This window comes from Fistularia commersonii, chromosome 28 (assembly GCF_037954325.1).
Source record: "Fistularia commersonii isolate RoL2024-O1a breed Wild chromosome 28, RoL_Fcom_v1.0, whole genome shotgun sequence".
Lineage (NCBI taxonomy): Eukaryota > Metazoa > Chordata > Actinopteri > Syngnathiformes > Fistulariidae > Fistularia > Fistularia commersonii.
This window is the reverse complement of record NC_141311.1, coordinates 10,836,600-10,980,778: the sequence shown is the minus strand read 5'-3', so window position 1 is coordinate 10,980,778 and position 144,179 is coordinate 10,836,600. Positions and strand designations below refer to the sequence as shown.

The window sequence follows — 144,179 nt, the reverse complement described above, 5'->3', positions numbered from 1 at the left end:
CTATTTTTAAAATGTCTCCTACAATATAACATTGAAAACAAAGATGATCCAAAAATGTCATCAATGACGTACGCATTAAGTTTACATGAAGGTACTGTAAATATCTTCAGTGTTAGGAAGAAATTTCTTAAGATAGAACAAGACAGAGCGTTGGAAATAAGTAGAGGAGATGATTGAAAAAGTATCATCAGTAACCTTTGCAAACTCACAAACACACACACACACACACCCACAGACATGCACACACACACCAGGGATAGTCAATAACCCAAACCTTAATTAAGGCTACAATCTTAGCACCATACAGACCAATTGCCCTGACAAGAAGTAACAACAACATGTCGAAACACATACTCAACTAAGCCTTTTTTTCGGGGGGGGGGGAAGAGTCATCCTTCATTCAGTGAGGACTAGCCTGATCAATTGCCATGACGACAAAACCGAACACATGGAAAGATCTGTAGCAGATATTTCAGCTCTGAAAGTCGAGACCAGTCAGGTGAGGAGAACAAGTGAACATGTGGAAACCAATGTGACACTTGCTCTTTGCTCATCCACCCGTTACTTCACTGAGCGCCACAAGAACTGAGCGGAGCTCACTTACACTGTTGTAAGTGAACCATCTCGTGCAAACAGCCGCACCTGTATTCGTGCATGCTTGAAATATGACTGAAGAACCTGATTATTGTATTTACACAACAGTGATCCAAGTCCCTCAACATCCAGCCAATCAAATTCATAGGAACCCATTTGTCCATCTGAAAAACTACATAGACAGTAAATTTGAGCAAATCATAAAAGATTAAGAAAAATCTGCATTACAATCTCCAGAGACGGTGTACAAAATATAAGATCTTACATTTTCAAAGATATTAAAGAAAGACTGTTGCAAATGCGTGCTTTGCTTTTCTGTTGATCCTATGATAAATTTAAGAGGTTAATTGTGTCATCAATTACGTTCTTCTCTTCTTTCTGATCAAAAAACAATCAAGAAAGCCACAGCTGAGCGGAGCAGATTGAGGGGTTATTTATTCATTTATCTATTTATGCTTACACATTTTACTGAAATCAAGAAAATGCATATGCTCTCATTTAAGTCTGAAGCTGTGACCTTCAGGCCCCAGGACAACCCGGTGATTCCCCTGCCATCTCCCCGCCACCTGTAATTAAACAGCTTGATGCCAGAGCTACCCACTCTGCTATCTGATGGCCCTCAAGTCATCTCAGTGATATCACAGATTTTCACAGCAGATGGTGAAAGGGATGCTTCTGTAACATTTGTGCACCTGAGTGAACTGGATGGAAACACATGTTGGATATACAGAGCTGGTATAGTCACAAAGAACCCTTAATTGCACTTTTAAAGCTTGTGCATTCCCTTTAATTGACCTGATGTAATTGAAAGTACATTAAGTTATGTGTTAAAATATCACAGACATTTTTTTGTCATTCCCTGAATTTCTCTGTTTGTTTGTTTGTGGAGGGGGAAAATACCAAAACACATTCAGTGAATATTTTAATCATCATTCCTTCCTAGGCATGCAGCAGTTCATGCTCTTTGCTATGTAAATTGGATTTTGGATTAAAAATACGAAATTAAGATTATTTTCAATTGGATCAACAACAGCTCAGTCAAGCACAACTGAGAAATATACGCCTCAATTTGAAAAGAAATCCATTTTTCAGCCTTATCATTCCATCCATCCATCTTCTTCCGCTTATCCTGCACTCGGGTTCGCGGGGGATGCCGGAACCTATCCCAGCTGTCATCGGGCAAGAGACGGGGTACACCCTGGACTGCTCGCCGGTCAATCGCTGGACCACATATAAACAACCATTCACTCACTCACTTATTCCTTCGGGGCAATTTTTCCCAATTTTTTCCATTATCACGGTCCTTCTTGCTGTGAAGCCGAAGCGCAAACCATTGCGCCACAGTGCCGCCCAGCCTTAGTCATTATTATTACTGTTAAACTGTCAAAAAGCAGTGAATGACCTGAACCAGGTCTGACAATTCGGAGCCACCTTTTAACTCATAAATCCGGTCGATAAATTTAGATTGGAATCAAGCCACGATCCCATGTTTCACCTCGTACTTAAACCGTCCACTTTTTTTTCTGTATCGACTCCTGGCTTTCCAGTCCATTTGCACTGCCTTGGCCTCTACAGCAGTAGCCGGCCCTAAAGAGATACCATGTCATAAATGAGAGAGATGTCAAGTTGGATTAAGATCTTGGTAGAGAGTCACCGTGTAACTGCCTGGTTACGTTAAGCTTTGTGATGAAGAAGCCTACTTCAGCATCTCCACACTGGTTCTGCACACTGCTACTCCTACTTTTACCCAGACCTCTGGACATTATGCACCAGTTGTTCTAGGAACTGTGAGCAGAGGGGGAGGAAAAAAAATAGTGCCAACGTTTCTGGGCGACTAAAGTTGCAAAGTAGGCTTTAAGAGCTTTAAAAAGGCCCCAAAGAGAGTAATTGCAGATTGTAAGCCGTGAGGGAAGAGTGCAGGGAGGCTGAGAGAAGCCTAGCATGGCGGGTGGAAAGATGATGCTGCTTCATGGAAATGTGCATGGTAACAAAAGAGGGGTAGGAGGCGAGGAGTGCGATCGTGTTTCCTATAGCCTAACCAACACAATAACAACGACATATTAAAATGAGGAAAAACGACATTGATGCCGTATTTGGAAAAAATCAAAATTAAACTAAGTGTGGATGCGATTGTTGTGTGTGTCTGTGTGTGTGTGTATGGGGGGGTTGCGAAAGAAACAATACATCCCAGAAAGCAGACAGAGCACCCACCTTGATGTTGTCAGGCGAACACTTCTAGCTTTGCATTTTCTTTGCTGGAGCTCCAAGACTTCTAGTGCAACGGAAAAAAAAACCGGATATTTCAAAACACCTTGTGGATATGATTTACAAAAAAAAAAAAAAGAGACACTATAAGCCAGAGAGGGTCTGCTCAGCTCGCTTTGCTAAGATAACTACATTATTTTCGTTTCCACAGACAAAGATGATCCTCAAAAGGAAGATAAAAAAAAAAGGTTCGGGTTATTTAGTCAACGCTCGCCAAACGGTTAACGTTCACCCGTAACAGCAATCTGACGAAAACCGGCGAAAGGAGAGCTGATTTTCCGTCATTCTGCTGTGTTTTGCTGGGGATGATCGTACAGCAAAGGAAGGATGCTCTCTGGCAGTGAAGGCAGCGAGCAGGTCCCTTTGCTCTTGACTCCTACGGAAGCCCGGATGATCCATAGAGTAATATACTCTCTTTTACAGTTTTTCTTACTTTCTTTCCCTTTCTTGTCGTTTTCTGTCTTGCACTTTACATAGGTTTCAATATTTTGGGGTTGGGCAAGAAACTGTAAAATACATGTATGATTCTATCAATTTCATTTATTAATTCACTGGTGAATTTTCTATCCGGAGCTGTAAGGCTTGTATGTTACCACTAATGCGTTGAGTAAAGTGTGTTTTTATGATGATTCATTATTTTTCCTTGTATGGATATTTTTCTTTCGTTGTGCTATTGTCATTATTATTTAGGTTTATTTAGGTTTGTTGTATCCTCAATTAGTCAGGATTGGCCTTCAATTAACTCCCTCAGTCACCCATTATCTATATCACTTATTCTCCAATCTTAATGTGATGATTGAATCTTCTAATAGATAGATAGATAGATAGATAGATAGATAGATAGATAGATAGATAGAATGGATCATAATTATTTTAATTCCAAATATTTTTAAATTATCAATGACATCAGCAATATAACATTAAGATAGAAAGCATCCAAAACTATTTTGAAAAAATAAATACCTGGAGCGCTTTGCAAAAAATAAATAAATAAATAAATAAAAATAGAATAATAATAATCTTAAAGATTAAGAATGAATCATCAGTGCATTACCACAAACTGTGTACATTCTATATGTTGTAAATTTGCATTTTCTCCCCGTGTCTGCGTGGGTTTCCTCCTAGTCAAGTCCAAAAACATACTGAGGGTTGATTGGAAAAATTGCCACCAATGACTGAGTCAGTCAATGGTTGTCCTTCTGGATTTGTGGCCCTCCGATTGACTGGCGACCAGTCCAGGTTGTACCCCGCCTCTCGCCCGATGACAGCTGGGATAGGCTGCAGCATCCCCGCGACCTGTGTTGAATAAGCCCCAGATGGATGTGTTGGTTCTCTTGCGCCATCTACTGGGATAAAGGTTACACTGCATGTGAAGGCATGCAAAATGTATTTTACTTTTAACAGATCTGACACAAGTTCTTTTATTGGATGATTTTATTTTCCCTACAGATGAAGCCAGAAGGAAGATTTATTTTTGTTACTGATATACACAAGGTCAAAAACAATTACTTCCAGAACACTTCAACATAACACACACTCATTACCAACAACACACACTGAAAGCCTGGAGTTTGGTACACAGTCTCATAGCCATCGGGTTAATCTTATATTTTGTGTGTGCATGGTGGGGAACAAGTGTAAATACATTCGGGACAATAAAAGTCCCGAGATTAGAGCCGATATTTACACCTTTTAAAAAAAAAACACACCATCAGATAAGAAATAATTGCATGAAAGATTCACAATTAGCCATGGTCTGTCACTTGAAAGAATGCATGATCAAAAACAGATGTTTCCATACAGACCACCAACAAGCATTTGTATATAAATTAGACAGTTAACAGTATTTTAGTTGCCACCACCTTTTTCCCACCGCCAGGAGCTATCAAAAATGTCAAATGCTTCAGGAGAGCTTGAAAAAAAGGCGGTCAAAAATCAAAATTCAACAGATACATTTCTGAAACAATCAATACATTAAGTCAGAAAAAATTGAAAAACACTCAACTATACTAAAACAGCTTTGTTGTAATGGAGAATTATTTTTTCTTTTCTCTCTGATTTAACACAAGGGATTCTTTTTAAGCAGATTTACCATGTGTAAGGAATGTTACAAAACAATTAGAATCTTTAACAAATAACTATTAAAACATTTTTTAAGTGATTCAGTATTCAAGTTTGAATCTGTTAAGCCAAGTTTTTGCACAGAACTTGATACTAGAGACCAAAAGGTCATAGCATCGATGTTTGTGAGCCAAGTACTTCTCTCATAAAGGTGACACTCCAGCAATTACATGGAGACCCCTTTAGGAATAAACATGTGATTGTGATGTACTCTGCTATTAACCCTTTGTGATGCCTCCCTCTAAAGTTATGAAGTTGAAAAAGTCATTGCTCTGGTCCCATTCAGATAATTATAGATTAAGCTCCTGATTATGTCTGAATCACTTCATGAAAAAAAAAAAAAAATCACTGGAAAGGATGATGAAGCATGGCTGTTCTGGCTGGTGGCATCTGGGATGACAGACATTACTGACAGGATGACACACTGTATTTATGGTTCATCTGACCAGTTCTCGCCTCTAAATATCAATCTTGTGACTGCTACTCTAAAATAAGACTTTTGTGTCACTTCTACAACTGGTAGGCAAATAGTGTATATGGGCCACTCTGTGGATTAAGGACCACTTGCTTTAAAAAAAAAAGAAAACAGAACAAAAAATTAGGGAAAAAAGTGACAGACCAGGCTTAATACATTAATAAACATACTCATGCACCACAGAGGAAAAACACATCAGCTTACACACACACACGCACACACACACACACACACACACATCAATATGTTCAATACTCTTGTCTAATATGTAACCATCATTCACTGAGAATGTCAAGAAAGAAAAACGTATTGAAAATGTCCAAATTTCCATGAAATACAGAAAAAGTCATGAGACACATTGATGTTAAGACTGCAAACTTGATAGTATAAAGTAACTTGTCCTTCTCTACATTCCCTCAAATTATGATCCTTTTTGCTTGTATTTCTCAAGGTATGATGTCATTGTGAACAGAATGACGATATCAAAATAACAGACTTTGTAATATAAGATACAAAAGAGTATTCTGTGCATGAACCACTCTTGTGGGAATGATGGCAAAAAAACAATACGCAGCAAATAGTGACATTTAAATAATTTATGGTGTATTTACACAATTAATCCATAATTTTTCAGCAGTGTCTTTTTATCTTCTCTTGTGAATGCATCCTTTAGTCTCCCATCTTTACCTTTGATGTCTGAGGGGGGAGGAGAAACCAGTTAGAGATTTTCACATAAAGACACAATTAGAATCTTCAAACACACAGACCACTCTATTGGCTGTAGCCACAAATAGACTTGAAAATGCTTAAGTGTCTTATTTACCTGCAAAATAGCTACGATGACACCAAACAGGCCAATTGCACTTCCAAATATTTCCACGATCAGGATCTTCACAAATAGACTGGCATTCTGAGCATCTGCCAGAGCTGCGCCGCTGCCCACAATGCCAACGCAGATACCACAGAAGAGGTTGGAAAAGCCCACCGTCAAACCAGCCCCAAACATGGAGTAACCTTTAAGGACAAATAAGACAAGAGACGGTCACAACATAGCATTCACAGTTTACTTAAACATTAAATGCTGTTTTCAGAACCTCTGACAAGAAAATATTACACATTGTGAAATATTTTCTATGAAAACAGGTAAGTTTAGTTTCACACGACTATGAAATTGTTCTGCTGTTTTCCTAGTTGTCAGTATAATAAAAAAAATCAAACTTTATCTAAATATTTCATACAGCAGCACATCTTAGTTATAATATGTGTATACTTTTTTTTTTACTATCCATACCTAAAATAACTTTAGTTATTAATAAACATCTCAAAGAGAAGCTGAGCAAAATTGATGATTCATTAATTATATAGACTCTTGTGGCTTAAAAAAACGTCAGGTGAGCTTTCTTACAAAAAAAAGGCTTCCCCTGAAAACTCCAGGAGTAAAAAACATTTCTTGACCGTCTTCTGCATGACTGTTGATAGAGCATTACAATATTACCATTTTAAAGTATTCCTTTTATCTTGGTATTTTCTGCATAAGATGCAGAGTATCCAAACTAAGTAAGAGTCCATCAACAGAACATTTAATCTGGAAAATGTCACAAAAACGACATTGTTTCAGTTGTGATTGTCTACATTCCATCCACTTTCAAGTTGGTTTGGGGCCATATATATCTAATACACAAGAAAAATCTGCAATGTGCATAAATTCCTTCTGACACTTTAATATAATCATCATATGATTTGAAGTGAACTTCATGCTCAGCATTCAGATACTTTGTTTGTTTGCTTACCAGCTTGGTAGTTTCTTGCCCCAATGGCCTCAGGGGTGGCTCCATTAAATTTCTATAAGACAAGAGATAATTTTTCATCTTTTTTCAACAATAAAAAAAAACATTGAAAATATTTTACACTTCTTGAAGTCCCAAATGTGCTGTTCCCTGAGACACACTTCAGTCTGAAATCCAACTGAGGTCATAATAACTTGATAGCACAATAACCACAGTTTTCCTAATTATGAATACAACTTAAAAAATGATAGCATACCTCAGCCATGTTGCTGATAACAATAGCCATAATGATACCATAGATGGCTACGGCTTCACAGAAGATTATGCTATGGGGAGACAATAAGAATAGAAACAAAAAGAAACAAGAAATGTGTCTTGTATTACACTTGTTTTTCTTTTGCAATACAGTAAACAACATAAATCTGAATTCACATCAAAGATTAAGTGAATGCTTTCATTAAGTAATAATAACAGTTAATACTTTAACCTACCTGACCAGATTCTTGGTTTTAATTCGAGGGGCCTTGACACCACCGCCTATAATGCTTGAGCCTGTGATGTAAATTCCCCTGTGAAACAAAACATAATTCAGAACAATGTCACTTATTACGTTTACTCTCATTGGAATTATTATCATTGATTAGCTTTTTTGAGTATTCAGAATTTAAGCAGCTTTCGAAATCAGTTTTTTATTTGAGCGGATTTTGCTCAAAATTACAGTGATCCAAACCTTTTTTTTTCCTCTGTTCCCATTACTAATTAAAATGTGGAACATATTTTGCTCATAATGGAGAATGGAGAATGGACATTTATATCAACTACATATCAGAAACAAGTCAGTATTTTGGCATTTGTTTGTCAAATGAAGAAATAGACAGCTAATAGGATCACAACGATAGTTCAGGATAGGCAATGCAGCAATGGCCTTTGGTGCTTTTTCGTGCAGACGAAAATGAGCGAATCTGTGTAACTGTTGGACAGTTACACTTATTGATAAATAATAAAAAATAATTTATCCTTTATCATTCCCCATGGAGAAATATGTTCTCTGCAATTAACCCATCATGGATGAACCATCAGCAGTCGGCTGTCATCAACCAGCACCAGGGGAGCAGTTAGGGGTTCGGTGTCTTGCTCAACAACACTTCGACACACTAGGAGGAGTTGGGAATCGGACCAGGAATGTTTGGGTTCATGGACGATTTTTCTACCTCCTGCACCACGCCACTCCAAGAATGGGAATCTAGCATGATACAAGTACACCAGCGGGGCCGATGCTAAGCTTATTAATTACCTTTAACAGATGAAAACACCCACATTTTGAAACAAGTCAACCTCATTGCCTACAATTTAAATGTTTGAATCAATAAAGGGCATCACAAACATTATTTTAAATTATTAAATCAGAATCCAGAGTATGCAGGCATGTAGGCTGTCTGCAGCTGGAATTAAAACTCGACAGCAAGTATCTGCTGTGGCACAGTCTAGGAAGTATATGACATATATTTGGTTCATTGATTATCACACAGCCCAATACTCAGTGTATAATTGTACTTCAAAATTAACTAAAACAGGTTTTAACCACATTAGAAATCAACAAAAATGGAATACAGTGGCCAAGTTGGGGGACTATAGTTTTCCCATTTATAAGTTCCATGATAGTACATGCCTGTAAATTCATTGCAATTTATCTTTTTTTATAAATGTCTGAAGAGAGGAAACAGTAATAGATGAAAATTGTGACTTTAAGGTGTTGCAGGTAATCTGATCAACTGCCGACTGGTCCAGGGTGGCCCCTGCAATCTGCCTAATGACAGCTGGGATATGCTCCAGCCCCCACACAACCCTGCATGCAGGAACAGCGGTATAGATATAAGGACCATCCCATGTTAAAATATTTCCATAAAGCTCTAATCTGGATTTTTTTCAACCAGACTACCCTACTACCCAAATTATAACTGTGCAGGAAAATAGTCCTCTTAGCATAAAAGTTTGAACCTTTCCAAGCAAAAACACCAGTGAATTGTTTAAATTTACAGATTGATTAAGTGCTTTGTATTGTAACATATGTAGCACATATTAACATCAACATATAGTCTTTAAATGTTGCGGTGTCATTATCCAGACTGAAAAAAACAGTCCTGATACAAAGAATGAGGAACCCTTCACAGCATGCGTATACTGGTACTCACCAAGCTGCTCCCACCACGGAGAGAGATATGGCCAGGCCGATGCCCAGATTGGCCCACATATAAGGAGACGTTTCTGTGAGGAACCTGCAAGTCGCACAGCTTTAGACTTGGCATACTCTATTATAGGTATAATATAATATGACTTTTATATCATTATGAGAATATTGTAGGACTTGTTTAAGTTACTGTTTACTTTCAGCTGGATGTTTTATTCTCAGCTTCATGTGTGAATCCATTAGAATTAGAGATATTCATTTGGTTCTTTATGTTAATAAAGTCAGTGCAAATGCATGTTTCCACTCTTTAAGTTTATGAACTCACCATGCCACATCAAATCGGAATCCAAGGTCGAATATGGTATAGCAGATTCCTATTGAAGACAATAATAATAATAATAACAGCGATTAAAAAAACAAATAAAATAGTGAAGTCAAGCTTCAACGCGGAAAAACAGTCTTGCGTACAATGTGTTTAGGGAACATAGATAAAGAACCATTTCAGGTCATTTTTTGTTATCGTGTACATTAAAAATATTTTCCCCTTGACCATAAAAATAAAAATATCACGCTACTGCATTTCAGCCGTGGACGGAACTTGTAGCTTCACTGTGACAGATTACGTTCTCGTGTGAACTGCAGTCACTGTGTGATAGCAGCTAGCAAGCTGGTTAACGTCAGCTAATGTCAGCAAAGAAACTTTTATTTGTGACTCATATTACATCGCAAACCAGGACCCCAAAGCAGCTCTAACACAATAAATTGGACAATATTGACAGGCAGCTGTGTTGTCAAATCGTTTGACGATTACATTTTAGCTCACGTTACGGTTGACTACGCTATAGGCTAACTACGCTATAAGCTAACGCTATCAGCCTGGAGTTAGAACCGGTCGTGACATTTTATCCCACAGAAACCAAACACTTTGAGGGAATGTACATGAAATGCAGTTGTTTTAAACTATTAAGACTGCAACATAACTAGATTAATCATAGTCCCCATTAATTGTGCAACCACGGTAACCCCACGAATTAGCCTGTCCTAAAAGAATGGATGTCAAAGGAAAACATGGCAAGATGTAGAGCATAAATAGAGAGTAGAGAGAAAGAAGCCGCTGCTGCAGATATTTGCAAAATGTATAAATAAACTCAAACAGTTGTAACATTTCGTAAATCGCAAGGAATTATATTCTTACCGACGATTAGAATGGTGCTCCAGAAGGCCAAAGTGACCCCCGTGTAAAGTATGGCGTGTCCGTTCATCATCCACTCGAGCAGCATTTATTCGGCAGTTTCCTGCAAGATGCAATTATTAAGTTTGGCTAAAATTTCAAATATCTGACGCCAGTAAAGCTTTAAAAAGCAGAGACGGGTGAAAAGGGACCGATGTCAGTCGAAGGAAGTGGAAATTCCAAGAGCATCAAAAGGAGAAGCTAGGCAGTGTCAGCTGATCGAGCATGTGACTGCGGGACGGAAGGCCGCCTGCAGCTTAGTTCCTCATTTTCTTGACACCATGCCAGAGTAATACCTTTAAATATACAATTGGTAAACGTCTTTATAAGCTTAACAATAAAAAAAAAAAAATCACTAGCTATAATAAAGTTTGCACACAATCACGGGAAAGATGTCGAGCAGTTACAGGCAGGGAAGCATATAATAATGGGATGTGTCCGAATGCATAGGCTGCTTTGGTCTTCTGAATGGCAGTTCCGTGCAGCGCGCGTAGCGACCACTAGATGGCGCTCTAGTGCTTCTGTAAGACGTCTGACCAGGTTTGGGCGATAGAGGCAGATAATCCGACTCTAAACATAGTTCTGCTTGACTTAGTGACTTTTTACTATTTCAACAAACGCTCAATGACATCCATATGGACTGTAAAAGAAATTTCCTCTCAAATCAAATACATTTTAGTTGGTCCAAGCTATTGTTCCAATAGAGATGATTAGACTTTACAACAGTGGCATTTCTGTAAGTGGATTTTATATATATATATATATATATATATATATATATATATATATATATATATATATATCTCCCGAGGAGATTGTCCATCTTTGTTTAGTAATCACTTTTATCCAGAACCACTATATATTAACCTTTGTCTGCTGGGAGGATGGTGATGCTCACGTTATTTCGGAGTGAGGAGAGCGGTGAAACATAGGTTGAATCACGGGTGGTTCTCCTGTCTCTCTTTTCTGATTCCCGCACAAGTCACTACAAGGGTGGTCCTTCCAAATTGTGCAGCAACATGTCTGTGGAGGGTCAGTCATTCAGGTCATGGTGAATTCTTGTCGAGAGAGTTGGTTGACATGATGCAGAGAAGGAAGGTGGATATGCTGTGTGTCTAGGAGATCAGGTGGAAAGGTAGTAAGGCTAGAAGCTTAGGAGCAGGTTTTAAGTTGTACTGTCATGGTACTGACGGGAGGAGAAATGGAGTAGGAGTCATCTTGAAGGAGGAGTTTGTAAGGCATGTTCTAGAGGGGAAAGGAATGTCAGGTAGACTTATGAGTCTGAAACTGGAAAATGAATGTGTGATGCTCAATATTGTTGGTGGCTATGCCCCACAGGTTTGATGTGAGGAAGAGGAGAAGTTCTGGAATGAGTTAGATGAAGTGATGCAGAATATACTCAGAGAGAGCGGGAAAAGGTGCAGTGAACACTTTTTTACAGAAAAGACAGGAACATACGGTTGTGGAGGTATGGAAGTGTCTAGGAGAGGCAAAGCTTCTGGCTCGATTATTCAACAGGATCTTGAGAGAGAGAAGATGCTGGGGGATGAAGAAGAAGTGTGATGGTGCCCATTTCAAGAATAAGGAGGATGTGCAGAATTGTGGTAACTATAGAAGGATAAAGCTGATGAGCCATACAATGAAGTTATGGGAAAGAGTAGTGGAAGCAAGACTGAGAGCAGAAATCAGCCTTTGTGAGCAGCATTATGGCTTCATGTATAGAAAGAGTACTATAGATTCAGTATTTGCTTTGAGAATGCTAATAGAGAAATATAGAGAAAGAGATGTGGAGACATGCTCAAGCAGCATTTGTAAAAGCGTTGGTGACAACCCACTCATCTTTAAAGCACACTAAATAAATACAGAAAATAGCAATCCTTTGGTAATATTAAAGGATGTTTTTTTAGACATGGGAGGGCCGTGTTGGGAATTTTTTTGCAAGCTATTTTCCACTGCATTCCTATTGGCATGCAAAGGTAATATTAGTATGGTAACACTATAGCCTACCATTGCAGTTAAAAGCAAGAAAAGTGGTAGAGGTTTTACATTTGTTTGATTGTCAAATCTCATGATGGCAAGTAGACTTAGCTTTTGTTCTTGAAACATTTTATGTCTCATCCGAGATGCTTCTTTATTTCATGAAGTCCATGTCCCCAGAGTGAGCTTCTGTAGAGGAGGATCAGACTGCCAAGGTCCCAAGTTTGGCCGCCACCCAGTACTCATTGCACCCAACCCCTTGGCCCCTACTTCGGGTGGCAAGACAATGGGAAGGGGGACCCACTTTATCTCATCAAACTGTGCCAGGCTGGGCCCAATGTGTGCAAGCGCAGGCACCCACCCAGGAACGGATGACTCTTATTCCCTGGCTCACTGTATATCTTGTATCTTGCTATCGACCAAATAGGAAAGAAAATCCCGGCAACTGGCTTACCGTCCAGTATCAGACAGTGTTGGCATCCATGAAATTCCCAAGATCACGTTCATATTCTTCAAAAAACAACAGTTAAATTATTGTTGAGAATTTCTGCGATAACGGTCCTTACTGAAAGGAAAAATGTATTTCTCTTCTTTGCTCAGCATGTTTAAAAAGAAAAGTAATCTGTCCCTAACTTTCCATTTTCATGGTGCTGATTCAAAAGATCCGGATGCCCTGAACATATAAACACATTGTCATATCTGCTTGACTATCCCTAATTCCAGACAAAATAGCAAAACACTTATTGGCCCAAAAATAAGCTTGAAGGATCTAATCTCACTGACTTTCACACATACATACCCCCCACACACACACACACACACACTATTTTTTTGATTTTGACAAGCCCCTCCATAGACGATTTGAGGGATTTGAGGGATATGTATAAATACCCAGTACATTAATGATGATTGTTATTATTGTTATTCATTGTTAATTATTGTTATTGTTAATATTATTGTTAATTAATTATTATTACTAATAATTACAATCAAATGCCCAACAAGTGATGACACACAACTACATTTCTGGAGTACGGTAATTTGGTGAGACAATCTTGAGATTGTTGCTCCTTTTCAAAACCAACTAAGAATTCCATAAAAAATAAAAATGAGCGCTTTCACCGGTAAATCGGTGTAATTTCATGCCTCAACCTTCATCTCCTGTCTCAGGGCGGCCAGGTGGGAGGGACGAGCCAATTCGCGCGTTGCGAGCGCACATAAAAAACGCACAAACCGCGCCTGAAGTCTTCCGATCATCGCCACCATCCTTCCCTCTTCAATTACTGTTTCCTCTGTGAGCTCCAGAGAAGAGCCCTGTAACAGCAACCATGACCGGCGGATGGGGATATGGACCTGAAAACGGTGAGAATTTGGCCCCGGATATTTGGCCGCTTGAAAGAGTCAGGTGTGATGGGAATCCTTTTAACATTTCATGATGACGCATGTAACATGGGTCTTTAATTCCCCACTTTTTCGTTTTAATATTCTCCCCAGGCAAGAGCAGGTTACATGGCAATGACTGGTGTTTTGATAACCCCATGTGTAATAATTCTATACGTTATAAAATGTCATGAAAATGTCATATATATATATATATATATATATATATATATATATTATATGTTATTGCGTGTTGTGAAAATATTTACAATGGGAAAGGCATGTGTTTTTTTTTTCCTGACAACGTTAAAATCATTCAAGCATTAAATATCTCGCAGATATTTTGGTGAAATGTTAAAATAAGAAAATCTCCATCTGTATCTGAAATATCCTACAAATTTTAGACAAGTTTTTTCTCAACATTTCCAGGTATTTTATATATATATTTTTTTTCTTCTAATAAATTATTGTTAATTATCTAATGATATCTCTCTCTTTTTTTCGGGAAGCACAATCATTTCAATTTTTTCATGGCATTTTCCTTGAGATTTTCAAAAGAGAATGAAAGTTAAAATGCAGAGGAAAACATTTGCAAACATGTTCACTAAATGAGGAAATCATCAGTCAGTTAGCCCCATCTTAAAATACCCAACTTGAATTGACAGTAAACAGTAACCAAATAAATAAATCAATATATATTTTCTCTTTGAATGCCCCATCTCACTCAAGGACCGGATAAATGGAGCGCAGAATATCCAGTAGCTGACGGACCCCGACAGTCTCCCATCAACATCGTACCTCAAGCTGCCCAGTACAGCCCTACTCTGAGGGCGTTGAAGCTCTGTTATGACCCCACCACCTGCAAAGGCATTCTCAACAATGGACACACCTTCCAGGTGGACTTTGTGGACGATGATGATTCTTCCAGTGAGTCGAACATGATTTTACATCATTATTTTATTGTTATAAACAGTCAGTACATATTTGCTTTGAGTTCCCATCTATGGCAAATGTCACCCATATCCTTATCTGGCAGCAGGGTTTATGCCTCCACCCTGGTGCGTGTGTGTGTCATGGAGCTGATTAGTTCACTAATGTCAGTGTTCACTCTAACCTTATCAATCTTGTCTCGTTATCTGGAGTTCAACCTTTAAAAAAGAACCACCTCCCGCTGTGCTGATACTGTATTTATATGTTCATTTGGTAGATCAACTAAAACACCAAGATGAATTTAAGATCTCCCACTCTTTGATCTTTCATTATATTTTACTACCACATATGTTGCTTCCATACAGATACTGAATAACAATACGATCCCTGAATTTAAAATATAACATGGCTGCAACTTTACATTATTTTAATCAAACCTGTTCTGTAGAATGGTACATAGAAAATCAGAACATTATAATCAAGGGTCAAGATGACATCACAAATCCCAACAACTTGAGGATGTTGAACTTGAATTTAAAAATAACAGAAGATATTCAAATAGCATCAGCTTGAGTCATTTAATATTTTAATAATAACGTTTGATAAAATTGAACTGAAGCCTTTGATAAATATCAATCTTGTTCACAATTTATTTAAAATTTGACCACAAATAAGTTATTTGCTGCAGCTTTGACTTCTAACTTGACAAAGATACTGTTACGTCTTGTTCAATAACACTTGATTTCAAATACATTTTGTGTCATATCTTGCTGCAAGTAACAGAAAAGAGACCCCATCTGTGTTTGTACTCTGCTGCTACTGTATGGTATTACTTAATGTCTGTTTTTTGCACTAAACTATATAGATAATACTGCTGCTACTCTCTATTCAAATTCAAATTACATATACTGTATCTATACATTTCAGGGTTTTGTGCTGTTGGACAACTATCATCCTTTCATGTCAGTACTGGTAGATTGTATCTGCGTGCACTCTTTACTCTATATTTAAAGCTTGTTTGTTTATTTAGCACTTTACTGTTAATGTGCACAATAGATTATTATTTTATTAATTTCATGTTACCATGGGAAAGTTACAAGTGTCTTCTTGATTCCCCTGTATGTCTTGCATGTGGAGAAATTGACAATAAAGCTTATGTTGACCTTGATATGCATACATAAAGGTAAGTGTATTACATATAGCCCACAGTCCTTAGCAATTGCTATTCCAAAAAAACTATTGGTTTTTCCAATACAAAACCCATTATATTATCCAACATAGCTTATGTTATTCTTACATTACACTACTTCACTAGTGTCAAGCGTCTTCTGAGGGTGAGCTTGCTTATCCACTCTAACCCTTTAACCAAACTTTTTCCTTTCCTTCCAGCCCTCACTGGTGGTCCGATCACTGGAACCTACCGTTTAAAGCAGTTCCATTTCCACTGGGGAGCGAGCAATGACAGAGGGTCTGAGCACACTGTCAACGATATCAAGTTCCCCTGCGAGGTACAGCAAGCTTCTACACACAGATTCACAATTTATCATTATAGGTGTCTCAGGTGTTTTAGCATAAGGCAATCAATACTCATATTTATCATTTGTGTCAATTAGTTATATTTTCAGTGTTCTTCGTGGCAGTAAAAAATTATTTACCTACAATGTGTACTAATTCTTGTCATTTGGAGAAGACATCTTGCAAATATTTACTTCTTAATGTTAGGATGTTAAAGTCAAATTCATAATATGTGTTCTGAAAAAGCATCATTAATTACCAAGTTGAATGTGTAATAGCAACATCTTTTAAAGCCTAGGTTCTGCAATTGTTCTGTCTACAATGCCACACTGCCATTTTAGAAGGTTTATTAATTTATTTGAGTATTTCCTTGTTCATTTCAGATACTTTCAGCATTTGGAGGATGTTTTTTATATTGTAATTTTATCTTAATTACTGTAAAATTCTTGCCAGTGGATGAATTCAACTCTTGTATCGAAATGAGTATCAAGTTGTCAAAAAAACACAAACACATCAGTACAACCCTTGTTTTGGGTGTTTGTTGGATGTAGGTGTCTCATTAACTTACTGTTTCTTTCCTTACAAGATTAAACACCTTATCAGTAGTGAATCAATCTATCATGAAGCCACTCATTCTCACAGCTAACACCTCCCCCAAAACAACAACAACAACATCAACAACCAACTTCTGCTTCTTTCCAACCACCTGTTTTGTATTGTCTTATGTAATTCCACAAAAAAAAAAAAAAAAACACTGTTAAATGCTAATTAAATGCTTATGTGAAAAAGGGCCCCCAGTGGCCCTTAGTTTCATCTGTTTGCAAGTTTAGGTGAAAAAAAATATTAATAAAAGACAAATAATTAATGGACTGGCAACCACTCTTTGGACCAACAGAAGTATCCAGAAATAGGGAAACAAAAATGTCTTTACTTATTACACAAAGAAGATCTGTTGCATAATTTTTTTGGATTTGTGTTTATTTTATCAATATTGATCCCATTTTTTATTATTTATCCCATTCTTTATAACAATGTTGCTTGAAAAGGCTATCGAAATATAGGGAGTGAGTGCGTGTTCTCATTTTTTTTCTTTCAAGGCATCCAAAAGTCTCCCCTTTAGTTTTCTTCTCGACCTCCTGCCTGGACGTCTGCCTCTAATTTTATCTCCAAAACATCTAGCATGTGATATCCGTCTGATGACCTCTATCCGATCCTATCCATCGTCATCACTCCTAAAAAGAACCTCAAAATTTTCATTTCTGCTATCGCTCTTCAACAGAGTCACTGTCTCCTAACAAAATCACTGGTCTCACTGTCTTTTCCACCTTCCCTTTCAATCTGGCTGATACTCTTTCATCACTCACAACAATTGACGCTTTTCTCCACCAATTCCAACCTACTTGTACACGGTTCGTCACCTCTTTTCCACACTCTTCATTGTTCTTTGCTGTTTACCCAAGGTACTTCAGATCCTCCATCATTTTTTATCCCTTGCCCGACCAATTCATTTGGGTCATAGTAATTCACACACTTGTATTCTGTCTTCTTGCAGCTAACCTCCAATACTCCCCTTTCCAGGGCATACCTCCACCTCTTGAGCTCTTGAGATTTTCCTCCTCTGTCTCCCTGCTCTCATCACAAATTACAATGTCATCTACAAACATTGTAGTCAATGGAGATTCCTGTCAAAACTCATCTGTCAGCCTGTCCATCACCACTGCAAACAAGAAAGGGCTCAGAGGGCACCTTGAATTCCTCTGTCCCATCAATGGCACACCTCTCGACTGTGTCACAGCTCTCATACATGTCCTGCACCACTCTAACATACTTCTCTGCCCCTCAAGACCTCCGCATACAAAACCATAGTTCCTCTTTTGGCAACTTGTCATATGCTTGTTCTAGATCTACAAAGGTTCAAAGAAGGTCCTTGCCCTAAGTCCTAGAATCTTGCCATTCCTTTTCTCTCTACTTCTATAGACATGCTTTCGTCCTCTCCTTTTTCGGCCCACAGTATACCCAAACTTCACCAAGCTACATCAGATGCCCTTCCTGACACAACCCTCTGCATTTCTCTGGGCTTGGTACTGGCTCAAGGGGAACATTGGATTGCATTGTGTTTACTCTTGCTTACAGATATTTTTTTGTCATTAAATGCCAATACCCTTTTCCTGGAATGAAAAAGTGTCATAATTTCTCTACCAGCTTCATTTGGTACACTGGAATACCAAGTACCCCAGCTTTGGAGAGGCTGCCAGCCAACCTGATGGACTGGCTGTGGTTGGGGTTTTCCTGAAGGTGAGTCTAACGCATAAGTGGCACAACATTATATCCTTTACTGCAGAGCGCTACATGCCCTATTGAGAGAATATAAGGGCCAGTCCTCAGTCTGTTTGGTATGTGTGCTGCCAGATTGCAGCTGCAAATCCCAGCCTGCAGAAAGTTTTGGATGCCTTGGATTCTATAAAGACAAAGGTAAATAAATATGGATTCACTACCCACCAGTTTCTTCAATTCAAAAAGGTTCCTAGGATCTATGGACAGTATATTTTATTATAACCATCATTAATAATTCATTCTTTCCCTTCTTCCCCTCATCAATTCTATATCTCTTCCTCTGTAGGGAAAGCAGTTTGCCTTCAACGGCTTTGACCCATCGACGCTTCTTCCTCCTTCTCTGGATTACTGGACTTACGATGGCTCTCTCACCACACCTCCCCTTTTGGAGAGTGTCACTTGGATTGTTTTAAAGGAGCCAATAAATGTTAGCCCTGCCCAGGTACTAATTTGCCAGCCCTAACTTTCAGCATTTCATCCTTGTGTTGGTGTATCTATTAACTGCTCGCAATGTTTGTGTATTTAAGGTATGCTGTGAGCTGCAGCAAAATACTAGATGTTTGCTCTCTATCTTGTCCAGAGAAATTCTCTGCCTTATATTACTGTTCAATTTTCTTATTCCTGAAAAGTCTCGGTGGGTACTGTAATGTATCTGACTGTCGTGAAAAAGCAAACATTGACTTCTTTCAATATAACACCAGCTCTATGTGTCAGCATGCAAAGCACACATGGTCTCTGTGGCTTAAAGATCTACCTCATTTGTTGTATTTCTGTGACATAAAAATACTCGTACTTGTGCTAAACTGTTATCCAACTGTTATATACAGCTTTTTCCCAAAATTATTTTGGACTTGGTCAGAATAATAAGCATAAAGTAATTAAGATCAAGTTGACAAAAATATGTTTGATGAAGGATGAAAAGTTGTTTAAGCTGTTAAACATTTGCCAAGAACGAAAGAAGTTGCAAGGGGAGAAATAGGATGAGGTCAGAATTTTTAAGAATCAACAAAACATCACCTTAAAACATCAAGAAATAACCTAAAAATAAAAGACATTGTCTGAAAAAAATCCTGAAAGAGTCAAAAATAAATAAATATTTCAAAACGACAACTGTATTTATTTCTAATCATTGGCATGTTTTTGCACAAGATAATATTATATCTTAATTAATACTGCATTTATTTTAGTCATATTTGATAGAATATAGAAATACAAATAATGTTACTTGAAAAAGCACTCTTCACAATCATTTTTCCTGTTTTAAATGCAGCCTCGTAACTATTTGTCTCAATCACAGCGTTACATGTTTGGTATTATGTATCGCAGGATACATCACGTTTTTTTTTTAGCTTTTTCCCTGCAAAAACATGAACTGGCCTCTTGTTGCTTTGAGTATTCTTCAGATCTTAATTATCGATCTCTGTCTTATCTCGTTCACCGTCAGATGGCCATGTACCGCAGCCTCCTCTTCAGCGGAGAGGGGGAAACTCCCTGCTGCATGGTGGACAACTACCGCCCTCCTCAGCCATTGAAGAGTCGCATGGTCCGTGCATCCTTTAAATTAAAATGAACTCATTTCTCCAGGCCTCTATCATATTTTCATCCACTTGACTTTTGTTAACTTCTGCCAACATGTGCTCATATTTTCTATTATATGGACTTATCCCTTATCTTGAATTAAACAATTATGATATTTTACTTAAATGCTTTTTGACTGTTAGATGACTTATTATCCACTTCAAAATGGGGCAAGGATATTATATATATATATATATATATATATTATAGAATCTATAATACAGTATATTCATAGTGATCATCCTTGTTCATTTGCACTTTTTGTAATCAAGAGAGCATTTTCCGAAACATGAATGTGTAATAATGATATATTATTATACAGTATCTATATGTGTGTGTATCCAGCAAGGTTTATGATCAATTAACTGCAATTTCATTTACATTTAGACTTTGCATAGGTAAATTCAAAATTCTCCTTGAATGTGATTTTATGATAACATTTCTCACTCTCAAGTGGGTACATGTCATATTGTTATATTATGTTGAGACGTCAGGGGACGATCATTTAATCAATAAAAATTGAATTGCAAGCTTGCATGAGTTCTGCTGTGTTTGCTAAGATGGCGGACAGAATAGACAGTGAAAAGGATTTTGCCTGCTACACTAGTCTCCAGAAGTTTGGTATGAATCATGCCTAACCTATGAGTTAAAACAAAACAAGCTGCTTCAACTATGCACTGCTAGACAGCCACACAAGAAGAATGAAAAGGTAAGGCACTATTAAATGATAAATGCTTGAAATTCACTCTCGCAAAATTTTATTCAACAAAATTACAAAACAACCCCAACTTGAATAAAAAACAATGTTAAAAAGATTACATTATGAGACCAGAGTTCAAGGATTGTTTTCCTCTTATGTTTTATGTTTTTGTATGTCTAATGAAGGTGTGGTATGGTGGGTGGGATTTCCGTTATCACTCTGACCATACACTCTGGAGTGATAATTTATCAGAGGGTAACTCCCTCCCACCCAAAGAAACAAAAACTCACCACACACACACTCACAAGGAGCCAAACAACAAATAAATACCAGCCCCTCTGCAGCAACAGTCATTTATGTGCAATCAGTAGCTGAACCGCGTCAACTGGCATTTTCTTACCTCTGTTCACTGAGTGGGACACCTGACAATGTTTCTTTTTTACATTTCATTTTTGGTTCAGTGTGTCACTCATCACTCAGATTGATGTTTTGATCTCACTTGTTTTAGTGAGGAAAAAAACAGATGTAAGCTGATTCAAACACTGATATTTTCAACAAGGAATTGGTCAGCTGAAAAAAATTGGTCCCTTTTACATGAAGATTTCTTTTCACAGATGAGGCTTACCTAGATAAACCTTTGATTCTGAATTGCAGATTTCCAGTGCATGTGTTAAAGTGGCTTTAAATATGGAATTTCACAAACCACAGTTATATATAAACCCTCTCTCAACTTCATCTATTTTGAAAACTACAATACACTAAAGCTTCGGTTTATTTTTGGAATATTGTCTCAATGCAATGATCGCAACAGGCCCTTTGCAACTTCTCTGCAAAATAGCTCAGTGTCTTATGAAAGTAACTTTAAAAAACTTGAACATCTATTGTAATTGCCTGTCTTTCATGTTATGAGTCCACAGGGCTGGAACAATCGAGAATTCGGGGATTCAAAGTGTCTATTGTTATATGCACAGTAAGGAAAACATGTTTCCATGTACAATGACATTCTGAATTTTGCTGTCCACAATGAGTTCCAGATCGTATAACAAATTGTTTGTAACATAGAGGAGACACAGGTATTATATATATACAGTATGTGTATACACACACATACCATATACACACACACAAACACACACACATATATATATATATATATATATATACATACACACACACACACACACATACCGTATATAGATTTATATATATAAAATAAAATAAAATGAAATAAAATAAAATATGTTTAAAATAATAACGTAGAAGAAGATACATAAAAATTATATAACAGCACAATAAAGGGAAGTGAATGAAAGACACGAAGTGAATGAAAGACACAGAGGAAATGTAGTTTTGCGCCCATCCAAGCCCAACATTCGAAACCTCTTTGAAACACATTGATTAAACAAACTGAAAAAATACTGAAACATATAAACTACTAGAACCTATTTTAGAAAGCAACATTCAGGAGATGAATGCAAAAACAAAATATAGAATAAAATTAATCGTCATGCTGATGGATACTATGAAGGTTTGGTGGTTGATATTCCCCCATTTGATGTTTTGCTGTAATGTTTCGTTATCTATCACAATTAAGAATAGTTTGCAAACGACCGCTCATTCTCAGTGTTCTGCAGGTGTAGCCTTAGTCAGGAAGTTGTCTTTCATAGATGTATGTCATTCTTGTCTTTTTGTTAGGCTTTGGAATTTTTTGGATTTTGTTATTTTATATTTACTATGGACGAATAGATAGTCAGCAGTTTCATTACGAAAACCCGCCTATGGGATTTTACATATAAAGTAGCATCAAGCTAACGCATTCGTTTTGCCAATTTATATTCTACGTGGAGGTAATAGAGAATTTATATTTTGTTATTCTGTATGATGTGTGATTGGCATGCATTATTTATGTGAATTCCAGTTCAGTTTTTCATATGATGGGCATCCTTCTATGCTTTGCAGCCTGGATGCTGGAAAGGCATTTGATCAAACCGACTGCCAATTTCTTCAACAAACTTTATTAGAAATAGACTTTGCAGAAAAAACAAACAAACTCCTCGATAGCTCTGCTCTATAGGGATCCTAAATCTAAAATCACAGTTATTTGCCATTGTCAGACAGGGTGACTAACAATCGCCTCTTCTATTGGAACTCAATATTAAACTTTAAAACTTAAATATTTCAAAATACACAAATTCAAGGAATAGCAGATGAAAATCAATCAATTCCTAAAAGTGCTCTGTTCCCAGATTGTTTGCTGTTTCTAAATCACCCACTTACTTCTATCCCAGCTGGGATGTGTGTCAATGGGACAATGTGGAAACACATTTTATGAAAATAAGTCAGAAGTTAGGATGATCTTGAGGTATTGGCCCATGAAATTTTAATGGAATGTGTCCTTTTCTGCTGGTCCAAACAGGATGTTTTAATTTATATGAGGCTTCTGGCTTAGAGAACTTACAGTTGCACCATGTTGGAGATGATATGGTGGAATCGGATATCACAAGCATGTCTCCTGGGATTATTCCATTATCAAGGATTATTGGGAAGCTATTGAGAAGAAATGGAAGCAGAAACCCAGAGAAATATACACTACAAAGCAGATGATAGCAAGTCTACAGATGACGATAATCATTAATGGTATATGATTGCACTATACCTGGAAATGTAACCAACAAGGAGTGCTGTGATGTGAATATGGAACTACCTGGAAGAATGGACTACATTTGAAAGTTTCATGACATTCTAATATTGAATTGATATCTGTTTTATGCAGATATCAATCAATCAATCAATGTAACATGTAAAAGTCAATTGTATAAAAAAACAGTCTAAATAAGAACTGGTGAGGACAGAGATTTGTTAGGCTGACTGGAGGATTTTAGTGGAAAGTATATCTCCATTAAAACAGTGATAAATACCTAATCAATTTCTGAAACAATAAGTGGAATTTAATGTCGTTCATGCTGCTGCAGGATTATGCTATTGTGACTAAAAGAAACGTGAGTAAAAAATTTACTACTGTAAATATGACTCTAAACTCTAAAATTTTTGTGATAATTTCAAATACAAAACTACACTTAAGAAATTATATATATATATATATATATATATGTATATGATGGATGTTTGGATAGAATTGTGTGTTTATTTTTTATTCATTGCCTTAGGGTTAAAATCAATTATTTACCCGCAAATCAAATTAATAAAAACTAAAAAATACATGTCCTCCTACAAGATTTACTGCTTACTTACTTACTTTTTTCTGCAGTCAGCTTGTTATAACCCACATATATAACCCAAAGTAATGTAAATGTGGACTCATACCAGTATGCCTACAGGAAAAAATGCTCTGCTTCAGATGCAGCGTCATCTGTCAGACTCTCTGCTTTTACCTACATGGAGAACAGCGACTCCATGTAGTCCATGATCAGTCTGCGCTTCTTTGACTTTAGTTCTGTCTTGAATATGAACATCCTGCAGACTTTAGACGGTAAACTACTGCTCCTTGGACGGGCAACTCCTCTTTGCAACTGGGTCCTCAGAATCAATGGCATTTTACCCTCTTCCATCACTTTCAACACCAGCTCTTCCCAAGGGTGTGTGCTCAGCCCCCTGCTGTCTATGCTACTCTTATAAGCTGCTCAGAAAAATATCAGAGCGATCCCAATGTGAGATTTGTTTATGACACAGAAATGATGACGAGTCGTCTTATCAGTAGCGGTGGAAGACCTGGTGGACCTATGTGAGGAAAACAACCTCTGCATCAGTGAGGAGAAAATACAGCTGGTCATCTTTGAATTTTGAATCTATGGTGTTAGTATACGACATTTGAACTATAAAAAACTCCATGCAATAACAGGCAGCAATACACTTTTGGCTGGCTTTTTGGACAGAAAAGTACAACTTTTTATGCAACTACCCATATATAAATATGCTCCACTACTGATTTAGCAGTATTTATCTACTTTTTTAACTTTATTAAAACGCAATTATTAAATTATGAATATTTGATTACTTCAACTACAGATGAACTCAACTCGTCGGTACACTGCCACCGGTCCACATATTCAATTAATAATTATTGAAATTAAAACATCCTTGGTTTCCAGAGCACCTTCCTCTTTGCACCAGGTGAACATTGGTAATCTGACTTACCTTCAAACTAATGACTGGTCTTTGTCGGGAGTGATTTAAATCAGATCAGCTTCGTCCAGGTTATATATAAATTGATATTTACAAACCGGTTCTTAAATTTATGGTCAGAAGTATTTACACTTAATATTGCTTCAATACAAATATGGAAAACACATGAACTTATCCATCCTTGCAGCTGAATTTAATTTCAAGAAAAAAAACAGTGAAATTATTGTAGCACCAGTGAGTGAGAACCATTTTTGCGGTGTAAATATTTTGGAAATGTATAAGATTGCTTATTCATTACAAACAGAAAACCACAGGAGGCGTAAGTGCCCTTCAACATCAATTAAGGTGTCTTTAAGTTTGCTATTTGAAAAATGCCTTGAAATAATTGTTGTTGTGATCTGGCACTTTGTAAATGAAAATAAATAGAATGTAATAGTATGAAGACCAGGTTTGTATAAATCTTGGTACATGTCTTTGTCTTAGGCTTTCATCAAATGTTTTTTATTTACTTACTAACTAAACGATATATTCTTAAACTGCAACATTGTGACAAGTAGCAGCACTGAACATCGCCACATCTAAAAATATCCAACCACATCCACTAAATATAGCTCGGGAGTTAAGAGATCTGAGTTCTTGTAGCAATGACCAATTTTGACCACACTATTCTCTTTTACATATTCACATTCTCACACCACTTCAATTCACTGTCATGGCAGAATCTTCTGGCTTTAACTTGTGGAGTTGACTTTGACAAAGTCCAGTGGTGTTACACGCAGTTGCTATGACAATAGTGGTGTTTGGATGGGCGATGTGATGCTCTGGGTCCTGCCTCGTCGGTCACAAGTCGGTCTCTTAAGAACACGTCTGTGTCATCAAAGGCATCCCTCTCAATCCTGCAATGAGAACTAAATATCATGAATAAACGTAGCATAAATCAATACATATATAATACAAACCAACATAATATAAGGAATTTACAAATTAATAAACAAACACCTCGTTGGATGCTTGTCATGAACGGAGTCTTCAGGTCTTGAAAAAAATTTCAAGACAATTAAAACTGTTTTGGTGTCGGTAAGAAATGAATAAAGTGCTTTTCCTTTTGTGCTGTGGCTCAGTAGTTAGCCCTGTTTAGATTCCAGTTAGTTCTTAGTGACCGCCATGTCTGGTTAAATTTCCTACCCGTTCTATGATTTTATTGCAAAATCCAGAAACATGTCAGTAGGTTAAGTGGAGACCCGAGATTGCTTCCCGTGTAAATGAAGGAGTGAATGGTTGCGTGGTGAACGCAGGTAAACCCCGCATCACTACCAGTGATAGCTGGGTTAGACTCCAGACACCCTGTAACCCAGAGTACAGAATACTGTGGGAGATAATAAATGAATATGTGATTTTAATTTCATTACAGTTCCTGAACACATGTAGGAAAACATATTTGAAAGTAGACTTTGAGTTTGATAAAATACAGCAAATGGCTATTGAAAAGATAAATGATAGAACAGCACATTTTGTTGAATATTTTTAATCATATCAGAAATTAAATTATTCTTGAAAAGGAATGACTTTCTTTAATCATTGATATAGGGTCTTTCTTTGAGTGTATTGTTTTGAGCACATCTGTGTCTTTGCAAAAGTGATTTTGTCAAGTAGAGCACTCTTGAAAAAAAAGACATTAAAATGACACACTTGATGTCAGAGTTGGATCAATAAAATTGTTTGATAATTTACTGGCTGTACGTAAACTTTCACGTGGCTTTATTGGGTATTTGGGGGGGAAATAGCATTTCTGATGCTATTTTGTTGAACTGAAATGAACAAAAAAAAACAAACAACCTTGCAGTTACACTTCAGCGTGCTCTGTATCTTGTCTGTCTGTAAAATCCGTCAACGATTCATGATTATCAAAATGAACACAATGTTACTGTTTTGAATAACACTGCAAATTATCCAGAAAGGTTTGTTTTTTTCTTTAAAGGAAACAGTGCATCACCTCACCAATGAGAACCTCTGGTCATGAGGCCAAGTTATGCATCATTATTTCCCCCATTTCAGTTTTAAGAACCTCCCAATATTTTACATTTATTTTTGACTTTTTTCAAGAATGGGTTTGTGATCACCAAAAATCCCTAAAATCCCCCCCCCCCCCCCCCCCAAAAAAAAAAAGAAAGTAAATTAAAACCAGTCAGAATGAAAATCAAATTGGCCAATCCATTTTTTTAAATAATGTTTATTTGGCTAATGCCTGGAACACCTCCCCAGGGAACTGTCCAAGGAGCATCCTGACCAGATGCCCGAGCCACCTCGTCTGGCTCCTCTCAATGCAGAGGAGAAACGGTTCAACCCTAAGCAAAGATACCTTGTGGAGGAAACTAATTTTGGCTGCTTGTGTTCTTGATGTTGTTCTTTTTTCCATGACCCGCAGCTTTTGGCCAGGTGAGGTTAAAAACAGATCAACTGGTAAATCTACAGTTTCACTCAGCATCCTCTTAGACAGACCGATGCAGAGTATGTATGTATGTCTGTTGACGTACCACTCCATCTGTCCCTAACTGTAGAACAAGACCCCAAGATTCTTTAATTCCTCCGTTTGGGGTGTGATCTAATCCTTTACAGGGAGAGGGTACTCCACCTTTTCTGCGTCTGAGGATCGTGGTCCTGGATTTGGACCTGCAGATTCTCATTTCAGCCACTTAACACTCTGCTGGCACTGAGGGAGATCATGGAGATGAAGCTAAAAGAATCACATCATCTGCAAAAAGTAGAGACCAACACAAGGAGCCGCCCCAGATCCCCGAAATGACCCACATGTGCCAAGAAAATCTCCTCATATATTGGAAGTTATGAACAGCACCATACATTGTCATAAATGGACTGAACTGCCAATATCAGGGGGTCTCAAACCCCAAACTACCAGAGGAACTCCAACAGGTTGGGCGAACTCTCATGCACCCTTCAGTTCCTTGGTGAAGGTGTAGAGCTGGTCCGCTGTACCGCAAACCGAACGAAAACCTCACTGCTCCCCCTAAATCCGAGCTTTGAGTATCCAATATACCCTCTTTTCCAGGTTCTCCAGGACCCCTGGATAGACCTTACCAGGGAGGGTGACCAGCCCTGTAGTGCGGACACACCCTCCAGTTCCACCAAGAGGTGGACCACCACTTCAGACTCCCAATTCAGAGTCACTATCCCTGACATCCATGTGATGCCTCAAATGTGTGTAAACCAAGAGCCCAACAACATCCAGTGTTAAGGTAGTGGCAGATCATTTGGCCGCAAAGAAAGAACAGGATTTTTTTAATTAAGTGTATTTTATTTTCAGTAGTCTTCTGGGTATTTTATTTTGAAAAAAATGCCACCGGAATAATAAAACATATCATCTGCCGCTTATCCTGCACTCAGGGTCACTAGGGGATCCCGGAGCCTATCCCAGCTGTCATGGGGCGTGAAGCGAGGCACACCCTGGACTGGCCGCCAGTCAATCACAGGGCCACATATACTGACGGACGACCATTCACTCACTCACTTATCCGTGGGGAAATTTTTGTTTTCCAATTAACCTGCTGCATGTTTTTGGACTGTTGGAGGAAACCGGAGAACCTGGAAGAAACCCACGCAGACATGGGGAGAACATGCAAACTCCACACAGAAAGGTCCCCTTGTCAGAATCGAACCAGATCCTAACCACTGTGCCACTTTGCCACCCAACATATAATAATATTCTTAATATATTTTAGTAACAAGAATAATTGCTATTATATTATATTATATTATATTATATTATATTATATTATATTATATTATATTATATTATATTATATTATATTAGTCTAGTAGTCATAACTATTATTATATTTATTATTATTATTATTGTTATTATTATTATTATTATTATTATTGTTTTTATTATTATTATATTTATACTGTTATTTTTTATTTCTATTTTAATTTTTATTTTAATTTTATCATCATTATGGCATCGTATGTGAGGGGAGGGACAGGCAAAGTAACGTGCCATCAACATCACCAGGGGCGCGGTGCTGCGCTGCAGCGCTGCACACGTTGGCAATAAATGGGAACGGAAAAACATGGCTGTTTATTTTTTTGATAGCAGGTACGTGACAAGTTATGACTGGAAAACGATGACAAAAAAAAATGACAGCAAACAACGTGACACCATAAATATGTACGGTGTGAACTCTTAAGTCCACCCGCAGTCGACATCCCCGATTGACAGATGACGGTAGCAATAAAATGACAGAGATAAAAAAAAAAAAAGAAATACAATTGAAAACAGATAAGTTCAGGGGAAGAGTTTGGAACAAACCATTCTGACTTACCTCTCTGTAGCTGCATGGGTGTGAGGAGCCCACCCCATCTCAGCTGTAGAGAGGCAAGACCAGTCAAGGCAGCCAGCAACCGGCGTGTCTCTGCCTACCAATAGGCATGCTCGGTGACGGCTCCGTGCACGGCTCAGTCTCAGCTGCAAAAGCTGAGTGGAACAAGCACCTTCCCAGGTATGTCTCCCTCTCTGTCATCGGGGGTTATATACGTTTTCACCTTGACTGCATGATCTTCAACGCGCTGCAAAACATTTTGGTTTATTTCAAGGGAGGGGTTGCCGTAAGGCTGCAATAAGCTGCGCGGTAAGCGCAAGGCAGCGGCTCCCCCCCCCCCCCCCCCCCGGTAAACACACTGAGCGAGGGGCGCATCAGGCGGAGGAAAGAGGAAGAAAAAAAAAATAAAAAAAATAAAAAAATAAAAACACCCTCTCGTTAACCGCGCGTCAACTTGCACACACCTCAAAATGCTCGTCTTTCGACGAATCAGCGCCGCTGCTGCCGCGGTTCCCGAGGCGGGGATGTGCTCTCGCCGCTGCGCTGCATGGATGCAGTTCCGACGGTATCATCATGATTTTGAGAAGCGGCTTTCGTCAAAAACGTGATCGTTTAGCGCGTTTTCCAGCCAGCGCAAAAAAAAAGGTACATTCATATTTATCTTTTTTTTTTTTCCTTTAAGAAGGCGTTTGCAAAGCAAGATAGCTAGCCGCTGGTTTTAAGAAATTCATTTCATAGCAGTCAGTTTCATGTAGGCTGTGCCATATTGCAGCAGCGGGGCTAGTGGGTCATACTGTACGCTGGTCATTCATTCCCACAACACTGATTTATTATCGATTGATATTTGTTAAGACGCAACGGATCTCGCGTTTTTTTTTGTTTTTGTTTTTTTTCTTTATGCACAGTCCGGAGAGGGAAATTCAATCTGGCGTATTCGTCCAAAGCAACGCGCTTTTCTTTTGTATGTGAGGAACTCAGTGAGTTTGCGTCTGAGCTGTGGCGCTGTGTTTTCTCCTTCACTTGGTAAGATGTAGGTACACTCCCTAAGCAGCAAGGGTGGTGCTGCCTGCCACTGCTGATGTGTTACAGTGGCCTCTACCTGTGCATGCAGACTGTTAGGCCTGGTTGTGCACAGGGGGTGGGGGTAGAAGTGGGGTAGGGGTTTGCATGTTGGGTGTGAGTGATGGTCATTACAACTTTTTTTTTGTGTAGATGCATAAAAAAAGTCACGCCTTCTGTGTTTGGATGGACTTAGCGATTCCGTCTCTATGCATTTAAGGGAATTCTGAATGGGGTTCAACTCTTCAAGGCAGCATTGAATGACCTCGAGAGTCTGGAAGTCCAGAAGTTGTTATTTTTTTCTACTGAGCAAACTCACTTTATCACTTAAAGCTGATGTGAATGAGCAACGTGGGTACACGTGTGTTGTCACTTGCAGAGTTGATGCTGTTGCAGTGCAAAAAAAAAGGCCCCTGCTATCATTTGAAGCTGTGACCTTGTCAAAATAGGCTGTCAATGCGCCCGGTTTCCGATGGCTGATAACTCTCAGCCACGTTTCTATAATATCCATCTTTTGCTGTCCACGAATGCTCCAAAGATCTGGCTAATTAAAAAAAAAAAAGCCCTCGAACCGGATTTGCAGCATTAATGAAACTCTCCAGGTAAATAGTCGTTCAGGTAAGGTTTTGATAGTGTCAATCTGAGCCGATTTCTACTTGTTATTTTAGCTCCAGAAGGATTTCCACTAACCTGGTTAACTTGTTTCCTTGTATGTTGTCCTTGAAAATACAGGAATAGACAGAAGATATTGTTTTTGTTATTTATTTCTAGTCACCTGGAGATCATGGCTAAATGGGTTGGAACTCTTTTGCATATGTTACAAAATTAGTTTCTAGAGGCAACCCATATTAGGGAATGTCAAAGTAATTCTAAGGTCAAGGGCAAAAAGAGCATTTATTCAAATTATTTTAAGGAAACTATTAATTGTTTTGATATATTTTGTTAGAAATGCATTTATAACGATTTCACGATTTAAGAAAATCTTTTGTAAATGTAATGCATTGCAATAATTATTCATTAACAGTAACTGAGCGATATTACACATGACAAGGATCTTGTTGAAGTGGAAAAAAATCATCAATATGTTCAGAATAAGTCAATATATATATATATCTTAATAATGTCTGAATCACCATAGTAAACCTATAAGATATACAATCACACAGATTTTCCTCAGTCTAATTTGGACTTTATTTCTGCTTCCATCAGAAGTTTTTTGACTCCTAAGTTGAGCAGTCTGATCATATAAAAGTAGAATTTTTTGGTAATAAAATTAAAGATATAGATATAATCATTTTATGGTAATTCATGCCAATTCAGGGTCATCTTATGAAAATCAATAGGTAAAAACAGACTGATTTTCGCATCTCAAATTGTAAGACATTCTTGTTCTTTTTTTGTGATCATTTAGCAATAATTTGAGGCAATCTTCAAGTTCTTGGTCTGTACTTCTTTTCTAACTAGTTTCAAGACATTTTACACTTAAATGATGCTGTCTAAGTAATTGTGAAAGTAATGGAATTTTTCAGATATATTTTAAAAACATTGGATAATTGATAATTCGAGCAACATTCTACTCCTGGCATTTTGCAATGATTTTAAAATAAAAAAGATGTTGCATCTATAGAATGCTCGATATGTACCTGATGTAGGTTGCAAGTAATAATATTTCAGTTTCTTGATCATCAACCCATTCAAAATTCATGGTTAATTGATATTTCTAAGAGCCCACTAACCCAAGGCACTGTTCCCATACAAAAAAAAATATGTTCAAAAACAAAAAAAATGTTCACGCAATATGTGTCACCTTTTGTTTTTTTGTTTTTTAAAATTGGAGTTTATCAGAGTAGTTCAGGTATGGAAAAGACAAACAAACAAAAGAAACAACTGTAATCTGTAATGTGAATAAGCATCTAGATCTGAAAGCAGGGTGAGAAACACCAAGGTAGCCAAGAACCAAAGTTATTTATACTTTGGAAATGAAAAAGTATCGGCATATTTGAAATAAAGCACAGTTGAGCATGCAAACATTTGAAGCAACACGAGTCGCTTGCCGATGTGCAATGATAGTCAGTTCATAACTCAGTCTTGAAGTTTAATACAACCAGCATGTACACAAGATTTTTTAGCATTTTTTTTCCCCCCAAATTGGTGTGTGTGTGTGTGTGTGTGTGTGTGTGTGTGTGTGTATGTGTGTGTGTGTGTGCGCGCATACATAGTATTTTAGCATTTGTTTTTTAGTTTTAATTGAATGTGAATAATACCAAATGAGTATTCTAGAGACAACTGAGGCTTTTCACTTCTTTTTTGCCCAGGGAAACACAGTTTTCTTCAGAAGCTCTTTGTGAGTTTAACTCTGACCAACCTTCTCTCTACATGGTGGTGAGTAGAAAATGATATTATAATTATTGACCATCTCTTCAAAAACTGCGTGGGCTATCTTAACCCTTTAAAAATTGTTTTAGATTATTTAAATGTTCTCTGACTTCTTTGCTTTCACCTTCAGGTTAACTACATGGGTTTGTTTTCATTTTAAGAAATCAATGTGTTTTTTTTTTTGTATATAGCAGGGAGGAAACTTCCTGATTTTACACTGTAGAATGCACTATGTCCCAGTGATAAATAAGCACATTTTTACCAAATCTTAAATCCAAAGTATATACAGATATCTTTTCATTTTGATCTATACTGTGATTACAGCTGCAAATTACACTGAACATGACAACAATACATTGGACGGATAAATAAAAAAAAAGAATGGATTAATGAAAAAGACAGTATACACAAGTGATTTGATAATAGTGCTTTGCTATTTCTTATAATGAATGTTGCTCGATTTATATACAATTGAACAAGTATCTAGTATTGAATTGCCAAGGATATAACATGTGGCTTCTGTTCTTATTCTGTCATATCACTTATAATCAGGGGCACTTCTTACTGTATGCAGTTAAAGTTGCAAAAATTGATTAATCCCTGTTAAACTAAATCAAATCAAACTATCTGAATTTGAATATTGGTGTGACTAGTATCAATATTTATTGATGTGATTTACTATTTGAAACTGAAGAGTTTATGTAAACTTATGTTGCCCCTTTCTAATGATCTAATAAAATGTCTTATTTTTAGAAAGCAAATTTGTTTTAGAATTATTCAGGTTTTATTACTAAAAATGATTGATTTTGAATAGTATCAATTATTAGATTACATTAGATTACAGTGACTTATTGATTACTGATTAATTGATTTAAGTCATGTTTTGAGAAGAAGAAAAAAACATTTCAACAATTCCAGCTCATCAAATATGAATATTTTTGTTTTTCTCTCTTTTTCATAAGAGGAAGCTAAATATCAATCATTGCGTTCTGGTAAAAATTGTCATAATCCCATTTTTCTCAATGACAATTTCAGAAAATTAGGGCTGCAATAAGTTGTTATTAACAAATTACAGTAGGACAATTCTTTGTTCTTAATTAGAACATTATCAAAATAACGAAACGGAAAAAAGAAATTTAACTTTGTTTCACTTATTTTCTGTTGAATCCCCTCCCACCCACAAAAATAATCATCGTCAACAAAATGAAATTTTGTTTTGAAATTTAACCCAATAGTATTATTGAAATAGCTGTTGATTGATTTAATAGAGATCAACGTCTTTGTTCTAGTTCTTAATAGTGGGGAATTGATTTTTGTCACGCATAGAGTACAACTCTGTCTGGAATCTTCCAGAGAAATCAATCTCCAATGGGGAGTTTGCTGGAGTTCTTGAAACTTATTCCCATCCATAAATAAGTCTCTCCTATTGCAATATATGTATAATATATATTATATAATATACATATAATATACATATAACATACATATTATATGTATATATGTATATATAAGTATATACATACTATATATATATATTTATTTATTTATTTAAAATTTTTTCCCGCTATACTTATGCTGGAATTTAAGTTGCTCTTTTCCTTCTAAGAGTCATTTTTGAGCTGGAAAATGAAAAGTGAAAGACTGTCCACCTCCAAACATGATTTGCCATAATGTTAAAGTGTATAAAGCCCTTCATCTCTTCAGTGCTGCTTTACAAGCCACACATCTGTAGGAGAGACTGCGATAGTTACTTTATATATTATATTATATTATATTATATTATGATGTTATATATTATATGTATTATACACAGATGCACGCACACACACAAACAGGGACACACACATATATATATGTATATATACTATACTTTAGTAACTATATTTCAGTCAAAACCCAAATCCAAGCAATTGTCTCACACTTGGAACAAAAACAAATCATAACATTTGATACTAAAGGCAATTAAGAGTAAAATCTTGCTCATGTGGTCATGCTATGTCCCTTTAACCTTGTTTTATTACTTGTTTGAGGTAATAAAACACAGTCACTGTCAAAGTATTGTCAAAAATAATAGCACTTAGAACGTCACAGCTTTGATTTCTCTGCATGCTAAAACTGTCTGTTCACAAATCCTTTCCCCTCCTATGTGATGGCCTCTGCTGAACCACTGTGCCCCAGCTTTTCCCAGCAGCACTGCGTATAAAGCAACACATCTAACTTTGTCATCCTGCCCATAAGCCAGAGAGAGACAATATGTACAGTGTGGAGGATCTACTAATATCTCATGGATATAAATTGCCCAAGAGCAGCCCCCTGTCTGCCGTGCCTTATGACAAGGGACAGACTGATTGCCAACGAGAACTTGTGGACAGCAGAGCTGACACGGGGACGCTGAATGCGTACGAGGGAGACCGCGGGGCATCTCTCACAGGGATCTACAGCAGTAGGCAAGTTCTGGTAAAGGGTTACTCAACCACTGACAACGAGAGTGGGGAAAGGAGCCAACGGAGAAAAGAAGCCTTCATTGGTATCCTAGGTGACACTCAGCCCTTGGGTGATTCTCTTGCTACAGACAGTGGGTGAGTGTTTTTCCTTTTGTTTTGAAATCCCCCACACCCTTCACTTTCATCTTTTTTTCCCCTCTTTCACACTTCTCACTGGGGCCCTTTGGTATTGCATGCAAAACCAAGTCTGCACTGCGCAGGTTTTTTTTTTTTTCCCCTCCCTCTCCACCTCTTCCTGAGCTGCAGAACAGTGTGGCTGTAGCTGCACGGTTGACGTATCTTATGCTGGGATATGATGAATTTTGATAGGTGCCTTTGTACTTATGTTGTTTGCATTCCTGCCTACAAGGTACCTTGTGTCTCTTTCAAGTCCGTCTATGCACTGCTTCCATCCCCCTGGTCTCCAGTGGGTGGGCAGATGTAAACAGCTGTACTAGACAGTAAGGAGGACTGGACATGCCTCAAGACAGGCGTGAAATCTGTCCACTGTAAACTCTGGCACAGCCCAGCACGTGTTTTGTGATGTCAGCATGTTGCTGGGGAAGTGCGCATAGCGCAACTCCAATTGAGCCATGCTATAGCATACGCTGCTGAGGATGATCCATTCACATTGCAGTTGAAATTGATTAATGGCTAATGCAGTGATTTAAAGCAGTTTGAGGTGAGCTTTTAGATAAGAATCATCTACTTGGCTTGATATTTAATGGAAATGCAAACTACAAATATGAATCATGTGTTCTCAAATTATTAAAAAAAAAGGAATTGTAACCTTGGAATTCAGCAGAGACATCAAATCCATGGCTCATTTGTAGGCAGTGCTACAGCAAGACAGAAAATTTCCAATGACTGGAAAAATGCTCCTTAATTTTTTGTTATTATGGATGGTATTGTTGAAATAAGTGTTTCAACAGTCCAACTGGAATTATTGTCTTTCCTTCAAGTACGGCACCATAACTAAAGGTTTCTTAATGAAGTGCTTCTTTGTTACAATGCTGCGGAACCATCATTTGAATAAGCCAACAGTTCCTTGTCAGTGTTGACTTTTGATCATCTTAACAAACATTTTTTACAAAAAAATGGAAAGGTTATTTCATCATTGGTTATTTCATTTCATTGGTTAAGTCTTTCCTTTATTTTTTATTTTATTTGTGTGTATGGGGAATCACTTAAGCAGTTAAGTTTTTGGAATCAAATCATATTCCCAGATATCATAATTGATTAATCAAGTGATCCCTGCCACTGAGTGTTTTGTTGGTTAGTACTTTCTGTGGGTGTTTTCAGCTTCATAATGCTGTAAGATTTAAAGTCTTACCTTTCTTTACTGTGTTTCTCTAAATTAGGGTTCTCACACTTTTTGACAACTTTTAATAGGTCAAAATTATGTACCTAAATTGATATAATGAATAAATGTGTATATATATATATATATGCTAAGTAAACTTTATATATACAATTATGTTGATGTACCGTACAAAAGTACATGACATGATACAATTTAATGGATTTTGTGGACACTATGATGACTTGTACTGAATGGAGAAGGCTGAGGGTTTCTTAGTTGCGACAGTAGCTGGCTTTTCAAATTATCATCAGTCATGTTATTATGGTATTTTGGACTTAATAACTTCATGTGGGAAAGGATGACTCCCTCACCTTTATCGTTCGTAGTTCACTTTTCAGAAGGAAATTTATGAACATTTTGTAAGTTCCTCTCTACATTTCCTACTTTCGGTTTGGAATGATTTACTGACATACTGATCAGACAAATGCACTTCAAATATGACATGTCGAAAAAAAATCCCCCCCTTTTTAATGGAATTGATACGTTTTCGGTTGATCGCTTAGTTCAGCTCCCCCACTAATTGTTTATACCTCTTTTTAATGGATAAGAATTTTGAAGGCTTTCTGGAGTTTTGCAGGCGCTCGTTCATTTGACCCACGTATATGGTTGCCGATTTGCTTGAAGAAATAAAATCACAGACTCACAGCTTAGGACAGATAACTGACATCTCTTTATTTATCCATATATTTTTGAAGGGCAGACTATCTACACACACTAGCATGGCGTTTCACTCAGTTTGCGTGTTGGCCATCCCTGGTCTAAATCAACCTGTTCTAGAGGTTCAGATAAAGTATATCGCAGAAGTCATGTCGTCCAACTAAACACCATTTATTTTGGACTATATCTTAACCAACATCACTGTATTTGCATCTAGTTTGTTGAACATGTAGGCTATTTTCACTGTCAATTGTTACAAAAATATTCTGTTATATTATATAATATATATTTTATATAAATATTTTGTTATTATTTTCCCTGCATTATATATTACTGGAATTTGGAATCATTCAAAAAAATAACTCAGTCCACCCAGAGCGCATGGTTTTAAAATGAAAAGCCTGGACTACGAATGTAGAGGAAGAGGAATTTGGAAGGCAGAAGACTTTCATGCATCTTTTTTTTTTGTTTATGTCTAAAATCTTTAGGGAAGAAATACAAAATGTCACGATATCAGAATTATTTTAGAGGGATTTAGGAGTAACTGAGTCCTTAATCTTTTCATAGGTCCTGGCTTTCCTTGATTTGCTTTGAATCCCAGCTCTCACGAAGCTTAAAACATATTGTTGGATATATGTTTGGATAAAATAGTAAATCAACAAACAAAAACAAAGCAGTTGTCAATTATTAGTGATGCTATTTCATATAATCAAATGACATTGGTTGTTTTCTTCATCATTTTGCTTTGGATTCACAAATGTGTTCATTGCCTGGAAATGAATTTCAAATTCTAATTTTTCATGTTTAACTTTGTGCTTACATTTGACATTTTTCAGTGTAACTTTTCTTGGTAGCAAACTCTCAGTGGCATAAAAGAAAATAAATCTGTAAAAGATGGCTCATCTTGTAACTACTGTAACACCACAAGTTATGAAGGAGTGTTAGCAAATGTGATTTAACATGTGTGTCTATGAGGGTTCACAGTCATCTAGGTGACGGTTAATCGTTGTTGAATCTTGTCATGACAACTAGACTTGATATTTTTTTCACTCGAAGACATTTCACCTCTCATCTTAGACGCTTGTTCAGTTCAGAACTGAAAACACCTCTCGGGTGAGAGGTGAAATGGCTTCAAGAGGAAAAAAAAATCACATTCGGTTGCCATGACAAGATTTGACAGCGGTCATTTAACATAGTCTTTCAATCTACATGGAAACTGTATTAATAACATCCAGGTTTTCTCTCTTTAAAGGTTCTACGATGTTCCTAGTCTGACTTATTCCGAACCGTTAAGTCACGAGGAGAGAGATGTTTCCTACTGGCGGAGGCGAGGCCAGGACTTCAGCCTCCTCCTGGACTATGCTGATGGCAGGGAGCTGAGAGCCTCTGCTGGTGCATGGAGACCCCAGGCTCTAAGAGGAGCGGAGGATCACAGGGCAGAGAGGCATGCTCAGCAGCTATGGGAAGACATATCGCTGCTGAAGGACCAAGATGCATTTCGTCGACTGAGGGTGACAGGGGAGAGGAAGTGTCAGAGCCTTGGCACAGAGGAGTGGAGGCCTGCAGTGGGTCTTGGAAGGCAATTGTCAGATGGGGATGGGGAAAGGTGGGTCCGGGAACAGTATCATCTGAGAACACCAGAGGGCTTTTTCCATACTAGAACTAAAGCAAAGTCTCAGTCTCTCCCCAGAGTTTTGTCACCTAATGGAACAGACAGCAGAGAACTCATTCCATCCAGCCCAAGCCTACCTGAAAGACAGAGAATAAACAGTAGCACTGTGTTTTCTGGACCGTATAGTAGGTACATTCACAGCGGTGTTGGCAGGGATTGGTGGGGCAGGAACGCTGGGTCAAGTGGCCAGGTCGCACTTTTACCAAAGCCCAGGTTCAGCAGGCCTTTAAAACCTCCCTCATATGAAACTCATCAGCAGACTAGGGGTAGCGCAGAGATGCTCGCTGTAGACCAGGGCATCCATCCAAAAGAAAGGTCTTTCTACTATCCTAAGGCCGGGGACCTAAGACAAGACTGTTTTGCACAACACTCCATTCCTAGCATGGAGCCTCCTGGTTACATCCCACCCCCATCTTATAAAAGGATTCCACCGCCAAGAGCTGTTTCAATCAATCGAAGTGACATGGTTAACCTTAGGTGGAGGGCGGAAGCATTGCAGATGACCAGCTCTGATCCCGGAAGATGGTTTTCTAGACAGGCAGGGGTTTCATGGCTGGAACATTATGGAGATCGTGAAGCGTCGTATCGAAAACAGGTAAATTCTGGATCTGAAGAACAACCGCGTCATGCTTGCCAATTACCTAGCGAAGACCTGAGAGTAAAACAAATCTCAGAAGGAAGTGGCGGAAATTCTCTCACTGACTCAGACAAGATTCGTAACATAAACAAAGAGAATCCGCCCACTAAGATTTTAGGACAATCTACACATGATAGTGCCTTTCCTCCACGGCAGGTGCTGGCACCCAATACTTGCCGTAAAACAACCCTTAATGAAAGTGAGAGTGGTAATCGTTGGGCCAACGTTGGACTGGACAGAAAAAGTGATAGTGTAGCTCCTGAACAAAACCGTAGTCAGTTTTTTCCTTCATCTATTCTGGGTAAACCACCACCTCCACCTTGTAAGCCGGCCGAACAGGGTGTTTCTAAAACTGTGGCAGAAGTAAAGAAAGTGGAACAACCTGAGCAACCGGAGAAAGACAAGTCAAAGAATCTAAAAAAGAGACTCAGCGAGACAATTTTTTGTTTGGTGTCCGTTCCTGTAACCCCGCAGCTTGTCATGACTACCCGGGATCAGAATAACAACAATGAAAAGTCACCGGACCCAGCCGATAGTCCTAGTGAAAACAAAACCGGTCATTTAACGAACCAAAGTCTCCAAAGCACATCTTCAGCAGAGGTTGAGCTGCAAACACTAACTGGTAGCATAGGAAGCAGCAAAACAAGCAGCAGAGCGAGCAGTAAAATATTCAAAAAATTACCCTGTAGACCTCCAAAAATAAACCATTACAAGGAGATGAAACTGTTAGGATCCTGGCCAGCCAACCAGTATCGTGACCAGGAGACACAAACTAGCCCAGAGGCACGAAAACATGCCCCTGAAAACAAAGAAGCACAAGAAGAACCTGTCTCTCCTGGTACCGAAGTTCCTCCTGATAACAGTGGTGTAGTGGGCACTGCCTTCAGTTTTCCCATAAAGGGAGTAAAGAGTTTGAAGCTGTCCAGCAACAGCGCCTTCTCCCTGACTGCCACCTTCTCCAACCAGCTGAACAAGAGCACAGCTCAGCAGCCAGCACTACCACCCTCAGGAAACTTGGAGGAGACCAAACCAGCAGTAAACAGCGCGCAGGAGGCATTTGAAGTCCCCGAGTTCTTTGTGAAACCAATCAGCAAGCGACGTAGGGATTCTCTCAAACAGCTCGAGACCGTCAAAAAAGAAGTCCAGGATCAAGAACAGATATCAAGCAGCAAACAGCCAAGTGTCGACAAGTGTATAGAGGACCTCAACGAGGCCTACAAAGACATACTGGAGCTAGGCACTGCCAGCAATAAAGTCCTAAATGTTTCTGTTCAAATTCCAGAATGTATCAAAGTACTGACATCACAACCTGTCAACAAGCCTAGCAGCCTTAGACGCAGTGCGGTAAGCTGGTCTGTTGACCCGGACTACAGGGAAGTTAAGAGCGCCTTCTCCAGACCTGCAACAAAGTCAGTTACATTCAGCAAGCAGCTTAGCGAGGAGCTCCCTGTTCCACCTCGGGAAACAGGCTTTAGAGAATACAGGGCGGTTGCGCATCTTTCACGCAGACGCAGCAACGACGGCAGGACAGTAAAACTAGACCTGCCGGATGAACCTATCGAGACGCCCCTTTGTGACTTTAGTCCACTGATGCACACGACGGCAGCAGAAGTGCCATGGGCGGATAGGCAGCCCATGCAGGATGCTTCTACTCTCACTAGTCCTCCAGATTATGAGGATATATGTCAAACTTTGCGTCAGTCTAGAGATGCAACAGATGCCAATACAATACTTGCGGGCAGCAATGATGGAGACGCTCAAGATCTCACCGGTGATTCAGAGGAGGAATGTCCCATTTGTAAAAGAGAGTTTGAGAATCAGATGAGGCAAGGCCTGCTGCCTCCACTACATGAAGAGAACAGTTCAGACAGCTCAGCCACTCAAAATGGCAGCCCACCCCATTCCGATGCAGTAGAAAGTCCACTAGAAGATACAAAGACAAAGGAGCCAAATGATTCAGATTTGAATCAGTCAGGGTCAGATCTGTTTGCTGAAAGGAAGCAGGATTCTTTGACACCGGAAAATGGTGGGGTGGGTGAACAAACAGACGGCGCTCAGGCAGAAAACATGTGCACATCTGATCCAGCTGTGCTAGAACCACAGAAAGCAGCTACAGAAGAGACTGAATTTAAAATATTAGGAACTGATATGCCTGAAGATTTCCAAGTAAAAGGAGAACAGGGTGCTGATGAAACTGTAACTAAGACAATTGAAATAGAACTAGACAAAGCTATTAAAGGTGCAACGTCTGAAGCTTGTATAGAAAAAACACCGGTTGAAGTGAAAGGCAAGTGCGAGGTTCAAGATGGTACGATTCTTGATCACAAACAAGAGCAAGAGAAGAAGCCATTTTCTGTATCAGAACATAGACTTGATCTAAGGACCCTTCTTGGGCATGACCACCCCGGGTTACCAGAGTTCCCACCTGAAAGACTGCCTCTTTCAGTACCTCCGAACCCGGACCGTAGACTTTCTCTTATCTTGGAGGGTGAGAAGAGGGGTCCTTCCCATAGTTTTGGAGCACTGCAGAATAAACTGGCTATTTCTCCAGGCCGCGTGGCAGTTGAGAGACTGGCCAGAATGAGAGACGTAGATGTTATGTATCGCATGAGGCGTCTCAGTATCAGGAGTACTGACTCTGGGGAGGGGGATGCTGAGGTGGAAGGGGAAAGCAAGGATGGGCAAATGGATGACCCACTCACTGCTTTTGAAAGAGGCAAAGAATTTTATGAAGAGGTTATCGATTCACAGCAGGTCTCTGAGAAGGCTATGTTGCAGGATGAAGTGTCATCTTTCTCAGGTAAGACAGAAGTGTAAGGGCATTTAAGTTGATCAACATTGATGGGAAATTTGCAGCCAGTTTCAATAGTCTACACAATTCGTAGAGCTTGTTTTATTTTGCATGGTAGATTAACATTTTAGTCAGAAAAAGAGTGCATAAATTCTAAATCAGGTAAATGGCAAACATATGGTGAAATGGTATTTCTTCACATGAACTTAATATGAATTGTATGACAATGAAGTTTAATGAAATTTGGTATGAGATTAACAAAAAAGAGGTTGAACTTTGGTATGATTAACATCATAATTAAGTGATTTAACTGCTCAAAGCTGGCGCAACTCTTGTACCCTTCACTGATCCTCAAAAAACCCTACCAGTTTCTGCCTTGATTAATCATCTTTGTACTTACTATAGTCTTATTTTTAATGAGACTTCCTGGAACTTAATTGAAACAGGTAAACATAGGATGTGAGCATGTCATTTGTTCAATTAACCATACAGAAAATAATACTGACTGGGAAAACAAGTTAGTCTAATTGCAAATTTGGTAACTTTTGCTTCTTAGTTTACACAAGTGCAATCAATGGGAAATTACAATCTTGCAAATCTGACCATTTTTTTCATATAAAAGTGTTCTCAGTCATCCAGGTCATGGTTCTCATGTCAAATAAGAGAGGTAAAACGCCTATATTCGCCTATATCTATATTCTTTTTCCAAAGAATAGAAAAAGCTGAGGTTGGCATAATAGCTAATTACTGTAATATTTCGCTATTACAAGTAGACGGATGACCAATGTGTTCTATTTGGTTCTTACTAAACTCAGTTCTTCGTAAATTGATTTTTTTTTTTTCTTTACACCTCAGAACCCCATGACCCCAGCCAAGAAACAATGTAGAAAGACTGCGTCCATCATCCCCATCAGATGCTAAAGCTTCAACACTGTGACCTGGCTGCCTACTGGAATGCCTTCATCTCATCTTGACACTGAAATGGCCTTTTGTCCGACAAGAGCATTGTGTACACCTTCACCCTATGCGCTGCGTTGACTACAAAGAGTGCTCTTCCACTGCCAAAGGGAGGTGCCCTGTAAACTTGAGGGGCAACTTCCACCCTGAACCCCTACCCAGCCTTCTTAAACAGACTTCACACACCGTCATCAGTTCGCCATTCCTGAGACTCGGTTTTCTTGTGGCTTTTCTAGTTTGCGTCTCTCATTGGCAGACATTTATGCAGTTTTTCCATGCACACTTCAAATTCCCAAAGTTTTTTTGTGGTTACATTTAACACAGAGATTTACTTACATACACGACAAATCTGTTAGTTTACAGGCAAGCTGGAAATGAATGTAAACACTTCGGTTTAACCCTATATACACTTTAAGGGGTTTTTGCCACAAACCAGTTTGGTTGTATTTAGACTACACCAAAACATACTGTGGACCTGGTTGCCACAGTGATGCAACAGCTGTTATAGACCTGGACGTCACTGTTTTATGGCTGGAAAACTGTTTTAATTTTCGGATGCGATTAATCAGCCTCATTGCTTTTTAAATCCATCCTGCAATCTGTCAACCATAGACTGTACCCTATGTCATGCCAGATCAACAGCCTACTTTTACGATGCATCGGTTCGACCATTAAGAGGAAGAGTTGACTCTAAAGTAGTTTTCCTGGTAAGATCAGGAGAAGATACTAATAGGTTCCCCTGAAAAAAACAGATATAATTCTCCCATTTCAGGTAATTTCAGGAAGCAATAAAGGCATAGATTGAGCTTAGTGGTTAACAAATTCGATCAGAGATGGATATAGAAGAAAAAAGATACATCGAGCAATATTACTGTACAAACAGCTAAGTGGTGTAGTGAAGCTAACTGTAGGACCCATGTAAGGAATTTCAATTTCAAGTTTTTGAATCATTTGAATTATATTAGAGAATTATGGAATCGGGTCAGGGTATTTGTGGCACTTCACAGTCAGGTGGGTCTTTTACTTCATTATGTGTATGTTCATATAGCTTCATCACAGAGATGACATTTAAGTAAATGTTTATTTTTGTTGTCATCAACTTGATCAGTTTGCATAATGTACAAAGTAAAATATATTTTAAATATTTCAAAAGATATTTTGTATTTAATCATGGGATTTTATTTCACTTTTATCAAGCTGAAATTATCATACGTCTGTAATGTATGATGACGAGAGGACATCATTTTGAGTGCTTTAAAACATTGATTTAAAAAGGGATGGCTTAGTGGTGTGCCTTCATCAGTTTGGTCTCAGTGAATGATAGGGTTCATTGTCACAAATATTGATGTGATGGAAGATTTCTGATTGTGCCATATTTACCTATTCTATATTGTTTTTTAAACAGTCAGTGTAGGATGTTCCTTGTGATATTTGATACACTGATCCATCTGAGATGGATTTCTAATGTTAGACATGGCCAGTGTCTTATTTTTGTTTGTTTTTTTTACATCTTCCAGTTCAACTCATGTACTTTTCTGTTGATTCCTCGAAACATGTTTAGAAATAAAACTGGGAAATCGTCTTTTCCTTCCTCCCTTTCTTCTTGCAATCTTAAACCTCCTACACCTTCCCTTGTTTAGTCCATAGTACTTTTATAAGGTGTAAATTCTTGTGCTGTTACACACACTGATTGCACTGATGGATGCAATGCTGTGTAATACCAATTTTAATAAAATTATTCATTTATCAAAATTTGTTGTGAAATTTGAAACACTGGAGAATTTGGCCATGTCGGTGATTGCAGGGTGGTGTTAGAATGGATTAGCCTTATGGTGCCCGTACAAAAATACTTTTGTAGAACTTAAACACCATCGGTCATGATATCAACCTCTCAGAATCTCATGTGCTTTTTCAGTTTTCAATTTTTTTTATTTTTTTTCATGGTTTTTTTGCTCAACAAAGGAAGTCATACAAACCATTTCATTATACGTTGTTTAAAAAGACAGACAACAAAGGATGATTGATACATATATCAGTGCATATACATATATATATATATATATATATATATATATATATATATATATATATATATATATATATATATATATATAAAGAGAGAAAGAGAGATATGAAGCAAATTTGAAAAATGAGTAATTGAAGTAGGGATAAAGATGGAAACAAAAGTGAATAACCATGATGCTCTTTTCTAGAAAATAAGTGCTCCATTAATGTATTAAAAAATCTCTAGGAATTTACCACTGTTTGCCATGAGTCACTTAAATGTTGTGTAGCATTTTACAGTTGTAGCATTTTTTACAACTCTATGTTAGTTCTCGTACATTCTGAATATTCATGCCATTTTATTCTCTGTGCATTACATTTTTCTTTCAGTAATGCCAAATATTTATGGATCAATCACTGTTTCATACCTGAGGTTTTCATAGACAACTCCTTTGTCCTGGTGGAGAGCTGCAGTAGCAATGTGGATAGTTTCTGCTCTCTATGCTGCTTATTCTCTAGGAACTCCTGAAAGACCCCAAATCACTAAAATCATCCTTTTAAATCTAAGTCACAGTTGGCATTCAGAGTTTTAACCTTCTCCAGGCAGATGTTGCAGATTTGCGACAGCCAAATATCAGATTTTTCCTGCAACTACAACTTAATTTGAGCCTGAGAGGGTTAAGATAGGCCATACACTCTGTCACAGGCGAAGTGGTGAAGCTGTATATTGGTTTCATTCAGACATCAGATCTTCTGTGCATTTAGTGGACTGCGAGGCACCGCTTCAGCCTCAAGTGTAAACTGCCCGTTACAATATCTAGCTATTTTAATTGATTCTCCCCACCATGATTGGCATGCCAGGTACACATGAATATAGTGTAGTTTGACCTTTTGTACTGCAGGTTACATGAAATCAAGTCATTATGCACACATGTAATTTTTTCTATTTTCATATGAGATTTAGGTACTTTTGCACTCATATTTTTTTCTTCCTTGTATGAAATGCTATTTTTAGAGTAAATCAAGAGAACTCTTTCATTTTTCCCTTTAAGACATGCCTTTACCTTTGTAACAACAACTTGTACAAGTAAGGACAATCCATAGTCGTATTATTGTGCTACTGTTGTATGATACTGTAGTCTAATTCATAAATAAACTCTCTGCATGAAAGTTGTGTTTGTGATCAATCCCCTTAATAGGTTCCATGGATTTCTCTTTGTGACCTGCCCTGTCAGTTATGTGACTTCACATCTAAACACATCACATCAGAAGGAAGACTTTTCTTTGTAATTTCTTGAAAACTTACATGTAGTTTTTAGCTATTGGTAGTTCAATTTAATTTTAGCATGTAAGGAAAGCCTAGTCCACCCCACCACCTTTGCTTGTTCCTTCTTCTTTTCTTCCCATTTTTTTTTTACTTCTCTGTCTTCTGTCCTGTCCTTTATTTTAATATTTGAGGGTTGTTGTCATATGAATCACATTGCATTCACACCCCATTATTGTTTTTTGTGATCTACTTGGATGATACAAAAAAAGAGAAGAACTAAATATCAAGAATTCACAAATTAATGCAATTTTTTTAGAGGCAACACATAATTTCTGAATGAAGCTCCAGTTAAAGTTAAAATCTCTTTTTTTTAGGAAGACAACCCATTACTTGTCCTAGCACATGCTAATTACAATGATAATATCAACAGTTAATTATTGGCTGTTTTAGATTCTTCTATCAATATCCTGTGAGTTATTTGTTTTTGAATTATTTCTGAGACTGGCATAAAACACGCAAAGACTGCAATTTAAATTAAGATGCCCGAACTACAGTTGGAATAGTAATTCCTTGCATTCCAACAGGGCTGTTGCACAGCACATGCTCTGGCACTGTTAATAATAACTAGCATTAATGGGCCCTAACACCTCAAGATAGCATCTTACAGATAAAAAACAGCACAGTAAATCCCTTCTTTGGAGATATGTCAAACTTGAGACCACACCCAGACTACAATACAGATATATCCAGCTGCGGGATAATTTTATATGTCTATTAATTAATGGCCTGTTAGTGTATGGTACTCACACCATTCGTACTACAGGTCACATAATGCACAGCAACAGTTGCAGTGGAGGTCGAGAAATGTGTTCATCAACAACTATTCCAATAAAACACTCATCAATTGTAAGCAATTTAACATTGCCATTTAATTAAATGAATAAATAAATACAAATACAAATAATAAATACAAGACATCAATATAAGATAGACCTCAGGGCAAGTGCAAAATTGTGGACACACAGCAAAAGCGACAAAAGGTAGAAGAGTTTAAAAGGAGACCAGTGTCATATAAAAAGGACAGGCACATCTCAAAAACTTGAAAAGTTCTATCTGAAACCATGGCATGTCTTTGTCGGACTCCCTCCAGGGCCTCAACCAATGAGTCAAAGAAGACCAGGTGATATTTAGTGTGCAGGCGCAAAGAGTAGCCAGTACCTTTGGTTTTGCACCATGTAGTCACCATCAAATCCAAGTTTTCTTTTTTAAGTCTGTGACAGCTATCAACTCGCAGGCCTCACAGCCCATAATTATGATACTTGATGGCAGCAAAAATATTCAATTTCTGCAGGAAAAAGGCTCCAACGCTTGATACCCATGCACTGGAATTGATGGCAGTCTCTTTGAAACAGATATATTTCAAAACACTGAGTTGTAAAACTGGCATTCTAAAGTTTGTGATCAATTTGATCTTCTACATTGAAGAGGGAAAAATAATGTGGCTTCAGGGGAGCACAAGCCAATGTCTCTCTAAGCTGGTCCCAAACCCAAAGAAATGCAGAGGGTTGCGTCAAGGAGGGCATCAAGCATAAAATTTATGCCCAAACAAAATATGCAACCTGACCTACGAATCTCATACTGGATCCATCGAGGCCCAGGTTAACAACAATTAGTGCCATTGATGCTAATAACCCACAGGATACTAGTGGAGATTGGTCTATTTTGGGTCAAAGAAGGAGAGGAGGAGGTGGTAATCAGAGGCAGTGAGAGAAGAGGAGAGGGAAGAGTCAGGGACTGACAGTTGGGACTTTGAATATTGGGACAATGACAGGAAAAGCTAAAGAGTTAGTTGACACGATGCAGGGAAGGGAGGTGGACATACTGTTTGTCCATGAGACCAGGTGGAAAGGTAGTGGAGTAGGAGTTATCTTGAGGAGGAATTTGCTCCTCAAGTGTTCCGGAGGTGAAAAGAATGTCAGATAGACTTATGAGTCTGAAACTGTAAATTGAAAGTGTGATGCTCAGTATTGTTTGCGACCACGCCACATAGGTGGGATGGGAGTTACAGGAGAAGGAGAATTTCTGGAGTGAATTTGATGAGGTGATACAGAATATCCCCAGAGGTGAGAGAGTGGTGATTGGTGCAGACTTCAATTCACATGTTGGCACAGGCAGTAGAGGTGATAAAGATGTGATGGGCAGATTTGGTATACAGGATACAAAGGCAGAGGTACAGATGTTGGTTGACTTTGCAAAAGGGATAGAAATCGCTGTAGTGAACACTTTTTTCCAGAAAAAACAGGAACATATGGTAACTTACAAGAGCAGAGGTAGGAGGATGCAGGTAGAATACATCTTGCACAGACAATGTAACCTGAAAGAGATCAGTGACTCCAAACTAGTTGGAGGTGAGAGTGTAGTCAGACAGCATAGAATGGTGGTTTGCAGGATGACTCTGGTGACAAGGAAGATCAATGAGACAAAGGCAGAGCAGAGGACAAAGTGGTGGAAGCTGAAAAGGGAGGAGTTATGAATGGTTTTCAGGGAGGCGTTGAGAAAGGCTTTGTCGGTGGTCAGGGAAAACTTCCAGATGATTGGAGAACTACAGCAAATGTTATTGGGGAGACAGGTAGAACAGTTCCTGGTGTATCATCTGGAAGGAAAGTAGATGAGGAGATTTGGTGGTAGTAGGTGGAAGTGCAGGAGTATATACAGAGAGAGCAGTTAGCAAAGAAGAAGTTGGACACTGAGGGACTGAAGAGAACAGACAGGGAGATACAGCGTAACCATAAGGTAAAGTTAGTGGTAGCAAAGGCAAAAGAAAGGGCGTACAGTGATTTTTATACCAGGTTGGACTGTAAGGAGGGAGAAAATGAAGACACACTGAAGAGGATGAAGAGTGGAAAGGCAGTTGGTCCTGATGATATGCCAGTGGAGGTGTGGAAGTGTCTAGGAGAGGCAGCGGTAGAGTTTCTGGCTTGATTATACAACAGGATCTTAGAGAGTAAGAAGATGCCTGAGGAATGGAGAAGACATGTGATGGTGCCCATTATTAAGAATAAGGGCAGACTTGCGGTAACTACAGAGGGATCAAGTTGATGAGCCTTACAATGAAGTTATGGGAAAGAGTAGTGGAAACTAGACTGAGAGCAGAAGTCAGCATTTGTGAGCAGCAGTATGGTTTCATGCCTTGAAAAAGTACTACAGATGCTGTATTTACTTTGAAAATGCTAGAGAAGTACATAGAAGGTCAGAGGGAGCCACACTGTGCCTTTGTAGACCTAGAAAAAGCATATGACAGGGTGCCAAGAGAGTAACTATGATGTTGTATGAGGATGTTTGGAGTGGCAGAGAAGTATGTCAAACTGGTGCAGGACATGTATGCTAGATGTGAGACAGTAGTGAGGTGTGTTGTCGGTGTGACAGGAAAGTTCAAGGTGGAGTTGGGACTTTATCAGGAATCAGCTCTGAGCAAGTTCTTGTTTGCAGTGGTGATGGGCAGATGAGGTTAGACAAGAATCTCCACAGATCATGATGTTTTCAGATCACATTGTGACATATGATGAGAGAACAGGTTGAGGAAAATCTAGAGAGAGGGGTATGCTCAAGACAGGAGAGGGATGAAGGTAAGTTGCAGCAAGACAGAATATATGTATGTGAATGAGAGGCATCCAAGTGGAATGGTGAGCCTACAAGGAGTGGATATCAAGTAGTTGGAGGATTTGAGGTACTTGGGGTCTACGGTCCAGAGAAATGGAAAGCATGGAAAAAAGTGATATGAAGGTTGATTTGGGCTCTGCATACCACCACATTGGATTTGAAATGAAACAACTACAACGGAATTAAAGTGCAGACTTTCAGGTTTAATTCAAAGGGTTGAACAAAATATGATTAAACATATAGAAATTGTAGCTATTTTTATACAAACGCTCCTCATTCCTGGGTTGCTTTTGCAGTATGTTTTGGATCATTGTCCATCTGTACTGTGAAGCGCTGTCCAATCAACTTTGCTGTGTTTGGCTGAATTTCAGCAGAAAGTATGTCCCTATACAATACACTTCAGAATTCACCCAGCTGCCTCTGTCTTCTGTCACATCATCAGTAAACACAAGTGAGCCAGTGTCATTGGAAGCCATTCATGCCTGTGCCATCACACTGCCTCCACCATGTTTTACAGAAGATGCGGTATGTTTTGGATCATGAGCTGTTCCAATACTTCTCCAAACTTTCTTCTCCCCATCATTCTGGTACAGGTTGATCTTAGTCTCATCTGTCCAAAGAATGCTGGTCCAGAACTGGGCTGGCTTCTTCAGGTGTTTTTTGGCAAAGTCAAATCTGACCTTTCTATTTTTGAGGCTGATTAATGGTTTGCACCTTGTAGGGGAATCCTTGTATTCCTTGTAGGTGAATCCTTTGTATTTACTCTCATGCAGTGCTCTCTTTATGGTAGACTTAGATACTGATACACCTACTTCCTGGGGAGTGTTCCTCACTTAAGTGGATGTTGTAAAGGGGTTTTTCTTCACGATGGAAAGGTTTCTGCGATCATCCACCACTTGTCTTCCATGGACGTCCAGGCCTTTTTGAGTTCCCAAGTTCACCAGTGCACTCTTTTTTGCCCCCCCAACTCAGCACCTGCATGTTGGGGTTCAACGTGATGGATGAGAGGGTAGCCTCCCTCCGCCTTTGGGTGGGAGGACAGGTTCTGACTGTTGTTTGTGGCTGTGCACCCAACAGTTCAGTTTACCCACCCTTCTTGGGGTCCCAAGAAGGGCTGCTAGAGAGTGCTTCAACCAGGGAGTCCCTCATTCTACTGGGAGACTTCGATGCTCACGTGGACAACAACAGTGTGACTTGGAAGGTTATGATTGGGAGGAACAGTCCCCGTGATCTGAACCCGGGTGGCGTTTTGTTTGACTTCTGTGCTCATCACAGATTGTCCATAACAAACACCATGTTCAGGCATAAAGGTGCCTATATGTGCACTTGGCACCAACACACCGTAGGCCACAGTTCCTTGATCGACCTTGTGGTGGTGTCGTCGGACTTGTGTCCGCATGCCCTGGACACTCGGTTGAAGAGAGGGGCGGAGCTGTCAACTGATCACCACCTGGTGGTGAGCTGGGCAGACCCAAACGTAATGTGCCGGGTCTGCAATCGGTTTTATGTGCCAGACTGCAGAGCGGGACGCTGCCAACAAACTTTGCTGCTCAGGTACTACTTGCAATTGCTATGGACAAGGAAGCGAAATGAGTGCACTGGACAGCAAATGTGAAAAGGCTTAGCTTCTTTGTTGTGTTTCAAGTATTTGCAAACTTGCGTACCTAAGAAGAGCAATGTAGCCTGTCGGAGTGGGGTCCCTTGTTGTCAATGAGCCCCTCTGGTGGAAAAGGGTGCTGCCGGCAAACAAGGGAACATTTGGTGAGTTCCCGCCACAATTGGTCCGGTCTAACTTGTCAGTGTCATGGGGATGACTGAGACAACCCTGATCAAGCCGCCTCTGTTTCTATCTCTAAACGCACTGTTGCACTGAGTTACATTTTAATACCCTTGGTCAATCAGCTGTTTAAACATCATGGAATGTCCTTATATTCACCACTGTCTGTTATGTTGTTTGTGTTTTGTTGATTATGGGTCCCTCCTTCCATGTGATAATGGTGCTGGTTGCTTCCTATATGTTTGACAGTCTAGTCCCATGTCTAGAGGAGATTCTACTTTTGTCCTGTGCGTTTGTTCTTGCTACTTTTTGTTCTCTGCTTTTATGAGAGACTTAGAGTCCTGTTTTGAGTCAGGTTTTTAATTTTGCAGAGTGTGTTTGTCCTTGCTACTATTTGTTCTCTGCTTTCTTAACCCTCGTGCGATCTTAACATTGTCTTTACTCCACTTGTCCTACGGGTCAAAATGACCCTTAAGACAATCTTTGTACCCTAGTGGTGTACGAACAAAAAAGAAGTATCACTTTTTCTAATTATGGGGTCTCTTTAGGAAAAGTCATAAAATTTCAAGTTGGAAAAAAATAGGTTAAGGTGTTTTTTCTATAGTTAAACATGGTAGTGGGTCAGTTTTGACCCGCAAGACAAGACAAGGGTTAAAAGACTGAGCAAGTTATTTTTGAGTCCGGTGTTTGATATTTTCTGGTGTGATTACCCTTGCTGCATAGTTGTTCTCTGTTTATATCGGAGACTTATGGTGGTCGTTTTCTTTCTAAGATCTATTATCTCAAAATGATGGAAAAAAAGCATGTATTTTATGGACACCTCTCTGCTTGGCTTTGCCACCAAGCTGGTAATAAAACATTTTACAGGAATCTCTCCTATGCCTCTGCATTTTTGGCCTGATCCACCAACCCCTGGTGGTGTCCACTCGCCCTTCCCTTCACACTTGATTTAATTTCACCAAGTTCTGAAGCTTTTTGGTTGAAAACCACAAGCGTTCCAGGAGACTTCACCTGCCCATCACTACTACTTCCTGCTTAAAAGTTTCCATGTACCCCTACAACCCACCAGGAGAGAGCAGTAAAATACTTCTTCATGACTTAGAGCAGGAACTGGCAACCTGGCGCTTCCTCTTCTCTCCTCTACTGTCTTCTCCTGTCCTTCCTTGGAGATTGGGGGGTGTCCAGATCCTCCTCTGGTCAAAGACAGCGGATAAGAGGGGTGTAGGGGAGCAGCGCCTGTGAGAAATTTCATGTGGGATGATGTGAAGGAGGCAACAGGGAGGAGCCAAAGCAGAAGCTGTAATGATAAGCTGCACTTCACTTGCAGGGACAGGGACAGCAGACATCATTTTCAGCCATAATACTTGTGCTGAGGCCATTTCCAGTTAGAGACGTGTAGATGTGGACCCACAGGGGAGCAGGGGGAAGCCCACAGAAGGAGAAAATGTTACTTGGGAGTCTGCAGGAGATCAAAATTTGTTCACAAAGGAGGAGCAGCTCATCAAGAGGACTATTGCCCACGTGGCCAAGCCAGGACCTCAGGTTAGCAATTTGTTTGAAGTAAACAGGAAATGTAAAAATTGCTGGCAAGAAAATGACAAAGATGTCAGCAAGGTGAGAGGGATTAAACTGTAAACTACTGGTAAAGGTCAGAACTAAAAATGGAGGATGTAATGTTGAGGAAAATGAGTAGTCATCTATAACATTAATGATATAAACACAAAGGATTCCAACCCAAAAATGGATTGATTGTCTTTATCAAAACCTCTAACTGTGGATTACTTTGTAATTAATACAACTTAAGGCATTTGTAGCTCAACAAACACCAGACCGGATCCTCACTCATCAGCTGTTGATTTATTTGTTTTGCAATTAATTGACTGTTTTCATTTCTAAGTGCTGAAGGATGAAATTTCTATTTGACTGTGGCTAATGCTGCTGTGTTATATAAATACACATTATAAATAAGTGTGACATATGAAGGTCAGAGATTACACAGGAAGGTAGAATGATGCAATGATGAAAGACTTTAAGTTATTTGCTGTTTAAAAAGTTTATATTTTGAAAAATAGTGAAATAGAGATAGCATAATTGTCCCAAAGTAATAATAATGATAATTTATCATTTATTAATCCCCATGGGGAAATTAATTCTCTGCAATTAACCCATCATAGATGAACCGTGACCAGTAGGCTGCTGTCCACCAGCGCCAGGGGAGCAGCTTGGGGTTCAGTGTCTTGTTCCACAACACTTGAGCAAGAGAGCGAAAGTTTTCATTTACCACTGAAATCAAAGAACTTGCAACTGCAAAGACAAAATCCAAAGGTATAAAGTAAAAGGTCTCACACTATCTCGTAATTTTACCTCATTTATCTAATACAGTTCATAATGGGTCTTTGTGATGTGGGCATTCTCCAAAAAGTAATTTCCATTATCACATGGGATACACTGAACAATAAAAAAATCAAAAATCAAAAATAAACATTAATGTTGTACTGTATATAAAAGGGATATACAACATTGATGTGCACATCAGTACAACTGCCAACCCTTGGGATTACATGAGGACTAAATGGAAAAGGGTTTTGGAATGCCCTTGTGCTGGTCTTTGACTTAGTACCACAGCCAAGCCAGAAGTTTGTTGTGATCCTCAGTTGCTTGGAGCCAGCTGCTGAAAACAGACGTTGTTCATCTACTGGAGCCAGGTGGTTTTTCTCGTTATTGATGATAGGGAAAAAATATAATCTGCAGTAAATCAAACTTTGCTGCCTACAAGGGGAAATAATCTAGAAGCTTTTCTTCTTTGAAACTCAACATTTCCTGCACAAGTTCTTCCCCTCCAGGGCACAGTTCTGGCTCGGCAGGTGAACATTACATTTTTTTCCCTTTTCCTTGTGCAGACAAAACAGTAAACATGGAAACATCTCTTCTTGGGACTGTTAGACCACTATTTTCCTCCAGTAGGTGTCTTCTTGTTTTACTTCTGATGATGGTAAGTAAACTAGCTGGTGTCTAATATCGCCACCCAGTGATGTTGTTCATTACTGCGCATCTTTTAAATCTGGGGATTGAAAAATGGAAAAACGTCGAAATAAAAAGGAAAATTCTACAGTGAAATACTTTGCCCTTACCAAATATTGCTCTTCTTAACAGTTTTTACCCTTTTACTACTACTAATAATAATCATCATCAGTGTGTGAGTGCTCTCTCTCTGTCTTTTCAGCTGAAAAAGCATCGAATCAGCCTGTGGTAAGTCAAAGAAACTACCTGACCTATTTATAAATGACCACATACTGATGTGTGATGATGCATTTATGGAATCCTTGTATATTATTTTGCTATACACTGAATTTGAATTATTGATATTTTTGATTTACGTTTTGAAAACTGGTGTGTCATAGTTCCATCCAGGTAATTTTCTTAAAAAAAAAAAATCCAAAAACCAAAAACTCCTTTCCTCTTAATAAGAAAAACTTACAATTTGAACAATTTGAAATGTTTAAAATCAGCAAGAAATTACCTTCAAATAGACAATAGCTGCTTTTAATGTTACATGATGGTATTTTAATTCTTGGAGAATTATAAAAATTCTGCCTGAAAAGTAACTAAAATTGATGAGACACTCTCTCTGAAATTCACCAACGAATTGTCAGAAAAATTAGCGCAACAGCAATAAAAATAATCATTTTCGTAATTTTCATAATAACTCATTTTCACCAAACTCCAAACCAGGAATAACACCAGGACTAAAACGCCTCTGTAGTCTGTAGTATTAGTCGGTGTGTCATGTACATTCAAGAACTCCTTTAGGAATTATCATTTTCCCTATGTTGCTAAATATCTGTATGGATTCATGATAGAAAAATGTCCGATGCGGACAGTCTGGCTTTAATACAAGCATCACTCCAACGTGTTTACAAGGAAACTTTGCTATGAACAGAGAGACACAGAGCCTTTAATCTGGGAGTTATTTCCAAATTTTTAGACAGTTAATTTCTTTCAGTGTTTAATATATTAACATAGAGTGAACCAAGCAAGTCTGTTCTGTAGCATCCTGGGAAGACTATCATTCAAGGGAGTCTTCTTAACTCAAAAAACGTTATCTACTAGGGGCAATTAAAAGACCGAGCACCACACCGAAAATGAGACATAAGAAATCCATAATGACATAATACTAATGTAAAATACTGATGCTATAAGTGTCACGTACATTTCAGGCAACAAAAAAAAAAAAAAAACGGTGTGGGAAGAAGCAAGGAGAGATTATTATGCTGGAGCCGGGAAAGTTCAAAGTTCAGATGCCGGACTGATATGGGGACAAAAAAAAGGCTCCTCCCCTGTGTCTTGCATCCTGGACAATGCAGTCTGCATCCTGATGGGAGCCATTCAGAAAAAGAATGTAGAATGCGTGTGGGCAGTTATAACAGTCTTTTGTTCACAGACAGAGCTCTAACAGGAAGTCTCATGATTTGGAAGCAAGTCTTTACTGTGTTTAATGTGTTTCAGCACATCCAGGTTGATGGAGTTAAACCAGCAGGGAAATGAGTGATAGAAAGAGGGTGAATGTCTTTGCTAACACCCTAAAAGCCCTGCGTCCTGAGTATTATTCTCCTGGTATTTGGTAGCTCCAGATATACACATATCCATCCATTACCTTCTGCTTATCACCCCGCGAGGGATGCTGGAGTCCAGCCCACCTGCCATTGGGCGAGAGGTGGGTACACCCTGGATTGATAGCTAGTCAATCACAGGGCCACATTTTGAGACACAACCGTTCATGCAGCTGGGCAAGTTCCAATTTATCCCAATTAATCTCCATGCAAGATGAAATCGAAAATCATGGTGGCTTTTAACGATCCTCTCCATAGCCTTCCACGCCAGTGAGGTGAAAAAGCACTCTATTGGTCCACCACACAACCACCTAAATTGGCTAGGGTTATCTGGGGTGTTGATAAACGGTAAAGCCAGGCAACTAAAAAACAAAACTGTTCTTTGTGCCACAGATCACCGCAGGGGCAGTGAACCAGGGGAAGTGACCGAATATCATGATAGGAACACCTTGCAGCTGTGCACTATGATCAGTGTTCTTTAACAAAGGCTACGCCATATCAGCTATATCATGACACAAGTACATGGAGGCTTCTTGTAGTTTTCCCCCATTCATTCACTAATTACCGTCTAAATTAATTGCTCTCACATTGCAGACAGTAGAAAGTGTACATTGAGTCAAAATCAATTGTATTTACAAACAGTTATCAAACAAGTCAATGGGAAAATAAATAAGGCAATCGTTTGCCTCTAAATGTATGTACATCATGATTTTGACATGCATCAGTGATAGCTCATTTTTCAACACACACCAATACAGTGCCCTCATCACTGCTGACACCTCACAGGTGTGCCTATTCAATTCACACAATTCATCCTGTCCACACCCACTCTAGTCACCCTCTGTAAACATGATGGAGGTTGTACTTGTACTGCTAAACAGTTCTATCAGCATTTGTATAGTGACTGAACGACCCATACTAATGAGCTTCTGCAGGAGCCTTCTGGTGTTCACCAGCTGGTTCTCAGGTTGCCACCGTAACAAGCAAAGATGACCTTCTGGCCAAGACTCAGAAAAGCCATTTCTACAATGAAAGACCTGCACAAGGACAATTCTGATGTCACAATCAGTCTTTCCTGGAATACTGGTGAAATTCCTCCTGAGATGTATATTGAAGACTTGTGGACAGCTTCCTTCGCCAAATTTTCTCAGTTCACCTGAATGTTGTGTCACTCCAGCTGACTGTTACAGACCCCCCCAGACACCTATAGTAGTTCCTTTTTTTGTATTTAATGAAGGCTCTACAAAAACACACCCTTGGGCCTTAAACAGCAACAAGCTACATGAGATAGCGATTAAAGGAGTCAATTTGGCAAAGTGACCAGACAGCTTATGTCTGGTCTCAGGGGCTCTTTTAAAAGGGAGTCAGTCTTGTGAAATGGATTAACCAAAACGCAACAGGTGTGAGCACTTAAATGAGTCCTAATCAGGTCTGCAGCGCCGACGTTGGAAGTACGGAACATGGCCCTTTTGGACTCAATGTCCCCTGCCTTCCTCAGGAAGTGGTTGCAGTTCTGACGAAGGTGTGAGTTGAAACTCCTTACGTTACGTTTGGGTCTGCAAGGTCTGACCAGCATCCTCCCCTACCAGCGTAGCCTGCTCACCACCAGGTGGTGATCAGCCGACAGCTCCACCCATCTCTTCACCCTAGTGTCCAGGGCCCATGACCACAAGGTCGATCAAAGAACTGTGGCCTAAGGTGTGTTGGTGCCAAGTGCACATATGGGCGCCTTTATGCCTGAACATGGTGTTTGCTATGGACAATCCCCAACAGGTACAGAAGTCCAGTGACAAAATCAGTATGCACACACCTGCCGGGCACCTCTCACCGGGAGCAACTCCGGAGTACAGGGGAGCCCAGTCCCCCTGGTTCCAGACCCCATGCTATGCATCTATATGCGAGACTATCTCAACCTTGCGCACCAGCTTGGGTTCCCTCCCTGCCAGAGAGGTGACTTTCTATGTACCAAGAGCCAGCTACAGCGGCCGAGGTTCAGACCACCAAGATCCCTTCCTATAGGTGGTGAGCACGGGGCAAGACGGACCCACGTTGTCCCTTCAGCCCCATGGTTGCAGGCCCAGCCACCAAGCACTTGCCATCGAGCCCCACCCCCGGGCCTGGCTCCAGGGGGGGCCCTGGTGACCCAAGTCAGGCCAAGGGGCCAAGGGAAAACAGGGTCCAAAGTCATTACTCATCATTGGTGATCTTCTGAGTACTACTACTGATTGAAAAAAACAAAAATACAATAGCAAAAATTGACAGATGTCTATTAATTTTTCAGTCTTTCATTCTCTTGAGCCTCTCAGTTCAGACAACTTACATTCTTTTTTCTTTCTTTCTTTCTTTCTTTCTTTCTTTCTTTCTTCTGTATATTTGGTAGTAGTTAAAAGGAAGAGGAAGAAACAATCAGTTGTGTAGTCCTTGAGGCAGTTTGTTGTTTGAACATGACTTTTTCACACGGTCAGGTTAAAATAGCAAAATAACTAAAACATCTGCATAAGAGGGCAAACTGCTTTTTTGACATCATGCATGGGAAATGGTGCCCATCAGGAAACAGGGGACAAAAAGTAGAAGATTTCTCTTCTGTTCCAAATTGGGTCATATGCCATCTTCATACACAGGCTTAACAAGTTTTACAACTTGTAACTTCCTATATATTGCAGCTCAATGTATTAATTACATCTTTGAGTTGGTGGACTACTTGAGTAAGACATGTTGAAGTCAAGGGCTATGGGCCATATCCAGCATGTGATGCAATTACATCCAGGAAGCAGGCTAATTTCCTTGGTCAATTAGCATGGCAAATTGCACTCACTCAAGTCATACTATAAGTCCCACAAAGTACTTGTGCTCCTGCCTGCTGCTACAGTAACTCTCATCAATTGTCAGTGATGAATGCATTGGTCATCACCTATACATTGGCATTTAAGCCAGCTGCCCGCAAAATATGGTTAAAGTGGACCGAAAATTTGAGTTTACTCAACAGCTGGGAGATTGGGAGTTTGGTGATATTGGAGGTAAATCTGTGTGACTTATTTGTAGAACTGATGTCATTACAATTCAAGAATATGTCATAAGACAGCACCATGAGATAAACTGACAAACAACAGGATGAGTACAAAAACCTTGGCACCCGTCAGAAGCTACAGAAGAGTCAAAAAATAATTGGATTTCACAGCAGAATATGCAAAGCAAGGCAAAATCAAAAAGTGATGCAGGCATCAAAGCTAGTTTCATAGAGGCAGAAAAGCTTAATCAGCCCACCATTTAACTGAAGGGGATTCTGAATCACTGCGTGACTGAAGTTTGCGGTGTCTTGTATCCCCCCTCAAAAAAACAAAATAAAAAAACAAGTGTTTTCAAATGTAAACCTAAGCAGAAATAGAGTCTAATGTGACAGACTTATGTTACAGAAAAAACATATAAGCCAAGGTACTTCAAACATTGTTCCAGTTTCTTCTGTTTTTTTTTTTCCTGACGCTAAACATGGTACTGGTCTGTCATCTGTTCTTGTCTCACTAGTAATCACCACTGATGTTTTACCTCTATTTTAGCCCCTTGGTAATGCCGATTCCTTCCCAAATTGTAAATCGCTTTATCCCTTGTTCTCTCACATTGTTTCCCATTGTTTCTTTTCTTTACTGGTGTTGAACTGTTTTGCCTGTATTTTGGTGCTAGATTGAAGGTTTTTGACAATCCTCCATCTCCACCTCCTCCTCTTACTGTGCAGCCTTGGCCTTTTCCACCTGCTCTCAGAGCTTTCTAAGGGTGTGTTTAGGATACTACACCTCCATGAAGGCTGTACAAGTGGACCATTTGTCTGCACTTATGAGTTGGCCCGTCATTTACACATATATATGCAAGAACTAGAGCTCTGTGAAGTCCCCTACTGCTTGAAATGCTCCACAATAATCTCTGTCCCAAAGAACTCCTCCATCTCAGGACTTACTGACTACTACTGACCAAGGTCATGAAAATATTTGACAGGATAATGTTGTCCTACCTTGAGACCTTCACAGGTCCCCTTTTTAAATCTCTGCAGTTTGCCTGTCAGGCAAACACACCAGTGAAGGATGCAGATCTTCCTTCATCTAGACTCCCCAAGGACTTATGCAAGGATCCTGTTGGTGGACTTTAGCTCTGCACCAAATCTGCACCAAACTGTCCCGGCCACCACCTGTCAACGGATAACTAATTTCCTGAGTGAAATGAGGTAACTCACATCCATCACCCAGAAAAATGTCAATGGGACTCCCTAGGGGTGTGTGCTCTCCACTTTACACCAATGACAATTTCAATGGACTCATCTGTTAAATTTGCAGAAGACCATTCAATGGTAATTAGCATCATCACAAAACGTTGGAGTCTGCATGCATACCAGAGGTTGAACAGCTGGTCCTCTTCTCCAGTCAGAGCAATTTTTAGCTGCGGAGAGGATAGTGGACCTCAGGAGAAGATTCATAATTTAAAGTATAAATCTATTCCTTAATTAAATTGGCCACATTGATAAATAATGCTAAAACTATTTGTATACTCCTGATTGTGACCTGCAGCCTCTCCGATCTTCATACACGAAATGATGCATGATGGATGCATGTTGAATTGTGCTTTCAATTATTTGTTTATTTGTATTTGTTTTTACTGATGATGGGCAAATTTGATTTGTAGTTCGACACTGAGGAGTCCCCTGTGTAGTTAGCATGTTCAATGAAGCCCCTCTTGCATTCAGCTGTTTGGTGTTACAGTGATGTAAAAGGGGAGCAATAATGCAGCAAAGTGTCCTTTTAGAGCCCCATATAAGTTTGTAGCTAATTTGGGTTCACACTGCGTCACCGCTGTACAACATTACTCAGCAAACACAGCTGGCAATAAAACTTCCAGTTCTGGTTCGTGGAGATAAAATAGATTTGCCGAAGACAGAGAATCTTGTCCGTTCCCGCAGTTCTGATGAACAATTACTCCTTCCCTTTGCTACCTGTACACCTTGCGCTGTATATTCATGTACTCCTTTCTGCTTTCTTCAATCCCTTCAGTGTCCTACTTTTTCTTTGCAAACCTTTTTCTCTGTATATACTCCTACCTCCTCATTACACCACCAAGTCTCCTTATTTACTTACCTTCAAGGAGACACAACAAGTGTTCTCCTACCTGTCCCTCGATCACATTAGCTGAGCACCCAGAGCCTTTCTCACCTCCCCTCGAAAACCATACAACACTCGTCCCTTTTCAACACTGCCTTTGTCTTCTTCATCTTTCTAGTCACCAGATTCATCCTACAAACTACTGTCCTATGCTGTCTGGTTACACTCTCACTTTACACTTCTTTGCAGTCACTTATCTCCTTCAGATGACATCGTCCGTGGGAGATGTAGCCTACCCCTGTGTTCCTACCTCTGCTCTTGTAAGTTGCCATATGTTCCCGCCTCTTCTGACAGAAAGTATTCACTAGAGCTTTCTATCAGTTTTCGCAAAGTCTCCCACCATCTGTCTCTGAATTCTTATCCCGAATACCAAATCTGCCCATCACTTCTTCGTCCCCTCTATTGCCTTCACCAACATGCCCATGTCTGTACCAATCATCACTTTCTCACCTCTGAGAATATTCTGCATCACTTCATCTGACTCACTCCAGAATTTCTCCTTCTCTTCTTACTCTCACCCCACCTCTGGGGCATAGCCATTAACAACATTAAGCATCACATCTTCAATTTCTAGCCTCAGACTCATCCCTCTGCCTGACACTCTTTTCACCTCCAGAACACTCCTAACAAATTCGTCCTCAAGATAACTGATTCATTTTCTCTTCTTATCAGAACTGTGAATAGCTTAAAACCTTTAACCAGCTCATCTATGCCTCTAGCCGTTCTACCTATATGCACCTATAGTATATCCACATTACTTCTTTGCATCACGTCAACCTGTATTTTTTGTTATCATCCCTACTGTCAGTCCCAGATTCTTGCCTTTTCTCTTCTTTTATTTTGTTGATGAAAACACCTTCTCCCTCTCCTGTGAACCACAGTAGCTCTATAAACACCGGTGTTCTGTAAGTTATTGGCATGAATGATGGTCAGTGTCAATCCGGGCGTCAACTGATCTAGAATTAAAAGTTATATTCTATTTGATTTGCATGTTTAGTTTTGCCGTAAGTTTTATGCTTCCTCATGCAACCCTCAGGTCAAGAAGATACTCACTTGTGACCCCCGAGCCTACATTATGGCATTGCAACATTCAATGAAAAAGGTATATACTGTAATTTCCGGACTATTGAGCGCACCTCAATATAAGCCGCACCGGCTAGCCGATCGCTATCTCGGGCTTCCACCTGCGCACTTAAATCATCAAAGTCGTCTTCTTTGGTGTTGGAGTTGAACGGACTCAGAATTTCCCGGTCATTTCATCAGTCCGATGTGACGAGGATAATCGTTTTAGCGGTGTGAAGCTCGTTAGCATCCCCCACCCAAAAAAGTCCATATATTAGCCGCATCGTTGTTTACGTGAAAAAAGTCCGGAAATTACTGTAATTATCATAGAGGCTTTTACTTTAAAGCAGACCTGGGCATTATATGACCTCATATAGCCCTTTGGAATGCACTGAGTTGCTTGTGTAAGGTTAATTGAAATTTTAGAAAACAAACATATTTTCTATTTTTACCTCACGTCTGCTTTTAGACCCAAACCTTTTTGAAATGTGTGCTTTTATCCATGGACCTAATGATGCAATATGTCAATCAAAGAGTATAAGAGACGAGTCTACCAAACATCAGCTAACAAAAAAGGCACTCAAGCTTAAAAAAGGTCAATGCTGAATGCAAAGTTTTCGACAAAACGTGGACTGCTAAGTATTTATTTACTGAACTCAAAGGTTAAGCTGCATATGTAGTTTTTGATGATCTGATTGGCTTTTTAAGCCAGTTCAGCCAATTTTTGGCTGAATTGGCGAGGATTTTGGAAGCTTTGCTGGCTATGCTGCAACGGCAACAAGGCCTCTTTATCAAACTTTCCAAATTCAGGGATCCAGCAGCCAAGATTGTGGTGTGAGAGGGAAGGATTGCAGAGATGAAGACAAGTTCCAACTTTATTCCTCTAACACCAACACAAAACTAACAATGAACTTCTTTCGACCAATATGCCTGGGATCTAAGCCACCCAGTCCGTGGGGTGACAGGCCATGCCCCTTAGTGTCAGCCACAAGACCAGCTTTATGATAACCAACAAAATCAATTTAAACCATTAAGTCACTATCTGAGACTAAAAGTGTTTGGTGGATTCTCCAGAACTAATATTTCCTGAGAAAAAAGAAGCATTCCAGAACACTCCGCCATCCAGAAAAACCATGATGAAAAGGATAGAGGACATTGCAGGAAATCTGGAGCTTCAGCTGCAAAGTTAGGGGGAAAAATTTGGACTCCTTTTCATTGACTATGGACAAGACCCGCGATGTTCCTCAATCTGATTTTGAAACACTTGTTAAAGCCCAACAGATACTAGATTTCTCTGAAAAACAGAAACTGAAGTGGTTAGACTACAAATGTAGGCATTCAAAGAAATTATACCAACCAGCAGTGAACTAGGACACTTTTTCTCAAAGTCACAGTTCGCTGACAGTTGTTAGATAATGAGCTTGCTTCTTATGGAGTACAAAGACAATTCTGATGTTTTTACCTGTTCTTTCCAACAATATTTAAAACTCAAAATGTGATTGATTTGAGGTAAATGCCAATGAAAATGATAGAGCAACTCACAAATGGTCAAAATATTCACATTTTCTTTAAGATTTCTCTGGAAAATGTATGGATGTCCAGGGCATTCAGGACATGGTTAATCCTTGTCAAAGTCTTTTCGTGGCATTTGGCCTTTAAATTTATTCCCTTGAAGACATTTCACTTCTCATCAGAGAGGCTTTTTCAGTTTGAATGAAATCCTTTGAACAGAAGAAGTCAGAATTCTTTCTTCTCCAAGAGAAGAAATTCTGGAAAATTTGTTTGAATAAATTACTTTTTTGTGAGGCAACCTAGCTTTGTCATTGCTTAATCATAGCATTCCAAAATAATTGAAAGGTTAAAAACCTGTCTGAAGTGAATTAGATAGATACGGGACTGTCTCAGAAAATTAGAATATTGTGATAAAGTTCTTTATCTTCTGTGATGCAATAAAAAAACAAAAAATACTTTTTCATGATATTCTAATATTTTGAGAAAGGATCTTTGAGTTTTCTTAAGATGAAGCCATAATCAGCAATATCAAAACAATAAAAGGCTTGCTATATTACAGTTGATTTATAATTAATCCAGAATATATGACATTTTTGTTTTTGTAATTGCATTACAGAAGATAATGAACTTTATCACAATATTCTAATTTTCTAAGACGGTCCTATAGATGGATAGATAGATAGATAGATAGATAGATAGATAGATAGATAGATAGATAGATAGATAGATAGATAGATAGATAGATAGATAGATAGATAGATAGATAGATAGATAAGAATTTGAGGACAATATATCACATAAGAAGTATCTGGTAGCTAGCTCTGTGACAATCTTCTATGGTACTACAGTGAGAAGAAATAGAGCTCATGGTATTAGGAGGAGGGAACACCTGTATGAATAATAAACAACTGATTTTGGTTCTTTATGGAGTGATGAGGTCAGTCAAGTAATTTACATGTGACCAGTGCTGCATTGCTGCAATAAATGAGGTCAGTCTCCAGAGAGGTAGAATTACATACACACACACACACACACACACACACACACACACACCAGCATGGATGGTCCCAGCTGAGATGAATTGATCTTAAGTGACATCAATTGCTCCTTTTTCTATATTCAGCATGTGACTCAATCAATGGCTCAGAGACCACACTTGTCACGTGCACTAGGTTTCTTGACTACCATGGTCTAAAGAGATTTATGGTAATTATACTGGAAACGAGTGATGCCTTGGAGAGAGGGGGTGGAAGAGTTACTATGTAATTCAGAGCACAGTGTACATTCAACTGATGCTGTGAACAGTTCATGTGTATTAGTTGGTATGCTTGTAGTGTGTATGCTTTTATGTAAGTTTACGGTGTCGCATTTGTGCGTTTCTTGGGTGTGGCCATGTGGTGTCTTAGGGTCACACCCCAGGAAGAAAATAAATCCACCATCCATTTTCTGCTGCTTATGAATGTTCGGGTTACTGGGACACTTGCCTAAGCAGTAAGACCCAGATGCTGCTCACCCCTGGTCATAATCCATAACTTGTGACCATGGGTGAGGTTGGGAACGCAGATAAACTGGTAAACCAAAGCTGTGCCTTTCAGCTGAAGGCTCAACTCTTTCTTTATCAAAACAGACCAATGCAGAGTCTGCATTACTGCTGATGCTGCACCACCTATCCACTTGTTGATATCCTGCTCCATTTTTGTCTTTGACAAGAACAACACTTCAGGACACTTTCATTCCTACATTTGAGGCAGGGTTTTATCCCAGACCCAAAGAGGGCATTCAGTTTTCAGCTGAGGACTATGGTTCCAGATTTGGAGTTGCTGACTCTCATCCCAGCCACTACAAGTCCGACTGCAAACTGCTCCAGGGGGAGGCGGAAATGATGGTTGTATGAGATCAACAGAACACTATTATCTGCAAAAAGCATGGGAACCCAATCCTAAGGCCGCCATACAGGATCCCGTCAACTTCCAAACTACGCCTAAGAAGTTCTGTCCATAAAAGTTAGTCATGGATCTGTGACATAAAGTAGCCCTGGTGGAGATAAAACTTCACTAGAAACTAATCTCACTTACTGTTGGCAATATAGACCAAGCTCTGACAACAGGAAGAATTCCCCCCCTTCCTTGAAATCCTCTTTCCACTCCTCATCCGATTCTTGATTTATTTTCTCCTCTTTAATTCATCCTTCTCCTTCATCTCTACCTCTACCCGTTTCCCTTCCAACCCTTCCTTATAATTCCAAATCACTTCTTAACAGCAGTTTAGTAGCTTAACCTTTTTCCCTCACTCCTTTTTTACATCCTTCCCCACTTTACACCCTTCCCTTTTCACCCTTGAGGACCAGTTTCTTTCCTTTTGTATTTCATCAATTCTTTCCAGACCCTTCATCCTGAATCCACAGTTTTTTTCCTCCAATCTGCATCTCAGTCTCTACCTTTGCCTCTGTTTCTAAATCCTTATTTCCCTTGTTAAATCATCTCATGTTCCTTTCTTTTCCTACCTCCTCATGGCTATCTCCTGTTTCTCTGCTATCATTAATTTTACTCATCATCATATGCCTTTTTTTCACTAGCTCTAGCCACCAGCTCCTCTATTCATCTACTCGCATGTTTCCTTTTTCTACCTCATTCTCTTTTTCTCCGACTACTATGTTTTCCACCATCTCACTCCATCCTTCTCAACTTTTTCAGCCTAAACACCTTGACTAAGTTCTTCTTTTCTTCTCTACCTATCCCTGTTTCTCTACACTGCTTCTCCCATGTATGGTTTTTCCTTCTGCTTCTCACCCTCCCCTCAACTCTCTTTTTCTTCTCTAACATATAGTTTCAGATAGCTGAATCAAAAGAAGTTCACACTATTAGTTAAGGTCCAGGCAAACATTGATGAGGTAGGGATTTTAAAGTTAACTTCAAAAAAAACTCAATAGCAGCATGAGCATTCTGACTCCAGGTGTTATACTTATAATAAAAATAACATTTTCAACTGCAAGGCATGCTTTGGAAGTTCCACCCACACATTCCAACATACTTCACAGTCTTCACTTAGCTAGCTTTTTGTCCTGAGTGATTAACCAATAATACTCCATATGGTGCCTGAAAAGCCTGCTGCAGTTGAACTAACAGACTTTGGTGTCCTGAGTGAGTCCCAAGGCTGGTCTTCTGGCCTATGTTCGCCCTCAGATGCGGCCAGCAGGCAGAGAAAGCCAATCTGTCCCTGTTGGAAGGCCACCACTTGGTATCCCCTTGGTTGGTTGGACCTTGTCCACAGCATTTAACATTCTCTTATGGCGAATAGCATCATCCAACCCAGTGGCGTGCCCACAGCTGTGCACCAGGACCAAAGTCCTCTCCTCTGCATTCAGCTTTGTTGGGGGTTGTGTACCTCCTTGAGTTTCTCCCAAAGCTGGTCAAAGTCAACCAAACTGGGTTCCCCTTGCCGTTCTGATCAGGAGGTGTCCAAACACAAAGTCCCCAGGGGTTTAGACTTCACGCATTTTCAGTCTTTGCTTCTCACTTTGTGAATGAATTACTTCTGGTCATTGTGCCTGTGTCCTGTCAGCTTCCTGCCTCTTGTTGTTTTACTGTATTAGGATCCACATCCTGTTGTCAAACTACACAGCTGTCGGTGGAGGACGTAAGATATCACATTCGGCTATCCTTCAGTTGCTGCTTCAGACTTAATCATAGTTTCAATACAATTTCAATACAGTTTCAATACAAGTCACAAGTGCTGCCACTAGTGCTGCCACTAAGCTGATACTCAGACGGGCTCTGTCACCTGAGGAGTCAAGTCATGTTCTTTGTCCTATTGCTCTATGTTCAAGTAGTTATTCATTTCTTTCTTTTCCTTTTGTGTATAACCCTATGTTTGACTTTCGATTAATACTCTATATCAACCTTTCCAAGCTCAAATAACTGCCTGTCATTTCAATGTGCCTCTGTGCTGTCAATGGTGCAGAATGGCGCTTTAACGCCCTGTCATGTAAATCCCTGGAGTCCTTTTTGGAAGAACAACAGAGCAATTTCAGGGAGAAGCAGACAGAAGGGTTAACATTATGCTTTCAAAGGACATTCAACATTACATCAAATACCACCTTACTAACATTGCAATCCTGAGTTGTTTATCCAGACCCTGTACATTTGCTTAGTTGGCTAGCGTGCAACTATCAATACTATCTCCTAACCTTAGTAGCTATAGAGGCAAAGTTTGGATAGTCTAAGCTAAGCAGCTAACACTTGCTATTAACAGCATCGCTATCATTATTTTCCCATTACCAAATTACAACTTTCCCTTGAGTAAACAAAACTGTGTCTATTGATCTTTGAAGGGTTCAAATGGGTGTGAAAATATCTGCAGCCTACACTTTTCAGGGTCTGTTTTGAGCTTTTTGGAAGGGAATAAATAGTATTTCTCCTTCCATACTCTTTGAGTACTCTGTGTCACTATTGCATGTTCCCTAGGGATAATGCTAAAAGTCAATTAATAAAAAGTTGTCACATAGGAGTCAATAGAGATCTGTCAACATGTTGTCAGACTTCCACTTGCCATTTGACCACTGCACTGGGATTTGGCAGTTTGCATCATTTGGAAGGTGAGTGGCTTTGCAAAAGGTGACCTTGTAACAGTTAGAGATCTGATGTTGCATCAAAAACCATTCCGAACTACACCGGACTACAATGAAACAAATCAGCAGTGGATAAGAAGAAAAGCATTTGATATTTTACTGCAACATCCACTGATGATGGTGGTTGAGGCTCGGCAAATAATCTGACTAAAAGGAAAATGAGAAAGTAATGTATATGGTTCCAAAGTCAAGTCTTCTCTGGGTGATTGATCTAATGTTAGGTAAAAATATAACCAGTTGAAAGGTTATATTTGATTATGTTCAAACAATTGTAACCAACCATATTAATCATGTAGGGCAGACATGTTTCTGGGTTACAAAAGTATTAAGTACAACTTAAATTAATGAAGCGATCAGCACAAAGTTTTGACCTCAATAGTTGCCCGGGACCTTATTGGTGAGATTGCATGTTTTCCCTGTTCTTCTAAGTTTATTTTTTGGGGGGGATCTTTGTTTTTCCCCCACCGTCCTCAAAAAATAGATAAATAGATTGAGAATCAGAAAGAGAAAAACTTTATTTGTCCCTGAGGGACATTGGGAGGACATCAACGCTGTGAACAGGTGAACATCAGGAATAAAATAAAAAAAATGAAAAAAGGGAACTATATATAATATATATAATTCTCTTTTTTATAGATACATTCAAAAAAACAGTATGCCAATCAAAGCACCTTCCACATCACAGTAAGTATCTCCCTGATTTGTTTTGTGTGACAAGCCTTTCTGTGAGGAGTTTTGCATGTTCCAGTGTTCTTACAATTCAATTATATGCAGTAGGTTAATTAAAGACTAACAAACCCCCACGTGAATGAGAAACTGAATGGTTAAATTTATATGTGGCCCTGTGATCAACTGGGACCCAGTCCAGGGTGATGTAATGAATGAATTAATTATAGACTGTAGACCTGCGATTGGCTGGCAACTGTACCTGTGTGCAAAATTGATTTTCTCCATCACCTTCATGTGGACAGGTTAAATGGTATAGACAATAAGTCAATCAATAAATAAATGAATGTTTAAGAAATCACTGTTACCACTGTTACCTCCAACCTTCTTTTCACTTCACATTCTCCCATAAGAACAACAACAATGATGAAAAGACAAATGTGTATTTAGAGCCCTTTCAAACAGTGTTGTAAAAGTGAAAAGGGATAGGAGTAGGATACAACTAAAATACAGACATATAGTCAATTCATTCATTCAACTTATCCAGTAGAAAGGGAATAAGGATGAGGCTGGAGGCACCCAATCAACTGCTATGATTTCCTTGCTCTTTTTGATATTTCAAATTGTAGTTAAACAGAGCAAACTTTGGTCAAAGGCATAACATTACATAACTGTTATGTTGGTCCAAGAAGTTTTTTGATATGCTTGTCATTACAGATTTTTTTAATGCACATTTTGATTTCTGTTCAGATATTTGTTGTTGTAAGATTCACTACATGGCCAAAAATATTCACTCACCCATCCAAATAATTGGAATCAGGTGTTCCAATCACTTCCATGGCCACAGGTGTATAAAATCAAGAATCTAGACTTGTAGACTATTTTTTTTTTTTACAAACATTTGTGAAAGAATGGGTTGCTCTCAGGAGCTCAGTGAATTCCAAATGGAACTGTGATAGGATGCTACCTGTATAACAAATCCATTCGTGAAATGTCCTCGCTCTTAAATATTACGGTCAACTGTCAGCTGTATTATAAGAACACAGAAGTGTTTGGGAACAACAGCCACTCAGCCACAAAGTGGTAGGCCACATAAACTGACAGAGCAGGGTCAGCGGATGCTGAGGTGCATAGTGTGAAGAGGTCGGCAATTTTCTGCAGAGTCAATCGCTACAGGCCTCGAAACCTCATGTGGCCTTCAGATTAGCTCAAGAACAGGGTGCAGAGAGCTTCATAGAATTGGTTTCTGTGGCTGAGCAGCTGCATCCAAGCCACATGTCACCAAGTGCAATGCAAAGCGTTGGATGCAGTGGTGTTAAGCACGCCGCCTGTTAACTCTAGGGCAGTCGAGTGACGAATTGCACTTTTCCATCTTGCAATCTGATGGACAAGTCTGGGTTAGGCAGTTGCCAGGAGAATGCTGCTTGTCTGACTGCATTGTGCCAAGTGTGAAGTCTGGTGAAAGGGGGATTATAGTGTGGGGTTATTTCTCAGGAGTTGGCCTTGGCACCTTAGTTCCTCTGAAAGGAACTCTGAAAGCTTCTGCATACCAAGACATTTTGGACCATTCCACGCTCCCAACTTTGTGGGAACAGTTTGGAGCTGGCCCCTTCCTTTTCCAAAATGACTGTGCACCAGTGCACAAAGCAAGGCCCATAAAGACATGGATGACAGAGTCTGATGTGGATGAACTTGACTGGCCTGCACAGAGTCCTGACCTCAACCCCAAAGAACCCCTTTGGGATGAATTAGAGTAGAGACTGAGAGCCAGGCCTTCTTGTCCAATATCAGTGTGTGACCTCACACATGCGCTTCTGGAAGAATGGTCCAAAATTCTTATAAACACACTCCTGAACCTTGGGGACAGAAGTGTTGAAGTTGTTATAGCTGCAAAGGGTTGAACAACGTCATAATGAACCCTATGGATAAGGAATGGGATGTCACCTCAGTTCATGTGTGAGTCAAGGCAGGTGAGCAAATACTTTTGGCCATATAGTGTAGGTAAGAATGCACAGCAATGTAATTATTGAAAAAGCTTGTTCCTGGTTCAATTCCCACAGGGGGGCCTTTCTGTGTCAAGTCTGCATTTTCTACCCGCGCTAAAGGGTAAATATTTCATTTACACTTTGGCCAACAGCAGATGGTTCTGGATTCTGTCCGCAGTTCTGCCCTTGGCCTCACAGTGATTTCGTTTTCAGGCTCACAACATTCTTGTCAAGAACACCAAGGATAGCATTCTCTGCTTCACATCATAATAAAATCTCCTACTTTGGTATTGTACTTGTTTTCACCATAATAGGCTTTAAAGTTACGATAAATATAGAATGATTTAATGATAACTAGAAAGAATATATTTGAAATGACTTGAAAATGTTGTCATACATAATTCCTAAATTCTTCAGTTAAAATGTACAATCTCCTATAATAATGTATATATGTAAACTATAAAAGACTGAGAGTTTTGACATTATTCACTGGAGTTAATGATGGCTTGTCCTGCAATCCATCCCTAAAGAAAGCCTTTTTGCTATAAATATATTCCTCCCAATGCAGTTCAGTCTCATGATACTGGATCCATCACGGTAACAAAAACACCTTGCACAATATGTATCGTCATAACCTCTCTGTCTTCTTCGTTATTTGGTAAAGACAAGGTTCACCGTGTTTGACAGCACCAAGTGTCAGAACAGAAAAACAATCTGACCGTCAATAGTAAAAAAGATAATAGGATGGGACTGTCATGGCTTTTAATCTCATCTGGAATGGGTTGTCATTTAATTTGTTTTACAAAGGGCAACAATAAAAAGTTTTTTCTCATAAAGGTGCTGCACTCAGTTGGAAACAATAAGATATCAATATATTTACCGTGAAACAGTGATGGTGTAGCATAATACAAAATACCAACCAAGTTGGTGCAGCCACACCTGTCTGTAACAAAATGTATTGCGTTGATCTAACCCTTCAAAGACGTGAGATGTACTTTAAAGAATGTTACAGCTTTACACATTTATTTGTGCCATTATGATTTATCTAGAAGCCATACAACCAAAAATTAGATTAAAGTTACGACAACTTTTGAAAGATGACTGAGACAAATTGAACACATAATGTAAATTAAATATAAAACAGTTTCCTTCTTGGAATGCCAAAGTGAATCATCTGCCTCAAATAAATGTAAGCAAACTTAAGGGCGACTGTTGATTTAACGATTTCATAATTTGTTTTTGGTAAGTCAATGCATAAATAAACAATTGAATTGAAAAAATATCTGTTATTTTTCCTATTTTTTACATGTTTGTACACAAACACAATCACCCACGCAACTTCCGAAAAAAAAAAAAAGTTTTTTTTTTTTTTTATTCAACATGGATTCCATCAAAATGATAACACCTTTTTAAGGATGATTGTAAATAAATGGCCATCACATTATATTGATAAGCAATTTACACATAATGTAAATAAAATATAAAACATCCTAAAAATCACCTGTAAAAATTACTTAACGGAACTTGTTCATTTAACAACTTTGCTTTTTTGCCAGTTTCCTTCTTGGAATGTCGTAGTGAATCATCTGCCTCCAATAAATGTAACCAGATTACCAGCAAGCAAACTTAAGGGTGACTGTTGATTTAATGATTATATAATTTGTTTTGAGTGAGTAAATGCATAAATAAACAATTTAATTAAAAATAATATCAGTTAATTTTCCTGTTTTTTACACGTTTGTACACAAATGGAATGCCACAGTGAATCATCTGCCTCCAATTAATGTAACAAGATAACCAGCAAGCAAACTTAAGGCGACTGTTGATTTAAAGATTACACAATTTGGGTAAGTCAATACATAAATGAACAATTCAGTTAAAAAAATATCAGTTATTTTTCCTGTTTTTGACCACAAACACCCACGCAACTTCCGACAAAAAAGAAGTTTTTTTTATTAAACATGGATTCCATCTAAATGATAACACCTTTTTAAGGATGATTGTAAATAAATAACCATCACATTATCTTTTTAAGCAATTTACTCATAACGTAAATGAAATATGAAAGGTCCTAAAAATCACCTGTAAAAATTACGTAACAGGAACTTGTTCATGTAACAACTTTGCTTTTTTGCCAGTTTCCTTCTTGGAATGTCGTAGTGAATCATCTGCCTCCAATAAGTGTAACCAGATTACCAGCAAGCAAACTTAAGGGTGACTGTTGATTTAATGATTACATAATTTGTTTTGGGTGAGTAAATGCATGAATAAACAATTGAATTAAAAACAATATCAGTTAATTTTCTTCTTTTTTACACGTTTGTACACAAATGGAATGCCACAGTGAATCATCTGCCTCCAATAAATGTAACAGGATAACCAGTAAGCAAACTTGAGGGCGACTGTTGATTTAACGATTGCATAATTTGGTTAAGTCATTACATAAATAAACAATTGAATTAAAAAAAAAATCAGTTATTTTTCCTGTTTTTTTTACACGTTTGACCACAAACAACCACGCAACTTCCGAAAAAAAACAAAACTTTTTTTTTTCATTTACAAGGATTCCATCAAAATGATGACGCCTTTTTGAGGATAATTGTAAATAAATGACCATCACATTATCTTTTTAAGCAATTTTTCCCCTCTTGAAGCAGCGGTAAGTGTCCTGTTTTCACCAGAGGGAGCAGAGCCACCCCACGGATCCTCGAACACACACCCACAACATGTGGCCAGTAGGAGGGGCTGTGTGGAGGTGTTTTTGAAGGTGATGCCGCAAACCCGGCCGGAGCGTCGCAAACCAGGTGTTTTTTTTTTGCTTGGGGGAAGGTGATGTCGTAAAGCGGAAAGGGGATGGGAGGGGTGAGGAAGGGGTGAGAAAGGAGAGGCGAAAAAAAAAAAAAAGGGAGGGTGGTGACTTGCGAGCGTCTACGTTTCTGACTAGCGAGAGGATCATGGCGGATGGCCCCAGGTGTAAGCGTAGGAAACAGGCGAACCCGAAGAGGAGCAGCGGTAAGTCCAAACTTCGCCGTCGGACCAGGCGGGAGGGTTACCGGTGAGCTTTTCACTCGGTAAACTCACCCGCAGACTTGTTTAAAGTGAGTTAGAACCCTTTTGGTGGACTTTTGGGGAGCGGTTGTGTCACAATGTGGTGTTGAACCGTTATACCTGGCTGGCTTTTTTCTCCGCCTAGCGGTACAAGGTACATGGGGCCGCTAGTCCGTTGAACCGTTATTCGTACGTAATAACAACTCCGCTTGTGTGCGTTTTATTTCCCCCTCACACTTTCTTTCACTTCTTATTTCAACACTTTTTTTTTCCTCTCACGGCCACGTTTCGGTGGCAGTTTACGGAGCATTTCACTCAACAACGTGGCCGTTGAGCGCTGTTTGGTGTTTATTGTGTAATATTTTCGAGCAGGGCGAGGTTGCTGGCTGACTTTGGGACGGTTAAATTTTTCGAGTGAGAGCTTTTTTTTTTCTTTCTTTTTTTCCCTTTTCTTTTTTTCTCGCAATGATGGCTAATAGATGGGATATTTCTTTTTTTCGCCACTTCAGCCCCCCTCGTTGCAACACCACATTTTTGCTCCCTTGAGGTAAGAGTTGCCTCTAACTGCGATCTTCAGTTTCCTTTTTGCACCTGCAAATTCAGTTTGGGCTTTTAAAGATACTTTCCAGCTGCGTAAACAAAACAAAACGACACTATTGCTTTCTTTTGAAAATCTACAACATTCATGTGTTTTCCACGCCAAGGCCTACTTGTTATCATTATGTAATATTGATTATTGATGTATGTTAATTTAACTTTAATGTCTACTCGATTGAGAATTATTCCAAATCCCCGTTACATCACACCGGCATGTAACGTAAATCTACTCGTACACGTTTAGTTGCCGTTATGAGACACAATGTGCGTTCGTATTTAAGCGCGGTTGTGAGCCAAGGGGGCTGGAAAGCACCTTTTTTTTTTCTCCTGCTGACGACACGACGGTGACTCGGTGCGTCCGTACAGGAGCCATCACCATCATCATCATGTTTACCTGAACGCGGATAACGGGGCAGACAAATCGCAGGGAAATAAACAGAAATAACACACTCTCGACCCTTAACGGAACCGGATCCGCTTAGCCGTTACCTTTTAGGCTCTGCATCCCGAAAGGAGCCTGGAAATCGCTCCAAATGTCAGCTTGTGCAGGTAGAAGGTTTATGTTTTTTTTCAACGGTGGGGATTTTGCGCTGAGGCTGCCCGGCGTAGTTGCTCGTCTGGCTTCTATTCTCGCGGAATTTATCACATCCGGACCACCTGTACCTATTTTAGCTGCACCTCCTGTGTGGTTTTGTGCGCTGCTCGCCCCGTTTTCTCAAGCGCAGCCAGCCGATGTTGGCGTGCTCGTGTATGTGTGTCCTTGTGCGTGTGTGTATTTATATGCGTAGCTGTGCAAATTTGACGGTGCACATGGTGGTTATTTCCGTCAATCTCACCGTGTTTGATAACGCTGTTTCATGATGATTGGTCTCTGTGTACAGAGCTTTGGTAATTCCTTGTTCAATTTACCCTAGCAGAGCAAGGAAGGGAATGGCGGTTAGTGCTATTACTGCAGTGTAGGCGGGGTTGCTGCTTATTTCTGGACCACAGACAGCCAGGTACGCAAGGTGATGCAACACCTTTAAAGGTGTATTTTTGACGATTTACCCGTGATATCACCTTAGTGTGAGGCTCACACTTTATTTCAACATGCTAGTATGCATTTTTACTCACCATGCTTTTACAATTAAAGCCCTAAATTATGAAAGAGACAAATCCCATCCTCTAGCAACACTGTTCACAATCAAGTAGCAATCAGCTAAGTCTTGACCTCCTTAATTTGCTTTTATTTGTCCCGTCATGCTCACTATTTCCTTCCTACCTCAGCAAAGAATAGGATTCTAGTTTTATGACTGATTTTTCAGTCTAACCCAGTTGATTGTTTTCACGCCCCAATGCACCATTATGTCCAGCCTGTCAGTACCTTGGTTGGACTAACAGCTACTTTTGTTCAAGAAGTTTCCTGATGTGCTTGTCATTATCTGAACTGTCAATATACTTTTGCAATTTGAAACATGATAGAATTCAGTTTGTGTTAAAAAGAAATCTTTATCCTTACATTTCATCTTATCCCTCACACAGGGCTGTGGTGGGGCTGGAGTCAATCCCAGCTGTCATTGACACAGGGTGCACCAGTCAGTGACGGAGCCGCATATAGAGACATATATCCGTCAACTTCCCCATTCACACTTATGGCAGACAATTTATCTTGTATATTTTTTTGTTCTGCGGGAGGAAACTGGGGACCCTGAACATTTGAATTCCACACAGAAAGGCCCGAGTCTGATCAAACCAGTTGGTTGGTGCTGTGAGGCCAGCACCAAGCACACATCACCATGCCATTTCATTTGTACTGCACTTGAAATGAAAACCTCTTTTAAATGTATTTTTATTCCTCTTAATACTGGCCCTGTATTAAAAGTCCTTAAAGGAGAAACATCAACTTGTGCAGGGATATGCAGATGCTTGCCTCAGTAGATTTGGGGCAAGAGGCTGGGTACATCCAGACCTGATGCTGCATACGTGGACACATTCATTTGATACTGTCATTAATCCCCTCATGCATATCTATAGAAAGTTTGGAGTCCTCAGTAAACCTGCTGCATGATGTTAGACCGAGATTCCATAGGAAAACTACCAAGGCACAGGAAGAACATGCAAATGCCGCACAGAAAACACGTAATCAGTAATTGAAATTGAAACAAGAATTGTCTTGTTGTGAGGCGGTGGTGCTATAACACCAATCACCCAACTTACATAAAGTCATTCACATATCTGAATTAATATATTGCGGCATGCATTGAAATGAAAAAATTAAATAAGCTAAATTAACCTGTCAAATTATTTATGACACACTTTCTGATCTAGTGTTAAACTAAGAGTTTAAGTTGTACCTTAATACCCTCACATGTTCCAAGAACTCATTTAGATTAATATTTTTATGACAATTGTAATGAACATTATGAAACAGCCTCAGAGGATATCACATGGCTATTATGTGTCCATATAATAGCACATTAGAAGTTGGGTCAAAATGAGATAGCCATAGCCATTTAAAAAATAGAAATAGAAATAGCGATTTTGTAATAGCCATATTTGTGGTGATATGTGGCTTCCATTAGTTTAATCTAGTTTGAACCAGTAGGTTAACACTGGTATGTCTTTGAGATAAATTATTAGACAAAGATTTGGTTTCATAACGTTACATTACATTACATTACATTACAGTCATTTGACAGATGCTTTTATCAAAAGCGACTCACAAAAAGTGAGTAACATGGGTAAAAAAACCCTAGTTCAGTCTGACATTTGATTCACAGGTAACCAGTCACAGAAGATCCGAAGTCGGAAGTCAGAAATGACCACTCCACCAAATAGCCATCTCAGAACCATATACCATCATACATTAATTTCATAAGTGCGATTAGTTTCCTGTCAACTTTGCCAGCAAGAGCAAACACAGTTAACTGAATTGTAAGTTTGTCTTTGTACAAGAAAAAGTTGGAGCAATATTTCAGTCATTAATTAGTCCTTAGGTTACATTTCATCCTTGGAGGGATGCTGATGATCAGATGTTTAGGCACCCATACTTAAATATTCTAAGGGACCTACAAGTGAAATTGAAGCTAAATAACTAGTCCTGAGGTGGAGGGACACATTATTTCCTCCAGTTTGACTGATAAAAGAATTAGAAATGCTGTTTGTATGGATGACTAAACTCACCTATCTCTCTAGTTTGTCTTATTATTTTCTCTGACAACTGCTGTGAACATGGTGATTTAAATACAGGCAAGAGACATCTTGGGAAATGTTAGCTTGAAAACCCACCCTATTTCCCTATTGTCTTGTTTTAATGTGTGTAGGATGAAATACACATTATTCACTTGATATGATCTAAAAGTAGATCATTATTACATATGCTTCTCTCAGCAGTGCAGTTAAGTCTGAAGAGGAAAGTCATTCCAGAGTTTTTCATGCAAGTACAAATTTGACTGTCAGCCTCCACAAAAGATTTTGTTGAACATCCACAGGTTCACCGCTGCCACTTATGTCGCGGATCCATAATGTAGGGCCTTCGCCTTATCAAAAAACTGTCCCTTATGTGTGTTTGAGTCCACCCTCAGTTGGATTTTATTACAGTTTGGGAACTACAAGAATGTAGTCTGGTTTTATGTACCTTGACAAGATAAATACAGCCGCTTAGTCCCAGTCAGAGCTTTACCAGCTGCCTGCTCGTCCTCCACAGATAAAGAACCTGGATGTTTTTTTTCCTCTTGGTTATGATTTAGGAATCACTATAGTTTGTAGTACTCCGACTTAACCAGTAACAGTGTAATGCTGCATATGTAGATATCAGCTATTTACTTTCAGAATAGCAGATGGTTGTTGATTTGAAAGTGCTTTAAATTAATGATTAAGAGAAAGCATCTTGTTGGTAATGGGCGCATGGATAATTTGATGTTGTGTGGGATTGAAAGAGAAACATGTCTCTTCTAGATGCCCAAGAGACGCGCTTTTTTTTCCCCTTAACTTGACTTCTTATATTTAAGAAACGTATATGCGCCCACACGCACACACACACAGATATATACACACACACATACACAGAAACACACATATATAGTGTTGTGTTTTTTACATTATAACAGAAGCGCTGCTGTCTTAAGAATAACATGGGTAAAAAACCCTAGTTCAATCTGACATTTGATTCACAGGTAAAGTTGTAGCCAACTATTGTCAATTAGATGATAGTGAGAAAGTAAAGGGTGTCAAGAGATACTGTATAAGCGGCAGTTATGGTGAACAGGAGATCTTAATTGACCTTTAGTGGTTGGTCTTTCATGAACAGCTCGGGCCTTTGTGAGTGTGTGTGTGCTTGTGTGTGTCCTTCCTGTCATTACAGATCTTGTTATGGAATGACAAGGCACTTGTCTTTAGCAAGTCAGCATTATTTCCTTCCACAGTCACCCAATGATGCTCCTAAGTGAGCACTGTGTATGTATGCATGTATGTGTGTGTCTGGGGTGGTATGTGTGGGTGCACGCACGTATGTGCATGCGTGTGTGTGTTAGCATCATGGTGGGAAACTGTTGCTTTCACTCAGTCTTTGCAAGACACCACAGTACTTACCTGTTTATTTACATTCATTAACATGTGGCCTAGGGTGGCATGGTATCGTAGTGATTAGCGCTTCACAGCATGAAGGACCCTGGTTTGATTTTGACAAGAAAACCTTTCTGTGTGAAGTTTGCATGTTCTCCACGTGTCTGCGTGGGATTCCTCTGGGTTCTCTGGGTTCCAAAAAAACGCAGCAGGCTAATTGGAAAAATTGGGAGAATGGCCCCGAATGTGTGAGCAAATGGTTGTCTGTTTGTATATGTGGCCCTGCGACTGACTGGTGACCAGTCCTGGCTGTACCCTGCCTCTAGCTGATGACAGCTGGGATAGGCTCCAGCATCCCCCGCGACTCTTAGTGCAGGATAAGCAGCAGAAGATGGATGGATGGATGGATGGATGGATGGATGGATGGATGGATGGATGGATGGATGGATGGATGGATGGATGGATGGATGGATGGATGGATGGATGGATGGATGGATGGATGGATGGATGGATGGATGGATGGATGGATGTTGAGGCTCCTTCTGACTGGTGAGTTTGAATTCGATGGCAGTGACTGATAATGACCCCTTTGCAATTAGGCAAGGGAAGGTAGATTACTTCATAATACTGAGGAAATTCAATAGGTTTTATATGATGCACAAACATACAAAAATGCAAATACAATTTGCCACACAGACCTGTCACTACATGTCACTTTGGCCAAAACACCCAAAGCCTGTAACTGATTCCAAGGAAAACTCAGCAACAAAACCTCATAACTTTTGGGCTGAAAGTATATAATATTTGTCCATTGTGCTTCAAAAGTGATTGGAGTGATTATTTGATTGCAAAAATAGCACAAATTATTTTCTGCGGTTGCAGCTTTCTTGTCCCATGCAGCTTTCCAGACTGCTGTCCTTTGTTTCCATTCAAAATCCCTGTGTTATAGAGGCTCAAGTGTTAGCCAGCAGCTTAAGCTCAAATGTGACTGGAGCAGACAGAGCTGATGGAGCTGAGCTGTGGGAGATGGGACATTTTCTCCCATTACAGACATGTGAGCAAGTGCACGCTCTTCAGTAAACAATAAAATGTGCTTTCAGCGGTTTATGAATATGTGGATGTGTAGGCCTGCAGCAATATAACTGACTGTGTTCTCAAATACTGTTTCTTTTTCTTTCTTTCTGTCTCTTTAAATACATTACACACTGCATAAAATGATAAATGACCAGGGCAGTCTTGTTTTGACTCCTGCCACAGTTTGGAGTCAGTACATGCAGAGCTGTTTGTGTTACATGAAAGACACTATTAAAAACTAATAACTATTTGTGCATGTTTGTGCATGGGTGTGTGTGTATGTGTGTGCATGTGTGTGTATGTGTGTGTGAGAGAGAGAGAGAGCGAGCGAGAGAGAGAGTCATAGAGAGAGAGAAAGAAAGGGAAAGAGTAAGAGATAGAGAGAGAGAGGGAATTCTAATGGTCATATTAGAATGAAGATATGTAACCATTCTTCATTCTCTTGTGTCCATCTTTTTGAGTGACAGAACTGAGGGTGGCAGCTCCTTTGGCTCACAGGAACTGTCCTAAAGTGCCTCCAGGCTCAGCACCGAGCTCCTACTAATCCTCTGTGGCTAAGAACTGCTCTGCTGTGATTTGCTGCACACTTTGAATCACTTTGATTTAAAGTTGAGTGCATCTTAAGGGTAACAACAAAATAACAAAAGCAAAGTTAAGGCAGGAAAATGAGGAGGGTGGTGCTCTGGAAGGGTCTACTTTAGAGCTCAGACCCCCAACAGAAGCGGATGTAAATAGATAAGTAAATAGGTACAAAATCCTCATATGCTGCTATATTCCCAAATAACATTGATGTATAAAAAGTTTACAGGTTCAATTTTCCACGTTATACACCCAAAGAATAGGTGCATCAGATATCACTTGCATTGACCACTTGCACGCTGTTCAACCTTAAGCTACTTGAATGGAGCTATGATGCTTTAATATGAGAGATGAGAACAACTTTTTTTTTTTTTTTTAGCAGCTCTTCCTGACTTACAAAAGGTTAACAGATAGTTGAAAAGATCATTTTTCAGTGCATGTCCGTGACAAAATGCCTATCTAGGCAATTGTGTATCATGTGACCTTTTTTGACGATGAAAGTTTCAGAAATGTGTGTGTATATATAAATAAACACTGACACATACACACACACACACTGCAAAATTCCAGATCAAAGGTGACTTCAAAAGCTGAAAGATTAAATTAAACATGCAAACTGGAGGAGACCTCCCATCACAGTTGCAAGTCTCAGGGGACATACATCATAAGTGGTGCACAGGTTGATTCAGAGGAACTTGAACTCACTAAGGATGTTGCAGAAGCCTATTAAGTTTTACCAGCAGCAGGACAGATGGGAGTCGAATAGTCAGCAGTCCATTCCCAGATGGAGGAAAACATACTGCAGGACTGGAGCTAAAACTCAACCTATTCCAAGGTCCTTCTCTCAGAATGAATATATATCAAATGCAAGGCCTATGTCTGGTTAATCATGTCTCATATACAACAATTCAGAAATAAATGTCAGTTTTTGTCAATCAGTCAGTTGATTCTACTTTTAATTTCAGTTAGATAAATATGATCAGCATTCGTGATATAAAAGATAAAAGTAATAAGATAAAACTAGATATCAACTTCCATGTACCTGGGTATTTCCCTGCAATTGTGAAGTAATTTTGTGCTAATTAAAATTGTCAATTTTCTAGTCATCATCTGAATTTTTATCAATGGCAAGTATATTCAATTAGATTTTTCTGTTTATTTGTTTTTTATGAACTTTAGATAAGTCCTTTAAAAATTCAGACAGACAGTTTTGTCAATTTTTTTGATCATTTCATATTCAAATTTCGATATTGTTGGAGCCTCAGTATGATCTCGCTCATTCTTGCACAGGAGTGCCGGCTATGATGATTCCTCAGATACAGGATGATGAGGCTGGGGGTGATGCTGCTGAAACCCACACAGGGTGAAACAAACAGATGAAGAGCTGGCAACTTCCAACATCTTTGCATCTGAGATGCAATATGTGCATTTCACAATTTCATGTTATTTGTCATGTTAGTGACTAGTGACTCGGTCCTTTTCATAAGAAAATAACAAGTGATATCTCTCTCGCTCTTTCCCTCTCTCTCTCTCTCTCTCTCGCTCTCTCTCTCTGTATCTCTCTCTCTCTCTCTCTCTCTATATATATATATATGTATAAATTATTTTGTGATCAAATGTTTGGTCATTTTTGGTTAATTTGTAGGATTCTCATTTTTACTTCTTTTGTTTCTAATATTTCAGAAAAATATCTTCAGGCTTTTTGGATCATTTAATGATGTTTTTATGTAAAACATCATGACTGTGGAGGTGACAAAAGTCATTTAAAAAAGTAATAGTTGAATATACAGAGGAAAAAGCAAGATGTTTTACTAGATATAACACTTCTTAAAACATCAGAAACAAAGACTTCTCAAAAAGAAACCAGAAACTCATTTGAAAATAATCTTCATGTTGACTCTAATGTACAGTATGTTTAATATCTGAAAGTCCATAGAGAATTTTATTTGTAGCTTTATTGTGATTGAAAGTTGTTTGTTTTGTATATTCAACTGCCCTTCTTCTGAGAAGTGTGACTGTCACTGATGTCTTGAGTTTACATAAACCCTCAGTTAGCCCCAATAAGTCTTTATGGCATTTTTTTTTTCAATTCACAACAGCTATGGGCCATTGATATTCAAGTTGGATAACATTTCTTAAGTTTGTTGCTCCTTCACAGATCCCTCTTGTTCAATGTAAATTCAAATTTGTAAATTAATCAATAAATACATAGACAAACAAATAAACAAATACATAAATAAATAAATAAATACAAAATATGAGTTTGCAATGAGCCTTTTGGGACAGTATTATCCTAAAAGACATTGCAGAATAGAAATTTTAAGCTCTATTCACTCTTGGTTTCAAGACTTAAGGAAAACGCTTTTAATGGACTTTAATGGACAGTTTGTGGGAAACATACTTACCATACCATACCATACAAATTGGGCTTTGAGGAGAAATGCTCAATATTGTAGTCAAAATGCCACAGTTGTTATAAATCACTTGCACTGACTCCTTACACTGGCCCAGAGCTGCATTTTAACTTTCAATCAACCCTGTACCTATATGGGTCTCCCCAAATTCATCATGTTGCTGATTTATCTCCTGTTCTAGTGTGCCATCACTGATAGTCTGTCATCAAATTCCAGATGCAGTGGATGGTCTTCATGTAGCACATACAGATGGCCTCTGCCCAATCAGGCTGTTTGCCAGAAGCTGCCTACAGAGCTGGTCATAGCTGCTGGCAGCGCTACATGTGCACACCTCTGCTCACTGCTCTGAGTAATCCATGTCATCTGCAGCAAGGAGGTGTTTCAGCAGTATTTATCCAGGAAATCAGGTAGAAATACAGGAACATTATAAATGAACCTATCACAGACAGGTTGGACCTTGAGCACTGTATAACAAAATCTGTGAGGGTTTTATTAGTGTTTGGAAAAAATACACAAGTATGCAATGGTTTCACTCTATACACCACCGTAATTTGATAATTTTTAAAAATCAATCTTCAACAATTTTTTTTTTTGCGATTTTTTATGTAACAGTCAGGTGATTTATAAGCAGGGTTTTGTTGATTTTTCAGGTGATTTTCTGTTAGATAGAATGATTTTGCTTATTTTCCCAAAGTAAAATAGCATACAAATAGTGCATACAGAAAAACCTAGAATATTTTTTTTTTCATATTAAGCCATTTTCTTAACACTCACCAGGAAATATTCTATTGTATCGTATATCACAGTTGACAAGTATCCTCCAGACATCCACATCAGCAGTCTAAATGTATGTCATAGTAGCAGTGAGTAAGTTTGAGTGTGAATATGTGTGTTTCAGTGGATGTTTGTGTGTTTCTCAGGCTTAAGACTCGTGTTAATCTACTAGCATATTTCCCGCATCTATTCCAGTGCATGGTAGCCCACACCTTGTGACAAACCCACTCCTGACAGATACAATGCCAATCTCATATTTCATAATTTTCAGCTCTTGCTACTGCTTTGCAGGAGTGAGTGTGTGTTGTGCAACGTTTTCCCAAGCAAGAGTGTATGTCAGCAGAATACTTGGCTGGTAGGATTAAATCGTGTTGTGGCATTATTCAACCTCACACCTTGGTGCTCATCATATTTCTTTTTTTGGTTGAAATTGTGAATGGGAGTATGTTGAGTAGCACACATTCTCCATCAGCATTTGTGCCCACCCCCTCGTCTCTGTCACACTTCTACTTTCTATCTTTGTCCTCTCTCTTCATTGTATCTGTTTTTCCCTCTCAGCCTGTCATTCTCTATTTTTTTACCCCAACTTGTTGAGGCAGAATGACGCCCACATTAAGCTTTGATCTGCCCAAGGTAGCTGCTCAATACAAGGCAGTTTTTTCCTTGACAGCATCACCTAGTACTTAGTCATGGGGCAATGTCGAGTCTTTGCTAATGACTTATAAGAGTGGGGCCTACTCTACATGTGAGGTGTTATATACCAGCTTTTTTGTGAATTGGTGATTGAATGATTTGATATTCAGGTAATGGGAAATGAAAGCTTAGTTTCAGGAAAAAATGTGGTAAAACAATTACATAATTGAAAAAAATCATGTTGAAAACAACCTCTGGTAAACATCATCCTAATTAACTTTGCGTAGAGGCTGATTACATTTTTATCTGCCTGTTTTCACTGTTCATCTTTCCCAATATATAAACATTAGTGGTTGAGAAGTTTTTCCGCAAAAACATGAACATCACAGAAAATAGACAGAGGCTTTACAAGATACATTATACCTCTTGATTATCTTATTGACCCTTTTGTATTTTCAATGAAAGGCAATGTTAGGATTAATAGACATTAAATCATCTCTGCACAAATTGAAAACTGATTGTTTGAATGTAAATTATACAAAGGTCTGTTTTGTGTGAATAAAAACTTGTTTTTGAGATTTCTCTGCAAATGGAAAACTACTACCTCTGTTATATTTATCTTTACTATCATCTTTCTTGTTCTACCACTTTTTATGTAATGAAGATTTGGTGCATAATTTTACAACAAGACACTGGTTTAAAAAGAAAATGTGTTTTTTCCCATTAACTATTCTTTGCTATTTGCTAGCTTTGTGCTGCATGACTAAGTGTGACATAATGGTTTTTAAGAAGGCAGCAGCATAAGATAGTGCCGCAGACATTGTGGTTATTGATGTAATTGTAGTGTGCTTACTCACAGCTGGGTTATAGTTAATGCAGTAATCAGGTTAGATATGCATTCCACACGAGGCAGGGTGAGTTGGCATGCAGACTGGGAGACATCCCTTTAAGGAAGTTGTAGCCGACATCTGGGCAACACTATGTTGGTTGGTCTAGAATGAATGAATCAACGACCTGCTGCTCCGTTGTTAGCCTGTGAAATTTCCTGTATGCTACTGATCACAATTTTCACAATATCCAGTCAATGAGAACTGCGGCTGCTGGACTGCAGTTGACAAAAGTGTCCCTCAGTAGCACCGTTCTAGTTTGTGACTTCTATTGTAAGTCGCTTTGGATAAAAGTGTCTGCCAAATGCAATGTAATGTAATGTCATGTGACGTTGCCACTAAACAGGCACGGCTCATTGTTCCCACTGCTTGGAGGCCTCTCCCCCCCTGGTAGGAAGCAGTCTTAAAGGTTGGTGGCAACCAAGTTTGTCACACTACCCCATGGAAGCTTCTAGTTCTCTGCCAGGCTGGAGGATCAATCATGTTAATGTGGATCTGGTGGTCCCTCTTCTCCTAGGTTCACTTTCATTTTCACCATGTTGAAAAGGTCCACATGATGACCCATTGGGTCAATGGGTGAAATGGGTCAAATTGACCCATAACATAATATGAGGGTTAAGACTGGCATCTGCAACAACAGCTGAGATACCCTGGGCATGGGTTACCAGGCTCAGAACGCCTTCTGACCTCTTATATGACTGGGATCACAATTTACTAATGAGTTCCCAACATCCAGGACATCATTTGGGGGCAGCGTAGCACAGGAGGTACAGCATTTATCTTTGGAACCGAACATTCCTGGTTTGATTCCCGCCCCTCCCTGGTGTATCAAAGTGTTGTTGAGCAAGACACTGAACCCCTGACTGCTCCCCTGGTACTGATGGACAGCAGCTTACTGCTCATGGTTCACCCATGATGGGTTAATTGCAGAGAATGAATTTCCCCATGAGGGATTAATAAAGGATAAATTATTATTATCCATTGCTGACAGCCTGGGTGTGAAGCTCTGGTGTGTCGTCACATATCAGTCTCACTCTAATGGACTGTGTGACCACTTCTATGGAGGCTTTGTCATGGGACATTTTCATGGACCTGACATGGGTTGATGTCGGACATCAAAAATACCCTACAGTAGGACCTACAATCCTCCTCATCACATCCGGTATATGGCCAACCATTTTGGATTCCAGGGGATTATTTTCCTAGACATTACCATGCCAGGGGATCAGATTCCCCAGTTAGCTGCTCACCAATTGACTGTGCTTCATGACAATTCTAGTGCTTTTACGATGGTGCCTACTTCAAAATACACCTTCTAGCAGTCTTACACTTCCCCATGTCCGCAGAAAGTGGGATGCGTTTTCATTTGATATGATGCATACTCTGGACTGCTACAGCCTCCTTCTTGCGTTCTGTCCCACATCTTACAGAAAGGAAAGGACACTTTCTGGTAGAAAGTGGCCCTAAGGTAGAGAACATTTCTCATCTTGAATTGGATAGGCTGGAGGGGCTTGCCCGGCCTCAAAAAGGAGGATGTCCTCCCTGTTCAAGCCAAGAATCCTTGTGAAATCCCTAGAGACATCCCTAGGGTTTTCTCGCTTATGCAGGACTTTCAAACCATAGTGTCTATGAGGCATCACGCATGCTTTTTCAGTGCAAAAGAGCCAAAATAAATGAAACGCCTATAACCGATTATCTTTTGGTTTTGTTTTGTTTTGTTTTGAAAATTTATCACTTTCTTTGTCACACATAGTACTCACAATTGAAATACTCAGATTTGGTGGTTTAGTTTCCAGGTTTTACCTCATTACTGTACACTTTTATGAACTTTGTTTTGTCCTAGGACTAGGTTCAAGGGGGCAGTGGTCACACTCCTCAAGGCCTCAGACAAACATCTTAAGCTCCCAGCCAGTGGTGCACTTCCGGGCCACGCCCCCCACTCCATCCGGCCAGCGACATGATGCTAAAAATAGAATTGTCCTGGCCAGCAAAAAATTGTACTTAATTTGCAAAAATATTGTACATTTTTTTAATGAATGCCATGTTTTAACTACCTGGGTAGCCTACAAGTGAGATGAAAATATATTTCAATCTAAGCAAATTTGTTAATTCACATAACTGTTTTTATATTTTGTACACACCACACATGAAGCTTCTTTATGCCAAAAAAGGGGCACTTCAGCCTCCCAACCACATGGTGACAGTGCTGTAATGTATGAAGATGCTGAGTGGCCAAATTTTCAGGTGGCTAATCACAATAATCAGCAAGTCACAAGATAGTGTTATCATTTGTTGAGAAGCAAGATGTTGCATTCAAAAATGAAAAGAAATTTTGACCAAAGACATAAATGGGTCCAGAAGTGGGAGTGTATTTATTTTTGTTGAGTTCAGGGGTATGCCTGATCTGCAAAGGATCTGTTGAAGGAAAGTAGGTGGACAAGTATGATAAATTTCAAGGAGAAGATAGAAAATTTAAATGCACAGCAAAAGAATGGACTATCCCTGTAAAAAAATCATTTCCAGCAGTCCAGCAAGGAGGATGATGTTGCTGTTAAAAGCGAGTTATGTTGATTGCAAAAGCCTTAAAGCAATATACTATGGTAGTTTGTAGAAGACCAATTTGAGGTGACAGAGGAGTTCCTTAACTTGAAAACAAGTTACACCCAGGTGATTTGAGTTTGAGACACTCTTTGCCAAGAAAGTGACCAGCCCTACTGTTTTCTGCTATTTCCAGAACCTGGTGATCCTCATAGATGGACGTATTGAGTACTTATTTGTTTTCCTTGATTTTTGGAAGTATTTGCCACTTAGAAAAATTAGGTTTGCAACAATTTTAACAGGCGCTTAAAACTGCAATGTTTCTCTGCTTGCAGGCAGTTGTCATACCTCCACCAGATCAATGATTCTTGACCTGCATATTTGCAAAATCATCAAAAGTCTTGTAAGAAAACATGAAAGCAATGGGTGTTTTTTTTCGCTTGACAACCAGACAAAAAATGTCTCATCTCACATTTCTTCATGTCTGACAAAGAGCATAGAATTTTTTTAACATTATTGAATGGCAATAAAAAATAATATCTCTTAGTAAAGTTTTCCTACTGTTGTAAAGAAAAGCCTTTTTATCCTACAGGTCCTGTATGTTAGTGAAATGCTTGTAAATGCAGTGTTTACAAGCCTTTCATTTTCATGATAGTACAATTAAACTACCAATGTTGGAAAAACAATCTATTGGTGTTTGTGTATTCAGCAAGTGGTTTTTGAAACTGAAGCAGACATAGTAATGTATATTTATATTGAATAGGAGTCTTGAATTTGGTGACATTGCCCCCTAAGGGATCCTGTTGGGAAATGTGCATGCCTGGTTTGTGGAATAAGGTACTACGTGATACTTAAAAGATGGGGTATCCCACACTGACAGTATAATCCAAAACATCCAAATGCATTGATTTAAAAATCACAATGCCTTCTGCAAACTTCCTAGTCCATACAGATTCTTGCCCAACCTCATCTGTCAGCCTGTCACCATAGAAAACAATAAGGAGGCTCTAAACTGATCACTGATCCAGCCCTACCTATACCTTGAACCTGTCTGTCACACCCATGGCACACCTTATCACTGCCTCACAGCTCTTATACATGTCCTGCACCACTCTGACATACACCTCTGCCATTCCAGACTTTCTCATACAGTATCACAGTTTCTCTTTTGTCACCCGGCCATGTGATTTTTCTAGATCTACAATGGCACAATGCAGCTTCTGACCTTCTCTTAACCTTTCTGTCAACATTCTCAAAGCAAATGCTGCATTGTAGTATTCTTCCTTGGCATAAAATTGTACTGCTGCTCCCAAATGCTCACCTCTGCCCTCAGTCTAGCTTCCATTACTCTTTCCCATAACTTAGTTGTATGGCTCATTGACTTTATTCCTCTGTGGTGACTACAATTTTGCACATTGCTCTTGTTCTTAAAAATCAGCACCAACACTCTTATCCATTTCTCAGGCATTCTCTCACTCTCTACGATCCTGTTGAATGAACTAGTCAGAACTTCTATTGTAACCTCTCCTAGACACTTTTGTACAGGAATATTAATCCATATCAATAGTATATCAAACATAGTATATTGTTTTTCCCTTGTATTATGTCAACCAAATGTTTTGTTTTTCCTGTCATAGTCTCAACATTTAAGTACCGACTCTGAGCCCTAGACAACTGGCTTTCCTCTCACAGCCTACGGCCAACCCTTCCTCCTCTCCGTCTTTGACCCACAGTAGCCCAATTTCCAATGATACCCTGTAGATTAACCGCACCACTGGTAGTCATTGTAAAGTTCAGGCCTCAACCCTTCCTGTATGAAAGTCTCCGGATTGACTTGCATATTTACTCTGGCAAGCGATTTATGTCGAATGACATTCCTGTCACAAGCCTACATGCTTGTACAAGCTGCACCATTTAATGGCTCATTATATTTAGGAACATTTTAGATTAGTAGACTTTAAAAAGTCTTTGAAGTCATAGGAATCAAGTAACATAAATGATCTAAAAGCAAAGTCATATTCCAAAGTTTTTTTTAAACAATATTGGTCATATTTTATAACTTCAGGCCTACTGGATTCCAATCCATAAGAAATCAGCTGCTTATTTCATCTTAATTTGGTATCAGACCTGACTCTTAATTGCATTCCCTTTTTTTTTTTTATCATCTGTATCTTGCAAGTACATTGTGATAACATCTGTGATTTTTACAATTAGGCCTCTCAATTGAACTCAGTGAGGTAAAGGATAACTTGAACGATGGCACCATATTGAGATTTAGATATCTTGTAATCTCTCTTCTCTTAAGTTCCCTTGTTTCTTGTTTTAATTATTGACCTACTGGATGAAATGTAATTCATTCAGTCATTCATATTCTGTACCACTTATTCTGCACACAAGGTTGTTTTGTGAGTCTGAAGCCAATTCCAGCTGTCATAGGTGTATCCTGCCTCCAGGGTCTAGAGGCAGGATACACCCTTGACCAGCTGCCAGTCAATCATAGGTCAAGGTAAACAACCATTCACTCACTGATTGAAACCTACAGACTTGCTTCATGCCATTTCATCAAGGGACAAAACTGATATATCAGTGGTCCCCAACCTTTTTATCACAACAGACTGGTCAGTGCTTTTACCGCAGATTGGAGGAGGGGGTCGATTGTTTATATTATGACTATAATAATAAACTTGAATCCAAGTATGTGTACTCGTATGCAACTTTATTAGCAGCTTCCTCGTGACATTGCGCCAACAACATAACATGAGTATAATGAAGGCTTCATTGCCTCATTGCGGCATATTATGCAAAGTGGCTTTGTCTGTGGGAATCACCTGTTCCGATAAATCCACATTTCAAGTAGAACTCCCGGTATTGTCTGTCAAAATCTTTCTTTTTCCTGGAAGTTGTAGGCTCTTCTTCTGTTTCTTCACTAGACCTTTTCCCCTTCGAAAAGAAACTTTCCATCAGACGTCTGTTTTTACTCATTTTGCTAGCTTGTGGGTTACATTTTTGGCACTCAAGTGACCGGGATGTAATCAAGAGATTCCGGTCATTTTGCAAAATAAAAGATTTTTCAAATTAAAGATTGTTCAGACTCAGATAAATCCAATGGAAATAATTGATTATTTCTTGGGCGGCCCGGTACCAATTGATCCACGGATCGGTACCAGTCCGCAACCCGGGGTTGGGGACCACTGGTCTATATGACTTCAAACATTGGCGATGGTACCTTAAGACGTACATACTTATTTGCGCAAAATCTTGACTACTTTGTTGACATGAAAATTTCTTATTTGGTTTCAGAATGGCAACTAGCTAGGTTGTCATTCTTGTATGATGTAAGAGATTAATTCCATCAATACAAATAAGTCATACAGTGACTTGTGAACAATTGACTGCTTAGATTCCAAATAAGCGTATGCGTTGCTTTCATCAGAGTGACAGACTTCTGGATATTTTCAACGTACATTTCATTTTTTTATCGTGTTATTCCATTGAAGCCATGCAGCATTTATAAACCCTATATCAGGGGCAGCAGCTCAGTCTGTTTGGAATTGGCTTATGAACGGCACTTGAGCGCCATGCCTATATTGGGTATCACTCTTGATGCATTTCTACAAGCTCTGTTTGTAACGATGTGTATGAATTTCAATTCTACATGTAATAATGTAAACAGAGTGGAAGAAACACTTTCAAGTAGGGTGGAGAAAAGTTTCAGGGGTAATGTGTGATAAAAGAATATCAGCCAGAGTGAAGCGAAAGATAAACAAGATAGTGATGAGACCAGTGATGATGTATGGTTTAGACCAGGGGTGGGCAAACTCTTTGGCTCAGGGGCCACATTGACTTTTAAAATTTGACAGACGGAATGGGTCAGCACAAGATACAATACAAATAAAAAAAAAACGCATTTGTAAATGGTACATATCAGACTCGTCTGACATTTGCTTTGAAAATAAAACCAGCTTGGTTTTGAAGGCTCTGGCGTTTGCTCGCATTTCAAGGACAAACCAGTTTTTACCTTTTAGATTCGTCTAGCTCGTTCATGTGTGTCAGTATGTTCACAGTAAAGGCTATTTTCAACCTTTTTTGAGCCGCGGCACATTTTTTTACATTTACAAAATCCTTGGGCAATAGGTCTCGAGGAAGACCAAAGAGTAGATTTATGGACGTAGTGAGAGAGGATATGAAGGTAGCTGGTGTGAGAGGGGAAGATACAGAGAATAGGGTTAGATGGAGAAGGTTGACTCGCTGTGGCGACCCCTGACGGAAAAGCCGAAAGAAGAAGAAGAAGAAGAAGACAAAATCCTTGGGCACACCACCAACCAAAATGACACAAAATGACACTCTAACACAGTACATATAATACATACAGAAATAATATAATAATATCGTTTGTAATGTATTTATATTCACTTAGTGTGAAACCTGGGGCTGTTTCAATGAACACATAATGGATATCCTGGCAGTAGTGGTCGAAAGTCACACACAAAGCTCTTGGTCAAGCTTTACAAGCTTGCAGTATTCATGTTTCTGCCACAGTGTTGGGCTTTTTTGATTTAGCTATGAGTTCAGCAACAAGTGAGTTAGCTTTGAGGGCTCTCTTGTTTACCTTGTGGTTTTTCTCAAAAAAATTGCCCATTTCTCATAAATAGTACAAAATTGTCCATCGGCTTGTTTTGAAGGGAAGGGTGTTTCATGTGGAGATGGAGTTTAAGCTTGCTTAGTTCCATGGCGCTATTGGATAGCTTCTCACCACACACCAAGCGCAGCGGAGTCGGTGCTTTCGCATCCCCGGCACTGTTCCCTCTAAGCGGCACTGTTCCCTCTAAGCTGCGCTTTTGCACAATCGCGCACTGCTCCAGTGTTCTCCGCGCACAGGAAATCTATGCTGTGCACAACATAAAATCCGAGATGAACTGTAAATAAAATAAATGTGTTTAATTTATTTACATTTCAGCTTTGTTGTGCGTGGAGAACGCTGGAGGAGTGCGCGATTGCACAAACATGCGGCTTAGAGGGAACAGTGAATTGTGCTGCGGCCCAGTGGTTGAAGATCACTGGACTAAATCACAAACCCGATCTGTGTCATTCAGCTCAGGAAAATTTTCAGGGAGCTCCAAAAATGAAATGATATCCTGTTTGAACCAATCATTCAATCATTCACATCAAGTATGAATTCTGTACCGATCTTTGGCGGGCCAAATTAAAAAGACCAGCAGGCTGGATGTGGTCTGCAGGCTGGAGTTTGCCCAACCCTGGTTTAGACAAAGTGATATTGAAAAAACAGAAAGCAGAGCTCGAGGTGGCAAAAATGAAAATGTGGAGGTACTCTTTGGGTGTGACACGGGTGGATAGGATTGGGAATGAGTCCATCAGAGGGACAGCACATGTTGGATGTTTCAGAGATGAGGTAAGAGAAGCCAGACTGGGATGGTTCAGTGTACAGAGGAAAGATTGTGAATCTATTGGAAGAATGATGCTGGGGTAGGAACTACCTGGCAGGAGGCTTAGAGGAAGACCAAAGAGAAGATTTATGGATGTAATGAAAGAGGACATGAAGTTAGTTGGTGTGAAGAAGAGGATACAGAGAATATGGTTAGCTGAAGGATGATGGTTCACTGTGGCAACCTCTGGAGGGAGCAGCAGAAAGAGAAGGAGAAGAAGAAGAAGACGAAGAAGAAGAAGAAGAAGAAGAAGAAGAAGAAGAAGAAGAAGAAGAAGGTGGCAACAGTGGTGTACATACATACATACTTACATACATACATACATACATACATACATACATAAGTAGAAAGAAAGACGAAAAGAGTGACTTGCTAAAAAAGGGAAAGGAAAGACAAATGCTTGGTTGGAATACTTTCTCGAGGTTCAGACTCTTAAGGCTAACACATACAGTTAAACACAGACACACCTTTCTCCATCTGTGCCCTCCATAACAGTTATAGCAGAGCTTCTTAGATAAATTGAATTTGCGGCTCCCTGCTCATCTTGCATTTGCGTGCCACTGGGTATTGAAATGTAAGTAATCTAATAGATTATTTGCTTGTGGTAGCTGTATAGTGAGAGCTTTGCTCGGTAGAATGTTTTATAAAGCGTAAAAGTAATCTGCCATAAAACAACATTCAGGTGCATAAACATACATCGTATTTTCTCTTTCCCTCACCAGATCATAACGGGCCCATCCTATGAATTCATAACAAAAGGACTGCAGGCATAATGTTGATTTGTTTGGTAGGAAAACTAGGAAATGTGAAAGAACAATCAAAACCGCCTGAGGCTATATTCCTTTTTCGTGATGATTTTGATTTTTTACAACTCAGCAATATGTCTGACATGTTTCACTTAAACCCTGATGAATTCAAATACACTTTTACCTAAAATAAATAACTGCTAAGTGAGGTGTATATTGATTTTACAACTCACCAACATGTCTGACATTTTTAAATAAACCCCGATGAACACAAATATGCTTTTACTTTAAATGAATAACTTCTCAGTGAAGTGTATATAGATTTTGATATGTCTGTATATATAATTTAAATCCATTCAAAAACAGCCTTGATAGTGGGTTCCATCTCATGAAAAATATATATTTGGAAGAGGGCACTAATAGACCATTCATTTTTAATAAATTGTAGGAAACAAGAAGTTCAAGTGTGTCATTTGAAGGCATTTCACTATGGCTGTTAAAGTCAAATAGATGCACAGTAAGAAAAATAGTACATTTGGTTCTCACTTCCCAGTGTTTTTTGTAATCCCTAAAATTGTTTTACTTATGTTTTATGGTAAGACTCAGTTGATTTACTATCCCACTCATAATAGATTTAAGTATGATTTTTTTTAGAAAGTTAGGCCAATTAAGTCATTTTTTTTTTTTGTTTTTTCAATGTTTTCAAAAATATCAACCAAAAACATTGATACATGTTGAGAGAAAAGGTAATGCAATCTTACCAATGAGAAAACCCGAGAAAGCACTTCCGAAGAACCATTTTATTGGACCGTTGTAGCTGCTTTTTCCTTTTTATATTTGTAAGTTTAATTTGTGACAGTTTTGTTTCTATGCTTCCCTTAGTGTTTAAATGTTCTATGTTTAAAAAACAGAAAGAAAACTAAAACTTTTTACAGTGAGCTTCTTATGGGGGAGAACCTCAAAACAAACAAACAAATAAATATATATGTGAAATATATATGTGTGAAATATAGCCAATAAAGGAGACAACTGCAGATAAAAGGATATAAATGATTATTTTCTGCTTTCTAAAAAAAATATTTTGAAGATTATTAATTGTAACTGAACAGGGAAAATTACATAATTTCTGTCATGGACCTGCCTCCCCCCTGTGAAGCAGAGTTTATGGAACTTGTGTTGTCTTTAATCCCTGCAAGACTTCTCCTGGATGCCAGTTATCCAGGTCAGTTATTCTTGGCATGTACATGCACATACATACACAGGCACACGCGCACACACATGCACATACACGCACACACACGCACACATCTATGTTAGCTCTTTTCTGCCTGGCTTAAGGTACTGTATTGTATTTAAAACCATAGACTCAGAAGACAGGAGATGATATAGCATCTTCCAAAAAAAAAACAGGTTTGGCAAACCTGCTGCAGGTCAAACAGATGACAAGCTATCTCTGTAACAAGCTGCTTTCTCATAATGGTGGAGCATCAGATTTCCCTGCACATTTTTTCTAAAATTTTGTTGATATAGATGATGCAGCAGTAGTAGAAGAGGTCATGACCTGTTGGAGTAGAGATATGTTGACATTTTGCTACGGGTGAACTGAAATGCCAGGTAGCTTAAGAGCGAAAATGTTAATGTCATGAAGTTCAGTTTAACCAAAACTGCAACTACAAACATCAAATTTTGTCAAATACTAACATAAAAAACTGGCAACAACCTATTAGCAAAGATGAATATTTCAATTGCTCTCCAAAAATTTGTTGTACAACTTAGGCATAGTGTTTCGTGCTTCTACCTCTCAGCAAGAAGGTTCCTGGTTCGATTCCATCTGGGACCTTTCTGTGTTGTGTTTTCTTCAGATTCTGTGTTTTCCTTCCATAGACCAAAATCATGCAGTAGATTAATGGAAGACGATGAATTGCCCAAAGGCGTGAACCAGAGATTGTATATATTTAAAGGCTCTCAGACAGGTCATAGTCTATCATCAAATCTTGTAAGGACAATAATTCACCTCCTATCCAAGTCCTAGGAGAGTGTACTGTTTTGTCTCTTTGTGGGCCTGTGATCCACTGATGACCAGCCCACCTCAGCCCTAATATATCAAAACATTAAGGATAACATAAATGTACCAGTTTTTTATACAATCTCTTAAGAAAATGTTGTTTTGCAAAGAAAAAAAAAAGAAATACCACAGCCCCCACATCACCTTCCTCACTCCATAGTGTGTTCAGTTTACATAAATGCATTGAAATATGAATACAGGTTATAGCTAATAATTCATCCTGTTTCCTAAAAAGCATTTAGAGTGGGATGTGTTTTTGGATGTTCTTTACTTTTTTTTTCTTCTGTTATGCATTTGTTTTGTTTTGTCTCTGTTCTGTCTTTTCCATGAAAGTAAAACATTTGTGTGAGATTTAACGTAACCATAATTTGAATGTATGTTAAAATGAAAAAGCATTTATTCATTATTTACCGCTTATGCTGTACTTTGGAAGGATGCTGTAGTCTACCCCAGCTGTCATTGAGCGAGAGGCAGGATAAACATTAGATCGGTTGCCGGTCGATCTCAGGGACACATATAGAGACACAATCATTCACTTGCTCATTCACACATCTGGGAAATTTTTCAAAAAACCTCCTGCATATTTTTGACTGTGGGAGGAAACCCACGAAGACAGAGAGAGAACAAACAATCTCCACAAAAGCCCCCCTGTAGAAATCGAACCAGGGTCGTTTTTGGTGTGAGTGCTAACTACTCCGCCACCCTGGTGCCTGTTTTTGCTTGCATCTATCCCTTTTTTTAAATTAGAAAAACATTTTCAGATAACCCTATTGCTCGTTCTTAAGCAATCCCTTTGCAAGTGTTCTCGGCAACTTGTATTATCTTATCATACACATTCCTAGAGATATTAAGAAGGGCTCTTGAGATTGTCTTTTAAGCACAGTTTTCATTTTCTTTGGAGTAATTGGCACTTCTTTTTTCTACTATATGGATCTTTTCTCCTTAACAAATACTTTTACACAGGTATTTTATAAACTCATTTTAGTTACCTTTTGGGCTTCATCTTAGAGATGACGAATCATGTGATCGAATCAAATGTCTTGATACGTCAAGCACGAGAATGGATGTCATTTGGATAGAATCCAGTCAATTTTAAATTAAAATTGTTCAACTCTGATAGTCAATGAAATTGAAATAATGCAAATTAATAATTGTTTCTGCACTTTACCAAATAACTTATTTTGTGAAATCTTGACAACATTTGTGTCCAATTTCTTGGATTTTGTGTACGGTTGATAAACTCTAGAAAAAGTTTAAAGTTGGAAAGTTTCCATGGGAATTAACAGAAGTTTAAGGGAATAAATTCTCATGAATGAAAAAGAAAAAAACAAAACAAAACAATACAGGATATTTTTGCCAACCTCTGAGGAAGAAATCCAGTAATCCTGCCCACTTCCCTTCTACTCAAAACAGAGGAAATATTGTGATCAAGCCACTGGAAAAGTGCCAACATATATCAGCATGAAGATGTTGCAGCACATATGTTTTACCCAAAGTATGACTCAGGCATACTCTCTTGGGAAGAGATTGATGGTACCTATGCAGTCATTGCAGCCATATCTGACTACAGGGGCCATTTCAAAAGCAAAATTGAAGGCAGTTTGGCGAAGAACTGAACCAAGCAAGATGTTTGGGAAGGGGATGGAATCTGGTATTCATTCCTACAAATACTTGCAGCCATCTGGTGAGAAGGACTTGGGATCTGAGGCCCTTGCACCTGTAGCCTCAATCATCCTCCAAATCCCACCAATATCAGCTGCCTCTGAGAACAGCTGCTCACTGTTCAGGAACACACACAGACACAAAGGTTCACAACAGGCTCACGTGTGAGAGTGGAAAAATTGATGACCATACAAGCAAACTAAAGGTTGAGTCTTACACAGTTCCATCCTAAATAAGGCTGGGCAGTGACACTGAAGAGGAGTTGGAGTTTGATGTTGAGGAGGGGAATAAGAAGGATGTCGATGTGGCTCACAAAGAGGACATTGTCCAAATAGATTTGGCAGAAATGCAGAAGCTCAGAATGAGAAGTTAGAAGGAAAATGCTTCCTGTTTGTCATGTTGAATAGGAGTTTTGATGGAGTGGGGATCTCTTTATTTGTAATTTTGAATGGGAGCAGTAGTTTTACTTGTTTTACTTTTGGAATGAGTGGGGTCAGAGGGATTACTAATATCTCACTCAGCATTCATGATTTTGTTGTTCAATGACAGAACTAGTTGTAAATGAAATTACTAAAAGTTCCATTTACAAATAAATCTGTTGAAATGTGTGTTTTATTTGTGTTGTTTTGCATCGATGTATGCAGATGACAAATCAGACTGTTTTTTTTGGATATGATGCAGTTTGTTTATATTAAAGTCAGTTTCCAGTTAATTTCCATGAATTGACATGAATTCCCATAGTTTCCTTGGTTTCAAAATTTGGATGTTTCCAATATTTCCAAATTTTCCCAGCTTAACTTCCCATTGAAGGTGGCCTGAAATTGTCTCCCCCTTTATACTATGTTCCCCTTTGTACTTTGTACTAAGTTCATGCACAGAAGCTGTTGCCAATAAACCATGTATAATAGATTCAAGTATAAAATCATTTAATGCACACGTAAATGGTTATTAGCAGAGAAGATATGTGCATTTTGTTGTATGTGTTTGCAAGTGTGTGAATGTGTGTACTAAAAGTGTGTGCATTTATGGAAGTGAGAGTAAGACTTTTTGTCCTATCCATCTTTCTTTTTCACCCCAATCCTTCTCTTTATCCCTTTTTTCCCTTCCCCCCGTCTCTTTTATCCCTTCTGAAAGACACATTATTTTGAGTACTTCTGTTTTTCCATTGGGCTTCTCCCTTCAAGGGTTGCGACAGCAAATCAACCTTCCCCATCTAACCCTATTGTATCCTCCTCTCTCACACCAACTACCTTCATACCCTCTCTCACTATGTCCATAAATATTCTCCTTGGTCTTCCTCTAGACCTCTTGCCTGGCAGTAGAAGGATTGGTAGCATCCTTCTACCAATATATTCACTATCCTTCTTCTGTACATTACTGAACCATCTCAGCCTGGCTTCTGACCTTCTCTCCAAAACATCTAACATGTGCTGTTCCTCTGATGGACTCATTCCTGATCCTTTCCATCCTGGTCACTGCCAAAGAGAACCTTAGCATCTTCATCTCCGCAACCTCTAGCTCTGCCTCCTGTCTTTTCACTATTGTCACTGTTTCTAGAACATACAATGTCACTAGTACCCCCAGCACTTTTCTCCACCCATTCCTACCTGATTGGACCAGTTTTTTTATCTCTTTTCCACATTCTCTGTTGCTCTGGACTGTTGACCCGAAGTACTTGAAATCATCCAACTTCTTGATCCCCACTCCCTGTAGAATCACTGCTCCTCTCATTCACACACATATATTCCGTCTTGCTGCAACTCACCTTCATTTCTCTCCTTTCCAGAGCATACCTCCACCTCTCCATCACATTTAAAATTACTGGACTGGTAACAGGGAGTTCCTTTGAGAAACATGATGCCTTTAACAGTTAAGCTGTGTGGATAAGAACAGATGAGAAGTAATGTTGGTTCATAAGACCAGAAAACAGTTTGGTATTCTTCTGGGATTGGGATCTGCCACATAAAACTGGTTCATGATGAAGAAGGTGCATAGTTGTTATGTAAGGTGATATTTGAGAAATACCTTGGGAACTTGTTTTTTTAAGGTAAATGGTTTTTCAAGTAATTTCTAGTAATATCTTGTTAAACCTTTCCCAACATTCTGGGAACACAAAACAATGTATTCAAAGTGAGAGGATTTCACTAATGTCTGACAAGTTTTACAAAGTACCATAATGTGGCTCTCATGACAATAGTCATACTGTGATCCACATATCTTGATGTCTATAGAATCATGCAGCTCTTGCAATTGTCCAGCCTCAGTAAATATATAGCATGTCTTAAAATCAGGGGTCTCCAAACTTTTTTCAATTTTTAAATGCCTAAGGGCTTAACATTCTGCCAGACCATAAACCATTCATTCATTATTTATACAGATTATCCTTCGCTCACAGGGTTGCTGGTGCCAATCCCATCTGTCATTGGGTAAGAGGCAAGGGTACACCCTTGATTGGTCACTTGTCAGTTGCAGCCTTCTATAAATCATTACAGCTAAATTTTTTATGGAAATTTTCCTGGAACCTGATAAATATCTCATGATCCTTTTAAACATGACTTATCATTTGTGATGAAATATTGTCCTTCAAATTTTAAGTTGTCAATACTTGTGCACCAACAGTTATCTTATTCAGAAATGCAAGAGATAAAGTCCCTTAAGTTCAGGTGTCTAGATTTACAGATTGTTTTTTATTGTTCAAAACCACAGTTCTACAGGACTGTCTCAGAAAATTAGAATATTGTGATAAAGTTCTTTATCTTCTGTATGCAATGAAAAAAAACAAAAATTACTTTTCATGATATTCTAATATTTTGAGATAAGATTTTTGAGTATTCTTAAGATGTAAACCATAAACAGCAATATTGAAATAATAAAAGGCTTGCAGTTGATTTGTAATGAATCCAGAATGTATGTCATTTTTGTTTTTGTCATTGCATTACAGAAGATAAAGAACTTTATCCCAATATTCTAATTTGCTGAGACGGTCCTGTAGAACTGTGGTTTTGAACAATAAAAAACAAATTTAAAACACTGCGAATTTAGAAGTGATTATCACAGATAACCAAAACAGGTCACTTTCTGGCATCAATGTGAGGGGTGACAGTGAGATATGGATTGCAGTCCATAGGCCAGGCTTGGTTTCGACACCTGTAATGTGTGGTATTGAGGTCTGTTTGTGACAAGTGTCTTGAAAAGTTTCAGTTTGGTTCCATATACTTCAATATGTGCATTCAGTCTGCTCATTCCCTTGAAGACACATAGTCAGCACCTTCAGATGGTTTGTTGAATCAAGTAAACATGCCTAATCTGGAAGCCAAACAGGATCAGATACTTCTGGCTTTGAGGTTCCCTTTTTTGCCAAGAATTGTCAGATTTCATCTCTGAGAGAGAAACAGTGCTGCAATGCAGACCTCCCGGTGAGCCGCCTTGCATTTTTTTGGTTCATAACATCTCAGTATTCAGCCTGGTTTTTGAGCAGGAACTGTGATATAAAACATCTCCGTATTCAGCCTCGATGTCGAGGAGGAACTGTTAAAACTGGTGGTGGCACAGGGCTTTAGAGCGAGTGCAATTCTTTCCTGGCGGTTACATAACAAATTTGAGATGTTTAATGCAGAGAACTTACTTGTGAATAATACAATGATGTCTAATAGTGTCACTGCCATCTTTTCTTACTCTGTTGCAGATTACTGTTTATGACCCACTGTGTTCACCAGTGATTGGGAAAGCCAAAGTTAATGCAATCAGTCTCTATAAGTCATCAACCCTGCATGTTTTGAGCTAGTAAAACAAAGGCAGCGCCCTTGGGTTAAAATATGTGTTATAAATTTGCAATACTTAAAGAAAGAACAATTCTTCATGCTTTTTATACAACACAGTCTACTATGAGACAAACAGCAAAGCATATTTATGTCTAGAAGTCCTTCAAAGCAGGATTCCCTTTATCTATAGTTTAATATCAACAGCGGAAAAAGTAGAAGCAAATACATCTGTCCCATCTGTTTGGTTCTTAAGGCTCTAGAGGTGAAGTAGCACTTCATTCATGGGATTGTTACCTCTTGGAATAATCAAAAAAACAGCAGACTGAGAGCAGTCTGTCAGTTCTTGCTTCTTCTCTAAACAGATATCTGCTCCCTTTTTCATGACACAGTCGATGATAAACCCACTTTAGCAAAAGGTTTGCCATGTTTAGCCAATAGTATTGCCAGTTCATAGCTTGCTACTGTGGCATTTTCATGTAACTCACAAGCCAGTTTAAAAGACACTACTGCAAAGGCAAAGATGGCTGCCAGTTGCTTCACTTTTACATGTGCTGCTGTCTCTGCCACCATTAGGTGAAATTTCATAAGTATTTTACAGTTTGTAAGATTTGGTGGGCCATAAATTATAACTTTCATCACAGAGGGTTGAATTGTATTGCAGAAAGGTTGCATTTAGTAGCTGAGCTGAACATTGTCCGTAAAATAGTAAAGTATTTGAATGCCGTTTGTACAACATCACACTTTGGAAAACAAATCATTTTATTTTTACTCATTCTGTTATACATACCCCATAACATCAGTGAAATTTATCTTCTGCATTTAACCCATCACGGATGAAGCGTAAGCAATCCCCAGCTGCATTTAGGGCTTCAGAGACTTGCTCCATAACACTTTGACAGGCTAGACAGACTTCGGGCATGGAATTTGATTCCAAGACAACCACCGTTAGGAACTGATCCACGTTTCTCCTTTACAACTATGTTTTACAACCAGTATTAGTCCATGAGAAGCCTGAAAATGAAAGCAAGCCAAAGTCAGTGTAATTGTGTACTCAAGCCATGATGGTGAATTTTTTCCCCTCACTCTAGCAGAGTCCGGTCCCTCCAACATTACTGTACCATTCAGTCACCTAATGTTGATTGCGTGAACAGCTAATGTTTGGAGAGCCGTTGATGTAGCTGTAACGGTCCATAGCAAACTACATAGAGTCCTCACACATTTGAATCTCCTAAACGAGCGTGTGGACCTGGTCACAAAAAAAAAAAAAACTGCAGCCAGCGTGCCTCTGAGTCGTGAAGTGTTTGTGTCCGATGTCAGACATGTTTCCACATCAAACCTGATCGCTGCGGGGCTGCTCGCCAGAACAGTTTTTACCACCTGGAGCTCCGATTTGATGGTTCCAAACTCTTCAGCCAAAATGGATTTTATTTCTGAAGACAACGGTGATGCAATATCTGTTTTCTGTGACGTGAGGAATTTGGCTTTCTGAATATGGGGCTGAGATGTGCTACATCATTGTGGTGAATTATGAGAGCTTGAGGCTGTGGGTCAAGTGACAGAGGTACTCCTGGTGAACTTTAATTTGTTGCAGATTATTGGCCATTGGCGCAACCATTTAAACTCAATGTAAAATGTAAAGCAAACAGACTCAGCTTTGTTTCATAAGTTGCCTAAAAAAAACTTTAAACTTTAAATTTCAGCAGAGAATGTCTGTGCAGCCTATAACAACACCGCCTCCTTCAGCCCCCCTCAGAGTATGTAATACATTTTCTGCTGTGTTGAAGAAAATGTGTAGTTGCAGTCGTGGCAAGACTGAAAGAACAATGTCAAGATTATCAGGAAGTCAGAATGCTTTTACTGGAAGTGATAAGTGAAAGTTACACTTTATAGTTAACAGTAACAATTTATTTAAGCACTTTCAATACTTCTAAAACAACTTATTTATACCGTAGCTAATTCAAAAGGCTGTAAATTACAAAAAAAGCAGAATTGTTCCTCGCGAAGACAAACTTGAATATGAGGAAATGCCCATTTTGTTTATTAATAGTGCATCTTTGCACAGTATAATTAAAGCAAATTAGGTCAACAGTTTAGGCTGAAATTAAGCACAGCTATATCAGGAGTCAATCTTATTTCACCAATTCTTTTTTTCAGGGCAAGATAGTGAATAGTCTGAGAACAGAAGTGACTCATTGATTTGGTTTGTATTTTTTCAAGTGTCAAGAGAAATTCTGAAGTGGTCTTTTTCCCTTATTCATTTCTGCTTGGTCTTTTGTTCAACATCTTTGGATTGTGGGTATTTCAATAATGTCAAAAAAAAAGAGTGATTCATTTACATAAGAAGATTACCTATGGTTCTTAACAGTACATCACACTATTTTAAAATTAGTTTAACTGTAATATCTGTTTTCCATAATTTAAGTCATTTTGATACCAAAAATGCATACAGTGTTAATTTGCTTATTCATGTCAGGATACAAAATGTTTGTTTATCAATCAAAAAATTGATCTATTATACTGTAAAGTCAAGCTGTCTGAATGATGACAAATCATTCATACAGCAAACTACATACTCCTCTACTTTGATTAGACGGTCACTTTCGCCAGGGAATTTTTGGCGACAGTTCGAAGACTACTGAAGTGACAGGCTTGGTCAGGGACGGGAGGAGAGTCGATTGCACTGATGAGTTGCAGTTGTGTGAGCTGTGCAGTTGGAGTGAATGAGCTGACAGGGTGGGTGGGCCTGGCAGAATGACGGGGCAGAGGCGGGACCTACGGAGGAACACTGAACTTATCCAGACAAATTAATGATCAAACCGTCACTGAAGCTGTTTACATGCTGAGTATCACAAATGCTGTGTTGTCACAAGCACAAAAAATACACCAGCCTCATGGGGAGCTAATTATGTCCTGGCACAAACAGGAAACTTACATTTCATTATAGACTGTGTCATTGCAACTTTTAAATCCTCTATATTGACAGGCTTACTTACTTACTTGTCAGACCAAATGATGGTCCCTTTGCCTGATACAAGTTGCTTAAAAAATGTTTGGTCAATCTTTTGAGCTCGGTGAAAAGCTAGATTTTCTCACATGTAAGCCATTAGCTGTGCAGAGAAAAGATAGATGGACTTTCTTTAGCCCTGCTGTGTCCTAGTGAAGACAAATTTTGCATGAAATATACAGCTGTTGATGGTAATTATCAGTTAGAATGACATTTAAAGGAAGTCAAGCAAACATGAAACATGGAAGCATTTCAACATATATTTATGTTATTTTTGTCTCCTTTGATCCCCTTAAGTGTCTTCACAATGAGAAGTTAACTTTTCTTAGTGAAATGTTCAAATCTGCTGACAAAGATGTCAGCATCTAATAACACCTCTGCAGGAAAATCACAACATTAAATGGAGTTCTTTCATGTCATGCTATATTTACTGTCAGGAAGATGAGTCTGTGGGTGATGTATGTATAATTTTTATTTTTTGACTCATGCATTCATGACATTAATGAAAGTACAGGATGTATTTATTTTCATAGCCTGAGCAGATTTATTTTTACAGCCTTTGCAGACCTTACTACTTCCCTGACCAAAGTGCTGGGCACAGTGATTTCACACCGATGCCATTCCATGATGCAACACAGTGATGTAACACAGGCCTCAGGATATTGTTCATTGTAAACAGAATGAGTACAATACAATTTTAAATACTTGAAAAACAGATCACAATGATGCTGATGGAAAAACATCCCACAAATACTTCTTACTTAATAAAAAGTTAATTTCTGTTTTGACAATTCAAAAGAGGACAAGACAATCTCAAAAGGTCAGAAACTCAGATTCGCATTTTAGGGCAAATGATGTGTTTTAAGTTTTTAAACCAGCCCACTTATAAACTTTTGCTATATCTGTTTCTATATCTTGGCAGGGGCTGGGCTGCCCTGCATACACACGTAGACACACTAACATCATCCCAGAAAAATATCACAACGATGAAGAATCACATTACACATCAACCATACACATGCATATAAACAAACCCCTACTTTAACACACATGCTATATCTCTTGAGTGATGGGTAGCTGTCAAGGAACAAGTAGTATCCCTGGTTTGCATTAAAGGCCTCTGGTATTGTGGGAATTAGATTTTCTTTCTTCTTTCTTTACATTACCTTCTTCATTTTCTTTTTTTCAGAAGACAGAACTACATGTCTGTTCTGCATTTTGACATAAATTATTTTGACAGTTATCAGAAATGACATATTCTGATAGAAGATTATGCTTTCAGATGACTTGATAAGCACAATTTATGGCATTGTTGTGCATGTAAGACCAGGTACAAGAATTTCTGCATTGCAGAAGTTGACTTTTCTATGTATTTAGATATTTTTATCTAAGTTAAGGATTATTGTAAATCCTAATGTCTAGTTTGATTCTGTATCGTGCTCTAAAACCCTTTAAAATACAACAAGAAGAAGAATAAGAGCAACAACAACAACAACAATAATAATGATGATAATAGTTATTTAGCACTGTTTATTTTTCATCACCTATGATCTCATAAAGTTTCTTGAAGTCTTGTCTATGAGTGAAGATATATACAACAAAGTATAATATGGACAGATAGATTAATCCAGCATTCCCTGGGATGTGGGCACTACATCCTTCTGTTATGATGTAGAAGGACAATTATAGTACTGTCTGATAATGAAAATATTGTTTGTTGAAAGATTTTTAGATATATCATATTTGTACTGAATTTGTGTACTGATTTTATGATTGCATCTTCAGTACATTCATTAATAATAACATATTAAATGTGATTTTTAGAAAATATTTCTCATCAGTATTTCTTGATAAAAGCTATGTTTAAATTTCCCTTTAAGTATTGAAAATAAAAATGTCCTATATAATCCCGTCAAATGAAAAAAAAAACAAAAACGTGGAATTAACTACCGGTAAACAACTACGTATACCTCATCACCTTGAGATATTTGATGTATTAGTGTTACGGATCTGATGCTATTTTCTAAATCAGATACTGTCATATTTATAGATAATGAGTAATGGTCCTGAAATTGGTTCTTTTGTTTTGTTTTTTTTTTCACATTCCCTTGCCTTCTGTCATGGCCCATTATGTAACAATACCCAAGAGACTGTCCCTTTAAATGACCTGCCCACTGCAGCTGCACTCTGGGTAAAAGTCAAACCACTTCTAGTAGCTGACAGACTGTATTACTGATGTGTGCGCACACAACACGTTTATACTGGCTCACACATAGTGAGGTAATTGTGTGTTGGGGACTTGGCTCGGGTCCTGCGCTACACAGCTGCACTTGGACTTTTCATTCTGTCTGTGTAGCAGGACTTAGGTCATAAATAATGTTCATCTTAAGCGATGGGTGTTCATTTTAACAGCTGATCAGCTCTCTGATAAAGCAGTAGTTATTCACTTAGATCCTCAAATGTTTTAATGATAAAAGATACATTTATAAAGTGCTTTACATCAAAGTTTAAAAGGAAAAGCTTTCACTCATTCATTGAGTGAAAGACTGTTTCCTACTCTTTCCTACTGTTTCCTCTTATCACAGATGCAGTTTTGAGAAAGGTTTCTGATTACACTGTGTGCACAATTATAAGGCAAGTGATTATTTGGACCATATCATCATTTTATCCATGAGTTCCAACTCCAAGCTGTATAAACTTGAATGCTTAATGGATTTAATGCATATCAGGTGATGTGTATTCGTGCAACGAGGGAGGGTGTGGCCTAAGGAGATCAAGGTGAGCATAATTATTAGGCAGATTCTTCTCTTCGGGAAAAATGTGCCAAAAAAGTGATTTGACTGACTCTGAAAAGTCAAAAATTGTTAAAAATCTGTCAGAGGGTTGCAGCGCCCTTGAAATATCTAAGATACTGGTGCGTGATCACAGATCCATCAAACGATTTGTTGCAAATTGTCAACAGGGCCGTGAGAAACATCTCGAGAAGAAAAGATGCAAATTAACCGGAATCAAAAGACTGAGGAAGCTACTAGGAACCCATTATCCTCCAAAACTCCACATCGACTCAGGCACCAGCAAGGTGGAGTTGGGGTACTGGTATGAACAGGTATTATTAAAGATGAGCAAGTTGGACCTCTTTGGGTTGAAAATGGACTCTAAATCATCTCCCAGACCTACTGCCAATTTTTAGAAGACACTTTCTTCAAGCAGTGGTACATCTTTCAAGAAGACTGATTTTTTTTAATTTTTTTTTTATTTATTGTTTTTATGCAAGACAGCACTCTATCACATGCGTCAAAGTACTGTACTGCGTGGCCAGCCAGTAAAGGCCTTAAAGATGAAAAACTGACATGAGCCCCTTCTTCACCTGACTAAACCTTATTAAGAACTTTTGGGCCCTTTAGCTGGAAATTTCCAGGGAAGGTAAACTGTACACCTCTGAACAGTGTCTGCGAGGCTGTGGTTGGGGCTGCACAAAAAGTTTATTCTGACCAAATCATGTAACTGACTCCGTGAATGGCTGGCTTGTGACTGTTATCGAAAAGAACGGTGGCTATATTGGTCATTGAGTTTTTTTTTAATTTAATTTCAGAAATGTATATTTGTAAATTTTGCATTTGTTTATTATTCTCACTTTAACAGATGAAAATAGACAAGTGAGATGGGAAAGTCTTTTGTTTTTCATTTAGTTTCCTAATAAATATGTACATGCACAGCTAGGCCCAGAAATGTTTGGACAGTGACACAAGCTTTATTTTAGCTGTTTATGAAAACATATTCAGGATTCAGTTATATAATCAATATGGGCTTAAAGTGCAGACTCTCGGCTGTAATTTGAGTGTTCACATCCAAGCAAGGGTTTGGGAATTACAGCACTTTAATGTGAGCTACTTCTGTATTCAAGGGACCAAAAATAATTGTACAATTGACTCTTCTTCTTCTTCTTCTTCTTCCGGCTTTTCCCATCAGGGATCGCCACAGCGAGTCAAGTTTCTCCATCTAACCCTATTCTCTGTATCTTCCTCTCTCAAACCAGCTACCTTCATAGCCTCTCACACTACGTCCATAAATCTTCTCTTTGGTTTTCCTCCAGACCTCCTGCCTGGCAGCTCCAACTCCAGCATCCGTCTACCAATATATTCACTATCCCTCCTCTGTACATGACCGAACCATCTCAGTCTGGCTTCTCTGACCTTCTCTCCAAAACATCGAACATGTGCCGTCCCTCTGATAGACTCATTCCTGATCCTATCCATCCTGGTCACTCCCAACGAGAACCTCAACATCTTTATCTCTGCAACCTCTAGTTCTGCCTGCTGTCTTTTGGTCATTGTAACAGTTTCTAGTCCATACATCATCGCTGGTCTCACCACTGTCTTGTACACCTTTCCTTTTATTCTGGCTGAAAGTCTTCTATCACATAGTACCCCTGACACTTTTCTCCACCCATTCCAACCTGCTTGGACCCGTCTCTTCACCTCTTTTCCACACTCTCCGTTGCTCTGGACTGTTGACCCTAAGTACCTGAAATCCTCCAGCTTCTTGATCTCCACTCCCTGTAGCCTCACCGTTCCACCTGAGTTCCTCTCATTCACACACATATATTCTGTCTTGCTGCGACTAACTTTCATTCCTCTCCTTTCCAGAGCATACCTCCACCTCTCTAGATTTTCCTCTACCTGTTTACTGCTCTCACTACAGATCACAATGTCATCCGCAAACATCATGGTCCATGGGGATTCCTGTCTAACCTCATCTGTCAGCCTGTCCATCACCATTGCGAACAAGAAGGGGCTCAGAGCTGATCCCTGATGGAGTCCCACCTCCACCTTGAACTTTTCTGTTACCCCTACAGCACACCGTACCACTGTCTTACAGCTAGCATACATGTCCTGCACCAGTCTAACATACTTCTCTACCACTCCAGACTTCCTCATGCAATACCATAGCTCCTCTCTTGGCACCCTGTCATATGCTTTTTCTAGGTCTACAAAAACACAATGCAGCTCCCTCTGGCCTTCTCTATACTTTTCTATTAGCATTCTCAATGCAAATGCTGCATCTGTAGTACTCTTACAATTGACTCTGAAGGCTGCAAAAAAATATCAAGGCTGCATGGGCTCTTCCCTTGGTAAACGGTCATCAATTAAACTCAGGAGCAAAAGATTTGCTGATAACCGAACCTGAGAAAAAGACAGGAGGCAGAGCTGGAGGTAGCTGCAATGAAAATGTTGAGGTTCTCTTTGGGAGTAATGAGGATTGATTGGTTCAGGAATGAGTAAATCAGAGGGACAGCACATATTAGATGTTTTGGAGATAGTGAGAGAGGCGAAACCATGGTTTGGATATGTACAGAGGAGGCATAGAAAACATATTAGTAGAATGATGCTGAGGCTGGAACTGCAGGAGGCCTAGAGAAAGACCAAATAGGAGATCTGTGAATCTAGTGAAAGAGGACATGAAGTCAGTAGGCGTTAGGGAAGAGGAAAGAGAAGATATGGTTAGATGGAGGCAGATAGTTTGCTAAAGTGACCTCATTATTTGTGATATTTGTTTTCCTGAAATTTTAGTCAAAGTTGCAGCAGTTCATCCACACTGCCCTCCCCTCTCTATATATGGCATATGTCCGCTCTGTCTCAAGCATGATTGACAAAGAAATGCAAACGAATAGACACAGAGACTCATTTGGATGAACTGTTTTATTCATTGACACATACCCATCCAGTAAATGTCAGCTCTTTGCACAACTGCTTTTTCTGTGCTTGACTATCAAAAAAAAAAAGTATTATAATTACATACAACTATCTCAACAGGAGAAGCACAGCCTGAACTTTCAACTTTTAACATGTGGAGGTCAAGTATATGAATTATTCCACCTTAGATTCACTATCTTTCCCCTTGTGTGATTTAGCAACTGCGGCAAGAGGTCCAGTTGTGGTGATGGATGTTCTCTAGGAAAGATTGGATGCAGTTACTGAACACAGCATCTTCTTTGTTGGTGTGAATTTTATGCATCCACCAGCAATGTTCACACTTTCTCATATACACTATGCATGAATTTATTCAGTGTTGTGACCTCATTTATCAACTGTGCGTCCACACAGAAGTGTTCGTATAGTGTGCGTACAAACATTTCCATGCAAAGTATAGGATTCATCACATGTTGATTAATCCTTGTGCTTAGGAACATGCACAGCTCTTACATGCGTACCCACAAAACCCAGTGGTAGAACAATGAAGCTATAAATAGAGGGCACTCAGAGTCACAGTGGTCAGCAATCTTAAACCTCTCACATGCCCCCTTTCCCTCTAATGAATAAGATTTCTCAATGGCTAATTTATTGGACAATTTAAATGATTGGTGTTACAAATTATAAAAGACCCCTTTGACAGGACAATCTATAAGTGCCATGTGCCATGGCTTATATTGCACTGCTGGGGTATTTGGAGATCTGTGTTTTCAAAGAACATACTGATTTGCTCAGCAAGTATACGGAGTGGTATTTAAGCAGGTACCCCTTCCTCAAAAATGCGTTGACTGATTTATGCCGTGATTTACAACCCATGTTTGGAGGGAGAGACAAACCAACCAAGCCATTCCAGTGCACCTCCAACTCCTGTCTACCCTGGGATCCCTGGAATTTTTTGCCACCTAAACATTTCAGCGGGAGATTGAAGAGTGTTTCCCAGCTCACAGTAAGCAGAATTGCACTGGCAGTGTTGGATGCAATAATTTGTCTGGCCAAGACTTACATCATGTTCCCATATAGCCATCACCAAGAGGTCAATATTAAACATGGACTTCACACCATCGCTGGATATCCAAACATAAGCGCGATCTACATAGGTTTCTGTGAAACTTTGTTGACCGGTAGCCTGGAGGAACTCATAACTCATTCACTGCAGGTGTGGGCCTCCAAGCAAAAGCTGTTTAGGATGGCTGGCTGATTGGTATGTTTTCTAACAGATCAAATTTATTTTCTGGGCTTCGTATAGCTATTATAGCATCTCTATGGTGAGCTGTTGGCTGTGACACGCTCGACACTGACTTTTTATGTCTTTTTATTTCTGACACTGCTCTGCAGAATTAACTGCGGCCATTACCTTCTTCCGCATTGAATTATTTCTTTTGTTTGTCACACCTTCATTAAATCATCCACACAGTATTGTTTGGTTGGTTTCAACTTCCTCTATGAGAACCCTCTTGCCCTCTTTGCCATGATTTCGGAAAGGAAAAAAGTCCATTCACATCTTCTTAAAGGGATTGTTGCTTGCATATCTGATCATTTGGCATATATAGTCATTGGGGGTGTTTCTGAAGGCAAATGAGGCGACAAATGCATGAGCATTGGCATATCGAACAGGTTGGATGTAACAACAGACATCACTTAAAATAGTGCTTACAACAGATGTTCACACGTTCGATAAGTACCTATTTTGTATTTCCACACACTCTAAATGTTTAGTCAAATGTAAGGATATACATACTTTTCTACGCACACTTGATGAATGAGGGCCTTGGTGATGAACCTGCTCATGGCTTGGTTTTGATCAAGTTCACTTTTGAGAAAACTTGCTCACATGAGGCTTTTTGAGTATGAGAAAACAAGCACAACGAACACAAATGATGCCAAGTGCTTTAACCCTTGCTTGCTGCCCATTTCTTTCATTAAGACCTTGTACCAGAATTAATCCACATCCATCTCTTTGGAGCTGTCAGGCAGGTTCATTAAGGCCATCTTTCTCCACTTGTTATCTTGCCTGACCAGTGTCTGTGTTGGCAAGGCCCAGAATCCAAGGCACAGCTTGCATTAGAGAGAACAGAGATGGATATAGTGATACTGATTTTATTTCAATCAGAATGGCAGAATGGAAAGGCACTTGATTTGGCTTAAGACTGGGTCATTAACATTGAAACATTTCGTAATTTCTTCAGGAGTAACATCTTACATCAAATACAAAGGTCTCTGATTGCAGCAGGCTGCAGCTTTTGTACTTATGCCCAGGTACATTGCGCTAAGTGCTAGGGATTTTTCTTTCGTATATTGGATCAGTCAGAATGCCTTACTGGAGAATGTAGTCCATATCCCTGAATGATAAAAGGATGTACTTTTAAGTTTTATACATTCTTATCCCATAGTTGTCTGCTGAACCATCTTGGTTTGAAAATGCCCATTTATGGTCATAAGCTTGGGAAGAGCTCTGTCCGAGAGGTGAAGATACAATCGCAGAGATTGTATTGCATTATTTTGTATTGCATTATTCAGAGCTTTGTCTATATTTTCCGCCCTATTCAAACTATTATCCAGCTGCTAGTTGATAAAAAAAGCCACAGAGCATCCTACTTCGTGCACATCTTGGTGTAGAGAAAGCTAGTGTCTGAGATGATTTCAGCTATTTGTGATGCTCAACATGAGAGAATTCATGAAATTCTCTGAGCTGTGCCACTCACTTGGAGCTGTTTTTGAAAAACAATTTTAACACCTCTGGCCTAATCCTGACACATGCAGTGAGCATTTTTCTACTATTATTGCTTGCAGATCATCTTTCAACTGACACAGAATTGATTTTCATCATAGTGTTGTATCTGATGCAAATCCCACAATGTTCTCCAGTGGGATCTGTGGGGTCAGTTGGCATCTGTGAAATACTCAATCATTTCTGTATACAGCGTTTCTGCTGAGCCTCTCTCTGTGACATTGTCTGGACAGATTTGGTGAAATTGTCAAAATATGAAATGACAAATCCAATTGGCCTTACTTTATCCAAGATGAAATTTCAGTCTTTGGAATTGTCATTTTAGTACTTCTTCCAAATGATCATCCGGAAATATTGTGATCAGCCGGAGACCCTGCTAGCTTAATTTCAGCTAATTTGACTGTGTCTTCCATTTTTGCTTCTTAATTTGGTTATTACAAATACTGGACAATGGAGGTTTGGCTGGAGCCAGAAAGTTCATATTTTGTGTATTTATTTCCCTTGGGATGCATTTTAAGAACTGTAATGTCTGAAACCAACTGAATCATACAGCAGCACATCAACCCCCCAACCTAGACTCCCCAGGGACCTGTGCAAGAATCCTGTTCATGGACTTCAGCCCAGAGTTCAATGCTATCATCTCAGAAATCCTCTACACCAAACTGTCCCAGCGCACAGTCCCAGCCTCCACCTGGCAGTGGATCCCCAACTTCCTGACAGACAAGAAGCTGCAAGTGTAGCTGGGGAAGTTCACATCCAGTACTCAGACAATCAGCATTGATGCCCACCGAGGGACAAGTCTAAAAGGGACTCGTCTGTCAATCTGTGAAGTTTGCAGACCACACAACCTTTCATTTACCTAATCGTAGACAGTGATGTGTCTGCATGCAGATAGGAAATTTAACAGATAGTCCTCTGGTGTGGTAAGAACAGCCTGGAGCTGAAACTCCTCAAAAAGGTGGAGGTGACAGTAGACTTCAGGAGGAGCCCCCTTACATTGCTCCCCTTCAACATTTTTACCAGTACTGTGACTACTGTGGAAATCTGCAAGTTTTTAGGATCTGCCATCTCCCAGGACCTTAAGTGCTTGTCCAACAAACATGATTTTATCAAAAAAAAACCCAACAAGGGATGCACTTTCTTCGCAAATTCAGGAAGTTCAATCTGCCTTAGTAGCTGCTGATCTAGTTCTACTTCACAGATATCCAGTATGTTCTCTACATTTCCATGATCATCTGGTTTTGCATTACTTCTGGATTCCTGCATTTAGTACCACCTGCAAGGATAGCACTTCCATGATAGCATGCTTAATTGCATTGCATCAACTTAGTGTTTCTTCACATGTGGCAGTTGTCAAAACTAAGTTATTTAAGGTCAAACCATGCATCAAAATTAGAGAGAAAGGTAATTTAAGTGACTTTGAATGTGCCCTGGTTTTTGGTGACAGAGGCAGCATTGAGTATTTCAAATATCTCTTGTTTTTCATTCACAGCCAGCTTGAGGGTTTACAAAATTGATCTGAAAAATGAAAAATATTCAGTGAGTAGCAGTTCTCTGAACAAGGTACCTTGTTGGTATCAGTGTTCAAGTTGTAAGACTGGAAGGCAACATGAACTCTTGAACTCCAAGCAAGGTGTACCAAAACCCATTATTGACAACACAAAACTTCAAACCTTGAGGTTGATGTGACAAAGTGATAGACAACGACATGACGTGCCACTCCTTCTCACTAACAACAGTAAACCAATGCTACAAGTCACACAGGCTCCCCAAATTTGTCAAGAGAAGATTGAAAAAACACTGGCTGATGTCATCGATCTTGATTTCTGCAACTTTTTAATGATGACGGATTAGTATTTGGTGTAAGCATCACATTGCACACTCACACAACCGCACAAAGACAGATAAAGATGGTGCATAAAAGTTAGTGAGTTAAAGGTTAGTTTCCCCTTGTTTCTTTTCGTTCCAGACACTTGACATTTTCCAAAGTTTCATTTGTAATTGAAACCCACAGGAGGGGAGGAATAAGAGTTTCACTTCAAGACCCACTTAATGAAAAGCTTCTTAAGCTTGAAACATTTTGCAAATAAGTTGCCACAGAATCAGCAACCTCCAGGGTGTTGCAAGCCTGAACACTTGTGGACATGGATGCTAATGGGGAGGCACAAATCTCACTGGTATTTTTCACATTTGTTTTTTTTTGATCCAGCTCCCCAATGCAACAAAATAATAATTTTTAGTATTTAATGAAACGTGTGTCTCTCCTGCTCAATACAGACATGTGTACAAACCATGTGTTGGTTGCGCCTGTGTGTGTGTTTGTGTATGTGTGTGTTTGTATGTGTGTTTGTGTATACATAACATGCATGAAGTTGAATTTACCATCACTTGAAAAGTTATGTTAAAATCAATGATTGGTTTTTCAATGCTTTACCTGTTTTATCTATTAAATTTTGGATCATATTGTAGTAAAATCTCTTTGGAAAATCATGGGGAAAAAGATGTAAAAAGAGAATCAGCAAATAACTTCCAAATTGTCCCAAAAACCAAGGAATGATCTGCTGGGAATATTCTGTTGTATTCCTAATATGTGACTCAGCAAATCAAAGCACTTATTAAGCCCCTTGTTCTTAATTTTACAGAAAAATAAAAAAACATATACATATATAAATTTTTATCAGACAGGCCATCATTTTGACCCAAATAACACTATGTTTTTGAAATCAAGCCCAATGGTCTTTATATATTTCATTGTTGCTCTGCATTTTTTCCTCATTCATAGTTGATATTCCCTCAGGGCAAGTTTCTTCATGAACGCTTACAAAGTGACGGCTACCAGGATTTCCCATATTCATTATAGTAATTGCAATGAATTGTCCTGGGCCCTCATTTCAGATGTTAATCATATTAATCAGCAACCGAGAGCCCCTCATCTATAGCAATCACACCTTTTCTCATTCTCTGTGTTCTTATCAGTAACAAACACCAACAATGGCCTGGAGGCCAGTTCAGACTCTGACGACGAGGATAAGCTACACATTGTGGAGGAGGAAAGTTTACAGGAGACTGACACCGCCATACGTGACGAGCCCTCGCCTCAGGACAGCCATGATGCCACAGCTACAGTATTACCATGCAACAGCTCCCGAAATGGAGGTAATATGCACCACAGTAACATACATTGGTATCATAAACATTCCCTGCTTCACTGAACTTGAATGATCTTCATACCAAGTGTCAGGCCTGGCCAGGTTCGCTCAGTGTGTTAGGGAGTGGTTCAGTGACACACATAAGCTGCTTTCAGTACATGCACATTCAGCTGTTCTCTTGTGATAGATATTGTTCAAAGATGTTAAGATCTTGTACATTCTAACGGACATGCCTCTCCACAAGCCTTAGCTTCATGCAAAGAAAACTCAAATTTATGTCATAATGTATAGGCTTTTGGTACACAAGTAGATTTACCTCCTAAGGCTCAGGTCTTTAGCACTAGTTGCTTACAGTATATAGCAACTGCTTTCTTTACTAATTAAAACACCATTTTATATACACTAATCCCACTAGGATCATACATATCTTCAAAAAAAATTTAACTGAATGAAGTGGCACTGTAGTCATTAAAAAGTTTTTTTTTGTGGTATGAAAATAAACACAGTTGTACCTTGTTCCAAAACATTTTTTCTTAAACCAAAATATTTGTTTTGTAAACCAAATAAATTTTTCATAAGAAAATGAATTATGGATTAATATTTTCCTGACCCCCATCCCCCATCCCAATTAAAAATCTATTTTCTGTAGTTCTAAATGCATTTTATGCATAGCCTACAAAATTTATTTTCAATACAGATGTACTGTTTCATATTTCACGGGCGGTTCCCTTTAATGTCTTTCTGTTCCTCACTACTGACCGACAATTTCAGACTACTGCTATCTCTTATTTCATCTTTACTGTGGCTCTCACAACTAGTTTTCAGTTTTTATGTTTTCTTTGCTTTCTTTGGTCCCATGGTAACTCAGTGACCGTTAGTATTTCAAAAAATACACAAACACAATAAAGATAAAAAAGAAGTGATGTAGGGGTGTGTCTGATGCAAATCCAAAACCAAATGAAAAAATCAACTTGCGGCTGGCCATCTGTTAAGTTGGACTTTTTAATAGTAATTTTTTTTTTTTTTTTCATATTTTTCATTTTTCAGAAATTTTGTTCATAAGGAAGTATTCCACTCGTAACAGAGTCACAACTTTTTTTTATAATCAACTAGACAATTTGGTAAAAGAAACTATATAACAGCATCTAATAATCTCAAAATCAAACATAAAAGCAAGAAACTACCACACAATACCACACAAACATTAACAAGAAAATAAGCAGAAAAATTTAAAACAAGGTTTTACATATTTGTAATTATATAAATGATATGAGTGAAAGGTCAGGTTAGTGACGCAATCACGCACTCCACGACTCAAAATTGGTATTGTGTACTGTGTTACAGAATGAGATGTACTATACTTGCAGTATGGCTGCCAACGTATATGTGTAAGATTGTCTATGTGAATCTACCTCTTGATCTGATCACTGTCTCCTCTAATTGGCTTTAGTTGCGCTACTGTCTGCCTGGCGATGTAACAGGCAGGCACACAAACACACACACATATAGACACACAGAAAAAAAGATTTATTTACATCTGGAAGGATTACACCAAGAGTGTCAAACTCCTTTCTCATGGCGGGCCACATACTGCCTAGGTAGATGTCAAGTGGGCCGGACCATTAAAATAATGGCGTACTCAGCAATAAATAACCAAAATATGACGTCTGTCCTCTGTTTTGGTGTAAAGAAGTACAAGGACATTAGGAAAATCTTGGAATTTAATGAACAATCCCATTATAAAACATTTCATGAAACACCTCATATTTCCTTTGACAAAAGTGCAGTTTATTTCTATCATTCACATGTATGCATTGTAATCATGTGATCATGCGATCCCACTGATTGTATAAAGGCACAAAACTTTAACAAGTAAGTGGTATTGAAAAATATAGTAATGCACTTTAAGATTAAAGGAGACTTATAAAGAAAGGGATTTTTAAACCATTCACACATATGCATATAAAATCTGAATTGAATCCCTGCGTACACCCTACAAACTAAAAAGAGTGCTATTAAATGTGTAAGGAAGAAAGTCCTGTCCTGTAAATGTGTAAATGTGTAAATGTGTAAACTTCATACCTGAAACACGCATACACATACAATACATACTGCAAATGAATGGAGTTGCATGAAAATTGAATTCCACCATACTCGTTTGTAGTGAAGCTGGTGACTAACTTTAAATTGCACATTTTCGCTAGCAATTAGCAAGCTGGCTTTTACCGGCTATGGGTGAAAGTGGACCGCTGTTTCCTCAGACCCGCCAGCAATTCATCGATCTTATCTCTTCTCAGTTGTCTTTGCAAGCTGTCATATTTTTCACTCTGATGAGTCCAGTAGTGGCGCCGAATATTATATTCCTTGAATACCGAAACTTGTTGCAAACACACTAAGCACAAAGGTTCCCCGTGCGTCACCGTAAATAAATAAGACGTAGGCCATTTTTCTTTGAAAATTTTACACTCTTTAACTACTTTTCTCTGTTTTGATAACGACATTTTGGCTAATGAGGGCGTAGCGGGGAGGCGGAGAACAGGGTAGAAAAAACGTCATAACAAGCATTGATAACGCATTGATAACGTCTGCTGATTAGTCCGTCTCAGTGATGCGGATCGTCTTCTACTCTTACCAAAATAGTGCGCCCCTAGCGGAAAAATTATTGAATTGCATTTAATTAAAAACATAAATCCTTGTCATTCATGCTTTTTTTCACTTTCACATTATCCTGCGGGCCTGGTCGAACCCCCTTGCGGGTCGGTTCCGGCCTGCGGTCCGTATGTTTGACACCCCTGGATTACACTATTTTATCAACAGTTTTAAGGGTCATATTTGCCATATGTTAGTTTTGAGAGAGGTGAAGCATGTTCAAGAAAAATAAAAGAGCAAGTCCAGTTGCCCAAATAACATTTGACAGCAAAGACGACATATGAGGATGAAAACTCGGGTTGTCCAAAGATATTAGTACCACAGTGCATTATGACATTTTAATAATATGTTGATATTCCTACAACCCTATATTGTAGCTTGCTACCTGAAGTGCCGACCTTTAACAGAAGAAGGAAATATCAAGCAATTATTGCAACAATATATCAGAGTTCCCTGTCCTGGAAAGCCTCGAAAATGATCGACAAGTTTTTCCATCCATGGAACAATGAATCAAGGATTAGGAAAAAAAATAGTAAATCATCCTGTAAAAGTATAAGTTGTCCTGGGAAATTCTGCTTTTCTCCAGAGCCACATTCCTTGTATGTGTGAACACACTTGGCCAATAAAGCTGATTCTGATTTTGCCCCGTGAATGAACATAGTCAGGCTAAAATTATGCACAGGCATGTCTTTTGTCACACTGTCTTCAATGGGTAACATTGAGACAGGGCTTCCCAGCTTCTAGCCAGCGCAGTGCCCACGTGACGTGAGCTGCCAATTTGCATGCCCCTCAGGGCAATGTCTCCATTTGACTTTGTCGCCAGATATAGCAACTTTAAGACGCCAGTGTGGACATTTTTTTTTTTTCAAAGTAGGCCTAGAAACAACACTAATGTCTTTTAATAAAAAGTGTTGCTAGTATTGGTCCGAGAGAGTGAGATTTTCCTCTTCTCTCTCTGTCACTTCTGTTGAGTGACAGAGAAGCATGTTGGGCATGTCGTTTAAAGACCATGTTGGCTTTGCGATGAATCACTGTGGTTTCAGTAGCTTTGGTATAGCTACCGTTAACAGGTAGTCTTAAGGGGTTCACAATACACTCAGAATTTCATACCGGTTCAATTATTCCACGGCAGAAAGAAAATGAATAATGACAAATTTATCATGAATTCAGCTGTACTGAAATTCTGTGCACGGAGAGAAGAAAAGAGGAAATCAGGGATTAGCAACTTTTCATGCAGTCTAAAGTTAACTTCTGTCCACTGAAAGTGTTACCGAGTGAGATGCACACAGATTGCAGGGAAGAGGAGCAACCTTGAAATGAGAAAGAAGGCAGTGAGAGCTATCATTTAAACTGCTAGCAGTCCTCATTGCTGATGTTGGGATAAATTAATAGGATTTACAACTTTTAGTCAATTTTTTTCTTTATTTTGGAAGTTTTAAACAAATCCTATTCATTACAAAGGGCCTGACAGGTTGATTGAATGTAATGTAAAAGTAATGACAACATAGGGAGTGGGGTAAAAACCTACAAGTTAACCAATGCACAGTGAGCAATAAAATGTGAGGAGACTGTCATGAAAGATGTGCATCTACGCATCTTTTAAATTAGTCCTCTAAGGGCAGAAGAGGAATAACTTTTGCAAAATCTTAGAAATGCAATGTGCAGCTGTAGAATATAATGTAATGAATGGTAGGGTTGAATAATGTATCAGCGTATGATGTGATAACAGTCACACAGCAGCATATTGAAATGTCCTGGTGACGATCTGGAAAACAATTTCAAGAAAAGAGGATGAATATCAAATATTGTAAAATGATAAAGAAAGCTGTTGAAGGAAATATTTGTGTAGAACCCTTCTGCATTTCAAGCACTCCTTTTTTGCATGTGCATTTCTGTGTGGAAATACTATTAAAAAAAAGCATCATGTTTTTGAGTAGTGTAGATGCTCACTGCTCTTATACCATGCTGTGCAACAGCAGCTTGTGTTCAGTGGAGTTGCACTGCATCACCAATATATTCTGCCCTGTGGGGCCACAATAGGCTCACACTGACTAGTTCAGGCAATATATAGGAATAGCACACAAGGCATCATTGTGTGTTGTTAGTGGCGTGTTGGCAAGGTCATGTGTGGTTATAAGCATTTGCACCAAACAATGTCCTGTTTACATCTCATCCTAATATTCCACATGCATGTGTTTCAAGGCCTTGTTTATAATTTTTTATCATCATCAAGTGTAATTATGCAGTGTGGTAGGAAAATATACTAAATATGTATGCTAAATATACTTTGTGAAAGAGTGCTCTAGGTGTTCAAGTCCTCAAATATCCATCCATCCATCCATCCATCCACCCATCTTCTGCCACTTAGCCAAAGTCGGGTCATGGGAGCAGCATCTGGAGCAGAGAGGCTCAGATTTCCCTCTCCCCAGCCACATTATACATCTATCCTGGGGGGATTCCCAAGGTGTGCTCAGGGATCATAGAGACATAGTTTGTCCAGCGTGTCCTGGGTCTTCCTCGTGGCCTCCTCCCAAATGGACATGCCCAATATACCTCCCCTGATAGGCAGCCAGGAGGCATCTTGACCGGATGCCGGAGCCATCCCATCTGACTCCTTGCTATGCAGAGGAGCAGCAACTCTACTCTGAGCTCCTCCCAGATGGGCGAAATTATCACCCTTTCTAAGGAAGGGTCTGGCCACCCTGTGGAGAAAATTCATTTTGGCTGCTTGTATCCACAATCTCGTTCGTTTGGTCATTACCAATAGCTTGTGACAATAGGAGAGGGTAGGAACGTGTATCGACCTTTAAATTGAGAGCTTCATCTTCTCGCTCAGCTCCTTCTTCACCACGACTAACTGGTACAGAGTTTGCATCACAGCAGACACTGCACCGATCCGCCTGTCGATCTCCCGTTCCATACTTCCCTTACTTGTGAACAAGACCCCAAGGTACTAGAACTCCACCACTTGGGGCACCTCTTCCCCAACCCAGAGTGGGCACTCCAGTGAGACCACTCTAGTGGAGCTGAAGATCATGGACAGATGAAGCCAACAGAGCCACATCATCTGCAAAAATACTCGATCCTGTGGCCACCAAGCCAGATCCCCTCGACACCCAGGCTGTACCAAGAAATTCTGTCCGTAAAAGTTCCGAGCAGAATTGTTGACTATGGGCAGCCCTGGCAGAGTCCAAATTTCACTGGGAATGAGTCTAACTTACAACCGGCAATGCAGACGAAGCTCTGACACCGATCACTCAGGGACTGAACAGTCTGTATAATGTGGTTCAGTTCCCAATATTCCCAGAGCACCCCCCACAGGATTGCCTGCGGGACATGGTCGAAAGCCTTCTCCAAATCCTCATAACACATGTAGACTAGTTGGGCAAACTCCTATGCCCCCTCAAGGACCCTCCCGAGGGTATGGAGCTGGTCCACTGTTCCACAACCAGGACGAAAACCACACTGCTCCTCCTCGTTCAATGACCCGATGGACCATCCTCTCCAGTACCACTGAAGAGACCTTACCAGGGAGGTTGAGGAGTGATCCCCTGTAGTTGGAGCACACCTACCGATCCCCCTTCTCAAAAACCCCAGTCTGCCAGTCCAGCGGCACTGTCCACGCAATGCTGCAGAGGCGTGTCAGCCAGGACTGCCCAACAACATCCAGAGCCTTGGGAAACCCAGGGCAGACGCCATCCACCCCCAGGGCTCCACTACTGAAGAGCTTTTTTCTCAGAAATATTCCCTCCGCCATTCTACAATGCCTAAAAATTGCGATCAGCAGTGCCACTGTACACAGTGTTGACCGAGCACTGCTTCCCCCTCCCGGGCCATCGGATGGTAGACCAGAATCTCCTCGAAGCCCACCGGAAGTCATTTTACATGGTGTCCTCAAACTCCTCCCATGCTCGAGTTTTGGCCTCAGCGTCTACCGAAGCCATATGTGGCCTGCCAGTACCTGTCAGCTGACTCCGGAGCCCCGCAGGCCAGAAAGGCCCAATAGGAATCCTTCATCAGTTTAACAGCAACCCTCACCACTGGGGTCCACCAGCGGATTCAAGGGTTGCCGCCCCAACAAGTGGCTTTATGGCCCCAGCTCCAACCTACTGTTTCGAAGCACAGAACATGGCCCATTCAGACTTAATGTCCCCTGCTTCCCTTGGGATGTTGTTGTAGTTCTGCCGGAAGTGGGAGTTGAAACTCCAGGTCTGCCAGACATTCTCAGCAGACCCTCATGTTACGTTTGGGTCCGCCAGGTCTGACTGGCATCTTCCCCCACCATCGGAGCCAGCTCACCACCAGGTAGTGATCAGTTGACAGTTGCGCCCCTCTCTTCACCTATGTGTCCAAGACATGCGGCCGCAAGTCCAATGACATGACTAACAAAAAAGAAAACTAACAAAACTACCAACTTAAGACTAGCCTTGCATACTGCTCAAAAACATTGTTTTTTGTGTTTTTGCTGAGTCAGATGTTACTGATGAGACAGCATATCTGTCTGCTAAAAATGAAGCTAGAAAATAAGTTAATTTGGTCTTCTGGCTAAAGGACAAACTGTTTGTAAAGGAAATTGTTACAAGAAAATGAACAAAAATCCTCAGAGAACAAAAACAAAAAAGGTTATCAGCTGAAAATCATTTTAGTGTCATTGTTGAGGAGGATGATAGAAACCAAGGAGACTGTCAGACCAGCTGGATTTTTGCAGAATTTGTCAGAGTGAAATGTAAACAATAACATCCAAGACTTCTAGCGTTGACATCTTCTTTAAAGCTCATATTTGTTGGATTTTGTCTCATCAGTTTGATTCCAGATTTGGGGTTCAGGCTTGTTAAATGTTAGAAATAGGAAATTGTCTCCGATAAAGAAGTGAAAGATGGTATGAAGATACAAGAGGAGCCTGCGTCTCACCATGCAGAAGCTCTACGGTCTGTGGTTGAAAACTTCATCATACAAGTAATTGCTGAGTGTTGAGGAAATTATAATGACCCCACTGCAAATTTTACATGCATTGTTTTTTATATGTGTGTTTTAGTGAAGGAGGAGTGCTTGTCAGAGGAGGAGGAAGAGGAGGAGGAAGAGGAGGAGGAGGAGGAGGAGGAGGAGGAAGTGAAGGACGCTATAGTGAAAGAGATCCTTCAGCAGGGAGATACGACCATCATCTACCCTGAAGCCCCAGATGATGACCAAAGTACCAGAGTCGCTGATAAAAACGGTAACACAAACATACTCCTGATGGTTAACAAGTGTCTCATCCTTTAGTTTATTTGTGAATACCTGATGGTTTACCCTCATAATCCCCTTTAACAGAGCCCAACTGATTTATTTTTGTTGTTTGATATTGTTCTTTCTCAGATACATCAATATGTGATAGAGCACTGAATGTAACACTTTATGCATGAATTCATTAGCTATACTGCTTATCCTGGAGTAAGGGTCAAAGGGCGCTGGAGCCTATACCAGCTGAATTTGGGCAAGTGGCAGGGTAGACCCTGGACCAATCACAGGGCCAAATAAAGAAAACATGCAACCATTTGCGCTCTCATTCACATGTCTGGGCAATTAAGGTTTTCCGGCATGTTTTTGGATTGTTAGGGGGAACTAGAGAACCCAAGCAGACACAGGGAGAACATCTTAACTCTATAGAAAGAGGCTACCCGTTGGAATCAAACCAGGAGTCTATGAGGCAGAAGCACTTAAAACTGCATCGCCCAGGACTAATGTTTTATATTAGAAATAGACCTTATCAGTTTATTTCTTCAATGTAAATGGAGCTTTGATCAATTTGATTTAATATGAAGAATAATTACCCTGACTGACCAGATAACAGGATGTATTATCGCAGTTGTTTGATTTAGAGAATGAAGACACTGATGCTGCGCCATTGAACAAAAATAAAGCACATTTTAAGTTTCTTAATATTAATGTCAACAAAGTAATACACTTTGATGCCTTATGTCATTAATATTTTTACTCCAGTGTTGGGATTTGGCATTCATTTCACTTTGATTTCCATCAAGACTAGGAAGCTATGAATTGTACAGACCTGTTCCTCATACCAAGCTTATTCAGGATTCCACGTTATCCCCCTTGTTTCCCTATACTGTAAGTGTGCCTGAATAAGTAATCTGCATTTCCATTTGTCCTTTGCTAGTTGTCGTGTTCCAATCCCTTCACTCTTTGCCAGTCAGGGTTATTTTTTTATTTGGTTCACAGCCAGTCTCCACCCCTCCAGTGCAGCTTTGACTGCTAGCAACTCTCAGTGCCCCACATCATATTTCCTTTCCATCTGCAAAAGACACAGGGGTGGAGCTTCTTGTCCTCCTCCAAGTGCTTCAAGAGAACTGCTCCCACTCCAACTTCTGAGGTGTTCACCATGAACCACCGGCTGGGATTAAGAATCGTGAGATTGGGAACAGAAGTGAAGCAAGTCTTGAATACTGTTGGGGCCAATTGTAAGGCTAAACAACATTACTGAATATTCATAATGTTCACACAGGATGTCACTCATCCCCCTCAAAGGATGCAAACCAAGTTCTAAGCATTCCTCAGGTCCAGCTATGTTAATATTTTTCCCAGCTGGAACTGATCATAAGCGAATGTCATGAGCAGCAGGGGACACTGATTTTTTTTAATTATAATTTTGTTGAGGAGAAATATAGTCAATTCATGGAGAAAGAAAACTGTTCTTCTCCCCCCCCCCCCCCCCCCCAAAAAAAGCCTTCTTGTGCTAGAGACGAAGAGGAAGGATAAGACCGGCCTTTAGGATAGCCTCAGCATTATCCTTCATAGCTTGATTTTCTGGACCCGAGGGTGAGAATAATTGCTCTTGGCGATAGGAGCCTCTAAGGCCAAGTCAGTAGGGCAATTGTATTGCCTGTGAGGAGGTTTGTCTAACTCTTCTTGAAAACTGGCCCCACAGTTTGTGGTTCCAAATCCTTGTGTCCAAGGTCATCAGTTCCTCTACAGTCACCCTGAGACTGCCCAGTCACCCTGTGATTTGGTGAAGTCTCTTCTGGCTGTGCACAGTAGGTGCAAAGGCAGTTCTTGGTGGACTGATAGGGCTGCCGTCCTGTAGGAACATTCCTCAGTTCCTTCATACAGGGCCTTATCCTGTTTTTGGACTCCTCTCAGTACTCTGGTCTGTCAGGAGCTGTTCTATGAGGAGGCCCTGTCCAGACCAGGAAGCTTTGAATTGCCCACACCTGTTACTCAGACCCAGTTTAGCATGTGTCCACCTGTTTCCATTTAAGTGTGCCTGCTTATATAAGCTGCATTTCCGTTTATCCTGTGCTAGTCATGTTTCAATCCTTTCACACCTTGCCAGACTCTGGTTTTCTAAATTTGGAATTGTTTGTAGTGAGGTTGTAGGTGTTTGTTATTGTGATTAGCTTCCTTTGCACATCGTATATGGAAATTGTTGAGTTGTCACTCTGCCTCAAGTTCAGTTTCTTGTGTAATATCAAGATATTTACATGAAAAACGGTTTAAGATAACAGTAAATAATGCAAAAGGAGAAGAAGAAGAAAGACAGTACTGCCAAAATTATAAATCAGCTGAACAATCGAACTAAAATGAATGCATCAATAAAAACATCATAAAATGAATTCATGTAGTACAACATGGATAAGAGGAACACCTTAACTTACACCTAAGTCTTCGAAAATGAAATGAAAAGACATGGAACTCATGGAAAACACCATTGAGTAGTCACTGTACAACATGATTTAATGAACAACTTCTGTGAGAACTACAGTACTGTAAAGTATGTATAAAGAAAATAAAGTACATGGATTTGATGAAGGATTATGCCCATCATCATAAACAATGAAAATATGGTCTTTTTACTAAATGTCACACCATAAAGAACTGTGTGTTGTGTTCTCTTGTGATGTATTTTGTTTTTGTTGTGTGTCATGATTATGTGCCTTCAGACACACCGGACTCTTTTGCTCAGCTGCACACGTGTCCCTACTGCTCACGAGGCTACAAACGAAACGCCTCGCTCAAGGAGCACATCAAGTACCGCCATGAGACCAGTGAGGAAAATTACAGCTGTTCACACTGCAGCTACACCTTCACCTACCGTTCACAACTGGAGAGACACATGAGCCACCACCGAGGGTCCAAAGAGCAGGTAACACACCGCTAAATTCTCTATGAGTGGACAGATACCCAAAATATTCTTCAATATTAGTTTTGATGACAGCTGAATCTTGTGCAGTGTAAGCCGGGCAGTGGGCGGAGTGGGGGGCCTTGGCGGTCTGATCCTGGGCTGCAGAAGCTGGCTCTTGGGAAATGGAATGTCACATCTTTGGCAGGGAAGGGGCCCAAGCTGGTGCATGAGGCTGAGAGATTCTGACTAGATATAGTCGGACTCACATCAACACACAGTGTGGGGTCTGGAACCAGGCCTCTTGAGAGGGGCTGGCCTCTTTTTTTCCCTCTGGAGTTGCCCCCTGAGAGAGGCGCCGGACAGGTGTGGGCATATTGATGGCCCCCCGATTCTGTGCCTGTATATTTGGGTTCAACCCGGTGGATGAGAGGGTGGTCTCCATCTTCCTTCAGGTGGGGCAGCTGACAGGTACCAGCAGGCCAAGCGGCATACAGCTTCAGTGGTTGCCGAGGCAAAAACTCAGGCGTGGGAGGAGTTTGGGGAGCCCATGGAGAACAACTTCTGGTGGATGTTGAGGAGGTTCTTGTCCACCTCCTGGTGCCTCAGGAGGGGGAAGCAGTGCTCCGTCAACACTGTGTACAGTGGCAGCCAGGCGCTGTAGACCTCGACTCGAGACGTTGTAGATCTGTAGATCTCTGGATGTTTTAGGGCTGTCCTGGCTGACACACCTTTGCCGCATTGCATGGATGTCGGGGACAGTGCTGCTGGACTGGCAGACCGGGATGGTGGTCCCCCTTTTTAAAAGGGGGATCACCCCTGTATTTGTGCTCCAAATACAGGGGGATCACACACCTCAGCCTCCCAGGCAAGGTCTATTCAGCGGTACGGGAGAGGAGGGTCCGCTGGGTCATTGAACCTCTGATCCAGGAAAAGCAGTGTGGTTTTCGTCCTGATCATGGAACAGTGGACCAGCTCTATACCCTCAGCAGGGTCCTCAAGTGGGCATAGGAGTTTGTCCAGCCAGTCTACATGTGTTTTATGGACCTTGAGAGGGCGTTGGACCATGTCCCGCAGGCAATCCTGCGGTTGGTGCTCCTGGATTATGGGGTACCGAACCCTGTCATACGGGTTGTAAGGTCCCTGTATGATCGGTCTCAGAGCTTGGTCCGCATTGCCAGTTGTAAGTCGGACCCTTTTCTGGTGGCAGTTGGACTCCGCCAGGGCTGCCCTTTGTCACTGATACTGTCCATAACTTTTATGGACAGAATTTCTAGGCGGAGCCAGGGTGTCGAGGGGATCCGCTGCACCGGCACTGCACCGGTCTGTCGTGGTTAAGAGGAAGCTGGGCCAAAAGGCGAAGCTTTCAATATAGGGGTCGATCTACATCCCCACCCTCACCTATGGTCACAAGCTGTGGGTAGTGACCGACAGAATGAGATTGCGGGTACAAGCGGCCGAAATGAGATTCCTCCGCAGGGTGGGCGGACGCTCCCTTAGAGATAGGATGAGAAGTTTGGCTATCCGGGGGGAGCTCGGAGTAGAGCCGCTGCTCCTCCACATAGAGAGGAGCCAGTTGAGGTGGCTCAGGCATCTGGTCAGGATGCCTCTTCGACACCTCCTGGGGGGGTTATACCGGACATGTTAATCTTGGAGGAGACCATGGGGAAGACCTAGGACACACTGGAGAGACTATGTCTCCAGGCTGGCCTAGGAACACCTCGGGGTCCCCCCCAGGGGAGCTGGACCATGTGGCGGGGGAGAGAGAGAGAGGTCTGGGCCTCACTGCTCTGGCTTCGACCCCCGAGACCCGACTATGGATAAGTGGGGGAAGATGGATGGATACAAAGGTTTTGTGTATGTATTTATGCCAGAACCAACTCCCATTATTTTTAAAGTAATTTAATTTTTGTCCACAACATAATGTTTTTTTTCTCCATTCATCAGAATGACTTCTAATATCAATCTTTCTTTGATTTAATTGAAAACCAACTTTAATTCCAAAATATGTTTAACGTTATATTGTTTCTATTAGTGAATATATAGATACTATATGTAACTATGACCTTAAAGAAACCTATGGCCTTAAAATCTAGGCATGATTTGCTTGTTCAGCAAAACATCATCACATAATGGAAATGTATCATTTGTTTATCCAGAAGAAAAATTCAATTGACTCTCTAAACTTAATATAGGGAAGTAACATATCAGATTAATTTTGTTAATTCTCTTGCCAGCTTTTCATTTCTAGTGTTTTTCTTTTGTTGTTTTTTATGTTTGTAAGTGAAGTTTTCTTTCATTCATATCAATGCAAAAATATAAGCTATAGTGCTTAAAGAAACACAGTAAATGTGCTCATTTACTGTGGAAAAGGTATACCTCAGTAGCATATTCAATTTGTTCCGACTTAAACTTTTGTGCTTTTTCTCTGTCTTCAAACGTCAATGCCAATCAGCTTGTTTGTAACAAAATAATTTCTCGGCTGCAACAGCGAGTCACCACCTTCATCTCTTTTTGTGTTCATTCTCAGCGTCATGTTTCCCAGGCAAATGGGGGTATAGCAGGGAACCGCAAGTTCAAGTGTACTGAATGTAATAAGGCCTTCAAATACAAGCACCACCTGAAGGAGCACCTGCGCATTCACAGTGGTGAGTTGTTGCCCTGGTGACCACCACTTGTTTTTCTCACACTCACACACAAACACACACACACACAGTATATTAATCACTTTGTTGCACTGTAATCAAAGCGCAACACTGATACGTCACACTTCAGTTGAATTACAATAGTCACAACTGAGACCCCTATTACACCCCAAATCCTAAAACCAAACCTAATTGTCCTATTGAGCAGCAGTCCCCAATCTTTTTTGTAACAGGGACCACTTTCCTGCATGAAAATGTTTCAGCAGACTGGTTAGAGGCCCATTCAAATAATAAAATCTTTTGTTGGTTCAAAGTATTTCATCTGAATACAATGATTATACTTTACATCAGGCAATTAAAATATGAAGTGCGGAAGTAAGGCAGAGGCTCAAACAGTTGTTTCTCAAAATAAGATCCAGAAGGTACGATGAAAAAACTATAACTTGGACCAAGAAAGATTTTCTTTGCGTGCTGGTATCAAATGATCTGTGGACCGGGCACCAGGAGCTGAGGACCACTGCTATAGAGGCATTACAACTTATGGCTACCAGAATTCAGATTTGTTATCGTAAATATACTAATACACTCAGTCTTTTACAAGCTCAACTAATTTTGGGATCAAATTGCTTCTTCCACAGAAAAGATTTTTTTAACATGTTATATATTGTAGGTTTCATTTGTTTACATTCATTAGTTTCAACTTTTTAATGAAATATTCTTCGGTATTTTGACAAATTACTTAAAACTCAATATCCTCAGTTTAATCTGATCAATAGTGATGCAAAAAAATCAAGGAAGTGAACAGTTTTGCCTCAGTTTCTGTAGACAGTGGATGGATGAAAAAGAATCATTATCTCGGGCCCGTAAGGTCTTTTTCAATATTAATACCTTTGCAAGGAAATTAGTTTTTATCTATTTGCTTGTGAAAGGCTCATAAACTCTCTTGCTAGTTTCATTGAAACAGCTGATGATTTTTAAATATTTGATTGCATCCTGAAAGTCATTTCTTTCCAATATTTTTGAAGTTCGTGGCAGTGTTTAGGTATCTCTTGTAGATTTTTACAGAATTACTTCCTGACATTCAGGAAAAGTTTTGCTAGCTCATCAAAAAGTGAATGATAACAGCTTTATTTACCTTTTATGACAGCTAATTGAATTTCTTTGTCTTAGAGATTCACGCCCCCCTGAAAAATGAAATACTGATTCGTATTGTCATCAATCAAATAATTGGTGAATTGAATTAAATCATTTGTATTCATTCATTCTGTTCCAATTTGATTAGATGTGCATATTGTGTCAAACTAACTGAAGCAATAATAAAACTAAAATAGGATGCAAAAACTCTATTCCTAAAAACTTTATTGTTTCCTTATATGGCATTTCAGGAGAGAAGCCTTATGAATGTTCGAACTGCAAAAAGCGATTTTCCCACTCAGGCTCTTATAGCTCTCACATCAGCAGCAAGAAGTGTGTGAGCGCAACGCTGCCCAACGGCATTCTGCAGACATCCATAAAGTCCCCAACTCCTGCCACCACTTCTACGCCTGTCATGATTGCTCCAGCCAGAGTGATTTTGAAAGAGAAGTCAGAAGGCAAACTCCTCCAAGGGCAGCTCCCAGTCACCCAGATCAAATCTGAACCTGTGGAATATCAGTGTAAACAGGAAACTGCAGCATCAGCGACGTCAGACAGCTCTAACAGAGAGGTGAACGGAGGAACGCTGCCGTCGACTGCAGCCACGGCAGCCGCTCTGCCTCAGGGTGTGGCCATGGTTGTACCTACAGTGGGCCTAATGTCCCCAATCAGCATTAATCTGAATGACCTGCAGAATGTGCTCAAGGTAGCTATGGATGGAAATGTTCTACGACAAGTGCTGGGAACAGCTAATGGTGTAGTGATGCAAGGCAAGCAGGGGATTGTGGTCCAACAGCCTCAGCAGCAAATTATAAGCCTTCCAGCTTTTGTGGATCATGACGGCACCACAAAGATCATTGTCAACTACAGTATTAGCCCCGCAGTAGCTACTACTGCTACGACACGACCTGCTCCTATCATTATTAAAAGCAACGTGCCTCCCACGAACACCACAGCTGCAGCCCCCACTCCGACAAAGACAGACGCGCCCTCTAGTCAAGATGAAGAGGCAGCTGATCTCTCCATCATCAAGACAGAACCGGAATCCGTACCTGTCTCAGACATGGACAAAGATACCCCTCAGACAGATTTGGAAACTGCTGAGACTCTGAGCACTGAAAAAGCTCAGACCCTTAAAGCCAACAACATGAGTACATGTTTACTGTGTGAAGACTGTCCTGACAACCTGGAGGCTTTGCACCTTCTCCAGCACCGCAAGGCAGCCAACGGGGAGGCTGTAGACTCGGCCGCCCTGGATCCCTCATTCGCTGCTCTGCTGAACGAGGCAGGAGTGATGCTGGAGGAGCCACCTGTGGATGACCTACTCTCACTCCTAAAGACCTACTTCACCTCAAACGCTCACCCGAGCACCGAGGAGCTGGAGAAGATCTCCGAGTCTGTTACTATTCCGGTGGAGGTGGTTAGGAAGTGGTTTGCCAAGATGAACTCGGGGAAAAAGCAGGGAGGAGGCCCCAATGGCACAGCAGGATCAGTAAAGATCGAACCGACAGATTGCAGTTCAGAGGATATTTCAGATCAAAAAGGAGAAACTGAAAAGCTATCAACTGCCAAAGCCTCCTCAGACTCTAAACATGCCTCCCTCTCAGAGTCCCCGCTTCAAAACCTCAACCATAATGACCTTGTCATTATTAAAAGTGAGCCAGAAGACCTAGATGCTTCAGACTCCCAGGCTGAGCCCCTGGACTTATCCTTACCCAAGCATATGTCATCCATCCAGGAAATGACAGCTCCAGCCAAAAAGCAAGAGCAGCCTCTTAACTTGACCTGTCTGAGGAAGGAGCAGCTAAATGGTCAAAACATCCTCGTCACCACACCTCAGACATGCAAACCCGTCAATATTGTCACAGCCACACAGCTGCCCACTTTGGTGGCCATCGCCGGTCAGGGCACTGTGAGCAGTCTCAGCACTGTCAACACCACCACCAGGCAGACCATCCTCATCCCCCAGCTAACCTACACGTATACCACTACAGCAAGCAGTGCCACAGGGGCCAAGACTGTCATACTAAATGGTCATAAGGTAAGTTTAGAAGTCTAAAATCATTTGAAAAAAATTCGATGTCTGGCTCGTAATCATTTCTTATTATCATATGTTAACTCTCAGACCTGTAAATTTAAAAGATGGTCTGCTACGGGACCTCAGCCAAAATATAATGCAAGGACAGCTAAAGAAACAAGATTTCACATTCAGAATTTCTCAGACAAAATAACTCCACTTGACTTTAGCATTAAGTGTTTCCAATATTATCTTCCATGTACAGCTAGAAAAGAAGCAAGAAAGCAACTCTGACAGCGCATCTGCAACGGAGGAACAAACAGATTTTGCAGTGATAAAGAAGCGGCGGCCTGAAAACGGCGTCTACCCCTGTGATCTTTGTGCCAAGGTCTTTCAGAAGGCTAGCTCTCTGCTCAGGCACAAATATGAACACACAGGTATGTACATGATGGTCAGAATGTGTTCAGAAAAACATTTCCTGTTTTATCATCCTATAAAGACGTATTGTGTTATCACAGAAGAAGTCAGACCTCTGTTTGGGTGACCATTCATGAACATAGCATGGTTTTCATTTGGTACATTTTGGTGCAACAAAAACAAGAAGTGAAATGCAGCTTTCGTCCAATCCATAAGCCTTAGAGCGCAATACTGACTCATCACTGTAGTGCAATGGTGTCAATCTCAATCACAGAATGTCCCAACACATAAAACAAGGTGATCGATTCCGATCCGGGGACTGATCAGTGTGGTGTTTGTACGTTCTCCACATGTCTGCGTGGGTTTCTCCCGGGTTCCATAGACATGCAGTAGGTTTATTGGAAAAAATTGGGAAAGGTTCCCCCGAATGAGTGAGTGAATGGTTGCCTGTCTATATATGTGACCCTGGGATTGACTGGCGACCAGTCCTGGGTGTATCCCGCCTCTTGCCCGATGACGGCTGGGATAGGCCGCAGCATCCCTCGCAACCATGAGTGCAGGATAAGTGGCAGACAATGGATGGATGGATGTATACCTTCAAGCAAGAATTTTAAAAAGTACAAAACATGTTTAAAAAAAGGAAAAAACATACAGGCACGTATGGCATTTTGTCCAAGCCGGATGTTGCCATCTTTTCTTGGCTGGTACTTTATTGATATTTCAGTTTCGGTCTGTGCGGCACAAACTCTCAAGATAGTATGGACGTGTGCATCAGTGAGACCACTTCTTTGCGCAGCTTTATATTCACCGCAGAAAATTTCACAGAGAAGTACAATATTAACCATTATCCTGAAAGACTATGATGTCCTCTGATTTGTGTTACTAGAAGGAAGGAAAAGAGAGGAAAATAAAATGTTCCCCAATGGATTCAGTTATTCAATGTTTTGTGGGTTCTTGTTCTTTTACCCTTTAAAATGTGTATTTTCAGTGAAATCTGGAAATAAAATGAGAAACTAGATCCATAAGTGTTAGTACAAAAAGGGAAACAGGAAGTTTCATGCAAACAAAAGTAACACCTACGCTTAGCTTGCTGAACTGAGATACATGTGAACACCATGCATGTCCACGACTGTTTCCATTGTAACAGATTTAATTGCAGGCTAAATTTGTAAGACTTTTAACATGTAACAATGTTTCTTCAATTATCGTTAGGATTCCCTGTAAACGCAATACTTCACTGGACTAATAGTTCTGTCTGCCTGTAGGAAAACGACCCCATGAGTGTGTTGTCTGCAAGAAGGCCTTCAAACATAAACACCACCTGATAGAACACTCAAGGCTCCACTCTGGAGAGAAACCCTACCAGTGCAACAAGTGCGGAAAACGTTTCTCTCATTCGGGGTCCTATTCCCAGCACATGAACCACCGCTACTCCTACTGCAAGAAGGATGGCATGAACCTGGGCTCAGGATCAGGGGCGGCCTTGTCAGAGCCTGGCAGCCCAGGCACCGGACCTCTGTCAGACAGCCGGACCACAACGCCGCGCTCCCAACTCGACTCGGACGACAGGGAGAGCGAGGAGGAGGAGGACGACGACGACGAGGCCATATGCATGGATGACATTCGAGTGGTGCAGGTGGAAGACGGAGAGTGCGAGATCTACGAGGGCAACTTTGATGACGAAGATGACGAGGACGGAGAAGAGGGGTGTGAGCAGACGAGAGAACAGACGTTGGAAGAAGAGTTTGCATGTGAGGTTGTAGAGGTGGAACTTGGCGATGAAGAGATGGAGGAAGTAATCAAGGAGAAGGAGGAATTAGCAGGTGCAGCAGCAGAGGAAATGGCCTGTGAACCAGAAACAGACAGAAAGCAGGGAGCAGAACCATCACAAGAAGAGGTGACAAACACCATGTAATGCAAATGTACAACTCTTTGGACAGTGCTCTGCATCCATGTCGAGTTAACTAAGACAAAATCAACTCTTGCCATCAGAGTTTAATGAAAACCGTGGCGGTTGCCTGATCTTAACAGTCCACTACTGTGTACAACCCAGGTGTGCCTGAACTTGAAAACGAAAAAAAAAAAAAAAAAAAAACAAAACAGTGACTTTTTCTTGTGAAAATGAAAAACTAGTGGTAAAATTGTTTATAGAAGTACATATTTTAAAGCAGAGCTCGCCCACAAACTTGTTAGACTTGTTAATGAGACATCCCAGTTTTTTTTGTTCTGTTTTAGTTTGATCAGTGTTACTAACCTTGTTTGAATTAAGGTGAGGAAGATTTCTATTCCTTTGTATTGCAATGAAGCTTCCTTAATCACTATTATATTGAGTTCTATAAAAACAAAGCTCTGCACTACAGTATTCCTGGTTTACCAACGGATACATGCCTCACGCATTGTATGCCACTCAGTATTATATACATGTACATGTACTAGCTGGCAAGATGTCATCTGTGTTATTGGTAGTCTCAGCTAGTTAACAGTACATAATTCTTCATTTTGACTGTTAGCCTTAAGCAAAACAAAGTATTCTTGGGGAAGGGTTGCGGGTGTGAGTGGCTTAAGTACGCCATAACCAAATTAGTCTTATCAGGGAAGTCAAGACCTCAAAGCCAGCATCAGGCGCTGATGATGTGGTGCCAAGGCTCCACCCACCCAGCTTTGCTGTTCCGCCTTCCAAATCACACCAAGCTTCTCCTCTTTTTGGGTGACATTTCAGTTTTTAATGTTTTGTTTTAAAATATAAAGTCATACATGACGGAGCCTACAGCTCCACCCTGATGCCTCCAGCCTTATGCAAGACCTGTGTGCTGTTAAAAGTGCCATTGAACAGTGTTATTATTTTCACACATGTAGCCAGTATTTTGTCCTTTTGTTACTTCCACAGGAGCCATATTGACTAATGTTTGTCAACTTGCTTGGAAACAGCAGCCTTTGGGTGAAATTAATCAGGAATTATTTTCAAGGTTTACACATTTTAGTTTTGTCGTGTCAACTCGACCCAGAGCTTCAATCACTCACAATTATTTACCTATTTCACCATTTTTAGACAATCGTCAATTTTCTTCCCCAGGGTATTAATTTGACTTCCCATTGATGCCCTGCTTAAGTCCATTTGACACAGCAGGCCTTATTGTTGCTTAGATTCTTATGTTAGTAGGAAACACACAGCTAAATCTGACTGTACTTCTAATGGAATTATTAACTATCATGAGCACCATTAAGCTGGTTTTAAATGCCTCTGCTATACAATTGCTGTTAATTGTCCGGTCATAATTCTAAACAGCACTTGTAACTTCATTATCCATTGCAATCATTGCATCACAATTTCTTACATAGTGAAATTGAACCAAACTAATGATCTTGTGAAAGAAGGTGTCTTAGTTGTCTAAATTTGTGAAATGAACTATTTGCATTTTTTTCTTTCAAAAAGTAAGAATTTTAAATTCATAAATAAATTATTATTATTATCATTAGTAATAATAATAGTTTCAGCGCTTAAAATTATGTTTTTATGTATGTATTTATTTATTTATTGAGCTTTACCTTGGTATGTAATAGGCCTCTGCAAGAAGAAGGACATGAAGAGTGGTTAGAATAGCTGTTTATTTCTATCATGTATAGGAAGTCGTCAAGCTTTCAAACAAGTTTCCCCAATTTTTCTTTCTCCTACGGCCACTGCGGGACTCCATAAACAAATATAAAATAGGCTTATAGTATTCATAGCTCTAGTTAGTTTGTCAAAACTTTTTTTTCCATTACTTTTCAGTGTCCCAGCTTAGACGTGAGGCTTTGAAAGTTGAAAAATAAGTAAGAAGCCAGTTATTAACTACTTGTTAAACATTTCTCAGTCATCAAGCCCATCTTTAGACATTAAAAAGCACTTTCTAACTTGAAATAAACAATGAGGCCGAGATGGGAAGTTTAAACTTCAAAATATAGGTCAAAACAGAAGTGATGGTTTGCAATTCTGTTTATGAAAGAAACATTAAAGACCTTATTTATAATGAAAAACAAATATTGGTAAAAATCAAAATAAAGGACTTCATCAAATAATAATATAATGTCAAATGTGCTGCCCAAGTAACAAACATTAGTGAATGTGGTCTCGTGATTTCAGTTACAGTTCAGTAAGTGTTAATAGTATTAGTCTGATTTTATTTGTCTGTATGTGTCTTATGTATGTTTTTTACCAATGGCAGTATTACAACCCTTTTCACAGATTTAAAAAAGAAGTGTACCTGTTTAGTTTATAGAAAACTTTTTTATATTTATGTGTCTTATTTTTATATTTTCTTTTATGGTTATTTATTACACATTGTAGTGTACATTACTGTAGTCTGAATTGATACAATAATATATTTTAGTATGAAAATTAAAACAATAATCCCAAAATGTGGTTCTGGGAGCTGAGGTTTGTTTTAAACAAAAAGCATAAAAAGGAAAAAATACGTATTCTGTAAACATTACTTCAGTTGTAAGCTAAAAAAAAAACGCGAAAAAAGAGGTGAAAAGAGACATAGAAACTGTTACATGTGCATTCGCTCTTTGTGTTGTTAAGAAGCTACTGAATTCTAATGTCTGTGATTTAAAGCATGAGACGTTACCCTTTTACTGAAGGATCTTGTGATGAAGACATTTCTCTTTTGCTCTTTTATTTTGAAGTACAAATTTAACATATATTTCTGTTTAGTGCCAACTTGTTCCATTGTACTGCTGACATCTGCATCGTTTGTCCTGCACTCACCCTTTGGAAACCCATTGTCATTTTGTTGTGTTCTTATGTTAGATCCACTCAATTTTTATGACTCCCCATCACAATAAAGGTATAACACAGCATCCCTGTGTGAAAGGTTTTAATTCTTGGTTTCCTCCTCCATCAACAAAAATAATAAATCCATCAACATGTTCCTTAAGCAGATCCTCTAGTTTACAGTATAGTGGTCGCATTGACTTTTTCAAGGTCAATTATGCTGGAACCAAGTTTAATCTGTTGTTTCATTAACATGTTTTCAAAGGAAGAGAGGCTTATTGAATGGAAATCAGAAGACATTAGCATACTATATATGTATATATACGTATATATATTTATTTATACGTGTATATATATATGTACATATATATATATAAACAGATTCTGTTTTCTCATTTTGCACTTAATAAAAGCAAATCTTTTTCATGAATTGTGTCTGGAATCCTGTATGTTTCAAGATTTATTGAATGCATTAGTGCACTGCCCACTAGTATGACAATATATAGTCAATAAAACCAAAAAAAAATGAAGGAAAAGTCACTTGTTTGCATGTTTCCTCTAGGCTTCTTGTACCTACGGAGTTCATTTCCATTATGTCAGAGAAAAGATCCTGTGACAACTTTTAAATATAGAGCAATATGTTGTGTAAGAGAAAATGACATTTTGTACGAAACTGCAACAAGTCCAAAATTTTTAATTGAGTCTTTCCAATTTTGGGCTTGATTACTGTGAACATAACTAAATATGAAGGCATTATTCTGAATAACCCTTGGTCATATGTTTTGCTTTTACTCAGTTTGTCGCTTCTACCATATAATCGCGTCACAGGAAACAGAAAACTGAAGGGTACAATTATACACATATATGACAGAACAACTGTTAAAATACAAATTTGCTCAATTTCATTTACAACCAGGTAAAGGACAGCGGAGAAAAATGGTACTACAATAGCTAAATAAAAGGGGATAAATTTGTATAATTCTGCTATCTTTTGAAGAATTCTGTTTCAAAAGTAATCTTGTCGATCAGTAGATGGTGCTATAAAACCTTTGAGCATAGCTGAGCTGCTGATAGGGTGGGTGCAATATCCAGATTTAAGTTGTAATAATAATTTAAGGATAATTAAGTAATAACCTCTAATTACTTGTTTGATGCTCTATCCCCTTGAGAGTGCAATTTCTTCAAGTGTAAAACCACAGACATCAAGCAACATTATTGTCTCCTCAAAGCAACTAAATAATCGCAGTAATGAGTTTTTATTTATTTATTTTTTTTTGTTGTTGGTTTTTTGTCCTATTTTGCAGTTTAAATTGGGATATCCTCAACACAAACATATTATTTGGAAGACCAAAGAGAAGATTTACGGATGTAGTGAGAGGATATGAAGTTAGTTGGTGTGAGAGAGGAGGATACAAAGAATAGTGATAGATGGAGAAGGTTGATTCACTGTGGCGACCCCTGAAGGGAAAACCAAAAGAAAAAGAAGAATAAAAAGCACCCAAATTGTTTATTTGTCTTCCGTAACATCCATGTCATCTCTGCAGAATATATGCGCAAGTGTGGAAAAAAAAAATCCAAAATGCAAGATCATCAGAGTTTAGTTGAATCACAGGCTAACAAAGAGCTGAGTGGAAAGAAAGCCTTAGATGTCAATAAAATTGGTACCGTAAGTGTATCTTCAAAAGTTGTGGATTGCCAGAAAAAGTGTCATTGTTTGTGTTTTTTCTATTCTCCAACCACCAGGGAGAAAAGTTACACAAATTAAAAGCCAGGTAAAGTCAAGACAGTCAGTTTCTTTTTATTTATTCCCTTCAGCAGCAGTAGCAGTTGAAATAAAGGTGATGGATACTGATGAGCAAAGGTTCAGACATGCATATGATAACATAAAGATGTGTCCAATAAATCTAAATTAAAACTTATTTTCTTTTTAAAAGCATTATTTGTAACAATTATGGTATAACAAGGCTACACATGACTTTATTTTATATAGTTTTATGAAATCATGAATAACTATCAAATCATGCAATGTCATCTGTCCTCACTTAAATGCCACACTGCCAATACTGATCAAGGTCAGCAAAGAAACTATTGAAATATAATTGGGATAACTGTAATTTTATGCTGTGAAGAACTAAAAAGGTATAAAAGTCACCTCATTGATCAACAGATGGCGCTATGGGACAGTTGATCACAGCTAAACCGTTACTGTTCCTGATGAAGGCCAAGACACAACTGTTGCAGACAAATTAATAACTCCTAACAAATTTAAATCTACGTTTTATTCTGACATGATCTGAAACAATCATGGAAAAACCAGATGACATATGATTTCATTTTGAATGTTTTATTGTTTGTGATTATCAAAGAAAAATTATAATCCCTGGATTTCATCAACAACATCATTCAACAACAGTAATTAAATCCTTTGCCAATCAGAAGTATTAATTGAGGGTTTTAGAAAAAAAAGCTGATTACCTGAGAATTTTAAATTATTTAATATCTTGCAATTTTGACATGCAGACAGGAGGAGCTGGGAATCAAACTGATTCAGACGGGTGCCTGCTCTACCGCCTGGGGTGCAGCTGCTGCTGTTATAGTTTGAAGGTCCTTTGTATAAACCTACCTCTAAGTTACATTTAATTACATTTATTAATTCAGTCATTATCTACCACTTATCCTGCACTCCCAGCTGTAATTGAGCAAGAGGCGGTGTGCCACCAGTCGATCGCAGGACCACATATACAGGACTGTCTCAGAAAATTAGAATATTGCGATAAAGTTCTTTATCTTCTTTAATGCAATTTAAAAAAAAAACGAATAATTCTTTTTCATGGCATTCTAATATTTTGAGATAGGATTTTTGAGTTTTCTTAAGATGTAAGCCATAATCAGCAATAATCAAATAATAAAAGGCTTGCAATATTTCAGTTGATTTGTAATGAATCCAGAATGTACGACATTTTTGGTTTTTGTAATTGCAAAACAGAAGATAAAGAACTTTATCACAATATTCTAATTTTCTAAGACACTCCTGTACAACCATCTACTCTCATGCAATTTCCTTCGGGATTAATAAAGTTGTTCTTATTCTTATTCTTATTCTTATTCTTATTCACACATTTGGCCAATTTGGGGTCTCCAATTAACCTTCTGCATGTTTTTGGTCAAAGGAAACCGGAGAACCAGGAGGAAATCCATGTAGATGTGGAAAGAACGTGCAAACTCTTCTCTGAAAGGCCCTCTGTGAGAAAACAACCTTTTTTTGTTGTGAAGCGGAAGCAATAAACACTGCACCGCTGTGCCACCCTTAATTACATTCAGAGCACTGGTAGTTAATAATGCTACTCCTCAACCAATTGCTTCCATCATTAATGTAATTTATCTTCATTTTTAATTAAATCTGCAAAGAAAGATTAAACTGTAGTGCCATCTAGGACTCAGTTATAGTTAATACTGAAAGAGATCGATGCAACAGATGTGGGTTGAATTAATCCAAAGATGATCAAAACACTGGACATTTGATCTGACAGGATTACCTGGTGGTCAGGACAGTAACACGCTAAGGGCAAACTGGTGTGATGGTCCCTGTTTTTGGAAAAGGGGACCAAGGTTGTTCTTAATCTACAGAGCCATTCAGAACTGTGCAATATTTCATTTCATAACAGCTACACTACAATTTTTCCTTTTATTATACTATTGTGCACTCCTTACCTCACTTGTTACTAAGACACTTATAGTTTTATCACTTGTTTACTAAGACACTTTATAGTTTCACTGAGACACTTTATAGTTTATAGATTATTTTTATTTCTAATTCTGCCTTTTTCTTTTTATTATTTATTACTGTTATTTTTTCTGTAACTCTGGCACAACAATTTCCTTCGGGATTAATAAAGTTGTTCTTATCTTATCTTATCAAAAATCTTTTTTCGACATGATTTGGTTTGGCCGTGCCCTAAGAGGTTCTGACAAGGAGATCCACTCCATTATCAAATTATGGAATCAGGTGTAACAGCGCCGATTCCGTCTGGGTCGAGGAACTATTGGCCAGCTCTTTAGTCTCATGGGGATCCTGGAGGCTTCATGAAGGCATGTTTTTGTTTGTTTTTTTTTGCATTATTGGGTTTGTAGGGTGATAACCGCACTCAACTAAGTATCTTGTGAGGTTATGCTCAAAGACCATGTTCTTCTCCCAGAGAAACCAGTGGATGACCCTCTCCAGATTGAAAGGGACATTTTAATTCTGGGTAGAATCAAGTGTTTGACAATTGACAAGCGATCGGTGAGACGTCCGAATGGATGTGGGCGCCACAGTGGCCTATTTGACGAAGAAGGAGCTGGGCCAGAAAGCAAAGCTCTTATTTTACCTGTCTGTTTATGTCACAACTCTATTATCATAAACTTTGGGTCATGACCTCGGTAGGTGTTTCAGGCATTCTCACCTGGTAGGAGGAATGATGTATATGGTCTTTCCTGGTTTCTCCACAAATGCTTTTTCAATTGCACATATCTAGCTCGGAGCTTTGCTCCTTGAAATGTTTGCAGTTGGCTCCTCTGATGTGTTTGTAAAATTAAATATTACCACCTGTGAAATTGCAATGTTTATGAGTAAAAAGATGCTTTGCATGTATATATTTGTTCATTATGAGCACACGGATTACCTGTACTGAGCGCCAAGAGGGTATCAAAAGCTTATCGTACAGACTAAGGGCCAATAGAAATTTCTGAAAAAACTAATTCCCAAGGGCAAAATACTTAAATATGAAAATATATAAATATAAAATATAACAAATTAAATATAAAAACATAAATGCTATGCATTTAAATTAACTAAAGATCACCAATTCCATTGTCTTTTTAATGGAGCTGTAAGTTACTAACTGAACCAATCCAGAAGCAGCAATGATGTGTTTCTCATGGAACCATTTTAAATATAGTTTACATCCAAAGTAGGCTTTCATTCAATTTCTTATATGAAATGGCTTTTTATGCTGTCTTTTTTTTGTTTGTTTTTCGATGCAGGTTCTTATTTTATTATAAATTGAGGTTGAACATGTCATCATCTAAAGTGTTTTTCAACCATTGCATCTATTAATCTGCCAAAATAAATAAATCAGTATAAGATATATTGGGTTCAACAACTTTTCTAGTCAGGATCACAGAAGGCTCCAGGCTCAGTTTACTGAAAAGGAAAA

The 144,179-nt window shown here is 39.3% G+C and overlaps 5 protein-coding genes and 1 long non-coding RNA gene across 8 annotated transcripts in view; 4 read left to right on the top strand and 2 right to left on the bottom strand.

Moving 5' to 3' along the window:
* b4galt2 (UDP-Gal:betaGlcNAc beta 1,4- galactosyltransferase, polypeptide 2) overlaps positions 1 to 3,168 on the bottom strand; it is a 183,718-nt gene extending 180,550 nt beyond the window's left edge. The window contains exon 1 of the mRNA XM_086176474.1: positions 2,806 to 3,168. The gene's annotated coding sequence lies outside the window, so the exon portion shown is untranslated. The remainder of the gene's footprint in view (positions 1 to 2,805) is intronic.
* A 1,110-nt stretch (positions 3,169 to 4,278) lies between these two features.
* On the bottom strand, positions 4,279 to 12,531 carry atp6v0b (ATPase H+ transporting V0 subunit b). 2 transcript variants are annotated; one of them, XM_086176472.1, is made up of 10 exons: positions 12,120 to 12,531; positions 11,560 to 11,684; positions 10,626 to 10,725; positions 9,756 to 9,804; positions 9,435 to 9,518; positions 7,734 to 7,811; positions 7,499 to 7,568; positions 7,246 to 7,297; positions 6,279 to 6,469; positions 4,279 to 6,151 (listed from the first exon to the last, which is right to left on the bottom strand). In XM_086176472.1, the coding sequence occupies exons 3-10, from the start codon at positions 10,708 to 10,710 to the stop codon at positions 6,125 to 6,127; spliced, it is 636 nt and encodes a 211-aa protein (XP_086032598.1). In that variant the 5' UTR covers positions 10,711 to 10,725; positions 11,560 to 11,684; positions 12,120 to 12,531; the 3' UTR covers positions 4,279 to 6,124. The 2 variants fall into 2 exon arrangements, with proteins under 2 accessions (XP_086032598.1, XP_086032599.1); XM_086176473.1 differs by lacking the exon at positions 12,120 to 12,531 and having other exon boundaries at positions 11,529 to 12,002.
* Positions 12,532 to 13,858: 1,327 nt separating this feature from the next.
* LOC147217587 (carbonic anhydrase-like) lies at positions 13,859 to 20,908 on the top strand. The gene is made up of 7 exons (XM_086176471.1): positions 13,859 to 14,000; positions 14,748 to 14,945; positions 16,338 to 16,456; positions 18,666 to 18,758; positions 18,873 to 18,935; positions 19,084 to 19,239; positions 20,242 to 20,908. The coding sequence occupies exons 1-7, from the start codon at positions 13,967 to 13,969 to the stop codon at positions 20,365 to 20,367; spliced, it is 789 nt and encodes a 262-aa protein (XP_086032597.1). The 5' UTR covers positions 13,859 to 13,966; the 3' UTR covers positions 20,368 to 20,908.
* A 14,335-nt stretch (positions 20,909 to 35,243) lies between these two features.
* LOC147217586 (junctional cadherin 5-associated protein-like) lies at positions 35,244 to 45,592 on the top strand. Its single transcript, XM_086176238.1, has 3 exons — positions 35,244 to 35,569; positions 38,746 to 42,602; positions 43,449 to 45,592. The coding sequence occupies exons 1-3, from the start codon at positions 35,244 to 35,246 to the stop codon at positions 43,478 to 43,480; spliced, it is 4,215 nt and encodes a 1,404-aa protein (XP_086032364.1). The 3' UTR covers positions 43,481 to 45,592.
* A 29,158-nt stretch (positions 45,593 to 74,750) lies between these two features.
* LOC147217584 (zinc finger E-box-binding homeobox 1-like) lies at positions 74,751 to 139,411 on the top strand. Of its 2 annotated transcripts, none has more exons than XM_086175933.1 (8): positions 74,751 to 74,873; positions 117,084 to 117,263; positions 124,941 to 125,120; positions 127,840 to 128,042; positions 130,549 to 130,666; positions 132,049 to 133,838; positions 134,080 to 134,251; positions 135,497 to 139,411. In XM_086175933.1, exons 1-8 carry the CDS (start codon positions 74,816 to 74,818, stop codon positions 136,144 to 136,146), a joined length of 3,351 nt encoding a protein of 1,116 aa, XP_086032059.1. In that variant the 5' UTR covers positions 74,751 to 74,815; the 3' UTR covers positions 136,147 to 139,411. The 2 variants fall into 2 exon arrangements, with proteins under 2 accessions (XP_086032059.1, XP_086032060.1); XM_086175934.1 differs by lacking the exon at positions 74,751 to 74,873 and adding an exon at positions 76,020 to 76,055.
* LOC147217585 (uncharacterized) lies at positions 84,446 to 108,382 on the top strand. Its single transcript, XR_015108953.1, has 3 exons — positions 84,446 to 84,522; positions 108,215 to 108,263; positions 108,359 to 108,382. It is a non-coding gene; the product is annotated as an uncharacterized LOC147217585 (long non-coding RNA).
* Positions 139,412 to 144,179: the final 4,768 nt, after the last annotated feature.

Bases quoted from the DNA above. Each gene is read 5' to 3' on its own strand.
- atp6v0b (XM_086176472.1), bottom strand. From the start codon at position 10,710: ATGCTGCTCGAGTGGATGATGAACGGACACGCCATACTTTACACGGGG. The intron at 7,812-9,434 runs GTGAGTACCAGT...TTTGTTTCACAG, and splicing joins TCCGTGGTGGGAGCAGCTTG to GGGAATTTACATCACAGGCT. The intron at 6,470-7,245 runs GTAAGCAAACAA...TTGTCCTTAAAG, and splicing joins GGCAAGAAACTACCAAGCTG to GTTACTCCATGTTTGGGGCT.
- LOC147217587 (XM_086176471.1), top strand. From the start codon at position 13,967: ATGACCGGCGGATGGGGATATGGACCTGAAAACG. The intron at 16,457-18,665 runs GTACAGCAAGCT...TTTCTCTACCAG, and splicing joins ATATCAAGTTCCCCTGCGAG to CTTCATTTGGTACACTGGAA. The intron at 18,759-18,872 runs GTGAGTCTAACG...GTGTGCTGCCAG, and splicing joins TGGTTGGGGTTTTCCTGAAG to ATTGCAGCTGCAAATCCCAG.
- LOC147217586 (XM_086176238.1), top strand. From the start codon at position 35,244: ATGTACAGTGTGGAGGATCTACTAATATCTCATGGATATAAATTGCCC. The intron at 35,570-38,745 runs GTGAGTGTTTTT...CTCTCTTTAAAG, and splicing joins TCTCTTGCTACAGACAGTGG to GTTCTACGATGTTCCTAGTC. The intron at 42,603-43,448 runs GTAAGACAGAAG...TTTACACCTCAG, and splicing joins TGAAGTGTCATCTTTCTCAG to AACCCCATGACCCCAGCCAA.
- LOC147217584 (XM_086175933.1), top strand. From the start codon at position 74,816: ATGGCGGATGGCCCCAGGTGTAAGCGTAGGAAACAGGCGAACCCGAAG. The intron at 125,121-127,839 runs GTAACACAAACA...ATGTGCCTTCAG, and splicing joins CAGAGTCGCTGATAAAAACG to ACACACCGGACTCTTTTGCT. The intron at 133,839-134,079 runs GTAAGTTTAGAA...TTCCATGTACAG, and splicing joins TCATACTAAATGGTCATAAG to CTAGAAAAGAAGCAAGAAAG.